The sequence below is a fragment of the Pelobates fuscus genome, chromosome 12, assembly GCF_036172605.1.
Source record: "Pelobates fuscus isolate aPelFus1 chromosome 12, aPelFus1.pri, whole genome shotgun sequence".
Classification (NCBI taxonomy): domain Eukaryota; kingdom Metazoa; phylum Chordata; class Amphibia; order Anura; family Pelobatidae; genus Pelobates; species Pelobates fuscus.
The window spans coordinates 107,941,682-108,080,753 of NC_086328.1; the positions used below are offsets into that span (position 1 = coordinate 107,941,682).

A 139,072-nucleotide genomic window follows, 5' to 3' on the forward strand; every position below is an offset into this window, starting at 1 on the left:
TATGTTTGGTAAGTCTACAGTTTTGGGTTTAGAAATGACCATATTTCTCTGTCTTTTTTAGCTTGAAGTTATCGCATTGTTCCCGTCTTCCTGTTTTGATCAAGTGGGACATCGTTCATCTTACCTGGTCTTCGGTTTCGCAAGAAAGAGGGGGATTGTGGGAGACATAGGACTTATATAGCTACTTCCTCTATTATGTGATTGGTTGCCTGTTGTGCCTATACAGTTTTTCTTTCATAATATTTATATTCCTCTATCTTTGCTGCTGAGGAAATAAAGAAAGAGTTATGCATAATACTCGCCTCCGTGTCTTTAATAAAATCATGACTACGTCATGTTACTAGTAAAATCTGGGAATTAAATATCAAAAGTGCAGGGGGAAGCAGGTAGTTGTGTTTTGTTTTTGTTTTTTTAATTACATAAAAATACTTCCTTTATGAAATACATTCATTGGTCAAAGATTTTGATATTCAGTTTGTCATGATCATAAGTGGTTTGAAAATAAAATCTGGGGCTAAATAGTTCCCCTTACAGTTTGCTTCCACTAGATGTCCTCGGCTGTAAAGATCTGTACATTGAGACTTTCTCAAATTTTTTCATTTTGGGATATCTTTACTGAATGCTGAATTTAGACACTTTATTCGGCTCAGTTCTCTTACTTAATTAATCAACGGAACCAAATACGCATTGAGCTGAATCGGTACCTGGCACGGATAGCATTGCTGCCGCAAGATTTATTTAACAATAACTTATCTGAATTGTAACCAAATGGCAGACAAATTTTCTGGATAGAATTTTTAGGATTGAACATTAGAATGACTCTAGTTAGGAGGATCTAGAGCAGTGGTTTCCAACCCAGTCATCAAGTACCCCCTACCAGTCCACACAAAAAACGTAACACCAAGAAAACAAGCCTGGGACAGGACCTTGAAATGGAGACTGTCCTGCCTAAATCGGGCATTTGGGAGGTCTGTGAGACTATGCCCATTCACCCAAAGTTGGGATTACAAATTAAAAGCTCCAAAGATGCCTATAAGGTACAGTGTACAAGGAGCAGATAACTGGTTGTAATCACTTTCGATTTATTGCAGAATATATATATAGATATATATATCACATGATGACTCTTATTCTCATAATTCTAAATGTTAATTTGAGCAACACTTTTTTAAGAGTCTCACAGTATTTTCATTTCAAAATTGCATTGGTAAGAACGGCATTATTTTACCGGTATTTCATTACATCAAATGTTCTTGCCTCCATATGTTTACAGACAGGGCTGTATTTCCCATAAAGCCACCGAGGCCATGGCCTTGGGAAGGCAGGGAGGAGAGGGACAGCGCTGTTAACGTTGGTGGTCCTGCAAGTAGCCTGGATCGTTGGTGGCGTAGTAGGAGTAAATGGTGTGCTCCGGCGAGAAGGTGAATACTTTTCTCCCTCCATTTCTGTGGCGACAAGTCCTCTTCTGTTGGCAGACGGCTGAATTGCAGGAGAGTCAGCGGAGATGACAACAGTCATAACCCTGCATGACCACCTGTACTTCCCACTGCTTGCAATTACTCCTTTAATACTGCAGGGCATGACACGTGTGCTTAAAGGAATAGAAAAGGAGAGGAAATGGAGTAAGGGAGGAAACACCTTTGGTATGAGCTGAAACGGAGATTGCTAAAAAATGCCTTCTCGTCCAACATCAGTGGCTGACCTCACTAAAGCCTCCCCAGAGCTTTGGAAGCCATTATAACTGCAAAAGGGGGATCAAATACATACTAAAAGGATACTCCAATCACCAAAACAACTTCATCTAGATTGGTGACGCCCCATTAAGTAAACTGGCTTGGAAAGAAACTTACCTTTCTCAAGCCAATTTCGTGAATGCAGAATAACTGACTGGTTGAGAGCAGTAGCTCTCAGCGGCGCTCCACGCTTTGCGAATCTGAAAATTCGGAAGCCGGGTGCCCTCTGCGGATGAGTGGACACCGCCACTAGAGGTAACTTGGGGGTTAAACTGTTCAAGAAGGTGAGAGTGCCTCCAGAGGCCATCTGACACCACATTATTATTTATATAGCGCCATCACATTCCGTAGCGATGTACAATGGGATAACAACTTAATTTAGATGAAGTTGTTTTGGTACACGGAGTGTCCCTTTAATGTCTCTGTATAGTGGAAGTGTGGTGGAATCTCGGTAAAAATAAATTTAGTAGGCCGAGATTACCACGTGGCATGTGTACGTGCATATGCTGACGTATCGATCAGTTGGTTGCACGAGGCAAGATACGATCAGTAGTGTACGGAGCATGTGCAAGAATACAGGATGTAGTATTCCCCTCCTCCATTGTGCTGGACAAGCCATGCGGTCAAGCAGGAAGTTAATTCTTATTTGTATAGATTGGTTAAGAGAATGTGCGGGTGGAGCTTAATATGGTAGGAGTTATATGCCTATATAAGGAGCCTGCACTATTGTCCGGGGCTCAGAACTTGCTGTATTTTGGTGACGTTAGTCCCTCTGAGTCCCGATCGGTGATCCAATAAAGAATCTCTTCCTTCCTGAAGAAACCTGTGTCCATCTCTCTGTGCTTCGCTTCCGTCAGTTTCTCCGGTATCATTTGGTGCATTGGCCGGGAAGCTCATCGTTCAACGGTAGTTGAGAGGCAGAGGCGTGAGACGGTCTATCTTTGCCCACGTTCTCTACGGCTGCACCCCTGAACTTCTGCGTGGACCTCCCTTCGTCTCGGCGCCACTGGTCTGTTGTCCAGGAGATCATCGGCCTCTACGTAAGAAGTGCTGGGGTGTCCCCGTCGATGAGTGTGAACTCAGGTTCAGGAACGAGGAGGTAAGACAACTGCTGTTTTAGACGGCAGACCCACTAGGGGTATACCGATTGTGCGGTAGGCCCATAAGGGGTTTGAATTGTGTATGGAATCTGCCCCCTCTGTCGGAGGGAAGGAGCGAAGGCGCACCGCTCGATCGAACGCTCTTTAGTTAGACCGTTTGATTTTGTTAGTCAGGCGGGGTTCTGGTGTAAATAGCCCTAGCCGGACACCGGTGTCTTGTCTAGACTAGCGTTCTAGGGTGTATATTTTGTTCGCTAGGTCGGAGGGACCGGGAGACTAAGCGGCGTCTGTGTAAATTCGGTTCGCTAGCTCTCAACCTATCTTGGCTAAGTGGGAAGGCGTGTAAATTTGGAACCCACTAGATTTTTGATAGTAATCGACTAAGAGGCGTCTGTGTAAATTCGGTCCTCTAGCTCGCTATATGTGGTGCTTGGGCAGTGTGGCTAACCAAAACGGATGTAGATAGTTTTAGGTAGTCCATTCAAGGTACTGGCCAATAGTTTAGTTGGGAATTGTAAATGTGATAAAGATTGTTTAGTAAAGTGTATATCTTGTTAGCGCGAGCTCAGCCGTCTAGCGAGAGTGTTAATAGTGTGTTGCTGTATTATAGTGCACGGTACCATAACCCTGTATATTTACTGACACTGTATATAAGTACTAATCATTGTCGTCTATTGCATGTTTAACACCATAACCACTAATAATTGTATTGTGACCTTAAATTGTGCTTTGACCTATGCTAACCGTACTGTAACCGCTATTTGTAAAAGACGATGTTACTGGGGTGTGTTATAGACGGGTAATTCGTATAAAGAGAATTATAGCGTGGGTGACTGTATAGTTTCGCCAAAGGGCATAATATTGATTATCTAGTGACTGGTGTAACAGCTGTGTGTGTACGGGAATTCCCTGAGTGTTTATTGTGTTATTGTGTACGTTTCACTTGGTAACTGTACCACGTGGTGCTGTTGCCAGAGGAAACGGGTGTGACTGCTGAATAGTACGCGTGCATAGTATTCGTTGTCAACGACGTTCCATTGATAAGTATGGGCGCGTCGCAGTCAACGATTCCGGATCCCTTAGGTTGTATGGTGAAGAATTTTAAAAAGGGATTCAAGACATGTGATTTTGGGGTTAAAATGTCTCCTGTACGTTTGGTCACTTTGTGTACTAGGGAGTGGCCTACTTTGGTTGCGGCATGGCCGCCACGTGGCAGTTTGGATCCAACTCTGGTACAGCGCTTACACGTGGCTGTATCAGGTAGGCCTGAACTTTACGGGCAGTTTCCTTATATTGATTGTTGGAGACAGGCCGTAAATGACTCGCCAAAATGGATTCAGACATGCCACGAGGAGCAATGTCGCCTCATGGTGGCTAGGACTTGTTTGTCCACTAGGACTGGTGTTAGGCCCATTTTGGACACGCCCCCTGAGTCCGAGATCCCTTTGCCGCCCCCTTACTTTCCTTTAAGAGGAAGTGACGCAAATGCAGGAAGTCCTGCACCCCTTCCCTCATTGCCCTCATCCACTTCCGCTTCCTCCTCCAGTACAGAATCCACCCCCTCTCGTACTAAATCTCCCCTTCCGGAACCAGAGCCAACCCCCATTAGATCTGAATATCCTGATTTGGCGCCACTTCAGACTTCCGGTCAAGCTTCTTCTAGCTCGGCTCGAAGTGTTCTATTTACTACCTTTTCCCAAAACCAAGCTCCCACACCCTCATGTTTTATTACCCCCCGACCGGAACCTCTAACTGACGCCCCTCCACGTAGCCCCATACTAACCCGACAACTGACCGGTACCCAACAATTAAAACATTATCAGATGCCTCTTCGTCTGAATCCCGGGTCAGCCTATATAGATGCCGCAGGTCAAATGGCACATGCTGACCCAGTCTTCGTATATGTCCCGTTCACGACTACCAATCTCTTGAATTGGAAGACCCACAATTCCTCGTATACTGAGAAACCACAAGCTATGACTGATCTGTTCACCTCAATAGTTCAGACACATAACCCGACATGGGCTGATTGCCAGCAGTTATTAATGACTTTGTTTAACAATGAGGAAAGGACAAGAATTAATCAAGCGGCCATTAAAGCGCTAGAGGATAAAGCCCGTGCTTTGAATCAAGCCAATCCATCAGCATGGGCCGCAACACATTATCCTAACACCGATCCCGATTGGAATGTAAATGGTGCTGATATGGTTCAACTCAGAGCCTATAGAGACGCTATAATTGCTGGCATGAAAGCCGGAGGAAAGAAAGCCATTAATATGTCGAAGACAGTTGAGGTGATTCAGAAAAGTGATGAAGCGCCCAGTGTCTTTTATGACCGATTATTGGAGGCATACCGCTTGTATACCCCCTTTAATCCGGAAGACGCAGATAATTCCCGAATGGTGAACTCCGCCTTTGTCAGCCAAGCTTACGGAGATATTAAGCGCAAGCTACAGAAGTTGGAAGGGTTTGCAGGTATGTCTATCACCCAACTAATGGAGGTAGCGAATAAGGTGTATATGAACAGGGAAACAGAGAGTAAGAAAGAGGAAGAGCGCAAAATGCGTAGAAAGGCAGATATGCTAGCGGTAGCGATCGCAGGCGTAGATAGACGGGGCCCAGATAGAGGCGATAGTAAGTGGAATGAGGAACCTCTAAGTAGAAATCAGTGCGCATACTGTAGAGAAGAAGGGCATTGGAGAAATGAGTGTCCGCGAAGAGAACAGTGTGAGAGAGACAGACCTAGGACAGGTTATGGAAACTTTAGAGGCAGAGCGAGAGGTAGAGGAGGCCCCGGAGGGAGTAATGGGAACAGAGGAAGTGTTAGGGAAGATAGGTATTTCCCAGCAGTGCAAAGGTCCCGCGATAGAGAAGGTAGGGACTTTGTAGGATTGGCTGACACGGTCATGGAGGACTATTGATACCGACGGGGCTCCATCCCCCTTGGTCGAGCGGAGCCTATGGTCGATGTATCAATAGGGGGAAAAAGGAGTGCGTTCATGATCGACACTGGTGCTGAACATTCAGTGGTGACTAATCTAGTTGCTCCTCCATCTGGAAGGACTATTACTGTAATAGGAGCAACTGGAAGAAGTGCTGAAAAACCGGTTCTTAAAAGTCGACTCTGTACATTGGGAGGCCACGTAGTAAAACATAAATTCCTTTATATGCCTGAATGTCCAGTCCAATTGCTGGGACGTGATATGCTATCTAAATTACAAGCGCAGATTACGTTCCTACCAAATGGAACAACATCCTTAAAGTTTAATGGACCTTCAGGTATCATGACATTATCCGTACCAAAGGAAGAAGAGTGGCGACTTTATACAGCATTGACTAGCCAAAACCCTAGGAGTGATGAGTCCTTATTCAACATACCAGGAGTTTGGGCAGAGAACAACCCACCAGGACTGGCCCGCAATATTCCACCTATTAAAATTGAACTAAAACTTGGGGTTTATCCAGTGAGCCTAAGACAATATCACATCCCGCAGAAGGCTAAGAAGAATATCCAATCTTATCTAGATAAGTTCATATGGTATGGTATCCTAAAATTCTGTACTTCCCCCTGGAACACCCCATTGCTGCCTGTTCAAAAGCCCGGTACAGATGAGTATCGACCTGTGCAGGACTTGAGAGCAGTCAATGATGCGGTTGTTAGTATACATCCAGTTGTACCCAATCCATATAACCTGCTTGCTTTAATTCCGGGCGGGGCTACTTACTTTACAGTCTTAGACCTCAAAGATGCCTTCTTTTGCCTCCGAATTGCCGCAGAAAGTCAATGTATTTTCGCTTTCCAATGGGAAAATGCTGTAACGGGCTCAAAACGCCAAATGACCTGGACAAGACTGCCCCAAGGGTTTAAAAATTCACCTACCCCATTTGGTTCAGCTCTAAGTCAAGATCTACTGGATTTCGAGTCCATCCCAGGAGAGTGTGTATTGTTACAATATGTAGATGACTTGTTGATAGCAGCAGTTACAAAGGAAATATGTCAGCAAGCAACGCACGATCTACTACACATTCTCTGGAAGGCAGGATACAAGGTGTCTAGAAAGAAGGCTCAGTTGTGTTTGCCAACTGTCAAATATCTGGGATTCCATATCTCTGAAGGTCAAAGAATTATGGGGCCAGAGAGAAAAGAAGCTGTGTGCCAAATACCGATACCCAAGAATAGAAGACAAGTGCGAGAATTCTTGGGGGCAGCAGGCTTCTGTAGGATATGGATTCCCAGCTACGCGATACTGGCAAAACCTCTGTATGCAGCTATCAAAGGTACAGAGCACGACCCCTTCTTATGGACTCAAGAACAGCAAACGGCATTTGAAGATGTGAAGAAGGCTTTGATGACTGCCCCAGCATTAGGTCTACCTGATCACACACGACCATTCTACCTGTATGTACATGAGCAAAGAAGAATGGCTGTGGGAGTATTGACACAGTACTTGGGATCATGGCAAAGACCTGTTGCCTACATGTCTAAGCAACTGGATGCAGTGGCCAGCGGACTTCCACCTTGTCTAAGAGCCGTAGCTGCAGCCGCCCTGCTAGTAGCTGAAGCCGATAAACTCACTCTGGGTCAAGAACTTTATGTACGAGTCCCACATGCAGTACAGACGTTGTTGGATTACAAAGGAAATCATTGGTTTAGTAACAGCCGTATGACCAAGTATCAAGCAATGTTGTGTGAAAACCCAAGAGTGCATTTAGAGACTGTAAACACCTTAAATCCAGCTACCCTTTTGCCACAACCTACTGAAAGTCAACATGATTGTTTGGAAGTAATGGATGAAGTATTTTCAAGTAGACCAGATCTTCGTGATTTTCCCATCCAGAACCCCGATGTTCAATATTATACCGACGGCAGTAGTTATGTGAAAGAAGGGATCCGCTATGCAGGATATGCAGTAACAACAATAGACAAGGTGATAGAAGCTCGGCCACTGGCGAAAGGAACATCAGCACAAAAGGCAGAATTGATAGCACTGACACGAGCGTTACAATTGGCTGAAGGTTTAAGAGTGAACATCTACACGGACTCCAAATATGCGTTTTTAACCACTCATGCCCACGGAGCTTTGTATAAAGAAAGAGGACTATTGAATTCAGAAGGCAAAGAAATCAAGTACGCAGCTGAAATCCTACAACTATTGGAAGCAGTGTGGGAGCCGAAAGAAGTCGGTATCATACATTGTCGAGCGCATCTGAGAGGAGATGGTGATGTAACCAAGGGAAATCGGATGGCAGATAGTGCAGCTAAGCGTGCCGCTGAATCGGGAAGACAGGAGTATGTGGGGCATATAGCTGCTCTTATACCAACTCCACTGTCTCAATGGACTCCAGTTTATACAGCTCAAGAAGAGGAGTGGTTAAATACTGAACCTGGAAAGTATTTGGAGAACAAGTGGTATCAGCTAGAAGATGGAAGAATAGTCATTCCAGCATCATTAGCGGTAGCAATTGTCCAAAATTATCACAACGGGACACATTCTGGGAGAGACAGCACAGAGGAATCTCTCAGAAAACATTTCTACATACCAAGATTGTCCAACTTGACTCAGGCCATTGTACGAAGATGTGTAACGTGTGCTAAAAATAATGCAAGACAAGGACCAGTAAAGCCACCAGGAGTCCAGTTTATGGGGGGACTCCCCATGTCAGATTTACAAATTGACTTTACAGTGATGCCTAAATCGGGTGGACATCGTTACCTGCTGGTAATTGTGTGCACCTATTCAGGCTGGGTAGAAGCATGTCAAGATGTAGATACCTAAATATAGAATATAGTGTGTGCCATTTAGGAGTAGGAGAACCTAGGTGCTTCAGTCCGGAGTATCAACCTCGTACAATTTGGTTGACTCTCAGGAATGGAGATCCTCAGGGGACCCTAATTAATAAGACGGTGTTAGAATCCGTATATTCTTCGGGTGTTCTGCTATTTGATGCGTGTAAGGCGATATCAAGTGGTAGAAAGCCGTGGAATGTATGTGGGGATCTTAGATGGGAGAGGACGTATGGGTCTAATGATAAATATATTTGTCCCAGTAGTAAAAATAAATATGTGAGTCCTAGATGCCCAAATAGAGATTATAACTTTTGCCCATATTGGTCTTGTGTGGGGTGGGCAACTTGGGGACAGACAGTAGACAAGGACATGATAGTGACTAAGTTGCCTACCAGCCCATATTGTAAGTCTATGGAATGCAATCCAGTCCATATACTTATAAATAACCCTGACAAGTTCTTAGACAAGTATGGTAATTTATTTGGGTTTCAAATATATGGGACGGGTTTAGATCCTGGGACAGTATTGTTTATAGGGATAGAGACTGATACGGTATCCTCCCAAACTCATCAAGTATACCATTCCTTTTATGAAGAGATGAGTATAGATAATAAGATCCCCCATAATGCTAAAAACCTGTTCATTGATTTAGCCGAAAGTATTGCCGGTAGTCTTAATGTTACCAACTGCTATGTGTGTGGAGGTACTAACATGGGAGACCAATGGCCTTGGGAAGCAAAGGAGGTAATGTCCGGTTCTGAGGCAGTTGACCAATTAATATCTACACAAGCCGATTATCATATGAGTGTTAGAGGTAAATCTGAGTGGAGATTAAAGACCTCCATCATAGGTTATGTTTGCATAGCAAGGAAAGGAATGATGTATAATACTTCTGTAGGAGAATTAACTTGTCTAGGGCAAAAAGCTTATGATGATGATACAAAGAATACAACTTGGTGGTCGGCTTCAAATGTCTCAACCATCTAACCCGTTTGCTAGATACGCCAATTTAAAGGATGTGTGGTTTGATCTATCCATCACATCTACCTGGAGAGCCCCAGCAAATTTGTACTGGATCTGTGGTAAGAAAGCCTATTCGGAGTTGCCACAGGACTGGGAAGGGGCATGTGTATTGGGTATGCTCAAACCATCCTTCTTCTTGTTACCTATTGAAACAGGTGAGACTTTAGGTGTTAAAGTGTATGATGTGAATCATAGGAAGAAAAGGGGACCCATAGAGATAGGCGCCTGGGAAGATAATGAATGGCCTCCCCAGCGTATTATAGATTATTATGGGCCAGCCACGTGGGCAGAGGATGGTACCTTTGGTTATAGAACCCCTATTTATATGCTCAACCGTATTATACGATTACAGGCGGTGGTTGAGATTATTACTAACGAGACATCACAAGCGCTCAATCTTCTAGCGAAGCATAATACCAGGATGAGGACAGCAGTATACCAAAATAGATTAGCCTTGGATTACCTTTTGGCAGTAGAGGGAGGTGTATGTGGGAAGTTTAACCTGAGCAATTGCTGTCTTCAAATAGATGACGAAGGGCAAGCAATAGCTGAGCTTACTAGCCATATGGTTAAACTAGCGCATGTGCCTACTCAGGTATGGAAAGGGTATAATCCAAGTAGTTGGTTTGGTAGCTGGTATGAGTGGTTTGGAGGGCTTAAGGCAGTGGTAGGTGGAGTCCTACTGATTTTAATGTTGTGTCTACTCCTGCCGTGTCTTATACCCTTAGTAGTTAGGTCTGTGCAAAGCCTGATAGAAAATATAGCAGAGAGGAAGGCTGCTGCACAGATAATGGCAATTTATAAATATGAGGCTCTAGATCAGGGAGAACCAATGCAGGAAGATGAGTGTTGAAGATTCACATCATAAGATAAGTCTGGTCTGGTTCAAGGTAACTTGCGGTGTATGCAAACTAAGGTTAAGTGATGCCTCAGTAATTGTGAAATATCAAGAGGCATCAAAGGGGGGAATGTGGTGGAATCTCGGTAAAAATAAATTTAGTAGGCCGAGATTACCACGTGGCATGTGTACGTGCATATGCTGACGTATCGATCAGTTGGTTGCACGAGGCAAGATACGATCAGTAGTGTACGGAGCATGTGCAAGAATACAGGATGTAGTATTCCCCTCCTCCATTGTGCTGGACAAGCCATGCGGTCAAGCAGGAAGTTAATTCTTATTTGTATTGATTGGTTAAGAGAATGTGCGGGTGGAGCTTAATATGGGAGGAGTTATGTGTCTATATAAGGAGCCTGCACTATTGTCCGGGGCTCAGAACTTGCTGTATTTTGGTGACGTTAGTCCCTCTGAGTCCCGATCGGTGATCCAATAAAGAATCTCTTCCTTCCTGAAGAAACCTGTGTCCATCTCTCTGTGCTTCGCTTCCGTCAGTTTCTCCGGTATCAGAAGCTGTCCTTGGGCAGCAGGCAGGGTATATCCCTGTTTGCAGATCTTTGTGTGTATGGAATCAGTCTGGGAGATGGAGATAAAGCAAGGTATTAGTTTGAGGAGCCAAAGCAATGGGTACTTGTAGGTATAATGCCACCAGCCAGTGCACACATAATACTGTCTGTTTTTTTTTTTTTTTTTACTTTTTTATTTATTTATTATAAAGGAATCCATGAAGCATGCGGCTGACAGACCATTCCTGTCACATAACAAGCCTCGCCACATCCAACATGGCAGATGGAGGTCCCCAACCTGCCTGCTCGCCCCTCCCTCTTGCTCTTGTTTTCGGCGTTTCCTATTGGCGGAGAGTGGGCGTGACGCAGCGGGGAGGGCGCTAGCTGTTGAGTCGTTGCCTGTTGGATGTGTGCGGCGAGAGAGCTCTCTGATTGGCTGGCACTGACACCTGGGGAGCCGGCTCTGCTGATTGGCTGGAAAGTAGGTTAGTGGTGCGACATTTAGTGAGGGCAGAAAGTAGGTCAGTGACGGCGGCTCCTGCTGGAGGGCGAGTGCGAGCTCCTGGGCACAGAGTGCTGGTTCTGAGGGTGAGTGCGTGCTCCTGGGCACAGAGTGCTGGCTCTGAGGGTGAGTGCGTACTCCTGGGCACAGTGCTGGCTCTGAGGGTGAGTGCGTGCTCCTGGGCACAGTGCTGGCTCTGAGGGTGAGTGCGAGCTCCTGGGCACAGAGTGTTGGCTCTGAGGGTGAGTGCGAGCTCCTGGGCACAGAGTGCTGGCTCTGAGGGTGAGAGCGTGCTCCTGGGCACAGAGTGCTGGCTCTGAGGGTGAGTGCGTGCTCCTGGGCACAGAGTGCTGGCTCTGAGGGTGAGTGCGTGCTCCTGGGCACAGAGTGCTGGCTCTGAGGGTGAGTGCGTGCTCCTGGGCACAGAGTGCTGGCTCTGAGGGTGAGTGCGAGCTCCTGGGCACAGAGTGCTGGCTCTGAGGGTGAGTGCGAGCTCCTGGGCACAGAGTGCTGGCTCTGAGGGTGAGTGCGAGCTCCTGGGCACAGAGTGCTGGCTCTGAGGGTGAGTGCGAGCTCCTGGGCACAGAGTGCTGGCTCTGAGGGTGAGTGCGAGCTCCTGGGCACAGAGTGCTGGCTCTGAGGGTGAGTGCGTGCTCCTGGGCACAGAGTGCTCTCTCTGAGGGTGAGTGCGTGCTCCTGGGCACAGAGTGCTGGCTCTGAGGGTGAGTGCGTGCTCCTGGGCACAGAGTGCTGGCTCTGAGGGTGAGTGCGTGCTCCTGGGCACAGAGTGCTGGCTCTGAGGGTGAGTGCGTGCTCCTGGTCACAGATTGCTGGCTCTGAGGGTGAGTGCGTGCTCCTGGGCACAGATTGCTGGCTCTGAGGGTGAGTGCGTGCTCCTGGGCACAGAGTGCTGGCTCTGAGGGTGAGTGCGTGCTCCTGGGCACAGAGTGCTGGCTCTGAGGGCGAGTGCGTGCGAGCTCCTGGGCAAAGAGTGCTGGCTCTGAGGGCGAGTGCGTGCGAGCTCCTGGGCAAAGAGTGCTGGCTCTGAGGGCGAGTGCGAGCTCTTGGGCTCAGAATGCTGGCTGTGAGGGCGAGTGCGAGCTCTTGGGCTCAGAATGCTGGCTGTGAGGGCGAGTGCGAGCTCTTGGGCTCAGAATGCTGGCTGTGAGGGCGAGTGCGAGCTCTTGGGCTCAGAATGCTGGCTGTGAGGGCGAGTGCGAGCTCTTGGGCTCAGAATGCTGGCTGTGAGGGCGAGTGCGAGCTCTTGGGCTCAGAATGCTGGCGGCGAGTGCGAGCTCTTGGGCTCAGAATGCTGGCGGCGAGTGCGAGCTCTTGGGCTCAGAATGCTGGCGGCGAGTGCGAGCTCTTGGGCTCAGAATGCTGGCGGCGAGTGCGAGCTCTTGGGCTCAGAATGCTGGCGGCGAGTGCGAGCTCTTGGGCTCAGAATGCTGGCGGCGAGTGCGAGCTCTTGGGCTCAGAATGCTGGCGGCGAGTGCGAGCTCTTGGGCTCAGAATGCTGGCGGCGAGTGCGAGCTCTTGGGCTCAGAATGCTGGCGGCGAGTGCGAGCTCTTGGACTCAGAATGCTGGCGGCGAGTGCGAGCTTTTGGGCTCAGAATGCTGGCGGCGAGTGCGAGCTCTTGGGCTCAGAATGCTGGCGGCGAGTGCGAGCTCTTGGGCTCAGAATGCTGGCGGCGAGTGCGAGCTTTTGGGCTCAGAATGCTGGCGGCGAGTGCGAGCTCTTGGGCTCAGAATGCTGGCGGCGAGTGCGAGCTCTTGGGCTCAGAATGCTGGCGGCGAGTGCGAGCTCTTGGGCTCAGAATGCTGGCGGCGAGTGCGAGCTCTTGGGCTCAGAATGCTGGCGGCGAGTGCGAGCTCTTGGGCTCAGAATGCTGGCGGCGAGTGCGAGCTCTTGGGCTCAGAATGCTGGCGGCGAGTGCGAGCTCTTGGGCTCAGAATGCTGGCGGCGAGTGCGAGCTCTTGGGCTCAGAATGCTGGCGGCGAGTGCGAGCTCTTGGGCTCAGAATGCTGGCGGCGAGTGCGAGCTCTTGGGCTCAGAATGCTGGCGGCGAGTGCGAGCTCTGAGGGTGAGTGCGTGCTCCTGGGCACAGAGTGCTGGCTCTGAGGGTGAGTGCGAGCTCCTGGGCACAGAGTGCTGGCTCTGAGGGTGAGTGCGTGCTCCTGGGCACAGAGTGCTGGCTCTGAGGGTGAGTGCGTGCTCCTGGGCACAGAGTGCTGGCTCTGAGGGTGAGTGCGTGCTCCTGGGCACAGAGTGCTGGCTCTGAGGGTGAGTGCGTGCTCCTGGGCACAGAGTGCTGGCTCTGAGGGTGAGTGCGTGCTCCTGGGCACAGAGTGCTGGCTCTGAGGGTGAGTGCGTGCTCCTGGGCACAGAGTGCTGGCTCTGAGGGTGAGTGCGAGCTCCTGGGCACAGAGTGCTGGCTCTGAGGGTGAGTGCGAGCTCCTGGGCACAGAGTGCTGGCTCTGAGGGTGAGTGCGAGCTCCTGGGCACAGAGTGCTGGCTCTGAGGGTGAGTGCGAGCTCCTGGGCACAGAGTGCTGGCTCTGAGGGTGAGTGCGAGCTCCTGGGCACAGAGTGCTGGCTCTGAGGGTGAGTGCGAGCTCCTGGGCACAGAGTGCTGGCTCTGAGGGTGAGTGCGAGCTCCTGGGCACAGAGTGCTGGCTCTGAGGGTGAGTGCGAGCTCCTGGGCACAGAGTGCTGGCTCTGAGGGTGAGTGCGTGCTCCTGGGCACAGAGTGCTGGCTCTGAGGGTGAGTGCGTGCTCCTGGGCACAGAGTGCTGGCTCTGAGGGTGAGTGCGAGCTCCTGGGCACAGAGTGCTGGCTCTGAGGGTGAGTGCGAGCTCCTGGGCACAGAGTGCTGGCTCTGAGGGTGAGTGCGAGCTCCTGGGCACAGAGTGCTGGCTCTGAGGGTGAGTGCGAGCTCCTGGGCACAGAGTGCTGGCTCTGAGGGTGAGTGCGAGCTCCTGGGCACAGAGTGCTGGCTCTGAGGGTGAGTGCGTGCTCCTGGGCACAGAGTGCTGGCTCTGAGGGTGAGTGCGAGCTCCTGGGCACAGAGTGCTGGCTCTGAGGGTGAGTGCGAGCTCCTGGGCACAGAGTGCTGGCTCTGAGGGTGAGTGCGAGCTCCTGGGCACAGAGTGCTGGCTCTGAGGGTGAGTGCGAGCTCCTGGGCACAGATTGCTGGCTCTGAGGGTGAGTGCGAGCTCCTGGGCACAGAGTGCTGGCTCTGAGGGTGAGTGCGTGCTCCTGGGCACAGAGTGCTGGCTCTGAGGGTGAGTGCGTGCTCCTGGGCACAGAGTGCTGGCTCTGAGGGTGAGTGCGAGCTCCTGGGCACAGAGTGCTGGCTCTGAGGGTGAGTGCGAGCTCCTGGGCACAGAGTGCTGGCTCTGAGGGTGAGTGCGAGCTCCTGGGCACAGAGTGCTGGCTCTGAGGGTGAGTGCGAGCTCCTGGGCACAGAGTGCTGGCTCTGAGGGTGAGTGCGAGCTCCTGGGCACAGAGTGCTGGCTCTGAGGGTGAGTGCGAGCTCCTGGGCACAGAGTGCTGGCTCTGAGGGTGAGTGCGAGCTCCTGGGCACAGAGTGCTGGCTCTGAGGGTGAGTGCGAGCTCCTGGGCACAGAGTGCTGGCTCTGAGGGTGAGTGCGAGCTCCTGGGCACAGAGTGCTGGCTCTGAGGGTGAGTGCGAGCTCCTGGGCACAGAGTGCTGGCTCTGAGGGTGAGTGCGTGCTCCTGGGCACAGAGTGCTGGCTCTGAGGGTGAGTGCGTGCTCCTGGGCACAGAGTGCTGGCTCTGAGGGTGAGTGCGTGCTCCTGGGCACAGAGTGCTGGCTCTGAGGGTGAGTGCGTGCTCCTGGGCACAGAGTGCTGGCTCTGAGGGTGAGTGCGTGCTCCTGGGCACAGAGTGCTGGCTCTGAGGGTGAGTGCGTGCTCCTGGGCACAGAGTGCTGGCTCTGAGGGTGAGTGCGTGCTCCTGGGCACAGAGTGCTGGCTCTGAGGGTGAGTGCGTGCTCCTGGGCACAGAGTGCTGGCTCTGAGGGTGAGTGCGTGCTCCTGGGCACAGAGTGCTGGCTCTGAGGGTGAGTGCGTGCTCCTGGGCACAGAGTGCTGGCTCTGAGGGTGAGTGCGAGCTCTTGGGCTCAGAATGCTGGCTGTGAGGGTGAGTGCGAGCTCTTGGGCTCAGAATGCTGGCTGTGAGGGCGAGTGCGAGCTCTTGGGCTCAGAATGCTGGCTGTGAGGGCGAGTGCGAGCTCTTGGGCTCAGAATGCTGGCTGTGAGGGCGAGTGCGAGCTCTTGGGCTCAGAATGCTGGCTGTGAGGGCGAGTGCGAGCTCTTGGGCTCAGAATGCTGGCTGTGAGGGCGAGTGCGAGCTCTTGGGCTCAGAATGCTGGCTGTGAGGGCGAGTGCGAGCTCTTGGGCTCAGAATGCTGGCTGTGAGGGCGAGTGCGAGCTCTTGGGCTCAGAATGCTGGCTGTGAGGGCGAGTGCGAGCTCTTGGGCTCAGAATGCTGGCGGCGAGTGCGAGCTCTTGGGCTCAGAATGCTGGCGGCGAGTGCGAGCTCTTGGGCTCAGAATGCTGGCGGCGAGTGCGAGCTCTTGGGCTCAGAATGCTGGCGGCGAGTGCGAGCTCTTGGGCTCAGAATGCTGGCGGCGAGTGCGAGCTCTTGGGCTCAGAATGCTGGCGGCGAGTGCGAGCTCTTGGGCTCAGAATGCTGGCGGCGAGTGCGAGCTCTTGGGCTCAGAATGCTGGCGGCGAGTGCGAGCTCTTGGGCTCAGAATGCTGGCGGCGAGTGCGAGCTCTTGGGCTCAGAATGCTGGCGGCGAGTGCGAGCTCTTGGGCTCAGAATGCTGGCGGCGAGTGCGAGCTCTTGGGCTCAGAATGCTGGCTGTGAGGGCGAGTGCGAGCTCTTGGGCTCAGAATGCTGGCTCTGACTGCAAGCTCCTGGGCTCAGAATGCTGGCTCTGAGGGTGAGTGCGAGCTCCTGGGCTCAGAATGCTGGCTCTGAGGGTGACAGCTGAGTTCATATGGCCCCTGGGATTGGGGCACTAAGTGATCATTATGGTATTGGGGGGGCTGCATGACTGGGACCACAACAACTGACAGGATCTCTAGGGCCTCTGCAGTCCCGTTTTGTGTGTTCTTGTTTTTTGTGGTCCTGCTAATGTGTTCTGCTATTTGGAGGTCTTTACTGTGTGCTTTGATTTTAAGGGGAATTAATTATATCCCACTTTTTTGTTGTGGTCTTATTATGTCACTATTTATTTTTTGTAATTTTTTTTTATGTATTTATTTTTATTATGCGTGTAAAAAGATAATTGACAGAGCAATAAGGAAGAATAATAACCCCCTAAGAGGTGTTAACTGGCTGCAGTCTGAAGTGGTGATGGTCAGCAGATTCTCAGTAAGCACACAGACAAGGTTATTACCTAAATAAGGAATTCTTCAGCTCGGCTGTTTTGCCAGCATGGCCTGAATTAGAAAATTCTATTTGGTATTCCTGGCAATTCACATGAATGACCTTGTTTGTTTGTTTTCCATGAAACTCCATAGTGGAGCAAATTAAAATCCGAACTGCAAAATTTAGCCAAAAGCCGTGGGTCGAAAAAAAAAAAAAAAAAAAAATCCAGTTTCACTATCGTCACAACTTGGGTATTTTGGCTACATTTTTGCTGTTCAGATTTGAATACACTTCAATTCAGAGTTTATTGAATAAACCTGTCAGAGTTATTTACTAAAGTCAGAATTTAAAATTTAAGGTTAAAATAGCCAAAGTGAACGCATAGTCTTGACCTTAAATTTTGAAATTAACTTTTAATCTGACTTTACTGAATAACCCTGTATGTATGTGAATTGAACTGTAATATCTCCTCATATTAGTGAACAATTCCCAATATGTTGCCTGGTTTTGGGAGGGTGTCCTTAATATGTCACCTGCTAGTTTGGGTGTCTTTAATATTTGGGAACATATCAGATGTCCTTAATATGTCTTCTTGTGTTCTAAGGACCTTATTTTGTCCTGTGGAATTTCAGTGTTGTTAATATTCCATTCTTTATTTTAGGAATTCTTATTCTAATTTTCCAGCTAGTTGAGTTGTTTATAAGTCCAGACGTGTAGATTGCATGCTTTTAAAGTCAAGTACCTACCTGTATTTGTTGTGGTTTTCTGCATTATTGCAGCCATCATCTATGAACTTACTGAGGTTTTGTATGTCAGGTGCTAATTATAATCCCAGAAACAACCTCTATTGAATATTTCTGTATTGGCGTAAAACATTTAGAATTTACATGCATTTCCAAAAATTAATTTGTGGTTAACTTTTGATACTTTTTTATGGCTTCTGACATACAGATACTTAAAGGAACACTTCAAGCACCATAACTACTACAACACTCTGTAGTGGTTATGGTGCCAGGAGGGCCTATGCACTCCCCATTTTAAGTAGTCAAACCATTTTAGAACAACTTGACTTCTGCACTGCCTAGTTTAAATCCGACACAGGACTTCTGGCTCTTCGTTGGAAGTAGTCAAGACATGGAGTGGCGTGCGGCAGACACCAGGCAAACTGTTCTCAAGCTTTTGATACTTGTCTAATTCCAGCACCAAGGTCTCTCGGCACTGGATCGCTCTCTGCTTCCTCAGACGTTTGCATGATCCGGGATCCAATTTCGCAAGCACAGAGTGCGCATCAGGCCTTTCCCATACGAAAGCATTGAATCAATGCATTCCTACGGGTGATTTTAAGACACTGGACATTTTCTTACAAAGCGCGAGGATGTCCAGCATAGTTTCATAGAGATAAACTGTATAAATCGACAAAGCGCCTCTAGTGGCTGTTTGGTAAAGAGCCACTAGAAGCAGTCTTAACCGTGCAATATAAACATTGCCATTTCTCTGAAAGTTTGGGTCTGGGTGCCTATAGCATAATTTTAACCTTCAACTGACAGAGTAGATGGCGAATACATATGCTATTTCTTCATATCAGGTCTGCCTACAATCTCACTTTGGTGTACTATATGGCTATTTTCCCTTCTTCTAAATCTTAATAACAAGATGCATTGTTTCATCTAGATATTTGATTTAATACCTAAACTGGGAAAGATGGATGACTGCAAGTTTTGGGCCAAAATATGCAATCTTGAAACACAGGCTGACAGTTTTACTCTAAACAGTGAATTGCCAGGAATTGGCCAAGAAAATGCAAATATCTGCTTAACTAGCAGAAAAATAACGGAGTTGGATAATTAATAAAACTTTGAATATTTAGGCCCAATATCTTCCTGGTTAGTTCCTGACCATTTACAATTTATCAAATAATCATGATGGTTGAGTTGGAAAATTTCCACTTTATTTTTTGACTTTCTGAAGTTAATTTTGTTGTTTCTTTATAATTCAGTGAGTATACCCAACATGTGTTCACTAAACTGTGTATTAAGCAGGGAATTAAGTCTAGGCCAAAGTAGCTGTGTCTGAAACAACCTAACCCTGCCTTGAGGATATTTCCAAATCGGCTATTTTGCCTACTGCTAATGATTCTCCTTTCAGTGACTAGATTATATATATATATATATATTTATTTTAATATTGCTGTGTTCCTCAGGACTTTGAGAAGCAACCAATCGCCTGCATTTAGAAAGCAGTTTATTTTGGTGTTTTTTGTAATCTCATTTTAAAAGGTAGGACCGCAACCTTAGAGTCCCGTTTCTTAACTATTGAGAAGCATTCACGGCGTTTGGCAGCAGCATGCATTGCGTAAAGGTGCTGAATGTGAAGAGTTTCAATAGCTGATGTTCTTTAGGTAAGAAACAGCCCTAGTGGTTTACAGTCGGACGTCCCCTAGCGGCGTGTTCTTGGTATAATGAAACTTTTTTTGGTGCACCAAAACCACTTTAAGATGCACGTTGAGTGTCCTTTTTATGTATACTGTCCTTGGACACAGTTACAAATCCCCAGTTCCTGATAACCTGTTTTTAAATTTTTTTTTTTTCTTCTTCTGATTTTCCCAGAAGGATTAGGCTGCGAGAATCATGTTTCAGTGTTGAAATCATTTCATGGAGTATGCATAAGGCACAGCTTGCACCCCTCTGTGGAGTCCTAGTTGGGAAAACTGACCAGTTCTCAGCAGGTGGTACCCCTATGGCTTTTAATATTTAGTGCTTTCTCTTCTCCACATTCTGCTGTATAGTTATATCATTTCACAATGCTGTCATTTCCTGGTCCTGCAATTTTCAAGTTCTGAGTCTCTTAATGGAAAGAGCTGAAGCTGGTTGCTGATGATGCTTTGCTTAATTTGTTAATTTCGTGCACGCTATAAGATCGAGCTCTTCCCCTGTAATTGCCATTTTATCTTGACACATTCATATCTGATGTGGCATATCAGGGGTCCTGTAAATTCATCCTATTAGTGACTAAGAGCTTAAAGACCTCCCAGGCTGCTGTCTCTGAGTAGCCCATGCTTTTTCAAACATTTAGGTCAGTGGGTTAATATGAGACAGACTGAGAGAGGCACAACCAATGGCTGTAAGAGCCGTCATGGTGTATGCCTGTGTGTTTCTGTGGGAGACGAACTGATGAAAAATATCTGTAGCTTTTAAACTGCTTCCTTCAACTGTGTTCTCCTCTGCGAAAAAATGAGTCATTGTATTTGAAACGTAACTGCGTTTACTGTGACGATCGGTATGCTTTTAGAAGCTGTGCCTTTTTTTAATTTTGCGCGTGATAGAAGACCATTATTAAAGGGATTGTGACTCAGTGTTTCTCTTTTTAGTAACTGAAAGCTGGTGCAAGTAGGAGTTACTTCTGGTGTTTTGTTGTAACCCTTCGTGTACCAGAAAAGCATCCTTCCTGATAACCTAGAGGGTTATTCGGTTAGGATGGGAGATGAAGCCGCTGCGGATTCGCAAACTGCATGTGGAAAATTAATTTTGTTTTCTCTGTTACTACGTAGAGTCTTGGAATGGCCATCCTGTCCTGCCCCTCAAAAACTGTTCCAGAACTACAAATCTCATACCGCACGGCCACACTCCATAGGTCACCTGTTGCTGTGTTGGCAGAATCTCAGCTGCTTTTCACCGTGTTGGGCTTTTTTGGCAAATCCTCAGATACCTGTAGTGTTATATTAGTAATGGATTTGTAAATCTGCCTTCTGGATACACCTGTCGCAGATGTGTTGCCAGAAAACATTTTGGCTTTTGTCAGACAAATTGGGGAGTCCCTTCTAGTGAGTCAATTTAATGCTATAAATCTTCTACAAATATGTAGGAGACCTACAACCAAACTCCTCTGTGAAGAGGATTGTGCCTGCAATGACGACCTCAGAATATTAATTTGCGGTATGGCTTGCCAATTACTACCTGTAATATGCTATCCAGCAATGGGTACCTACTCCTGTAGTATGCAGTGTTCCATTTACGAGATCTGCTTGCTTCCTCTCTAAAAACTGAGGGTGACCTCATTTTAAGCCTAGGTTAATGAACGAGAACGTGACTGCCATTCTCACACACCAGGATCATTGTTTGTAATACGTGTTCAAATGGGGTAGGGGTTGTCTTTAGTTTTATTTTTCTGTTGCATCAATTATAATAATCTGTCTGGACAGAAAACATTGCAACATTATCCCTCTGAAAGTTCAGCCATGTTTTAGATAGACTAGGTTTGTCCAAATCCATGGGAATCTTGCAAACTTAAAATCGATTTATTTATAAAATATTTTACCAGGATGGATACATTGAAATTTCTCTCGTTTTCAAGTATGTCCTGGGTCCACGAAACATTGCATTGCTACAATGAAATGAATGAATGAATGAAGATAAAGGGGGTTTATCCATTAAACACAAAATTGTAATGTTTCTGCCACTGGCTTTTTAAGCCTACGTTTAGCAGTTTGCTTTGCAGTTCAATGCATTTTGTTTTTATTGTGAATAAATGCTATAGTTTTGTCATCTTAATACAGATGTATGGGCTGGATATTCCTATGTAATGTCAGAAACCTCTGTATGTAAATCCCAGTTTTGTTGTTTTTGAGCTGTGACGTGTGCTTCTAGTCCACATGGAACTGTAATTTACTGATTTATCCCGGGCTTTTCACTAAAGCAAGAATTCAAAAGCCATTTAAAATTCGAGATCAAAATAGATAAAGTGGAAAAGCCTTACATTTAAAATTCTCACTTTTTAGTATATATCCCTGCTTCATATAAAGGGGCAGGTGAAAATGAGGGGTCTCAAGGCATTTGATGAAGGCTGTTTGTGTGTGCATTAATCACATCAAAATCCAGCAATGATCCTCTCTCTGGTATTTGTATTTAAGCGAAACATTTTGGTAAACTGACTTCCTGAAAGACTACCATCCGAATCCCCCACAGTCTGTTTTACTAAATAAAGCCATGCTGTTTTAAGAGGTAGGAGATTACCTGTCTGACGTAATGTAATTCAGACTGGTAAAGCTCAATATGTTGGCTTGCATAATACAACTTCTGGTTTAATGGACAACCTTCACTGTCTTCCTTTACACATGTACATTGATACAGCTTCTGTTTTTTATGATCTTCTAATTTGTAACCATTAGAAAATTTGGTTTTGGTCTAAATGATGCATTCCAACATGTTAAATCCATTAAACATTTACTTTTCTCACGGTTATGGCTGTAAAAATAGCACTTCGCCTTGGTAATCTTTAATCTCTTTACTGGAAATCCGTTCCATGCTTCCACTACTCTTTTGGGGAAAAAAATATTTTGCTACGGTTGCCTGCTTGTTCCATCTTGGAATATGATATTCATTGCCCGGTATTCACAGTGAAAATAGTGCCTTTTAATCAAAATGTATTTCACCCGCTTGTTTTCTGGGTTTTGCATGTGTTTCACAGCTTTTGAGGACAAAAGGCTCAGAAAACGATTAACATCCATTTTTTTTTTTTTTTCATTTTATGTTACAAAGATGGATATGAAGTGGATGACGATATGACGATGAGTCATCTAGGTAGAACGGGTAAAATTCTAAGTATCTCTATGGGTGGCTTAGTTTGGTTGCAACATTATAAAATGGAAATTTATTGTGAATATTCTTTCACCCTTATTTCTTCAATTCTTTATTTTACTTGTGCATAGAGTAACAGATTTTTGCAGCGCCACAACAGCGGGTACTTTCACCCTTATTTCAATTACTCTTTACCCAGACCTAACCAGCGTCTCTTTTTTTTTTTTTTTTTAAATCTAACATTTTTTTTTTTCTGGACGCTGCAATGCCTAAATCACACCCTTAAATGAATGGAAAGCTGTCGTTTGTCGTAGGAGTTCAGCGTTCAGTTTTTGTAAACCAGATTAGAAAAGAGTGAAGTGAGACAGCATATAGGGGTTTCTCTTGTTATGTACAGATTACGGTAACATGTAGAACAAGCTCCTCATTATTTTTGTTTTCTAAAAAGTTATGTTGAAGTGTTTTTGGTAAAAGAGGTGTGTGTGTGTGTGTTATCTATCTATCTATCATATCTGTTGTTTGGGGGGTGGAGGTGGGGGGGGGGGTGGCAGTGAGGGGGGGAATAAATTGTAAGTAAATTCAATCTTTTACTTTATTTTGTGAATTATTCCTGAACAAAGATTTATCCTAAAATAATGTGTTCACAAATTACCCCAGGTTTGGAGGGGGGGGGGGGGGTGTGTAATTGACAAGAAAAAAAAGTAACCTCTAATTAATTATAATTTTTTTTTTCTTTCTTGAAACTATTCAGAACATTTTCCAATTATTAAAGAGTTAAATATGAAATCTTAACCTATCCAGTGCAAGATTCTAATACTCCATGGGTTGCTCTCCATTTTGTGTTCTTCAGCTTCAACTCTTGTGTGACACAATTAATATTGCTGTTTAAGCAGTTACCTGGCAACCAGCAGCAGTCGTGTGCCCTGAATAGTGATGAAGAGATGTTGGATGTACAAACCACAGTGTAAGAAAAACCGTCTGCTGGTTTAAAAGCCGCCTGATTTGCGTAATTAGCTCCATTACTCTGGTGGTCATACTTTTACCCCCGTTACTGTAATTGCTGGCTCGGCATCATGTGAAATATAGTCCACACAATGTGCGGACCCAATCCATAGTAGTGTTACAATCCAATCGTCTGCAGTGAAGCCCTCTAAGAATACCTTAAAGAGGAAAAACCCATGTTTCAGATAAAGATCCTGTTTTAACCAGCTCGAAAACGTGCCCGTTACTCAGATCGTTTAAGATTTTAAACACTATTTTGATGACATTAATCTGATATTCTGAAACGGCACAGCCTTTGTGTTGTAGGTTAATCCTCTAATCATGCAGGGTTCTTCAAACTCTTCCCCTGCAGATGTTGCTGAACCAGAACTCCCATGAATCTCTGGCCATCTATTTCAATTAAAGAATCATGGGAGTTATAGTTAAAGGAGCACTCGTTGTCCTGGCATTATGTAGTCCTTAGGTCCCCCTCATGGCCCCCATCCCGCTGGGCGTAAGGGGTTAAAACCCATTCTGCCACTTACCTTTCTCCAGCGCAAGGCTCTCTCGGCGCTGGGGAACTCTCCTCCTCCTGCCGACGTCTGCACCGCATGCGCATTCAAACCGCCCATAGGAAAGCATTACTCAATGCTTTCCTATGGACGTCAGTTTCTTCTCACGGTGATTTTCACAGTGAGCATCACGGAAGCGCCTCTAGCGGCTGTCAGTGAGACAGCCAATAGAGGCTAGATTAACCCTCGTTTTCAGCTGCAGGGTTAAAACTAGAGGGACCTGGCACCCAGACCACTTCATTGAGCTGAATTGGTCTGGGTGCCTATAGTGGTCCTTTAGGCAACATGTGGAGAGTCGAAGTTTGGAGAACTCTTCATATCATGCAGTGATATTGTCTCAAGGTTTACTCTTATTAAAGTGACACTATAGGCATCAAAACTACTTTAGCTTAATGAAGCAATTTTGGTGTGTCGATCATGCCTCTGAAGTTTCACAGCTCCATTCTATGCCGTTACGGGGGAATGCTTTCAATCAGATGTAACTTACTTTAAAAATTTGTATCTTCTGAGTAATTGCACTTTAATCACATACAGGAGGCTCCTGCAGAGTCAAGCACGCTATTAACAGAGCAGGTGATAAGAAATTCTAAATTAAACAGAATTTGCAATAAAGAGAGTGTAAACATTAGATGACTCTTTTTACAGGTGTTTAGGAAGGCTGTGCCTAGGGATGCATAAACAAAATGATTTAACTTCTAAATGGCTGATAATTGAGCAGTGAGGCTGCAAGGGCATGATCTATACACCAAAACTGCTTAATTACGCTAAATTTGTTTTAGTGACTATAGTGTTCCTATAATGAGGCCATTAGGGGAGGTCCTGAGACCAGAGGACTTGTGGACTCACTGGTCCTTTTATAATATGTTGGCTACGGAGCTTGGTGAATCCCCCTAGCCATTATATATCTGCTGCATACCTACCCCACCCTCCAAAGGAGAAATGGAATGAAGGATGAAACCTAAACATTGTATGAATATACTTGACCTCTTTTTTTTTTTTTTTTTGTGTGAGTTGGAGTAAACTGGGCAACTTGTCAACATCCACACTGTGAATGTTGTATTCTGGGAACGTTTGAAGAGCTGCAGTGTGTGTATATTTATATATTATGGCCTCAAATCCGTGCACAGATTTTGCTGTTTTTATAGTTCCCATTGTACGTGTGTCTGTCTGTCACACGTTCCTTTGTAGTGCAGCCTATAATTAATCACTTGCAAGGCTTTAATTCTGCTCTGTCCTCTTTAAATTTGCCGCACATTGTGCTCATCTTCACGGCAAATATACCGTTTGACTGCTGAAATATAATTTTCTGGACATCCTCTTTCTGTACTTCCCAGGGGGGAAATGTTAGTGATGTCGTAGCTTCCATTGTGTTACCTTGATTGGACTGCTTTGTCCTATCTGAAGTAGGTTAAGCTGTGTATAGCTGGTAGTTGAATTGTATGAGAACTTTTGTTGTTCTCCTGGACTCTCTCTGACTATACTGTATGGTATACCCTGGTACCAGCCACGCACTGACATATAGCAGTATGTTTTTACCGTATATCTGTGTTTCTACTCACTGGCAATGCTACAGAGAGTGGTACATGCTATTTTCCTTATTCTGGGTGGTTTGCCTGCTGGTGGGATATAACAGTCTGTCTGTCACTGGCTTTGGTAGTCTTAATGTCGGCTATATTCCATTTGTACATAGTATATATTTAATTATCTAGGTGTTGAGTAGAAATTGTGTTATTGTGGATCGTCTAATTAGGCTTGGTCCTTATCTGTTAGATAATGTCCTTTTTAAAGTGTTAATCCGTGTCTAGAGGATACAGACGTGACCTAGTTGGGAGGAAGGCCTATTGCCCTTTTTTGTCATTTATTGTTTCCAGTTACACAGATTTCATTTCTACATCTAACACTTTGTGACTTGTCCGATATTTAAATCAAGCCTGCTGAACGCCATACATAGCGTTTTTACCCTAGAATTGCATTCTCTTTTTAAAGTGCTTGTTTGACCGAAACCCTGGGGGTGAATCAATTGGTGGGTATGCTAAATAGTCGCTAAAGCCCGATACCATCAGATGTCAACTGATTGGAAGAATAGCAAATTCCCCAGAACTCACAGTTTGCAGAATAATCCACGTCTCTGTGACTCTTTTAAGGATCGATGCAAAAAGGTTCATTAACCTGTGCCAGTCCAGAATGAATAACCCGGTCTCTCTTTCCTGTAGCAACTACCGGTAATAAATTACAAGTAGATTGCATTAAAGTGGAGTTTGGTTACTGTTTGTTACTATGTATCATTCTTCAAATGCCTTGTGAAGCGGTTTTGCATGACTTTCTGTCACATTATGTGGTCCTCTTGATGTATCCAATAATTAAAGGACCACAGCTCAATGAAGTGGTCTGGATGCCAGATCACCCTAATTTTAACCATGCAGCTTTACCCTGCAGGGTTGATCCAGCTTCTAGTGGCTGTCTCCCTGACAGCCACTATAGGCGCTTCCGCGATTTACACTGAGTAAATTGCACTTATTTGATGCTGGAAGTCCTCACAGACCTCCAGCGTCAAATAAGATCCCCATAGGAAAGCATTGAGTAATGCTTTCCTATGGGCGGGTTTGAATGCATGCATACCTCTCGCCGTGAATGTGCATTAAGCTCCACTCGGGAGCTGACATCGATGGAGGAGGAGAGGTCACCAGCGCCGAGCGAGCCCAGCGCTTGATTAAGGTAAGCAAATAAATGGTTAACCGTTTGGGTGACTAGGGCTCTATAGCGTTGGGAATACATACATGTATTCCTAACGCTATGGTGTTCCTTTAAACAACATATATAGGAAATCAAGGGCATGCCAAACACCTTCTATATGAAAGGTAACGATTTAATTGCGGACAGAATAAAGAAATGTATAAGCACATACGCCTGCAAGAATGAGAGCTGTGCATTGATAAAGTATTTGGCCTGGTATGGACTTGGATATCTGTTTGGTGTGGCCACTAAATGACTCATGTTTTAATTTAAGTTCCAGTAAAGTTGGATCATCTCCAAATAGTATAGTACCCTCACAACTGCCATTATAGGGACTTGGTGTGAATTTTACCCCCAAAGCCTTTTAACACTCCACCTCCAGGGAACTGCGCCGATATCCTTGGTCCTTGGTTTTCCCCTTAAGTCCAAGTGTTAGGAAATGCTTACAGAGGGTAGGGAGAGATGATGAGAGGAAATAGTTGGAGGCGTTTTATAATTAAATTGCAGTAGTCCCCAATGCCACAAAGGATGACTACTTGCAGATCTACGACGACAGCCTGAACCAGCGGCCACCCTACAGCTCTTAGCCCACCATATTACTGGACGCACCTAGAAAAAGGCAGTTAAGTGTTGGGCAAGGCCGTCTTTTCTTATATTTTATTTCTGAATTTTTCCCCAGTTTAATATATATAATTTATTTTTATTTTTTTTATACTTGTTTGACACAAATCCCAGCATTTTCTTGCGCCCAATGGTTTATTAATAGTGTGTGTGTGTGTGTGGCTGCCCGTTTAATTGTCTGAACTCTATACCAGAGCTCTGTGTGATGGCCAGTACACCGGTAGGATATTGCAAACCCTATCAAATTAAATAAATCAAAAACAAATTTGATATTGTGTGTGTGTGTGTATCTGTATGTATGTATGTTTAACTGGCTGCTGCTGGAATAAATATTTATTTTTATTTGCTTCCGTGCAGAAGCTCAGCTTACGAATGATCTCTTACAGAATTAATGGCCGCTGTGTAGATTTTACACAGTGTAAAGAGGGGAAACCGGTTTTTGATTTGTGACCTTGAGTTTACTGAGTAGACACACGCCCTGGCAACACTGTTTTCTAGTGCGCCAACTAAAAGTGTGCCAGAAGCATTTTTGTTTTGTTATTCCTTTGCTCCCAGCACAGATGTCATAGCCAAACTAGACTCTGTGTGGGCACCCTACAATTGCAGCCTGGCTGTAGTTGTGTACAGTACGTTGCAAAACATTGGTGCACCTCTGTCTTACCAAGGGTTATGAACTTATTTAGCCAAGCCATCCAAATTAGCAGCGCACATTGGCTGGGCAGAGATTCGGAGGGGCAGTATTCATTTCCTGGTGTAAGTGGAAAAGTAAGCTTTTCCGGTGTAGCATTGTGACAGACACCGTTTCAATTGCCCTTCTTTCCTTCCTCGGGTGAATCCTTACTCACAGATCTGGGATGCAGTGTTACCATGTAACCACATCCCAATGCTCTGTTGGGATACCAAGATGTCACTGCTGTCACAACGCACACAGCCCATGGGGGTAAATCGCAGGACTCCTCCCATTACTTTTGGAGACACTGTGCCAGGTCCCATTTCTGTTTGACTGGCAGGCTGTGTTTGTTGAACCCTGATGTAGCACTCTTCATCTGAGAACGTCGGATAAACCTTAATTACTCAAATCCATTAACGTCGCCCATGCTTGTTAAATGCATCAACCCCAAAATAACTGCAGTTGTGGTGCTCAGGGCACCCATTGGTAAACCGGTAGTAAAAAAATAAAGAAAGAAAATGTTAATATTTCAGGTCTATACATTGACTCAAGTCATCCCTTTGTCACGACAATCTCTTTCAAGGATTTATTTTAAATTGTTTGTGCGTGAATGTGGGCGAGCGTTTAATTGTAGACTGTCATAAATAGTTACTTTATCTCCTCCTGGATCCATTCAGAAAACTATCAACAGGATTTGATGAATCTAGAGTAACACACTCACAGTATCTATCTGGAACAATCCAGGCTAGCGTTTAATAATGATCCAGAAATAATACCAGGCTATCTTCCTCTGGTATTATTAGATGTACAGTCACCTGGGGCCGGACCTATTCTTGGTGCAGACGCCTTCTGCTCAGAGGTTGATGCACCCAGAGAACTCCAGTAAACAGGATGTGATGGAATTATGCAACTTTATAAATACAACTATTATCAAGAAGTCGCCTGTATGCGTGGAACTACGGATCGCAGGGCCCACAACAGGTGAGTGATAAAATCTGGCTTCCAATTCCACTAAATTCAGAGTTATTCACTAAAGTGGGACTTGTCTGGAATTCAAATTGAAATAAAATCAATGGTGCAAAGTAGTCAAATTGGAAATATTTTCCAAGTCAGCAATGCTTCCAATTCTGCTAGTTTGGCCTTAAACATGAAATTCACTTTGATTCTTCCTTTAGTAAATAACCTGAATAATGTTAAACCCGTCCTGCTTGTTATTTGGGTAGCGAGTACAAAATCCCATAATGCTTTGTTGCAGAATAAAATGGGAGAGGTTTGAATGTCTGTAAAAACTATAAAAGTTCAATTTATATCAAAAAGCTAACCTCATGGGTGTAAGATGCAAACTTTATCAGTCTTATAAATGCATTTGCTGGCAGTGTATCCTAAACAATGTGTAAAATGAGTTTATTTACTAAACCGAGAATCAGAATGTTTAACCCCTTAAGGACACGACTTCTGGAATAAAAGGGAATCCTGACGGAATATTTCCGTCGTGTGTCCTTATGCGGATAAAAATAAGGAATTTATTTACTAAACCGAGAATTGGGCGCCACTTGACAACCTCGTGTCACCCCTGTCGGTGAGAACCCGCATGCGGAGCATGGTTGCTATGATTCTCAGGCAGCCAATACGTGCTGGGATCTCGCCAAATCCCAGCATGTTTTGGCTGCCTGAGAGTGATAGGAGTGTGATTGCAGTCAGCCTGTTCGGTTGATGCCAGATTTGTGTAGAAATTGTGTTGCTTTTTTTCAAAACTTTAAACGTATTGAATATTGGCACCGGTTACAGGAATCATCCCAAAAGGTGAACGATAATCTGTATCCGCATTGACACTTATTATATTGGTGGATCCATAGCGTATGTACGCAAAAGGTTTAAAATGGGTAAACAAGACGTGGGCCCTTAGCTTGCTGTGCCTTGAGAGGTATGTGCACACTAGCCAGCTTTGGCTAGAGGTAAGGGGTGAGTGGCATATATGTGAAGCAATCTGTCTGCATGTAAAAGGGATATCCCTTCCTAACATGTATGCAAGCTAGGATGACAGGCTGCCTGTAAACTGTGTTACCCAAGCGCTTGTGTATGGGCGTTACTGGGCAGTGTTACATTACAAACGCACTAAGCATGTATATGTTGTTTTATTGCGTCTGGCAGTGTGCTGCTATTTCCAGACAGACTGTAGGTACAGTCTGATTTTTCTATATATGTTACAACATCCCTAATTAGCACTGTATGAGGGTGGAACAATAGCAAACAGCTTAAATGTGTGTTCACCTATAGCATTAAATGTGTACAGGAGATCCACACTCGCCATTAATACATTATGCAAGTATGTGTAGTATGTAGGAACTAGAAATTGCATCATTAGAGGCAAGTCTTGTTTTTCTATTATTCATTTCAGAAGCCAAGAAGAATATATATTTTATGTATTTATTTCTCCAGTTCATATATTAAAATTGTGGCTAACCATTTCCACCAGCCTGCTCACTACAGGTTTTAGTATTTCCCATGTTAGGAATCATTGGGTCTTCAAGTTCAGGAAGTTTTATTTTCTGTAAAAACCAAATAGCAATTACACACTGCCTTCCATCTTCTCACCGTATGGTGATATATATTTAGATTCACCCAGCGGAGGAAATCTTTTTCATTCAGGCTGTCAGGGAACCAATACCAGTCTGTGCTTGGATAAACTGACCTTTTGTTTTCCATGTTCTGGGGTAACTGGTGTTTGATAATTGGGTCAGACACTGCTGCTGTTTTGTCTGTGTGCCAGGTAGTTGGGTACAAGAAGAACTGGTTAACTTTTGAAGAGTGTGTTTTTAACACATTACTCTGACCAAAAAAAAAAAAACCTGTTTATGTAAACCAGTGTAGTAATGACTTTGATGCTATTCACCCCCCACAACCCCCCCAAAAAAGTATTGTGCTTATTGCTGATCCTCCTTGGCTGATGTCACACACACACTTGCTGGATGGGGGATAGCTGGGAGGACATGGATGGCACGGAGAGGGGGTGCCTGCTGGCTTTGGCGCCATCGTGATGTGCATGGTTGTGCCAGAAGCCAGTTTTGCACAGAATAGACATTTGCTAGCATAGGACTTTGTGTGGGTTTGTCTTGGGAGGGGGATTGCTGAGTGGGATGTTAACAGGGTGTGTTGTGGTTTGGGATCGTTGGGTGAGCTATTAATGGGGCTTATTGTGGGGGCTCGTTGAGTGAGCTATTAACGGGGCTTGTTGTGGGGGCTCGTTGGGTGAGCTGTTAGCGGGGCTTGTCGTGGGGGCTCGTTGGGTGAGCTATTAGCGGGGCTTGTCGTTGGGTGAGCTATTAGCGGGGCTTGTCGTTGGGTGAGCTATTAGCGGGGCTTGTCGTTGGGTGAGCTATTAGCGGGGCTTGTCGTGGGGGCTCGTTGGGTAAATTATTGGGTAATCAGGACAGCCGCAGATGCTGAGTCCGTTAACCTAGTTCTTGCTGTGACCTTGATTTGCAGAAAAGTGCGATTGTGTGCACATGATGGCTGGAATCATGCAGCTGTTTCAGAGATGAGTAATTTACTCTTCCTCGCTCAGCCGCATTGTGTTCATTGGCCACACCGCACAAACTTACAGATAAGATAAAGGTTATTGGTCCAATTATATTCTATGGCATTAAAGGCATGCAGGAATACCAACTTGGAAAATAAAGTTTTTACAATTATCTTCCTCTCCCACCCCCCCATGTGAAATTCAAATAAAATGTTGGAAAACCTATCAAGCAGTGATAATGGTAATAATGTAAAATGTCTTTCCATATATGAAAGTGAACATGCTTTTCTCTAATTGGAATTCTATAGGCTGGGTTCATCGTATTCTACATTCCAGAATGTAAAACATCGCTTGTATCCTAAATTAACCAGTGTTGCTTATGAAAGTGAATATATGTTAAATAAATTGCATAGAAATTTAAATACAATATAATGCAACTTGTTTTAGTGCAAAAAAATGCATATAAAACCATGCTTGTATAACAGTGTATCCTTCTTAATATATCCTGCAAAAGAAAAACGAACAAATCCACAGTGAATACTGTTTGCAGTAAAAAGATTCCCGTGTAATCACCCCCCCTCATAAAGACACGCTTGTTGGGGGAAGAGACCTCATAGCTCAGATCACATGGTGCAACAGGGCCAATAGGACCTGTGACGCGTTTCGCCAAATAGGGTTCATCCGACAGTTTAAGCACCTACACACACATACTGGTTGTTGTTGTTGATATGCCCTCTAGCCTTCCCACTGTTTGCAGTCAGCAAAATGAATACAAAATAACACACACATTCTCCGCCAAATAAGGTTAATAGCGGGAATAGTGAAAATATTTGCTCTGTGCATCGTTTAGATAAAATGTTTTGTTGGTGAATTTTTACAGCTATTTTTTTTCTTTTATTTGAAAATATTTTCTTATAGGGATACCCCTTATGCATTATATAGATCAGGGGTAGGCAACCTTTTAGCAGCACTGTGCCGATATAGGATTGTGATGTCCCGTAGCGTGCCGGTCCTATTTTTTTTTTTTAAATGAGGTGTGTATGCGGCCGTATCCTGCTTGTGTTATTTTTACTGTAATTGCTTTGTATCGTTGTATTTGTGCATATATGCAGGGCCGTCTTTAATATTGACTGGACCCTGGGCAAATCATTTTTTTGGGGCCCCCTGGAACCTGTCCCCCCTCCCCAGGCGTACAATCACGTCCTCCACCTCAACGCAGTGGCGGACCTAAAGTAGAGAGGTGCAAGAATTTTTTTGGGCCTCTCTGTTGCACGAGTGATTAAAAGGTAGATCCCCATCTGTCGTGCAACTCCAGTAATGCATTGACAGCTGGGCCTCTACCATTTACCCATGTTTCCAGGTCTTTTGTATGGAATATGTGGTGTTGGCGTGACTGCAAGCATGTATTTGTGTAGTGTTGGTTTTTTAATTCAGGGGTGTATTTACATATAATTTTGGTGTGTAACACAGACATGTGTTTGTACGTAGTGTTGAAATTTGAATGTAGGGGTGTATTTGTGTGTAGTGTTAGTGTGTGAATGCTGAGATGTATGCACATATACACGCACACAGAGATATATATACACACTGAAACACACACAGACATACTGACATACACACACGCAGATATACTGACACAGATTTACTGACACACACACACAGACATACTAACACACACACACACACGCAGATATACTGACACAGATTTACTGACACACACACACAGACATACTAACACACACACACACACACACAGATATACTGCCACACAAACATACTGACACACACAGATATACTGACACAGATATACTGACAAACACACAGACAGACATACTGACACAGACATGCTGACACACACACACTGACCTACTGACACACACAGATATACCGACACACACATACTGACACACACAGACATACTAACACACACACTGACAGACATACTGACACAGACATACACACACACACACACACACACAGATATACTGACACACACAAAAATTACACTTTTAAACCCACCCTCCAGTTTCCTACCTTACCTGCTGGTGGCTGAAGGTGTTGGGAGTTGGGGTCTGGCTCTCTCGGCCAGCCCGCCTCCAGTCTGCCTACTCTTCTTTCCCGCGCGCTCCTCTCTTTGTGGGAGGAAGTGATGCACGGCCGTCACTTCCTCCCAGCCTGTTGCCAAAAAGCAAGGGGCCTGCTCGCGCTGTTAAAGCGCCTCAGTGCGCCACCGGGACCCTGCTGACAGAAGCCCACCGGGTGGCCCTTTGTGCACGGGCCACCCGGTGGGCCTCCTTATTGTGTGGATTACCGGCCGGGGGTAAGAAATAGTTGAGGCCAGCGGGGCTCACGGTGCAGCTGCCCAGTTTGCCCCACGTTAAAGACGGCCCTGCGTATATTAGCTATTTTATTGTATATGTTCATAAGTAGTTTATGGTATTGTGTATGATACATATGAATGTGAGTTGTGTATGGGGGCTGCTTGTGGAATTGTGTGAATGGATATGTCACATTGTGTGTTTGGTAGTGTGTGTGGGGGCTGTTTGAGGTATTGCATGTGAGAGACTGCATGTGGGGTTGTGTGCATGTATGTGGATTGTTAGTGGTGTTGCGTTTGTGCAGATTATGTGTATGTTTGTGTGTGGGCTGTCCGTACTATTTGTATGAGGGATTACACAGGAATGCAGGATTCTGCATTCCTGTGTATATCTAGCAGTGTGGGTGGCTTCCCTGGGTTCCAGTGGGGACCAGACCAGCCAGGTACATGTCAAGGACAGGAGCTGCAACAGCAACTGCAGGCTGCTCTACTACAGTGTGGATTCCTATTCACAAGTGCTGTGAGGAAGTGCTCTAAGATCACTTCCTCTACGTGCTGCAATGCATAAATTGAGGATTGTCCTTCACCACCTTTTCGGATAAGCAGATATCTGAAGTTTTACTGGGACTCCTGATAGGCCAGAGCCTATTTGTCTCTAGCAGCCTTGAGTGCCGTGCATGGCACTAGTGCCGTAGGTTGCCTACCTCTGATATAGATAATGCATAAAAATTGTGTTTTTTTTTTTTTTTTTTTTAAATATGCAAATATACCATAAGATTTCTTGCTGTCTGCAAAAGCAGGATTCTTTGTATGTGGGGTGGGTTCTGGCAAATGGTACAGCACGATCTGGGTGCACATATGTCCCTGCTGGACACATAACCAAATTAACAAATAGAGTCTATTAAAAATCCGAACATTGGTTAAAAAAAATGTTCCATTTCATATAGTTCATTATATATCACAAACTGACACATTAACGTATATAATGGATCCTTTGGGAATATTGTTGTCAGCTTGGGTTTTGTTAGTCTTTCTATAAATCATAGGACTTAAAATAAAAAATGAAAATTATTAGAAATAGTTAACATTTGCAATGACACAATAACTCTATGAATTGAAAACCAAACTGCAAAGTTTTGGAAAAAATAACTTGATTTATGGTCACATCTTTGCTATGTTGGATCAGGTTTTTTTTTTTTCTTTTGTTTTTCTTTCTCATTCAATTGGATTGTGCATGTACAAATTGGATCTTCCCAAATAACGTCCGAAACCTGTCGAACGAAATCCCAGTATTTCCCAGAACAGTGAACTGTGTTCTGTCTGTGCGTGATGTAACCTGATGTGGCTGGTGAAGTTGTAGAACAAGAGGGGTGGAAAGGCATTTGATGTATTTATTGGTAAAAATCTAAAATTAATCCACCATCTCTTATGATGGTTATGCATTCAGGACTGTGGAATTATTATAAAAAAAAAAAAAAAATGTAAATCTACTAAAGTGGTAGCCCAATCTATGTGTCTGTCATGAAATTCTACTTTACCTGACATAAAATAATTTAAATTTAAAAAGATTGGGGCCACTGCCAAGAGCCCTGGACATTGAAAGGTCTATTTGCTGAACTCTGACTTTGTTATAGTCACATCATGGTTGTCTTTCCTTCATTTTGCCATTTGGAGTCTTGTGAATTGCCGTGTGTGTCGTGTGTGTTCATGCCTGTGATGTGTGCAGGTGTATGTGGTATGTACTGACTTTATTTGATGTGATTGTGTGTGACTATGACACACACACACACACACGCCAGCACACTCTGACCCATGGACACACCGCACAGATTACCAGCAGCAGCCTGTCCCATGTTGTCTCTGTATTTGTACAGCCACCTGGATATGATTCACACAGAGTCCTGGCGGATTGTTATATCCATTACTCCATTGGCTGTCTGGCTACGCATACTGTGCGTGCTGGTGTCGGACGCCAACTTTTCACAGAAGCTAGTAAAGCACCCCAGCTGGTGGTGAAATTAGGGGGGGGGGGGGGGGGGTTACATTCTGTATGGGTAGCTTTTCAAAGGGAAACACTGCACATACAGACTCCAGGCACCATGACCACTTTAAATCAGTGTGCTTGGGATAACCCTTTAAAAACTGTTTGTTGGAAGGCCTATCCAGTCTTACTATGAAAAGTTTTTGTTTAGCTATATAGTTCCAGTGAAGTGTGTGTGTGTGTGTGTGTGTTGTGTTTTTTTTTTTTTTTTTTAAATTTATTTTTCAGCCTTTTATATGAATAAATATCCCCTTACTTTATTCCCTGTAAATGGCTTAGGATAGTTGCATCTATTTTAACATGATTTCCAATGCTGATACTAAATACCTTTTTTTTAAAGCAGTTAACGTCTATTTATTGTTTATCTCTTTGCAGTTTCAGAAATTACTGGAAGGTGAGGCGTTAACGATGGTCAGTAGGTGACGGGATCTGCCAGCCGCATCGGTTTCTACACATCCAGATCTGCATCTTTCAGGTGGGTCAGTTGCCGTTTTGTGATGCACTGTGGGTCATGCTCCTCCATTATGTAAAATGTGCGTGAGCCTGTGATTGTGTAGGAGATATAGATCCCAGGCTGTAATTAAATAGCCTGCTCTCTGAAGCTAACCCTTTCATGTCTTCCTGCATGTTGTATAAGTGAAACCCGAGAGACTAAATTCAGTTAGTTTTATAACCAAAGAAGGTTTTTAGGACTACTGCTGCCATTCTGAAACCTTGCTCGTGGCTGACACATATCCTCCTTGGCTTTCACAGATGGTCCAATGGCCGACCAAAGAATGGACATCTCGTCTACAATCAGCGATTTTATGTCGCCGGGCTCTACTGACCTCCTATCTAGTTCCCATGGCTCAGTCGGCATGGATTGTAACCGCAAAAGAAAGGGGAGTTTAACAGATTATCAGTGAGTAGTTAATTTTTCACAAACTTTAACTTGTCGTCATGTTCATACATTAAAAGACTATGTATCCACTAAACCTGGAATTCTAACGAATTGACAAGAAAATCGCACGTTCTCGACCATACGATTTCACTGGAAAAATATTAAAACTCCGATGCTTGATACTTTGGACAAAAAAATGACCATTCCCTTGTCAGATAGCAGATCCCTGTTTAATGAATAACTAACGTTTGCATCATTTGTAAGACACATGTTTTAGCACATTATACCTGTTTCAGGTACAATGATGAGATTACGAAACTGCATGTTCACATCAATTCAGCAAATGTTAAATCTTCTGAACTAAATCGTACATTAGAGTGCAACCAAAAAATGAAAAGTTAAAAATAAATCATATTGAAAACTCCACAGAGCTTTCTCACGTACTAATACGGTTTTTAAACTATTTTTCCAGTGATAATGCTGATATTTAAATAAAGAATGAAATGTACAGACTGCAGCAACATTTTAAAGGTTTTTCTTTAGGTTTGTGGCCCTGACACAGAAGTTGTTCTGCAAAAATGCTATACGTGTAAAGTTTATGATCTGAACCGTAATAACGTGCAGGGAGCGTCTCATTATATGCTGTCAGCAATGAATTATGGGGGATAGTATGTGTGTGATATATCTATATCTATATCTAGCTCTCTATTTTGTACGTAGAACCTAGCTCTTTCCAGAGGTGTGTTTCCCAGCAACATTTGAACGAACCTGTTAATGTGTATCTACAGCTGTGACTGCAGTTCTCATCCATGGCATATAGCCAGACTGTTTTACAGACCTTACAACTACAGCTTGTGTGTCTGGAAGTTTCTGTCCTTAATACCATATCCCTGAACTCCTTCTCCCCTCTGTATAGATATGGGTTCCCCTAACTCTTTCTTCCCTCTGTATAGATACTGTGTCCCCTGACTCTGCTCCCCTCTGTATAGATACTGCGTCCCCTGACTCTGCTCCCCTCTGTATAGACACTGCGTCCCCTGACTCTGCTCCCCTCTGTATAGATAGGGCGTCCCCTGACTCTGCTCTCCTCTGTATAGATAGGGCGTCCCCTGACTCTGCTCCCCTCTGTATAGATAGGGCGTCCCCTGACTCTGCTCCCCTCTGTATAGATAGGGCGTCCCCTGACTCTGCTCCCCTCTGTATAGATAGGGCGTCCCCTGACTCTGCTCCCCTCTGTATAGATACGGCGTCCCCTGACTCTGCTCCCCTCTGTATAGATACGGCGTCCCCTGACTCTGCTCCCCTCTGTATAGATACGGCGTCCCCTGACTCTGCTCCCCTCTGTATAGATACGGCGTCCCCTGACTCTGCTCCCCTCTGTATAGATACGGCGTCCCCTGACTCTGCTCCCCTCTGTATAGATACGGCGTCCCCTGACTCTGCTCCCCTCTGTATAGATACGGCGTCCCCTGACTCTGCTCCCCTCTGTATAGATACGGCGTCCCCTGACTCTGCTCCCCTCTGTATAGATACGGCGTCCCCTGACTCTGCTCCCCTCTGTATAGATACGGCGTCCCCTGACTCTGCTCCCCTCTGTATAGATACGGCGTCCCCTGACTCTGCTCCCCTCTGTATAGATACGGCGTCCCCTGACTCTGCTCCCCTCTGTATAGATACGGCGTCCCCTGACTCTGCTCCCCTCTGTATAGATACGGCGTCCCCTGACTCTGCTCCCCTCTGTATAGATAGGGCGTCCCCTGACTCTGCTCCCCTCTGTATAGATAGGGCGTCCCCTGACTCTGCTCCCCTCTGTATAGATACGGCGTCCCCTGACTCTGCTCCCCTCTGTATAGATACGGCGTCCCCTGACTCTGCTCCCCTCTGTATAGATACGGCGTCCCCTGACTCTGCTCCCCTCTGTATAGATAGGGCGTCCCCTGACTCTGCTCCCCTCTGTATAGATAGGGCGTCCCCTGACTCTGCTCCCCTCTGTATAGATACGGCGTCCCCTGACTCTGCTCCCCTCTGTATAGATACGGCGTCCCCTGACTCTGCTCCCCTCTGTATAGATACGGCGTCCCCTGACTCTGCTCCCCTCTGTATAGATACGGCGTCCCCTGACTCTGCTCCCCTCTGTATAGATACGGCGTCCCCTGACTCTGCTCCCCTCTGTATAGATACGGCGTCCCCTGACTCTACCTCTTGACCAGCAGGCTGTGCTACAGTTACATATATTCTAGATGCATGCATTACTAAAAAAAAAAAATAATAATAATTTCAGAAATAAGAAAAATATTTGCACAAGTGATTTTTTATTTTTTTTTTCCCCATTTCTAATTTTGTATTTTTACAAAATTTGCTGATTAAAACGTTTTTTTTTTGTTTGTTTTTTAGGCTTGATGGATTTTCTTTTGAGTAAGTATCTTCCGATTTGCCAGATATACTATGTGCCAAGATATGTAATTATGGGGGAAAAATACCATTTTATTTTTTGTTAATTCCCCCAAGTTTTTTTAAATCCTTTTTTGGGTAATATGTTCACATTTTGTCACCAAAAAAAACAAAAACAAAAATGCATCTTAGCATTAAAGAGCTGCTCAGTGTTCTTTAGGATTTTTACCTCCAGAAAAATGTTGTTTTTTTGGGTACGTCCCACTCTCATTAAGGCAGGGGTAGCTGGTATACACGTAATAGTGTAGGAATACCATGTTGGGTTCTGGGGGGTCCTATATGGAATATTCGTATAATGGGCAGTGGGTATGTTATGTGTGTCCCCTATATGGAGTATTCATATAATGGGCAGTGGGTATGTTATGTGTGTCCCCTTTATGGAGTATTCACATAATGGGCAGTGGATATGTTATGTGTGTCCCCTATATGGAGTATTCATATAATGGGCAGAGTGGGTATGTTATCTGTGTCCCCTTTATGGAGTATTCACATAATGGGCAGTGGGTATGTTATCTGTGTCCCCTTTATGGAGTATTCACATAATGGGCTTGGGGTTACATTGTGTGTCCCCTATATGGAATATACATATGGTTTTGTCTGCCAATGCTAAAAACTGTTTTGTTTGTTTTATTCCAGTCACAGTGAAGGGATGGATACGGACAAGGAAGATCCACATGGGATGTAAGTTATGAGATCTTCCACGCTAGTGGTCCAGTGTATCTATCTATCTATCATTGCAGCACTTACAATATGATATGGGAGGACAGCGCATCTAGAAAAATCTACACCGCACTCACAGTATGACACGGGAAGACCGAGCCTCTGGACAGCTCACTAAACCACTCACTGTATACGTTGTAACACCAGAGTGTATCTAGGAAGACTCCCCACCCTGATTGGTATGCTGCGTTATCTAGATGTGATGTCCTCCTAGATCGCACAGGGTGGGGAATCTTCCCAGACACACTATGGTGCTATAACGTATACTGTGAGTGGTGTGGTGAGTTTTCTAGATGTGCTGTTGTCCCGTATCACTCACAGTGTGTTATTTCAGGACAATGTGTCTAGATAAGTCAATGTAGCATTTAGATTTCACAGTAAAATGTTCTTATTTTCAGGCTGGAATATACAGAGGGTCGAATAAAAAATGCACGGTAAGTGTCTGTACTCAAGCAAAGCAAAAATCCTTTTTGTGTATCTGTGTGTGTGTTTGTATGCAATGTGTCCAAGCTGCTATAAAGAGTTTATTGCTCTGTGCCTTCCTCCCCTCAGAGAAGCGCACAGTCAGATTGAGAAGCGACGGAGGGATAAAATGAACAGTTTTATTGATGAATTGGCCTCTCTAGTGCCCACGTGTAACGCCATGTCTAGGAAGCTGGATAAACTCACTGTACTGCGAATGGCAGTCCAGCACATGAAAACACTCCGAGGTGAGCAAGGCAAACTCATTAAACACTAAATCAGGACTGGTCAATCTAATTCTCCCTGAAATATTTGGCGGAGAAACCGATGTACAGCAATTTTAGTTTAGTTTAAATGGTTTTCACAGTGAGCAGATACATAAACTACATATGATGACATTGTCATTTAGTGGACAAAATAGTTAAAGATGTGGAACAGACAGACCTCTTTAAATATGACCATATAGCCGCGTCGGCCCCTCGTGTGGTTAGTAGTCATCCCACAGACGGTTATTTGCAGGAAGGGTAGCTTCATTTGTGTGGGGGTGTCTGTTTTTGTTTTTGATTAGTTTTTTTGCAGGGGGTTCTTTTTTTTTTTTTTTCAGTAATCAATAAGACCGCCTCTCCAAGTAGTTTAGGATTTGCAAATAACGGCTTCTATAATGCACTGGGGGTAGGGATGCATAATAACATGTCAATAGAGTGCTTCTTTAACTTCTCCTTGCTGGCAGGTGCTACGAATCCTTATACGGAAGCAAACTACAAGCCTGCATTTTTATCAGATGACGAGCTGAAGCATTTAATTCTCAGGGTAAGTCAAGTGTTTTGTTTTATTTTTTGTTTTATTATTTTTCCCCCAGATTACTCGGTGCATATTCCTTATTAAGACTTGGATAATTTCCCTAAACATATTTTTGGACCAAGCATTAGATGCCATCCACTAACTAGTGATTGAGTAAAACAATATCATATGGCTCTCCCCAAATCTTAGGATGCCAGCGGCTGATACAGGGATCATCTGCCGACGTCACAGTGTATTAGTCACCGCTACAACCTACCAATCTTGTCGGGTAAACAAGGAGGGAAATGAACACTTAAGCCTCAAAGAAATGCATTTTTAAATTCACCTTTAATGAGACTTGACAAAAACAGTTGCTTTGTGGGACCTGAAGGTGTATCATTCTGACCAAATTAAATGCATCAAAACATATGTTTCCGGATAAGTTGTAGCCTTGTGTGTACCGGTTTTATTTTAATGACTCACCCGACAATATAAAACTCGCAGCAGGCGCTCAATGTAGCTGCTATTAGAATGAAACCCAGCATCATCTTACACCAAGTAATCTAGGGTTTGCTGATTAAAGCAGGTGATTGCATGAATATGGATGTTCTGTTTTTGTATACAGAGAGTACAATTGGGCTCCGTTCCACACTGCTCCCCATTGAACTAACATCATTACACATTGCTGTAGACAAACTGGTGGGATTATTCACTAAAGTGAAGTTCAAATTTAAGGCCAGATTTTTTCCTGTTTGGCTATGTTGACCTTAAAGTTGAAATTCACTTTGAAATCTCACTTTCATAAATAACCGTAAATGTTTTTTTTTTTTTTTTTTTTTTTTAAATCCACCAACCTTACGGGATTTACTTTGTCTTTCAGGCTGCAGACGGGTTTCTTTTCGTTGTAGGCTGTGACCGAGGGAAGATATTGTTCGTCTCAGAATCTGTATTCAAGATTTTAAATTACAGCCAGGTATTCCTTATGAAGTAAACGGATATTAATGTTATACAAAATCAAATGCTGTGTGAAAGCAGGGATGGCCATAGAGGTGTCCCACATGCATAAGCAAGGCATAGCATCATGGGAATTGTAGTTCTGTGAATCTTTCTCTTGGCCACCCCTGTATTAAAATATAGAATGCTATTTTGATTTCCCTTTTTAGAATAATCCTTTTCTGAATTGAAATTGCTGTTTGTTTTCACATTGGGGACTAATACACGAATCTGCAAAGTTTAGGGGGCTCTTCTGGCAAGAGTGAGCACTTGTCTAATTCATAGAAACATAGAATGTGACGGCAGATAAGAACCATTCGGCTCATCTAGTCTGCCCAATTTTCTAAATACTATCAGTTTCTAGCCTTTTAAACCTTTGCCCCTCTAATTTAAGACTATGTCCTCTTGTTGTGGTAGTTTTTCTTCTTTTAAATATAGTCTCCTCTTTTACGGTGTTGATTCCCTTCATGTATTTAAATGTTTCTATCATATCCCCCCTGTCTCGTCTTTCCTCCATGCTATACATGTTAAGATCCTTTAACCTTTCCTGGTAAGTTTTATCCTGCAATCCATGAACCAGTTTAGTAGCCCTTGTCTGAACTCTCTCTAAAGTATCAATATCCTTCTGGAGATACGGTCTCCAGTTCTGCTTAAAATACTCCAAGTGAGGTCTCCCCATTGTCATGTACGATGGCATGAGCGCTTCCCTCTTTCTACTGTCAATACCTCTCCCTATACAACCAAGCATTCTGCTAGCATTTCCTGCTGCTCTATTACATTGTCTGCCTACATTTAAGTCATGTGAAATAATTATCCCTAAATTCTTACCCCAGATGTTGAGGTTAGGACTCGATCAAATATTCTGTACTCTGGCCATGGGTTTTTACGTCCAAGATGCATTATCTTGCACTTAAATGTCAGGTGCCACAACTCTGACCATTTTTCTAGTTTACCTAAATCATTTGCCATTTGGCTTATCCCTCCTGGAACATCAACCCTGTTACATATCTTAGTATCATTAGCAAAAAGGACATGCCTTACCATCAAGACCTTACCAATTCGAGGCAGAAATCAGTGGGGATAGAGCAAATTCTCTCCAGAATGTATTCTTTTCGTCCTAGACCTTTGTGTCTTGTCAGATTGACACAATAACTGGTAAAATAGTGGAGAGTATAATGCTGTCTGATAGAAACTGGGAAAAATGAAAACCTTGTAATTGCAATAACGGAGGGGGGGGTCTTGTTTCTGAGGCCTTTTTAAAAGGCCAATTTTGAAACCGGTATTACTGCTGCTCCATTTTAGGGGAATGCCAGTGAGAGTCTTGAAGTCTTGAATTGAATAAATTTGATAAATTAGAGGGATTTTTTTTTTCCACTGTCCTCTATCTTACCACTGAACATGTAATCAATAAACATTCATTGTATTTTCTTTCAGAACGACCTGATAGGACAGAGCTTGTTTGACTACCTGCACCCTAAAGATATTGCCAAAGTAAAGGAGCAGCTATCGTCGTCTGATACAGCCCCCAGAGAAAGGCTTATTGATGCAAAAAGTATGAATTTCTCCTCTCGTTCAAAATCCACTTTATCTTAATATGTTTTTAATAAAGTCCCGTCATACTCAAAGTACCTGCGGCTGTCTCGCATGAAATTCATTTCACGTAACGTACAGACAGAGTATAAAGCTCTTTGATTTAGATTTAATAGAGGATACTGACCACTGTTTTGTATGCGGTTTTGCCATAGCTGGACTCCCCGTAAAGACCGATATTACGCCAGGACCGTCACGGCTTTGTTCTGGAGCTCGGCGGTCATTCTTTTGTCGAATGAAATGTAACCGGCCTTCTGTTAAAGTAGAAGATAAAGATTTCACATCAAACTGCTCAAAAAAGAAAGGTTCGTGCTGGTATGCGCTGATCTACCATTGCATGTGTTGGCAACTTACTAAATATCTGAATGCTGGTTGTGAGAGGGGGTAAATATTTTGAAAAGTGTGTGTGTGTATCGATTACTGGATGTGTTTGGACATCAGTCTTTTACAAGATGCTGGCTGTTTGATTGGTTTTGGATATACGTATGTTGCAGAATAAGTTCCGACCACCCTAGATGATGTAGGCGACTTTCATGAACTGAAGCTATAACGGAGTACAATTTTTATTTTTATTTTTTTCTGGGGGAAGATATTGTTTGTTGCTAACAGTTAAATGTTTCTTTCTGTGTAGCGGATCGTAAAAGCTTTTGTACGATACACAGCACTGGGTATTTAAAGAGCTGGCCACCCACTAAGATGGGGCTGGATGAGGACAATGAGCCCGACAATGAGGGGTGCAATCTTAGCTGCCTTGTTGCTATTGGACGATTACATGCACACATTGTACCGCAACAGATCAATGGAGAAATCCGAGTGAAGTCCACTGAATACGTCTCCCGACATGCAATAGATGGAAAGTTTGTGTTTGTAGACCAACGGTAAGATTAATAACTTCCTAATTACAGGAGTGTTATAGTATCTCTGTGTCCTTGTGTTTTTCTAATGAAGAGGCTATCTGATTGCAAAGAAAATGATCTGACAATCTCCTAAACACCTGGATGCATTTTGAATTTCATGAGCAGAAAGATTTCAAAACCAGAAATAAAGAGAACTGCTGTTAGATACCCGTTTATTGAATTTCAACCACTGCATGTTTTGTGTAAAAATTAAAAAAATATATAATCAGGTCTCATATCATGCAACAGAGTTGTGAAAAATGCTTTTACGCACCTGTTTGTAAAGTATACATTGCCTGTTTGAAGTCTGTAAATTGCTTCAGGTATTTTGGACTTTTTATAGAATTCCCCCTACCCACTCAGACATCCCATGTTTAAATATTGTTTGTCACACACAAGCATGCTCTGCTGCTTTTCAATTTGATCTTCGCCAGCATAGATTGTTTATCTTCAGTATAACATCAAGCATCCTATGTCCCTCACCGCAAATCAGCTTCATTATTGTGGCCTGAAGGATTTAAATTCACCCCGAATTCCCGACTGTTCACACTTTAGTTAATAACACACACACGCTTAGCATTCCATTAATTAAGCAATAGAATGATGAAAGAATAAATAAATAACCTTGGACGGGTGTAAAAAAAAAAAATTAGAACAGTGGGTGATACGTTTTTAATATCCTTTGTAGTATAGATAACGATCACTCATTTCACATTCACCTTGTGACGTTTAGGATATCGATGTCCACATAGTCTGTGATTCTACGACGAGTAAATGCCACAGCTGTGAGTGGGATATGAGAGGTGCACTGTTCCATACATGAGACCAGAGGAATGTTTTCCATACAGAATAAATTGGAAACTTTTCTGTGAAAATTGAGTCTGTATTGGATTGTAAAATACACAATGAATGATGAAATCTATTTCCATACAGGGCAACCGCAATTTTGGGCTATTTACCGCAGGAACTCCTAGGCACCTCATGTTATGAATATTTTCATCAGGATGATATTGGAAATCTCGCAGAGTGCCATAAACAAGGTGTGTACCTGGGATGTCTATTTCCCGTGCCAAGAAATTAAATTTAGAAAACCCCTAATGCAAAGTCCACCTTGAGACCTACATCTGATTTGGTGCAGGATGGTGTGATACTGGCTTGTGATAAAACGGAGCATATCTAAAAATTAACTTTTATATTTTATTTCTTATCCAGTTTTACAAACTCGAGAAAAAATAACAACCGATTGCTACAAGTTTAAAATCAAAGACGGTTCGTTCATTACCCTGAAAAGCCGATGGTTCAGTTTCATGAATCCGTGGACGAAAGAAGTGGAGTACATTGTCTCTACGAATACTGTGGTTTCGTAAGTAGCAAATGTTATTAATTTTATTTTTACTCCATATCTTTTAGTTATTTTAAATTTTTTGTGTTTAACCAATAAGCACAGGCTGTATGTTCTCTGCAGAAAAGATCAGCGGGTAAAGGGTTTGCTACACATTCAGCAGTTTTTGTGTTTGTTTGTTTTTTTTTCATTTAAATCCAGTAAAGAAATATACTGGGCTCATAAGTATGCGTATAAGAAAATCGATTTGTATAGTTTGACGATTGATCATTGTTCTGATTTTATTGTAGAGCAAGTGTTGTAGATGGTGGAGAGTCTGGCTATTCCAATCTGTCCGCTTCTCCGCCCAATATGGACAGCCTCTTGCAGTCGGGAGAAGGTGAGAGTCAACTCTTCCGATTTTTATTCCTCTCTTAACTATATTGTGCCTGGAACCGGATTCCATAAATTCCCATCCAAAATTATTGGGGGAGGGTGAGGGGGGAAGTGGCTTTTTGAATGTGCACAGGTTTTACAAAAAGTATTTCATTGAATATTTGTCATTGCTATATTTAAGAAGGGGATCCTTCATGCATAGGGGTCAAGATTCAATTGTATGATCTAGTACCAAGTCCACTTTACACTCTGGAATTACAATTTTGGACTCTTGCAGGGTGATTCACTGTGTGAATGTCCAGAGAGTTTAGTGAATAATCGTGTTTGAATTCCTGGCAGTTCACGCTTTAGTGAATAGCCTTGTTATATCTAATTGTACAGTTGCGTTATAAAAAGTGTGTTGTGTATGTTTTAATAATGTAACCCTAAAGGATTTAAATAGGTAAACCTATATATACATTTTTTTATAAACCTTCTTTTAGGTGGAACAAAAAGGAACCATCCCTCGGTCCCTGGCATTCCCGGAGGAACGAGGGCCGGAGCAGGAAAAATTGGCAGAATGATTGCGGAAGAAATCATGGAAATTCATAGGTGACTAGAATGTGGGCCATTTTAATGGGGAGAAAACAAAAACCAGAGGCAAAAATATGAATTAATGGGGGTTGGTGGGAGAATCATGGAAACTTACAGGTAATAATAAAAATAGGGTTTACAGTTGAGGCATTCTATTAACCATAATCACTGTAGCTTTATGTAGTAATTGGTACTTTTTATCAAATTATTTAAGAGTGGTTAAACTGGGGCTCTCATCTGCACCCAGAAACTTTATCTCTCCGCAACCACTTGGCGAGTTCTATACATCTGCTGTAATAATTCCTAATAATGCCAATTGTGTCCAATATAGGTAGAAAGTGCTGGGGTCTGTGCTTTATTTAAATGGATAAAGCTGCCGTCTCATTCAAGTCACAGTAAATCATAGCATGGAAGGTACTCTTTAGGAGGGATACAGGATATCAGAACTAATTGTTTTAATCTGCAACTTTGCGGAGGTTACTGACTAATAGAATTTTTGTTTTATGCAGAATGAGAGGTTCCTCTCCTTCGAGCTGTGGGTCCAGTCCGCTGAACATAACCAGCACGCCACCACCTGATGCCACGTCCCCTGGAGGTAAAAAGGTAATGACACAAGCCATTTTTATTCTCTACTCAAAGAAACCGAGATTATTGGGTTTGATGTATTTATCATGGCTACCCCGATTTATTTATTTATTATAAAAAAAAAAATTAAAAAAAATATCCCAAGACTGATGAGCCACAACATGTAAAGCTTAACCCCTTAAAGACACATGACATGTGTGACATGTCATGATTCCCTTTTATTCCAGAAGTTTGGTCCTTAAGGGTTAAACCGCCTGTTTAAAATGTAGGTCCCCCTCCTGCTGCCAAAGCAGTTCTGATGCATCGAGGCATCAACCTGTCCTATGGTATCTGGCACCAAGACATTGGTAGCAGGTCACTGAAGGTCTGTGAGCTGTGAGGTGGGGCCTCCATGAACGTGTTCTTCTAACACATCCCACAGGTTTAATCCGATTTAGATCTGGGGAATGTGGAGGCCAAGGCAACACCTTAAACTCTGTCATGTTCCTCAAGCCATTCTTGAAAAATCTTTGCAGTGTGGTAGCATGCATCATCATGCTAAAGGCCATTGCCATGAAGGGTGTACGTGGTCTACAACAATCTCTAGGTAGATGGTATGTGTCAAAGTAACATCCATATAAATGCCAAGACACAAGGATCCCCAGCAGAACATTGCCCAGAGCGTAACACTGCCCCTGCAGCCTGCCTTCTTCCCATAGTGCATCCTGCTGCCATCTCTTCCCCAGGTAAACAACGAACATGTATCTGGCCATCCACCTAATCTAAAAGAAAACGTGATTCATCAGACCAGGCAACCTTCCTCCATTATAGAAAATTATGTGCAAGGTGTGTTGGCGCTTCTCAATATAGAAGAGGAATCAAAAAGGGTGTATCCCCTAATTACCTTTAAAATATCCATTAAAAAAATACCACAGTACACCCCAAGTGAACGCACACAGGTAAGGCCTAACCCAGTATATCAAATTCAGGTCAGACAGGTATATCAAAAAATATAAGAGAAATAATGCATAGTGCTTTCTGTAAATATAAAAATACACTTAAGAACCAGAGGAATCAAACTCACACTGTGAATAGCCATATCAGTCTCTATCTAAGGAGCTCCAGGGTGCCTTCACAGGCTACGATGTCTTCCCAGTATTTGATCCAAAGGAGAGATGGAGAGGAATGATCCAAGGTAAATATAAGACCACTTTATTATGGTAACATAAAATAGGGACAAGACATGAAGCAGTATCAATATAAATAAAATATATACAAAGCAAAAAAGAGGGAAAATAAATATATATATTCCCAAAATGTGGAAGGCAGCAGACTCATTTCGACTCTCTCAGGAGACTTCTTCAATACTGACTTGCCTCTCCGTAGTGTGCAGTTAAATATCCCTCGTATTAGTAAAATCTGAAGCAGATAAGTTCTGGGTTTGGCGACACTGAATATAAAATAAAAAAAAATTAAAACAATGGGCAGAGACACTGTTTTTCATATCTGTGTTCTGCAATACGTGTTTAAAAACATCTAGTGGTCATTCCTATGTATTGCAGTCCACACAGACACCAGCGAAGATATACAGTAATGACAAGTCACAACATCTTTAATATAAAACAATTGCCCTGATGCTAAGGATTTAGAAGAAAAAAAACTTTTTTAGGGCTAGTGTTTTTACATCCTGGACAAAGTTTACAAGGATAAAGGCCAGGTTTCTGACTAAAAACATGGTTAGATTTTCTCGATTTGATAAAACTCCTAACTAAATTGTGTTTCAAACTATTCGCTCCTCTATATATAATATTCGATCTGTCCCCAATTATGCTATTAAGATTCTCTAATTCTGATGCACACATCCCATTGAAGGTGCTTTTGGTGATGGATAGGGGTCATCATGGGCATTCTGTCGAGTATGGGGCTGCACAGGTGCAGAACGGTCAAACTGCAAAGCACTATGTGTTCTGACACCTTTCTATCATAGCCAATATTTGGTGTTTTCAGCAATATAAGAAACAGTAGCTCTATATGGTTTGACCGGACGGGCAAGCCTTCGTTCCTCACGTACATCAGGGAGTCTTGGGCACACATGACCATAAGGTCGGTTCACTGGTTGTCCTTCCTTGCCCCACTTTTGGTAGGTACTATCTGCTGCATACCAGGAACAACCCACATGATGTGCACTTTTGGATATGCTCTGCCCCAGTCGTCAAGTCATTACGAACATGTCAGTCATTCAGATTTATTCATTGCCCATTTTTCCTGCTTCGAACACATTAAATTCAAGAACGAACTGTTCACTTGCTTCCTCATATACCCCGCCTTGACAGGTGCCATTGTAAAAATATAATCAATGTTATTTACTTCACCTGCCAGTGGGTTTAGTGTTGCGGCTGACCGGTGTATATGCCTCTTTAAAATATGTTGAAGAGGATTATTAGTTACCTAATCCTATAAATTATGCCATATCTCCAGAGAGCTTACTGTGCTACACTGAAAACACACTGTTTTTGGTTATTCAATACCGTCAGGAATTCAAAGTGAATTTGAAACATAAGGCAAGAGTAGCTGAAATAGAAGCGTGCTGACTTGGAGAATATTTCCAGTTTGAATGCTTTGGGCTCAAATGTGCAATTCTCACTTGAATGGATAATCTTGATTGTTTTATGCTTCCACGATATATCAAATCGATCATGAAAATTAAAACCTGTCAACAGATTTTCAAGCAGTGCCACGATATCAGGGTTTAGATTTTCAATTATTTCAGCCATCTTTATCATCGCAAGGCAATGGTTTACCTTTAAACACCTGAATGTGTTCTGTAGCTGAATTTTCGGACTGGGCTGTTCGTTGTTATGCTGTGTATTATTAAATGTCAGTATGTGGGAGGGGCGGGGCCTGACAGAGCCATGAGGACATGAAACTCCAGAGCTCCTGCACTAAGCTACACGACTAATCGATTTTCACGACCCAAGAAGCGACTAATCGGGCCACAAAGGCCAGCAAACGAAAATGGAAGTTCAGCAGAGCGGAATGACACCTCACAAACGGAATCACCTGATATTCTCACCGGACAGGTGTCCGGGGCCTAGTCACATGGCGAGCGCGGGAGGTACGGCCGCTCTCCCACCGCCACGACTAGCTACCTATGGACCGGCGGGGGTAATCCCGGTCCACACTCCACAGGGCCACAGAACCCTACGAATATCCACAGCCTCAAGTAACCCGCACCCGCACCAAGATGGCGGCAGCCGACTGAGCTCCTGGGACTCCACCCGCATAACCTCTACCAGCACAGCTGACAAGCGATCTCCGCCACGAAGACCGCATAGCGGCAGCCTTCGAACACATTTGGGCGCGGTGGAGGGCCCCACTGACAAGGACCCAAACAACCACAATGAGCCCTCGACCGCCCACTACCTTGCCTGCATGCGGGCCGACTACGAGGCACACGGCCGGACCAAAGACCGGTACGAAGCAGCAAAGGGCACTGAGGGCTTCGCCCTGTCCTAATGCTCGCAGACCGCGAACCCGACGCCGCCAACCAGGGCCCCGACGCAACCAGAGAGCCTCCATCCAAGGCCCAACGAGATGCACAATAAAGAGGCACACCCGTAGAGCCGGGGCGGCCTACCCGCGGGTCAAACACCCACAGAGAAACACAACCGCACCCAGCACCCAGGCAGACCTTGTCCCCACAGCAAGAAGCTAGAAGACACCCAGAGATACCAACCTGTGATACCGTAAGGGGAGCAGAACAGCCATCACGCCACTAAGGAAAAATCCCCGCCACCCGAGGTACTCATGGAGGCCCGGGAAGCAACGGAGGAGCCCCTGAGGCTCTCTTGGCCCGTGACACTGCAGCTCTATGGGACCTTCCGGTTTGTGCCATGCCACTGCCGACTAAAGGAGTTGGCTGACCTTCGTTGCCACACTGCGGCTTGGACTGTTACACCACCTCGTTCCTGCAGCTGGAGTGGACTCTCTCGCATCAACATCCAGCCCTGTCTCTCTGAGATAAGTGATATTTGAGCTAGTGACTGACAGATGTGTATTGAGGCAGAGGCATTAATTACTTTTATTTTAGCCCTCGTTCCTCCTATTTTACTGGTTGATACTTGTACTGCTGGTCCCTGATGGGGTGCCCAAAAGCCCTATTCATACATGCTCCCACACATACAGCCTGTGGTACCATTATAGAGGTGACCCACCATATAGTAGGTACGGGCAGCCTTAACATGTTAATCTGGAGTGCTTAGCATATCTCTAACGGCAGACCAACTCCACAGGCTCATAGCCTGTATTGCCCCCTTGCACAGCACATCTTCATATAGATCATACGCAAATGCTATTTACTGTTCAATCCTCCTCTGTTTTTAACTTGCCCTCGAAAGTGCTGTCATTCTTGACACAGGGGTCAGCCCTAACTTTATTAGTTTAACATGATTAATCCACAGGGTGAGCCAGGGTTTACCGTTTATTGCTGCAAAATATAAGCTTACGATTTAACTTAATTTACATATGTTAAAAAAATGTTTATAGCTTGTACCAAACAATAACAAAAAGAAAAATGTGCAGTTCTTTAGTGCCAACATGCGAATCTTGATGGATAAAATATGCATGCTGTTGTGGCACATTACGAATGCTTATTTTCATAAAGAAAAAAAAAAATGTCAGTATGTGTTGTGCTTCCAATCAAGCCTTGAAAAATACATTTTCAGGTCAAAAAGTAGCCACTTCTTTTAAGAAGTCAATAAACAAGGCCCTGAATCTACCTAATGAAATGCAGGATTAGTCTTTATATTTTGCTATTTTTGACAGAATGATCAGAACACCCTTCCAGCTTGCTACATGTTGTGTGTAATGACGTACTGTTTGCTGGCTGGAAGAGTCCATATCACGAGTTCAGAACATATACCCCTTTACAGATCACATAACAAGATAAAACCAGAAGGAAGGGGGGCGAATCAAAGCCACTTTTGCTAGAAGGTAGCCCACGAGGCATTTTAAATCCTACAAAGAATTTTACAGAGAAATTAACCAACCTCCTAGCATTCCGTTCTACTTGTCAATCAGGAAGCCTGGTGCTTGATGTCGATACAGGGCTGAAAACTGAGCACAAATCCTTCATTAAGTGGCTTTTAATTTTGTGAAAATGGTCCGTGTCTTCAGATGACTTAAATGATTAAAGTATTGGAAGAAATTTTCTTGTCTACTCTTTTTACTGCAGTGTATTATCTAATCTATGACAATGTATATGCAGAGTGGTATTAATTGGTGTTTTAATCTTATTTTTATTTGTTGTCTTTTAGATATTAAATGGAAACACTCTGGATATCCCCACCTCTGCATTGTTATCCAACCAAGTCCAGGACAACTCCAGTTTCCCCTACTCAGACAGTTCTACAATGCTTGGTAAGAAGTGTGCAGTAATGGCAGCCGTAACGGTTATTGGACAGTTCTTTCTATCCCCTCTGTAACCTGCTCTAAAATGTACTTTTTTCCAATCTGGTGAAGGACAAAGTTCAGTTCTTAAAACATTTACCTGTAGGATTTCTGGATGTTGACACCTGTATTAATGCAGGAATAAAGAGAGGCTAGGAATTTCAATATATTAAATAAAAATAATTTTAAAAACGGTGTAACATAATACACAACAGTGAAGTGTGTATGGGGTTGGTGTTATATAATTCAGACGCCAATCCACAATGCCTTTTGTACTTTTTAAAAAGGCAAATGCTGAGCTGAAATGCATGTTTCTATCATTTCAGTTTCAGCTCATTTCTGGGTTGCTTGAGTGTCACAGAGGGGGACCATCAGTGGGGCCTACCAGAAGAATAGAGGCAGGTCACTTCTGCTTCAGGATTCCATCAACCCCCAAAAAGAACCCCACTTCGCCCCCGAAAAGATCAGTTATTACTGCCCCTCTCAGCCAGGCCTATGTATTGGCCACTGTTTTAAAAAATTTCCAAACCCAGGCCGAATAAGTAGACCGGTTTTGTGGTGTGATTTTAGTCATCTGTCTGTTTGGTTACCAAATCTTGGCTTTGGCTCCCGTTTATTCTGTCTTCTCTGATCCTTGACCTCGGCTTGTCCTATTGTTGTTCCGTTTCTCTTTACTCCTTTGATCTCGGCTTGTAACTTGACTATTCTCTGCTTGTATAGCCCGGCCATTCTAAGGACTGGTATTACAAGTTTCTCTGTCTGTGTTTTGGTTCTGGAATCCGTAAAAGTGTTGCCTGGGACGTAGATGACTGGGTTCTACCCCCTGCTAAGACTACGCCAAATATTCCCCCTTTCACAGCAAATAGTATGCACTTGTTCATAATTTGAATTGATGAGCTGCTTATATTTAAAACAGATGTGGCCTTTGAGAGGTAATTTGCAATCATGAGCTGCTAAAATGAGACTTAGGCCCAGCATCCACTTTTGAAAAATATGAAATTGGTGTGTCTCAAATGTGCCCCTTCAAAATCTACATATCCCTGAAAAAGGTACACATGGGGGAATTGTTGTACTAAGACGACATAGCTGAGCAACATATTAGGTGTTCTTCTGCCGTAGCACACATAAGGATTGCAAAATATACAGTAACATCTCCAAGTGTGTGTCAAAAAGGCAGGAAAAAAATGCTAGTTGCTACTAGACTTGATCCAAACTAGCAAAAAAAATGATCCTATGCTAAGGTTTAAAATATGCCTTTTGGGGAGGTTGTGTCTAGATCGTCAACTAGACACAACCTTGCCTCAACACTGTACCCGGCGATAGCTAGCTCTGAGACAGTGCAGAGGCCTCCAAACACTACTCAACACACATCATTACTACGACGTATGGAGACTTGTCCATGCCCATGCCCATGAACACACTTACACACATTTCTCGGCAGTTCAAAACTCCTACTCTAGGATAGACGGGTTCCTTCTCCTGGGACAAGCATTGGACCAGGTGGACCATTGCGAGAGAGGTCTGATCATGCACGCAGGGGCCCATGGAGACTGAACAACTCACTGCTGATGGATACTACATTCACACACAAGCTGCGTGACGCACTGGGACAGTGAATACAAATACAAAAATATAAGTCCTGCGCTCACTCCCATAACTCCTGGGTGGCAGCAACGACCACAGTACACATCAACTCCACTGGGGGGAATGTACTGTTTACAGACTCTATGCACTGTTACAAAATAACCTCTTTTCGTTAAAACCCCTATGTCGGTATTCAGACCATACAAACTCATTCCATGAACCATTATAAAGACACATTCGTCTGTACGAACGATGAACCACCCAGCCCTTGGCGTGTGCCGCCACTTAACCCCCTACAAGTACCGAATAACCGACCACCCTACAAGCGGAGTGTGCCTCTTATTAACCGCACAAGGAGCTGTGGTGTGTGGTTAACCACCAACTAATTGACGATCACAGGGGATCCCCGTTCGTATACACCTACATTCTGGCGTGTGGCATCAATTAGAACGTTGATCTTGCGGTTAACCGCAGGTTAAGTACCCCCTTCCAGGCGGTCTCCGTTCGTCTCCCGAACGACCGGGACAACCAGACTGAGAGCGGGGATTCGTGTAAATATGTATCCGACCCACGCTCCATAAGTGTTAGGTCGAGGTCCCTCTGTCCATTAACCAGCCTCAAAACATGGCCGCCATCAGGGGTTCGCGACCAAAGTACCGAATAAGACTTTATATGGCAGGAACCCCCCGTTCTGTTCGTGGGATCTGGGCACAATTCGGATACCTGATACCAGATCTGAGCTACCGAATGAATAGTAGAATGAACTATATTCTCTCTAAAATGTCAGTTATGGATTTTTATGCTGTTTTTTCTGGGACACAATAAAGCATGGTCTTTTTGGGGCTTGAAAATAATTAGAATGTATAACCGTTCGACTCATTATCTCCAAGCTGGGCGGGTACTAGTTTGAATGATACATTGTATTATGATTGGTTGAATCTTTGTACTGTACCTGTATCCCATCAGGTCCATAGGGGGCTGTCCCTGGACCTGGGGACTTGCATAAATTGCCATGCTTGTGTGCCATTAAAGCCAGTTCGTTTTACCCTCAACTCGCAACCTCGACTCGTGTTGTAGGGATCCGGGAATCCTAGCTTTACTATAGCTAGTGGGATATTCTACATTTACAGATTTATACCGATTTGAAGAACCGCTCGACTCTCTGACTTCGGGAACTAGGACATCCAAGCGATCCAACCTCCTGCTAGACCGGAGGCAATCGTAACACTAAATGACCTCCATTTGTTTAAATATACATAGGGATTAAGGGGAGAGCGCAGGTAACTTTTTCTTTGGTTTTTACTGTATGTATTGGAGCTGATGTGTACTGTGGTTGTTGCTGCCGCCCAGGAGTGATGGGAGTGAGCGCAGGACTTATCTTTTTGTATCACAAAACTAGGTTACAATGCTGCCGCCCATCCCATGTGTTCCCAATTAAGGGTTAATAAGTATATAGGGGTGTATATAAAAATAATACCCCTCTCTGTCTCATTAGAGAGATCTTTGCCAGAGGCTCAAGGAAGCAAGGTGAAAGGTCAGTGTAGGACCCGTCTAGGGGGGTCTGCCTTGACGTTGGCATTCCCTCCAGTGTCCATTGGTGTAACTAAATGACCTCCATTTGTTTAAATATACATAGAGATTAAGGAGTGAGCACAGGTAACTTTTTCTTTGGTTTTTACTATATGTATTGGAGCTGATGTGTACTGTGGTCGTTGCTGCCGCCCAGGAGTGATGGGAGTGAGCGCAGGACTTATCTTTTTGTATCACAAAACTAGGTTACAATGCTGCCGCCCATCCCATGTGTTCCCAATTAAGGGTTAATAAGTATATAGGGGTGTATATAAAAATAATACCCCTCTCTGTCTCATTAGAGAGATCTTTGCCAGAGGCTCAAGGAAGCAAGGTGAAAGGTCAGTGTAGGACCCGTCTAGGGGGGTCTGCCTTGACGTTGGCATTCCCTCCAGTGTCCATTGGTGTAACTAAATGACCTCCATTTGTTTAAATATACATAGAGATTAAGGAGTGAGCACAGGTAACTTTTTCTTTGGTTTTTACTATATGTATTGGAGCTGATGTGTACTGTGGTCGTTGCTGCAGCCCAGGAGTGATGGGAGTGAGCGCAGGACTTATCTTTTTGTATTTGGACTCTCCAGACATAACGAGAAGCACCCTATGGGTAGCACACAAACCAGTTATACTCTTAATAGGGAGGGCATCGTATCTGTGTAGAAAAGCATAAAACACAGCTAAGGCAGTGGCAACAGGAACTGTTCCACCTGAACACCCAAACATCAAAGGGCACCCACGCAAGCACTAAAGGATCAAATCACACATATCTCTAGGCTCATACATCAACAAGCCCTGGAGAGGATGGGATATGTATTAAGGAGGTTCAAAGCAACGCAATAAACCCAGGGCAAAAGGGCCAGTAGGTTATTGGTGCAGAGTCTCAAAACACAACAGTCCAAATGTAGAATAGCTTACATATACTCTAAAGAGGGGGGGGGAAAGCTCAGGAACCACATAGACATTAGCAACGCCTTTTCACGCTATGCTGCGGACCTATACAACCTGGTAAATGACCCCAACACACACGACCCTAAAAAGGAGGACATCGACACTTACTTGGGCAACACCCGAATTCCCACACTTAATGGAGAACAGATACAGGCCTTGTCGGCCCCAATCACGCTAGGTGAAGTACTGAAAGCTATTGATACGCTGCCATCAGGCACATCACCCGACCCTGACGGCTTTGACAACTCTTACTACAAAACCTTTAAACACACCTTAGCCCCATGACTGGTGGAGATGTTCACTGAAGCCATAGCTAACCAAGGTCTACCAGAGGAAATCCTTCTCGCACACGTAGTGACTCTTCCTAAGCCCGGGAAATTACTGACTCTCCCACAAAATTTCAGACCCATTTCCCTCTGTACCACCAACGTAAAGATTCTCGCCAAAGTCCTTGCACTCAGACTGGGAGACATACTACCCTACATCATACACAGCGAGCAAGTCGGGTTCGTAGCGGGGCGCCAGGGCTCCGAAAATACACGAAAAGTAAGAGACATACGCTACAGTCTACAAAGGGGCTGTGCCCGGGAAGGGTGATTGGTCCTCTCCCTCGACGCAGAGAAGGCCTCCACTGGTCTTTCCTGTAGGCGGTCATGGCCAAATTCGGCATACCAGGTGGGTTCATCTCTGCAGTCCGAGCCATGTACCGCTCCCCAGCGGCCCAGGTGCTTAATGCAGGTTTCATGTCAGACCCCTTCCCGATAACGAATGGGACCAGACTAAGGTGCCCCTTATCACCATTACTATATGTGATTGCCCTGGAGCCGCTAGCAACCCATATCCGACACAATATGACCATCCACGGGGTGCAAATAGGAGACTGCGAATATAAAACAAACCTATTCGCAGATGATGTTCTTGTAACCATGACACAACCACGTATATCCCTGCCCAACCTACTCCAGGGGATCACCTCATATGGACATGTCTCATACTATAAATTAAACAAATGCAGAAAGAAAAGTCCTGCGCTCACTCCCATCACTACTGGGCGGCTGCAATGACTACAGTACACATCAGCCCCAATATATAGTAAAAAACAAAGAAAAACAAGTTACTTGCGCTCTCTCCTTTATCCCTATGTATTTTTAAACAAATGGAGGTCTTTTAGTTACCTCCAATGGCCATGAGAGGATGAGCCCACCTGCCAACATCAAGGCAGACCCCCCCTAGGTGGGTCCTAACTCTAACCATTCACCTTACTTCCTTGAGCCTCTGGCAAAAATCTCTGAGACAGAAAGGGGTATTTTTTATATACACCCCTATACATTATTAACCCTTAATACCCCTAGGGGGTCTGCCTTGATGTTGGCAGGTGAGTGAGCGCAGGACTTTTCTTTCTGCATTTGTATCCATTTTTTGTATTACTCAGCCTTGTTACAATGCAGCCGCCCATCCCATGTGTTCCCTATTAAGGGTTAATAATGTATAGGGGTGTATATAAAAAAAATACCCCTTTCTGTCTCATTAGAGATTTTTGCCAGAGGCTCAAGGAAGCAAGGTGAATGGTTAGAGTTAGGACCCACCTAGGGGGGTCTGCCTTGATGTTGGCAGGTGGGCTCATCCTCTCATGGCCATTAGAGGTAACTATAAATTAAACACAACTTAGATACAGGCCATGGGAATAGACATATCGGGCGAGATGGTTCGGTCCCTCCAGGATGCCTTTAATTTGGACTGGAGAACCAACTAAGTCACATGCCTAGGCTTGAAAATACCAAAAAACCTGGGGGCTATGTTTAAACTCAACTATGAAAGTCTATAGTGCGCTTTGTGTTGGCAAGACATAGAATCCGGGTGGCCACCAGACTGTTACACAGACCAGTGGAGAGAGGGGGGCTGGGACTACCTGACCTCAAGCTATACTATAAGGCAGCACTGTTGTCTTTGGTTATAACGACACACAGACAGCACATTCTGGCAGATCATATGTAGCTCCGGCAATGCCAACATTGTACCCTTGAAGAAAAGGTGGTATAAGTTTGTGCAGCCCTGCATCTGCCAAGCTCTATGGTCAAAGGAGGGGTTGGACTTGTGGATGCTGTAGATCTGGATGGCCAGAGACCAGGGTGCGGTGGAGCATAAGCTTTTACTGGTGGCGACCCATGTTTTCAAGAGTAAGGCAGTGGTGGACAATATCTCTGGAGTGGGGGGGATCCAGTGCAGGTATCTCAGTTACGCTTTCCTCGTCCAGTATGATTCTATCCCAACCCAATACGGGACAATATGACCATTTTTTACCTGCAGCTAAAGTCCCTTCTGGGCTTAACTTAACTTGGGTCCAAAGCTATTGGAAAACAGTAGAGGAGCTCATCTTCATAACCCTAGACACACAGTTTGCACTCCTATCGGAGCTGGGTCTCATTCCTAACATTCGACCAATTTGGTAGAGAGAACGGGTTACTGATTTCCCACATACTGATCTCGGCACTGATGATGATGATAGCAAGGGAATGGAAGTCTACGAGGGGCCCTACCACACAAGCCATGATATGGCAGGTCACGACAAACTTTGATTATGAAGCAATGTTCCAAAAACAATTGACTTCCAAAAAGCACGCCTTAGGGGCACGGAAACGGTGGGAAGAATACCTCACGACCCTTACACGAAACTGCCCAGGCCCTCAGCCCTTACTCACCACACCTGCATCAACACACTAGCGAGCAATCGCACCAATACACAAAAAAATAAACAACCCAAGAACACCCTGAGGCCACGTCATAGGGAAAAGCAGGCTCACGACTCTCAGACAGAATAGAGAGTACGATCAGAGCAGCAAACCAAGCACAGGGACTGAACCAGGAGCATCAACATGAATCAACACCCCCTTAGCTGGTAGAGGGAGAGCGAACAAGCAAGATACACTCACTATTTCCAATAGTTGAAACATAGCTAGCACATTTATGAACTGAACCACAGGTACTTTTTCCCCTTTTTGTATTCCCCCCCCTCCCCCTTCCCCTCCCATCGAATAGACAGTACATAGACGACATATCGCCAATCCTCAGCCCCATCGCAATTTAAAGACCTCAGCAGATGGAATGGAAGGGAGACTCCCCACGGGAGAATATAAGACAGAGTAGCTGGCCTATAAAATCTAGAGGTAAGCCCTCCGTGGGGGAGAGAGCAGAGGGGAAGCAATGGGAGATAAACTTAAACGATCTTCAACTTTAAGTATGAACTGTCCGACCACAGTATTTGACAAATGCATAAATGTTTTTATTTCCACCCTATCTCCTTTCTGTATCCAGTTTGAACCTTATATTCAACCCTCCAACAGTAGTCGACTCACGAAAAACAATAAAAATCGTCAAATTAAAATAAATAAATAAATATGCCTTTTGAACTACCCTGGGGTGTCTACTTTTACAAATGGTAGGCCTTTGTGGTTTTTTTTTTAATTCAAACTGCTGTAATGCCCCAAATTGAAACATGGGCCCATCAAATCTGTCTCTCAAAATTCTACTGAAATGGACAGGTCTCCTTTATGGCACTGTAGCTTTACAAAATAGTGCCAAGTGAGGGTATGGTTGTACTCAGCAGATGTAGCTGAACACAAAATAGTTTTGTACAGGAATAGCACATACCAACTTTACGAAATATACATGAGGAGATCTTTGTTATAAGGTTGTGTCAAAAACAAAAAAATTTTACTCCAATATGTAGCAGAGATTGGAGGTGAAATGGCTACGTAGAAAGTGTAAAAAATAACCTTAGGTAAATAGCCTGTGCTGTCTTTACATAAATATATACTTTTGTGTGGCAATTTTGTTTTCTTTTAAGGCTATTCAGCTAACAAGACAAACGTACCAAATTCTAATATCGCTCCACATTAAAAGTTTATTTTACTCCTTGTATTTTGTGACCTGTAACTACCCAAAAAAAACAAAAACAATCATAGACACATACTTTCCTTAATCTGCACTAATTATGCACACATTATTGCAAAAACTATATATATATATATATATATAATCATTTATATATGTATACGTTGGATCAAGTTAAAGCCCTTTTTGTCCTTTAAAAAACAACGATATATAATAGGTGTTGGTGCAATAAATTATTAAAATTCAAATTGCAGTTGAACGCAAGCAAAAATTGCTTTTGAAGGTGTGTCCTTAAAGGGTTCACAGGTTTATGCCAAAACTGAATAAGTCTTGTGCACAAAAGTAATTTAATTAATTTGTGTCAGCTGGAAGAATTTGTGCACAGTCTACAGCAGGGGTGCCCAAAAGGTATATTCCCCAGACATTGTAGAACTAGACCTCCCATGATACTTTGCATGCATTTAGAATGGCAAAGCGTCATGGGAGCTTTAGTTTTAAAACATCTGGGGATTTACCTTTTGGGCATCCCCGGTCTACAGAATACCATGTGCTTTTCAGTGTGAAAGGACTCCCCTCTGCTGCCAAGTTAAGCAGTTTGGTCAGTTCTTTGTGGAATTAACTGAAAACCATTAATTCGTAGTTATATTTAAAAGAACCTTTTGAATCTTTCACTTATGAATATGACCCTAGTAAGATGGTTGGTGCCTCCTACACAGCCCAGGGCCAGTGTGTGTGGGGGGGAAGTTGCCAGTCTGGCATTATTAAAGGGTATATCCAAACTAGATCTCCTGCCATCACCCAGATTCACAGACTGTTCCATTTCTTAAACCAGAAATTAAGGCATGGCAAGCTTTGGTGTATAATGGTGCAGTTAGAATAATTCTCCAAATCTATTTTGGACAAAGTTTCAATCCTGTTGTCAATGCTGCATAACAGACTTATTGAATAAACCCCTGCCTTATCACCCCCAAATCACTATTCACCACTAGCAAAACACTCTAGAAGGTGCAGCATTGCTGCAATGCGTCTCAGTGCCAGAAGTATGGGCAAGGTGCAAACTACCCAAAATCCTTTGCAGAAGGTCTTGCCATTCTGAATGGCTTCCCTGGGAGAGACAGGCAGAAAACATCTACCGCAGTAATTTCTTTGAGGTTTAATTACTTATGCATGTGGTATGAATGTAAAGCACTGGATATTGTACGTTTATGCGTTCTAATACAGGAGTGATTTTATATGTAAATGTGTATTCTGTTCTTTGCAGTTGAAAACTCGCACATAGGGATGGATCTGATCGAAACAGACCACGGATCGAGCAGCCCCAGTAATGACGAAGCTGCAATGGCGGTCATTATGAGTCTCTTGGAGGCAGATGCTGGACTGGGGGGACCAGTAGATTTCAGTGACTTGCCATGGCCTTTGTGAATGACAACCTGCCCTCAAAGTGCATTAATAAAGCTTTAACCCTGCAATTGCCAGGATTTTGCTGTCCATTCTGGCAGTGCAACAGGTTTGCAGGAGTCACGATCGCTTTTCTATATAAAGTGTCATAGAAAGCCATATCAAAGTTACCCATCAGCTCACCGATCTGTCATTCCAGACGAGTTTGATTCTGCTAGTGTTTGCACCAGGTTAGTTGTGTACAGCTTGCATTAATTGTATATTTTGAAATCTGTGCGGTTTTTGGTTTTTTAATTGTGCGATGCGACCGTGTCCTCATTCGCTTTTATATTCAAATTGTCATTTCAGATGTTAAGGTGTTTTTACACTGCAGAGATCCAATGTGGATTTAATATTTCTTATATTAATTGTATAAAGATGTTTTATTGTAAGAATATGGCACACTGTAATAGTTAAATATTTTTTAAATAAATTTAATTGTTCTATACTACTGTCTGCACGTTTTTCAGTCCTAGAGGAGTTCCTTCTCCAGATCTTTAATGTGGCAGTGTAAGGTCTTATTAGTATATTATTGTGCTAACACTGCCAATACAATGAAATGGGGCTACTCTGTTCTGTACACATTTAAAGTGTGACTCGTTTTCACAGCCCACTAAACACTATTGCAGCATTTTACAAAGAGGAATAATGCCAAGGAAGGTACTGATCTGCCTTGTGTGTTTGCACATCTACACATACACCATACAACTGATTTACAAAGGTAAACTAGTAATTTTAAATTAAATAACTATGTCTCTAGCCCATACAGGACTTGGGGCAACATGCTGCTGAAAGTCGCCCAGAATTCTGTCCTTCAAATGCCTGTCTTTTAAATCTCATATTTGAAAGAATGCAAGAAAACATCACATATAGTGCAGGCATACCCTTCACTATAAGTGTTAAACAGTTGTGGACTACATCCCCCTAAAGCTTTGCTAGCACAATGGCTGTAAGAGCATAATGGGAGATGTAGTGCACAACAGCTGGAGTACCGAAGGTTGCCTAATGCTGCCTGAACCTTCTGGGGGGGAAATAAGCCAGGCTACTGCTTTCGCCAATAAAATGACCTTTTATTTCAATGCAAAACATACAATCATTTCAATTAACAACTTTTATTGGTAAACCTGTCACTATTGGTGAACCAATGTAAGGCGGTGCTGGAGCGACCCTGGATTTGTTAGAACTGTTCTGACACAGAGATGCCAGGAGCAGTGAAATGTACTCATTACCTATCTGACCATATATTAAAGTAAAGAATTTACTTCCTTATAAATTAAATACTCCAGTGGTTTAAGAAAAAACTTTCCTCTTGTGCTCAATCAGAATCCAGACATAAAAGGGATTATACAACTATAAAGCAAAACATAACTTTTCATAGATTTTTTTTTTTTTTAAGTTAGTACTAATATAATATAAAATGACTTTACAAACAAACATCGATCTGAAACCAGCCATAAAGTGCCACAATGAGTGAGACGCAAGGTTAACCCTTTGTGTTGTAACAAGTAAAAAAAAAATCGTCCCAATGGGTAAGAAAAGAGAAAAGGGGAGGGGGGGGAGGGGGACTCGTTTGATAAATAAAGGCAGCCCAGCAGTAAAATACATTGCACAAGTGAAACCTCACAATGATTGTATCCCTTTGGTCGTTAAAATGAAAGCAAAATTATTCATACAGCACAATCCACGTGTTTCCTATGTATTAAACAAACACAAGTAGCTGTAATTTTATGGGCCAACTCTCCTAATCATAGCTGAATCCACCACACTGGTTTGGTGGCTTTAAAGGAGCATCATTTCCCGGACAATGACGCTTGACCTGGTACTGCTGTGACGGTAGATTCTCAGAGGCGCCTGTGGAAAACCTGCCCCTGTGCGCACCCACAATCCTCCGACCAGTCCGTGTGAATTATAGGTTTGAGTTTTGTCCGTCTGGATCTGTATCGTTCCCTGGCGTCGGTTGGCTCGGGAGGATATCAAGTTCGTCCACCTGGGGTGTTGGGTGCATTACAACAAGCTGATCTTGTGGAATATCAGCTGCTGCAGCAGCCAGGTTGGTGATAGACTTGCTCTTCACACACTGAAAGTCTACGTGGCGGCTCTTCCCTTCTTCCTTCTCCCATGACATCCTGATAAAGGGTCTCTGTACATAATTATAAATCACCTCTGGCCTCCCACCTGGCCGCTTCTTCACCTTCTCCTTGTATGTAGGGTAACCTAAAAATTCATAAAACCATTAGTGAGTAGTACAGCTTGAGAAGGAAGCCTCAATCATTTGATTTATTAAAGCCTGAAGCAAATCTATTCGTTCAACCCCTACAGCAGCGATGGCTCCTAAATCAGCCCCTCATGGCTCAGTAACAGTCCATGTTGTTGGAGTAGGAAAAGGAAATGAATAAATCCTGGACCACTGCTCTAGACTATCTGCAATTATATTCAGCCATCCGGATCTATGAAATGTAGTTGAGATGTGCAGTGTTACAGTTCAAGAAAAGAAAAAAAATAAGTTACAGGATAGTATTCAACAGCAGGTGTTGCTTGCTGAACTTAAAGGAACATTTTAGTCTTAAGAATACAGTTTTGTTCCTCTGGTAGACTGTCCCTTAAGGCAGTTTCTCTAAAACGACAATGTTTTACAATGCAGGGTTAAGGGGACAGTGACAGTGCACCCAGGCCACTTCTATGAGATGGAGTGGTCTGGATTCCTATAGTTTCCTTTTAAAAAAGAATAGAGCATTTTGTCCAGAAGGTGAGAAACAGAATGGGTCCTTTGTCCATAATTCTATATACTGTAGCTAGGACTATAATGACGTCAGTAATTTTAACTAAAACTCTAGCCATATACAGACGTCTCCTAAGAACCTCTTGATATACACCCATGTTCCTGACTTCTCACAAAATAGCTAACCACCATCTGTTCCTCTACCCAATATGAATAGGAACACAGAATGTGAAATATTATACATTATTATCCACCTCTGCTATAGACACAGTTTGCCTATATTAGTTTAAAAACAGAATTGCAAATTTCAAATCACTACGATTCACTGTTTAGGGAATAATCCCTTTAGGTTTTGGCATAGGATTCGTGGAGAATGCAGAGAACGCTTCAAATGGACAGAGACCAAACAATGTTTGGAGACACCTCTTACCTTCGATACCCAGACGAATCTTTTTCAGCCCCCGTTCTTTCAGGACAGACTTGGCAACATCGCGATTCTCAATGTATTTAAAGAACCTATACAGCTTGGTGCTGTAGATGACTGCAAAGGAAAAACATAAAATCAGTGTGAATGATAACACAGTATACAATCCATAGACATAATGTAATTATACATTGTATGGTTCTCTCACTGTTGGCCATCTGCATTCAGTTCTCATTAATGAACACTTGATTGCAAACAGGTAGCTCCTAAAGGAATAGTCCATTTAAAAATAAAAAGTTTACTAGATCTACCCAGAAACAAAATAGCACATGTAAGTTGTTTTGCGTTTTTCGATGGGAGTATATGAAAGGTTAGCTTGCAATAGCTGCAGATCTAGTTATCTGCAGCTACTGCAAGCACTCTCCTTCTTTCCCAAGCACAGAATTTTTATGGCTTGCAGGTGCTCTGAGTAATTGCTGCCTCTTGAATGTAGCTCCACTGAGCTAAGCAACCAGGAAGTAACAGGACCGGTTGTCTCACAGGGGAGGGGGGGTGTAACAAGGTTAATTTATAAAGGAGCAGATTTCTATTACACAAAGTAATTCAGCAAGCTACAGTTGCTTTGTGTTTGGAGTGCTCCTTTTACCTGTTTAGTAAGGCCATACAGGTTAAAGGCCACACTGATAAACACAGACAGCTGTGTGATCCTCAGCAGAGATTGCATAGCAGTTCTCATGTGCTCACTTTCTCGACCAATAACCGTTTCCAGTGAAAATAATAATACACATACTCTGTGAGTATTCTTCTCCCATTTGTGGGGGATATTCTTCGTCCCAATCAACCACATCATCGTCTGTAAGAACTACAATATGGCACTCTCGTTCCCCACTGTGTGCGCTGGCTACCATCAAGGGAAGGATCATCTCCTCAAGGTAAAATTCAAACTGTCGTCGGGCCCCATCATTTGACAATTCGTGCATCAGGGCACCTAGAAAGGTAACAATAATTGGAGGGGAGATGGTGTTATACAACGCCTGCACAATGGCCTGAGAAACTCCAGGTACCAGAGACTGACAGATGAAAGTGAGCCCTGTAATCTAGAGTCTATAAATCCCATAATGCACCCCAATATAATAAATAAAAGCTCACTCAGTGCACAACTACAAGGGCTTTTACATGGTTAGAATCATTCAGCAAAATCTGGGTATATTTAGGAAATTTTCCATCAACCTGCTCAGAGCTGCAGTAATCTTCCAAGCAGCCATAATGCTTTGAAAGCAGACAAAGTATGATCTCTCAGTTCATATAATAGTTTGCAAGTACTGAATATGCTACAAAAGCAACAAGGAAGCACACATCACTCTAATCAAATACATTAGATTAGTACTGAAAGATGGGTGACAGGAAGCACACCGTTCATTTCACATGCATTAAGCTTCACTTCATTACAGATTCCTAGAGTAAAAGCCTGTCTTGTATTACTAATGCAGTCTCAGATTAACAGGAATTTGATCATGTTTAGGATCTCTAACTGATAAGAAATGGAATAAGGAATCCAATGTAGGTACTTAGAAAATCTATGTAAGCAAGACCCTAAAACCATTATCAATAAATAAAAAAAAAAAATACAAACTACCGTATTCAGAGTAAACAGACCAACAAGGAAGAATTATAAATTAATTGGTTTTAATAACATCCCCTTATTTGTTAGCAGTTGATTAATGCCGAAGCAGAGAGACAGACACAGGGGAGGCATGCACAGAGATTTCAAGCTTTGGAAAGTTGATGTAAAGTGATAGCAATAAGAAATGGAATGCAATGTGTCTGCTAATCACAGATGAAATAAGAAGAGTTAGTATATAGTAAGGCACTGGAAGAGAAACCTGGGCAGTAGTAAACGTGGAAAGAAGGAGTCTTCCAGACGTTGCCTCACCTATGGGATACTTACTCAGATCTCGACATTTGATAGTGCTATATTCAAATGCGATACATAGATAGTCACATGCCTCTCTCAGCTCGGGGATAGAGATCCCATCTGGGCACCGGATTATTCCCGTCTTGTAGTAATCCTTGTAAAATTATAGGGGGGAAAAAATATTACAAGACAAAAAAAATGCTGCATATTTAGTGCAAATTGCAATTTATGAGACAAGCATACACTTGTTATATGTTGGATTAATTAGCTTCACGCGCAAATTCCATGCATGAAAACATTGTGTTTTAGGCGGAAGAATGCGGTTGACACACAGACATTTAGTTCACTACACGGATGGTGTAAGCATAATAGAGACCGGCAGCTAAATGTGGTACAAAATGTGCTGCAATCATTTGCTTCAAACAGCAGACGACAAACTTAAGAGATAAAAGTCATGATGGTAACTTCAGATACAATGTTGATGAGTTCTCTTATAATGGTGATTTCTAATTTCAGCAAATAAACAGATGCTGCTCATACTAGCTTCTATGGTACAGTTTATTTTCTTTATTTTTTCTATCTTCCACGCATCGACATTAAAACAACTGTGGACTTGCAAATGTCAGCTGGCGTAAGGACTGCAGTGGATATTTACCAGAGTAAAAGATTTACTAAAGACATGTAGGTGGGCAAAGTGACTAACACTTAATCCACAGTCATCAGAAACAAATGAGAGCAGTAAAGAGCTGGGACATATTCAGAGTCAGGTACAGACTCACTATTTAGGATCTGTATTTGCACCGGACAAGCCAGACATCCATCCCACTCCTTCCAATCTCTGACAGAAGCAGTGAAACTTACACTATGTAAAGATCCTGAGGAAATATTTCCCGTAAGAATTGCAGGAATGCAGTGAATCTCTGCATTTAAAAAAAAAAAAAAGGCTTTAATCAAGATGCTAGTTGTCCATCCAAAAGATGAGATTTGTTCATGTGACTTGTCCTCTGTGCATTATTTTAATGTGGAAAGGAAAGTAAAAGTAATCTGCTTTCATTGACGTGAAAACTTCCCAGAACCTAAATTATAGCAAGGTGCGGGAAGCAGTCTGTCCTGGGAATGAAAGATCAAATTATCTCTTTTGCCCTGCATAGTAAATGATACCCAGCCTGCAATTTATATCACCAGAGCTATTTAAATGCAGAGTCATTCCTTATCAATATAATAATGATATAAGTCCTTGCTGTGGCACTTTCAGGACACAGACTGCAGCACAAGGAAGAGAGTTTAGATTATCTGCACAGTAGGGATTGATTTATTTCATTTTTCCAGAGTCAATACAGATTATCGGTCACCATTTAGGCCAATAACCGGTGTCGATATTCTGTACGTTTAAAGTTTTGAAAAAGCAACACAATTTCGACACGAATCTTGCATTAACTGAACAGGCTGGCGGCAGTCACACTCCTATCACTGTCAGCCAGCTCAGTAGATTATGCACGGTCTCACCTCCCTGCCTTCAGCTGAACTCCACATGCGGGGGCTCAAAGGGAGGAAGTATTTGAGGTCGCAAAGTGGCGCCTCATTGACAGGCAACTGGGGTTTCAGGATGTGGAAGATGGCGAGATGTAAGTTATCGATAAATTACAAGGTTGATACCGATTATATACCGATTACCACCCAAAACAAATATCTGTCTAGTGCGCACCACTCTCTTTAGCATAGAATTGTCTGTGTTTCATTAACATTCCAGTTTTCTTCTGATGTAATTTTAATCAATTTATGTGGAAAAGCAATATTGGGAAACAAACTGCTTGTATTCATTAAGGAAAAAAGATTCACACATGGACTGTCACGGTATATTTCACGAAACTATCGCACTGTGCACATACGCAAAATACAGAGGATATCCCCCTATATAGAGAAACATCTATCCATTTCACTCCTAGTGACGGCTTTATCTGTAACTGAAATTATGGCGCTTTGTGCAAGTTGGACAAGCACTCAGAATTCAGAAATATTCTTATTCCTAGCTATGAAAACAAAATCTCACCAAAATTGCTCGAAACACAGTGGAGCTGATTCCTTCTGCAACTTCAAACTCTCCCTTGTCATTGGGACGTGTGAAATTATGTTCTCTGCCTGATCCAAACATCCTGCACAACAAAATCATTACATGTTTCAATATAAGAAAAACCAAAACGGACACAAGACAGCAACAGAAAAAAATTAAATAAAAAAAATAAGATTTACTACTTATTATATGCATAGATAAAAATATAAATCTAGAAATTATACAGCCTCGACACCTGATGAATTTCACCATGAACCTATGCAAAAAGAACATGCACATATATCAATCTCTAGAAAATTACCAACTCAGTTTTCAGGGAGCAGAGAGCCCACTGTTAGAATTAAGAAAACAAACCAAAGTTAGCCTTGAAAGAGAATGGTGCCATTAACTAGTATTGACGTCCTATCCATTAACACAGGTTATGCCGTGAGCTGCAGGTCGCCGAGTGCACAGGATTGCAGTTCATGTCAGGTTCAAGGACTTCATTTTTACAATAAATAGAACTGAAAGCTCACAGTACAGGTAAAGACAGGACACGGTATATCTGTCACAAAAACATAGATCTTTCAGAGATAGGAAAATAAAAATGATCTTAAAGAAAAGCACAGCAGAAATCGTAGTACAAACCTGCCCAACATTGTGTTTGGCTGCGCAGTAAAAATGGAAGGATCTACAACGAATCTGGTATTGTCCACTATAAGAGTGACCCGCTCTGACGTGCGAACATTTCGAACTCCTTCTTTAGCGTTCTCGTAAACAAATACCATCTCGCTGGAGGTCTTACAGCTGCCATCTGAGCTGGACTGGCTACCCATCCGGCTACTTAGGCCAATGCAACTACTGGAACCATTCGGGGAGGTTTTCTGAGGACGGGGGCTGCCTGGACGCGAGGAACAGTATTCCTTCTCTCGATCTACAAAAGAGAACGAATCCTTTGATTTAATGTGGGGTTTGGTGACATGACTTTACACAAGCACTGTACATGGACTTTGTGTAAAGGGCCCACTGCCTAGCTGTAAGAAACACACATACAAAATAAATCTGTTTCGGTAAGACATCTTTAGAAGCAAAATAAAATAGTCATTATTTGGGCTGTCTGAAAGTTGATTACGAAAAAGTAATGAATACATAAAATGTAATTATATTACAAACGTTTAAACCCAGCATAAACATTGGGAGATCTCACTCTGGCATTCATAATCCCTATCCACCAGTATAGCGTATCTCCAGCAGCATTAGACGACAACCAGCCAATGACCGCTTCCTTAATATAGGTTTAATCTGCATTCATTTCTCACTGTAATAATCAGCTATGTCAAATCCTATCGCCCCGCTGTCATAAGACACAATGATCTGTTCCACTCTTATATAAAGTAAAGGAGAGATACATAAGAGACTGAATTCACAGATCCAGGTGTGAAGCCTGGAGAGACAATGTACAGAGAAAACACACGCTATGAAGAAATTTAATATAATATGTTGTTTCCTTTAGTTATTCTCGATTAAACAGAATTCCTTCAGTTCATTACCTTCAACAAGAAACTCATGGTGTATGATTTGGGAGTCCACCCCATGGTTCTCTTGGAATAGTTTTGCAGCGTGCAGGTTAAATTGAACCATAAACCCATTGGTTTTTGTTCTTTGTATATTATATTATTTGAAAATAAATAAGATAAAGAGAAGCAGCTTACTATATAAAACCATAAATTCTGAAGTTCTGTGACACATGTTAATCGAGCACTATAGGGTCAGGAACACCAACATGTATCCTTGACCCTATAGGGTTAAAACCACCATCTAGCCTCCTACCCCCCTCTTGCCTCCCTAAATATAGTAAAATCTTACTTGTACTCAAGTCTGTAGCTGCTTACTTTGTCTTTGTTTCCTTTAGACCTGGCCATTGCCTGCTGACATCATCAGAAGTGGTAGCCTGATCCATACACAATGCTTCCCCATAGGATTGGCTGAGACTGACAAAGAGGCAGATCAGGGGCAGAGCCGGCATGATTCAAACACAGCCCTGGCCAATCAGCATCTCCTCATAGAGATGAATTGAATCAATGAATCTCTATGAGGAAAGTTCAATGACTGCATGCAGAGGGAGGAGATACTGAATGTTCGGATGCATTTTAGGCAGCCATGACCCAGGAAGGATCTCTAACAGCTATCTGAGGAGTGGCCAGTGAAGTTATCACTAGGCTGTAATGTAAACACTGCATTTTCTCTGAAAAGACAGTGTTTACAGCAAAAAGCCTGACGGTAATTATTCTACTCACCAGAACAAATTCAATAAACGGTGTAGTTCTGGTGACTATAGTGTCCCTTTAATATTTATTGTATTTTATTCACTAATATTTACACATGTACACAGGCATGACTGGAAAAACAGGGCAATGTTTTAACAGCTAGTACTAGCTCACCCAATAAAGTAAATAAAAGCAAAAACAAAATGTATACATAACATTTACAAATAAGCAGTTGAAATCTAATGACATCCATGGTAAAAATAAACCTTACATTTCTGCAAGATACAGTGTAAAGCACAACAGTAATATTAATGGGAAAGCTGCAGCGCTCTACCATAAACACTAAAGCTCAGTGCAGTAGTGATGGTGCAAATAGTCTGGGGGCATCATCCAACTTTTTTTTTATTATTATAATTTTACTTTAACCCCTTAAGGACCAAACTTCTGGAATAAAAGGGAATCATGACGTGTCAGACACGTCATGTGTCCTTAAGGGGTTAAAAGAAACACTGTAGGCAACCAGACAACTTCTGCCCATTGAAGTGGTCTGGGTGCCAACTCGCATCACCCTTAACCCTGCAAGTGTAATTAATGCTGTTTTTATAAACGACTTGGGATGGGGAGTGATAGGGAGGGGGGCACTCCAGGATTCTCCAGTGCCAGGAAAACGGTTTGTTTTCCTGGCACTAGAGAATCCCTTTAAACCAGTATTCACCTCAGCAATTATGCCACTTTATGACAAATCCCAGATAGGGAAAATCAGGTAACCCGGATTTCCATGGTGAATGCTCCACTTAATTAGACTTTGCCCCCAGAATTACTCTTTATACCACCCCCATAGTTCCAGTCACCTTTCTTTGACCTGCAAGATAAAGCCAGCTTGAAGGCACACATGGCAGATTGGAGTGATCTAGAAAAATTATTTCTGGCTGGTATAAACTCCATATGTAACACGGCCAGCCAGATTTCTACAGTTCTAGTTGAACCATAACCCAAGACACTCATAGTATGTTCCTCACCAAATGCTGACTGAGCAACAAGAGATGTGCGGTTTAACCCCTTAAGGACCAAGCTTCTGGAATAAAATGGAATCATGACATGTCACACATGTCATGTGTCCTTAAGGGGTTAAAGAGCACCAAAACAACTTAAGCTTAATGAAGCAGTATTGGTGTAAAGATCATGCCCCTGCAGTGTCACTGCTCAACTCTCTGACATTGAGTTAAATTTTTTTTATTTGTGTTAACGCAGCCCTAGCCACACCTCCTCTGGCTGTGACTTTTTAACTTTGTCATTTTCAATCAGATTTTGTAGCACAGTGTGTTTACTTTAAACATTTTTATCTCCTATATTAATTGACCTTTAATGACAGACACACAGCAGGCGATATGATATTCTAAAGTAAACACATTGTGCACATGTGTACAGAAAGTGTTTAGGAAGGCTGTGTAAATCACATGCAGGGAGGTGTGACCTGGGCTGTATAACCAAAGTGATTTAACGCCTAAATGGCAGAGAATTGAGCAGTGACACATAGGGGCAAAACCAATACACCAAAACTGCTTCATTAAGCTAAAGTTGTTTTGGTGTTTCAAAGTGTCATTTAATGACTTGGACACAGCCGAATAAGTGTGAAGAGACACAATGAGGGCCAATAACAAGAAGTAAAAGGTTTGCATCCTCCAGATTGAGTTATGCAGTGTCAGTCGTGTCTGGGAACCCATTGTTGTTAAAGACACGTTGCAGGTTCGAATCAACCATAGTGGCCTCTATAGAGCTGTGCATTCTGAGCACAAATACTTAAGGCAAGTTGCTGGCAGTATAGCAGCAGAATACACCGCTGCTGCAGGTATACCATTTGCACTGTGTTTTGCTAGCCTAGAGTCTAACAAAGCATAAAAGGGACTGTAGTCCTAAGCCAACAAAGAGTCTACCTATTATCTGTACATATGTACGTACATACATAATTTAGGGGGTATCTAGAAAGCACTCCAATATGCCTGTTGGTTAGGAATACATTTTATTTTCAAGCAGAAGTCAGGGCAGTTGGTTTCTGTCTTCACCTAGTAAATTAAGAAATGGGGCAAAGGCACCAACTCTTTATCAGCTATGAAAACAAAGTGTTATGCCACAAGTGACAGTAAAGAGAACCGGTAAACACACAACCACAAAGGTAAAAAAACAAAACAAACGTACCGCTTTGATGCTGCCTTGTAGGGGAGGTGACGTTCCGAATACAAGGAGTTAGCTGACTCTCGCCTCTTTCATGGGATGAATCCCGAGATCGGTCACTTGAACGACGTCTATCTCTTGAACGTTCGTGACCTCCACTGGCACCGTGTGGATTCATTTTTGTGTTACTTGTTCCTGATCTAGGACCACGTGATGGGGTGCTGGAAAAACACAAGTAGCAGATTAGATTTGCCATGAATGCACCTGGCTAGATGCTACAGAAGAATAAGTGAATATAAATGAAGAAGAATCATAAAATTTGTTCGCTAAAATGCAATTTTGGGATTTTATTATATTTTAAAAAATAGAAAAACATTTCAAACCCGAGATGAAGAGCACATTATTTTGCACAAAACTGCCATTTCAGAGATACCTAAACATTTCAAATTCTGAATATTTACACAATTCAAATGTTTGGGGTTTTTACAGAAATATTGACGGAATATTTTAAATCCGTCAGCCTGCAATAATTCACATAGTATGAAATGCAAGAATGGAAGCAGACATACCATTTACGGCACATACAGTATGACAAAACACATATATATATATATATATATATATATATATATATATATATATGAAAATATGTATTTGTGAGGAACTTTATGGCATGTTTGGGAACGCAAAACTACCATACAAATTTAATTTTTTTATGATCATGTAAAGATATAAATACAATTCACTGTCTCGAACAATGCTACTTTGTTCACAAAGAAGCCTTGTTGTCTGCCAATTAAACCCTCACCTCTGCAAGGAGACTAAAAGTACTTTAAGCCACAGATGCGCCTCAATAGTGCGGCTTTATAGTTCCTCTTCACTATGCATAGAGACTGAACACTGCTGATTAAGGTGAAGACAAGCACTTGAGTGAACAGGTATGAAGAGCTTAAAGGGTTAAATTCCTTTTTGCATTGCTCTCCAACAATTTGAGTGCTATATTAATCTAGAAAGTGAATGCATTTGACAGCAAAACAAAATACGGATTATCAAGATTTTTTATTTTTTTTTGTTATTAAGGTTGACAGTCCAGTTATAGGTAGCAACAATGGACTTGTTAGGATAACAGGGTGATTTACCATCAACGGCTTTTATTTTGTAGAAACGGATTTTAAAGCTCCTTCCAAGACTGCTAGAAGTAGTGTCTCCGTTCACATAGGGAAAGAGCATGGAGTGCACCTTAAGTAACAACTCTGGTTTGAGAAAGACTAAACATTTGACACTGTCCAGACACAAAGGACCTTTATCACAAGCGCCAAGTGAAACAATAGATGAGCAAGAGGCTAGATTAAGTGATTTAAACATACTGTGCATACAGAAGATCTTCACTTCACAATAGGCACAGCTGAACACAAGGGGTTATTGCTAGCAAATTTCTGGGCTTAACAGATCCTGACAAATGCAGATACAGGAAGGAGATTCAAATCATATTAGGCTAGCTTTAATCAGCAGAGAACAAGAAGGAGAATTACTAGACAATGCCCTGCATGTCTTTCCAGTCATCCGAGATTAACAAACTAACAATCTAATCAACTTATTCTGATCACACACCTTGCGGAGAACAAAGGATGTTTCCGAATACGGGTGCTGTGACTAGAGACAATGAAAGAGAAAGAGGGGCAATGGTGAGAAAAAAAATAAAACACTTTTTTACATTGAAATTATCTGCAGACAAGCCTGAAGAGCTTGCACTCCTAAACACAAACATTTAAAATTCTAACATTTGGGGCACTAAGCCCAATCACCTGCCAAGATCCTATATCGACTTAGAGCAAAGCTGAACAAAAGGTAGACAGACACCTTGAGTAGAATTGCATTTCCACAATGCTGTGCCAGCCTGGCAAAGCATAGTAGGAGTTGTAGTGATAAACATGTAAGGGGGTTCCACCTTTTGTACACCTCTAATTTAGCTTATCAGGGCCCCCTCCCTCAGCAATTGATACGCACCTTGCAGCACACAGACACAGAGAGAGCTTGGGTATCAGATCACAGAGGAAGTAAGAGGCAGTTTGGAAAGCAGCCCTGGGCATTACTTGCAAAGTTCAGCATTTCTGCGTTACGACATTGCCAAACCTTGGCTGTGGCTCAGTGAGAGCAGGACGACATGTGGCCACCTAGCATTCTTACCCTCGTGCCACAATGGCAGGCAGTCAGGACACTGCACCTTCCAGATATTAATACAAATAATTTTCACACAATCAGTGAATCAGGGCTGACGTCTCCAGACACGCCACCTCATTCGAGCTGCTTTGTACAAGCAGTCCTGCCGACGAGCAGCGATTGGGTGTCCTGCAGTGACAGGCAGAATCTGGAGGGGAGGAAGGGAGGAGTAGACAGTCGCTCCATAGGAAGAGATTACCAGCTTTTCAGGTTTAACGCGTGAAATCGGTGATAATGGCTGTGGCGGCAATCTATTTATATAACAGCTGACCAAATTAACAGAAAACCAAAAGGTACTATTAAGAACTGTTTTATTACACAAAGTCTAATCCAGGAATTCAGACAAGCCCTGCATCAAAGCCCTTGAAAGCAGCGTAATTGTGTCTGCTGAGATTACTTTTTTTAAAACATGTTAGGAATCAACAGACTTGAAAGATGACAAACATGACACTAAATATAGGTCTCGCACATCGACATACTCCATACAGCACAATAAGCCAATAAATGCAATTCTTATTGCTGAGCTACATTTTGTGATTTCTTGCCTTCATAATTCAACTAAAGGCAATTATACAAAATTTGCACTTATCACCACATACGGGACACAGATTTCATCTGTAAAAAGCAACTAAGCTAGAAACAAAAAAGTAATCATCCAGCTAAACTACAATTAAAGACGTTCCAGGACATTAAATAATGAGAACTTTGTTTCATATATTTTAGGATGGTGCTCCTAAACCCAATTACACAAAACTACTTTTCAATGACAAAAAAAATAATCCTGAATATTGACAATTTTCCCATTGTAAAGATTTCACAAGGTATTCTGTGAGAAATTGAACAGATGCCCTACAATCTGTCATCTGAATAGGAGGCAGATCGTAGGTCAAAAAATAAATAAAAATGAGTGGAGTAATGGCACCCAAGGCATCCTAGTACCACGACCTCTGTAATAAACTGCTCTTAGAGTACCCACTTTACATATTAAAAATGGTACATTGAAAAGGTAGAGTTTAGGTACAATTTATCTTTCAGAGCTCCAGCAGGAAGCATCACAAATAAACTAAATACAAAGACCCCCTGATAAAACATACCCTCTCTTTAAAATACTGCTACTACACATGGGAACTAGTGATGTCCCGAACAGTTTGCTGGCGAACACGCGCGATGTGTTCGCGGTCGCGAACACGCGCGGTGTTCGCGGTCGCGAACACGCGCGATGTTCGCGGTCGCGAACACGCGCGATGTTCGCGGTCGCGAACACGCGCGATGTTCGCGGTCGCGAACACGCGCGATGTTCGGTCTGCCCCCTATTCGTCATCATTGAGTAAACTTTGACCCTGTACCTCTCAGTCAGCAGACACATTCCAGCCAATCAGCAGCAGACCCTCCCTCCCAGACCATCCCACCTCCATGACGAATAGGGGGCGGACCGAACATGGCGCGTGTTCGCGAACACGCTATGTTCGCCGGCGAACGGTTCCTGGCGAACTGTTCGGGACATCACTAATGGGAACACATAAGATATTTTTGGAAATCTACTTTTTTTTTTTTTTTTTTTTTTTAAAAGCACTGGAGCAAAGTAAGCCCCCACCCCCATCATTTTTATCTAACATTATCTTGTAACCAAACAGTGCATACTACAGAGCTGTGATTGATTTAGCTAATCTTACACTGCTGCTCTGTGATTGGCCGATGACAGGTTAAGGTATCCAGAAGGCACCAGCTTTACACTCATTAGGGGCTCATTCTAACCACCGACCCTTCTCAGTATATCAAAATGATATAATCTTTATGAAATAGTAAATGTTGAGTGCTTTGGCAGTACACAGACAAAGATACCGTAAGACAAAGTAGGGTCTAGTTTGTCCTATGGGCAAGGCTAAGGTTGACAAATGACTGAGTTCTGCTGTCAACTTTTCTCCAATCCCAGCAGCTGTCCCAGCTGTGGAATTCAGGCATGGAACTACGGAGGCTCTAGTGGTCTCTGCCACAGATTTTAGCGTTATACTCTTGCACATGCACTAAAGTACAGCACTGACATGGCTCCAGGCAAATGAAGCACCAATAGCTAAAAGGAGTCCCCGACAATAAAGATGGCATCTGCTGAGGTAAACAGCTTCACGTTTACTTACCTATGACTGCCAGCAGACCATAACCACATATGTCCTTCAGGGGACTTGCCTAAATATGCAAAGGCAAATATCCCAGATAATGACAGCTCTGCTTTAATTCTTACAGGGTAACTCATTGCAACATATAAAGTGCCACTCAAAGCACAATGCTCATTGCATGGCTTATGGTGCAAGAAGGACACGTCACGGTTTCTCAACAAACAGTGTATTATAACCACAGGTGAGTAAAACAAATCACTGCACCAATAAGACTGCCTCTGATCTCAAGGGAGGAAGCTTTTACTTTCTCCATTGTCTTCAAATTCACATAAGCGCCACGTACATTCCTCGGAGAGGGTGCATTGCAAACGTTGACAGCAAAACATAGCACATGGCTGTGGACAAAACATTAGCAGCTGTGTACAGGCTTGTTTCATGTTAACCAGCAGTCCCACTCAATCTTTGATACACAACCTTAAAGAGAATCTGTCACCGCAAGACAAAATCTTCTCACATTGACAATTTAGGAAGTTCACTGGTAATATTTCCTAACCTTGACAAAAAGGTGGAGCTTCTGCCATCAAGTTTTGTCACTGTATGGAGGATCCCGCTGTCTCACAGGTTCATCCATACACCTCAGTGTTGTGCTCTTGCGCAAGTGTGAGAGTACAACACGGACGTGGAACCCTGGCAGATTAAAGGTTAAAATAAATATTTATAATAAGGTAGCCATTTCTTCCTTCCTACAGCTCAAGTGACAAGTTTAAAATTTATAACAAGGCTTCACTTCTTGGGAAATAATACCAAACAAGTTAAAGACACCATAAATAATGCAATACTCTATTAGGTAGGTTACTGGTAAAGAGAACCTCAACTAATTAAGATTTAATTTAAACACAGTCATGGACCGTTTCGCAGTGCCCATTTATGTACATCACGATTAATCCCATGAAAATCACAAGTGTTAATGACATTTAATGATCACAACTGTCTCAGATTAAAGGCAGCCAGAAGAGTAACTGCTTACTTTATATGCAAACGGTCATCTTAATAGTTCAAAGACTTATTTCCCCCAACTACCTAGTTTGCTCATCTATTCTGTGACATCTCACATGCACATATGATGATTAAACTAAATGCCATTCCTTTCTATGGTACACAGAAAAAAATCGAATGGAACAGAAGAAAATTTTAAGTTTGAGACACTGTAACTAGCACCACCAGAGCTTTTTAGAGCACTTATGCATGCAGGAGTTCTTGGGTGGAGTAAGTGGTTTGGAAGGAAACAAAAAAAAACAGGGCATTCCCAGCATCCACTGCCACCATTATAAAAAGGAACGTCACATTCTCATCATCTGTTCAGCAATGCAGACTTTAATGCTCACCTGGTATCACTGCTGTCCAGGTTTGTATAGAGAATAAAGAAATGAACATCCTCATTATCAGAGTGGAGCAGCGGCAGTACCTTAACTACTAAAATAAGCGGTACAATGAACTGCAGTGATTTTGGTGCTTAGAGAGTTTACATACATGCCCTTAACCCCTTAAGGACCAAACTTCTGGAATAAAAGGGAATCATGACATGTCACACATGTCATGTGTCCTTAAGGGGTTAAAGAATGTCCTAATTTTATGTTTTTATGACTTGTAAGCACCATATACCCAAACTAAGGGACCTCTAGGCAACATACCCTCAGCCAATTGGACCTTCAGTTACAGGATGGATCTGTAGAAAAATCATGTGATATATTAATTTTTTTTATCTCGCAAAAGTGCACCTGGCATCATGAAAACACCAAATTTGGTGCTTTTTTTGTATCACGATTCAATGCACCTCTATGAGGAGATGCTGATTGGCAAGGGTGGTTTTGGCTCTGCCCCTCCAGCCCGCCTCTTTGGCTGAGATCATCAGAATTGACAATCTCAGCCAATCCAATGCTTTCCTATGGGAAAGCATTGTGATTGGCTGATATCACTTTTGATGATGTCAGCCAAGGAGGCAGATTGGGGCAGAGCCAGCACCAGCAGACTGGAATAAAGGTAACATTTTACTATATTTAGGGGGCTATGGTGGACTAGATAGTGTTTTTAATACTATAGGGTCAGGAATACATGTTTGTGTTCCTGACCTTACAGTGTTCCTTTAAGACTGGACTCATTTCTGAAGAGACGGCAATGTGTTTCCTACAATAACGACCCCAGATCCATAGGACAATCCAAGTACCATTCAGTAATTAAAGCTAGCTGGCAAAGTGGTAATGAAATGGAAGCACAGTGGATTGATGTTCACAGATCTGGGGTACCTACCTTGAATGCTTATATAGTTTGCAAGGTCTACTATAAAATTTCCGATCCCCATTCTCTGGATCACTGGCGTTACGGTCATAAGGTTGGAGCCGTCCTGCCATACCACACGCAACACCTACACAACACAGCAGTATTAAGCATAACTAGGCGGCCATGCAGAACGAGAGGCAGAACATTAGTACAAGAAGCCATGACATGAAAGACAGACCTTCATTTAAAGGGCTGGGACAAACTGAATGAATAGCAATACATAAAGCCATATTTAGAGTATCAAATATAGTAAAATCTAGCAATGGTTTGAAACTAGGAGAGGACTCACAGTCATATTATACAAAGTGAGTACACTTGTCTTTGGAAGGTTCTCAAAACTGAATATCATCATTGACTAATTTTTAAAAAGCAGGATTATTGCGAGGTAAAACCCTTTTTGTCACAAAAAAAGTTTTTATTTGATGGATTGCTGAAGTTAACCATACAATTAAAATGAATTATTGTAAATGTTGGCATTTTGTGTTATCGTGAATGATCTAACAAAAAAATTTGCACTTGGAGGCATGTCCTGATTTTTTAACCTCTCTCCGTACTGTGGATGTGCTGGAAGGCCAGTACCATGAGATTAGCACCAGCAGAGTTGATTTCGCCGGCCTTTGCTAGTGACCTTTAGTTTGGCCGTGCCCTGCCTCAGATGATTTGCACTGGCTGCCTCCTCTATGATCTTTGTAATTGAAGTAATTTACCTCCTACTGTACACATTCTTTGCTTGCATGTAATATTGATTATGAAGCATGTTAACGTCCTTTTGTTTTTTTTTGCTCAACTAGGGTCTGTCATACCTGCAATTTGTAAATATTTTTGTTGTTGTATGGCTACCACATTAAATACTTGGGGATCTGGCTCAGCGTTACCCAACTTTAAGAAGTACTACGTGGCAGCACACCTTTCACAGGTTCTTCAATGGTTCTACTGGAACATAACAAAACTCTGGGACGCATTGGAGAAGACAATTATCTACATTGATCTAACGGCTCATCAATGGTTCCAGGAGGAGTGCGGAAGATGACTAACCCGTCCTAACTAGTATGTTTGAGCAACACTGTTGCTGTGGCACAGATGGGGCCCTAGATACTTCCTGACCACAGACCCAGGTCCAATGTTACCTCTATGGGATAACACATTTTCCTGTAGGGATGCATGGACCACTCAAACAGCGATGCTTCTTCTTAGGGCAGGAAAGGCGTGGCAGTATATTCAGTCTGTGATACCTCTGTCAGACAGGTTTCTGAACACGACCAATAGGTTCCTCCACAAACTCACCCATGCCCAGATTTTACATGATCTACATTATATCCCTCAGAGAAGAAGTTTCACTCGAGAGCTTACAACATTTGCATCGTATTTCGAGTAAGTGCCGCCCTCAAATTTGATGCATTTCCAGTATTTATAAGGTTAGTCAACGAGAGATATCATCATCCTCCACCTTGTACGAACAAATGGGAAGATGACCTGCAGATAACATTATCGGATGATGACTGGACTGAAGTCTTTACGTTAATCCATGAAACCATATTATCGGCAACGCTCCGATTCAGTTTCACGCAAACCACATGGTACCAGACTCCAATCGCACTGACCCCAAATGCACAAGGTCTGTCGACCTCCTCGCATGGGTGGCGCTGGAGAGGCAGAGGGCATCCGATTACACTTATGGTGGAGCTGCACTCTACTTGAAAACTTTTGGAAGGTGCCATACACTGTGATGAGCACATATCTGATGACCTGCCTGTATTTACTCCAGTAGTAATGTTGTTACATCATACAACATTATCAACCATAACATACAAATGCTTGGAGGTTCCAGAATTGCATAATGCAGCTAAAGCAGTCATCCCACTATATTGGCGTCGACAGTGTACACTCCCAATAGCTAGATGGATAAAGGAAGTCAACGACAGAGTGAGGATCTTTTGGCCAGGACAAGGGAGCGACACAACCAAAAGTGGTTCCATTGCCTGTAATACCTCTCCTCCCTGGATACTGCTAGATACCTGAGGAGCCAGTGTCGGATGGAGGGGCCCAGGGAAGCTGGAGCAGATAGGGTGCCGGTGGGGCCAGAAGGACCTCTACATGGGAGGCTCTAAAATAGCATAATGCATCAAACAGTGTTATACCCGATACTGCAGGTTCATGCAATGTTAACCCTGGTTCCCTCCCTCTACAACTGCCCCTTTCATTTAATGGTTTCCCCTTCCTCTTTCACCTTTCCTGTTGTCAATTATTTTTTTCTCTCCTTCCTTATTATACTTCTAATGTTTCTGACACCTCTAAGAGGCACGGTTACCATGGCCTAAATGAGAGCTCCTTCACAGCTTGCACCTACGTCAAATACATAGGCGATGCTTACGGAGACTAAATCATCTGCAACAGGTTCTTAAGATAGGCCTCGATGAGGCCGTTTATATTCTTTTGTGAAGCTACCCTTCGAGTAAATCATTCACGGTTATAGAATTTTCTTTTGCTGTATTTTAATGCAACTATGACCAACTAATCTGTATTAACCAATATATAACAATCTTTTCAATTCTTTGTTATCACTTCTAAATATTCACACAATTTCTCAAACATTTCATTTTGTATGAGCACACACCTGGATTCAATCTGCAATGTACACTCTGAAGCCTAATATCTGTATAATTGCAGGGGTCATTAATCCAGAAGTACCGCCCCCAGCGCACGCTGTGAAATTGTAGAGTCTAGCTATAAATCTGTTCTCAATCTTAACTCTTCCTACACCATCTACCAAACATAATCTGTCATACAGACCTTTTTGAAGAGGTCTCTTCCAGAAGAGAGTAATTCTTGTGATAGCCCAACATTTATGGCAAAATTAAGGAGAGCTGTTTAAGTTTACATATTAAGGAAAAGAGGATGGCTATAGAACTAGAAAGGTCCAGTTCTGGAGCCAAGGCAAGGACTAAATGGGCAACAACTAAAGGGCTTGACCCAACGCAATAAGTATTAGAAAATAGAGAAAATCCCAAGAATCGAGGTGTTCGGAGAGGAAAGCAAAAATCCATCTACCAGAACACACTCGACTGAGGGTGTGCCCACAATAGGGTATTCACTCCCTTGGTGTGCAGAGTAATTGATGTACAGAGTAAGGAAAATAATAAATCTTTAATAGAAAAACGTACAGAGACTAAAAAAATTCCATGGGGTATAGGAGTGGGGATTGGTCCATGTGGCTGTACTGACGATAGGGGGGTACAGGACAAATCACTGTAGAGAGTACTGCACCAAAACCCCTGTTTAAGTTTACCATAACTTTTTAGAAGAATTTACATATAACAAGCACTACTGGCCCCCAGATGTGATGTGAACACACAAGAATACAAATTCCAGGGCCAGCAGAATGTGGATGAGATTCAGATGTTAAAACTGTAAACAGAATCATTGCTTGAGCATTTGTTCAAAATTAATGTTTAGTATTTAATTCCAAGGTTAATTGGAAGACAAACCCCTGGATTCATACTGGCTGCTTACAGGGCGAGTTGGGGCCAATATTTGGCATGCTTCACTGAAAATAACACCTTTAATAATGATTTCACAAATTACATTTATGTCCTGAAATAACCAGATTTAACAGTGATACTACCAACCTCAAGTGCCAGAAAGGGAGACATGACTAGTCGGGTATAAATAATAAATACTGCACAGGCTCTGGGACCTGATTTTAAATCTCGTCTATTCATGTACCCTATATTTATCTTCCATGTTCTATCCTGAAATGGCCTTTTTTTATTTTCTCTTTCAACTGATTTAACATTTTTATTTATTTTGCTATGCCTCACTATTGTGGCCTCCTCATCCTTTTTATGCACCCTTTATTATTGACAAGACCCCTTGTCTTCTCATCTTGCACACTTAGCCTACCTTCCCTACTATCAAGCAACTTGCTATGCTACCCCTCTCACCCACCCTAAAAAACTATTTCATTTTAAAATAATTGAATACATTTTTTTCTGCTTATATGCTCAAAGTGTGATTAAACACTAACAATTAAGCTGCTAGTTTTACAATTTTAGCACACACTCATAACTATTGCAGGACTCCAGTGACAGAAAAAGTTGTGCCATGGCATAAACATCTAAAGAATAAAAATGTCTTCAATCTGGTACGTTAAAGGACCACTTCAGCTTAATGAAGTGGTCTGGGTGCCTGGTCCAGCTATGTTTATATTTGGGTTAATCATTGACAGCCGCTAGAAGTGCTTGCGTGCTTCTCACTGTGAAAATCACAGTGAGAAGACGCCAACGTCCATAGGAAAGCATTCCTATGAGACTGGCTGAATGCGCGCGCGGCTCTTGCCGCGCATGCGCATTCAGTCGAAGAGGAGGAGAGCTCCCCCCCAGCGCTGGAGAAAGAGGTAAGTTTAACCCCTTCCTCTCCATCCAGCCTGGCGGGAGGGGGACCCTGAGGGTGGGGGCACTATAGTGCAAGGAAAACGAGTATGTTTTCCTGGCTCTATAGTGGTCCTTTAAATAAACCAAAAGCAAAGTATAGTTTGCAAAACATTAAATATTCAAGGGATGAATCAGGTCAAAGGTGGCCGTGCAGTTTAAACCCTCATTAATATTTTCTCTATGTAATCAAAGACATAATTGGAAAGCAAGCTAGTGGGGAAAAACCTCTGGTATCCTTTGCAATATAGGATGTGCTTTCCAAAGACCACCTATTGCCAGCAACGTGAGTAAAGTTTTTATACTTTGTTAGATCCAGACGCAGATCATGAAAATGAACACAGTGTCAGGGATTTTAGAGAACCATGCCAAGTGTTAACCAGTTGTTTTTTTTTTAATTCTAACAGATTTTGTGATCAGCAGGTAAAACATTTTTACAGTACATGGATACTTTGGCCACCTAGCTTAGTCTACTCAATTTTAATTTTTAGTATAGGCGGGTTTACCCAGGTTTCCCTGTCGGTGGTCCTCGAGCTTATGACTGAGTGGGGCGGTAAACTTGGGCCGTATGTGCCTTGTGGCCAGTGTAAAGTACGCCCTGATACCTATGCAAGAGTGAGGCACGTAGTTATGGTATTATTGGGTATGGGAGCCCTCGAAGCCGGGTGTGAGTTCCCATTTTGTTATGCTGTAACTGAAAACGGGGGTTATGCTCTGGGCACCCGCAAGGCTGCTATTTTTGCGCTGGCGTGGCGCTTGGGGGGGTGCTTTGGTACTGAGCTAGGTCTAAGGCTTACGGAGCCGGCAACATAACATAACAGATATAAAATATAGAAACATATATAAACATGGTAAAAAAAAAAAAAAAGGGCAACAGTTATAGGATTTTGTGAGGGGTAGCGTGCATATGGTAGTGCACAGGCAAAACTCAGTCCCAAAGTTCAGGGTGGCAGTGCCACTGTCGTGGGTGCTCCTCCTCTTGGCACGAATGGGGTGATGTCTGCTACATTCCAGGCTGGGTGGGCTGTAATCTGTGGCTGTGCTGTCGGTAGGCCGAGGGCTTGCAGGAAGGTTGAGGCTTCAGCAGGGTGCGAGATAGCGTGTGCTTTCCCTGCCTTATTGGAAAGTAGTCTGCGGGGGCCCCACTTGTAGGTAATGGATTTATCCTGAAGCACTTGGATTATGGGCTTAAGAGAGCGCCGCCAGGACAGGGTATATCTGGAAAAGTCTCGATAGAATGCCAGCTGATCACCCTCAAATGGCACCGTGGGAGTACCCCTTACTGCCCCAATAATAATGCCACGGTCAGCGTCTCGTACCAGTTTGAGCAGAACTTCCTTAGGCGTCTCCTGGGTTGCAGTAGCCGTTTTATTAAGTCTGTAACAGGAGTCCACCACTATCTGTTTGGAGTGCTTGGGCATTAGAAAGTTTCTGTAGTGTTTCCTGATTTATTTCTTTGAATAGGTTTGTGTATCTAGTAAGCTATTATTTAGTTTCCTGTGAAATCTCTGACTCTGTGAGGTCAGGAAAACAGATTAAAATGCACAGTCTGTGTTCTCCTTAATCTCTGAAGTCCGTCTTGGCCAGGTTCAGACTGACTCATGCGGTTAGTGTTGTGTAAAGCATTGTGACCCATATACAGGACAAATAATCCAGGAGTCGCTGGCTTTAAAGTGCATCAATCTGAAATGAACCAATCGAGCACAAACAAAAAGCAATACATATATTTTAAAACCATTAAAAACCAAACCATTAAAAACTGGTTAATAGAGGGGGCGGAGCCGGCGCCCAAACGAGCTGGACGCGTCTTGCAGCATATGAGCTCGGATGCCAGTGGGAGACAACATGCGTCTGTGCCGGCCAGTCCACTCGGGATTAGGATTCCGCCCTCTCTGGCCAAACAGTAAGGTTTGTGGAGGAGGGAATAAATTATAAATTTTTTAAATAAAAAATATATGTACTTTTCTCCACTACTGCCCCATCACAGCTCCTGTTCATTCCCCTCTATCCCCTTCTGTCCCAATAACCACTACAGCCCCTATACCCACTACAGCCTGTAAAATCCCTGCAGCCCCTACAACCACTACTATAGTCCCTACACCTACTATAGACCCTATATCCCCTGCAATTACAACAGTCCCTATACTCCCTGCAACCCCTACACCCACTATAGACCCTTCACTCACTACAGCCCTACCCCCCTACTCCCACTACAACCCCTATATTCCCTCAACTAACTACAGCGCCTGTGCTCCCTGCACTTACTGTAGCTCCTATTACAGCCTGCATCCACTACAACCCCTGTACCCCATGCAGCCCCTAAGACCCATATAGTCTCTACACCCACTACAGCCTCTATATCCAATATAAACCCTATATCTCCTGCATTTTCTATAGCCCCTGTACCCCATGCAAACCCTACACTCACTATACCCCTACATCCACTATACCGTGTTAACTATACCACTACAGTCCCTATATCCCCTGCACTTACTTCAGCTCCTATTACCCCCTGCTCTTGCTACAGCTCCTATTGCACTGGAAGCTGCCTGAACCCCGACGGTATGGGGAAAAAAAACAAGAAGCTGCGTCCGGACCCAGGCTCGGGTTCTCAAGCTATCGGCACTTACATGCGGACTGCAGCGAGGCCGACACACACCAAGATGGCGCCCGCAGAGGCTTACACGCATCTGTCCTCGGACGAGGATAGCAGCACAGCCGACCTCTCCCCTCCCGTCCACCGAGGCGACGAATGGAGCCACTGGCGACCACAGCGCTTGGGGACTCGGCCCCAACCACGAGGGCAGATATTAAAGCCCTGGTAACAGAGATTCAAGCCATGTTCAAGGCAGACTTGGCGCCAATACGGGAGGAGGTATCCAAGCTCAATACCCGCATGCACAAAATGGAGGAAGGTATGGCAGGCCACAAGCTCGCTCAGACAGACACAGATACCGCCATAGGAGCGCTGCAGAAACAATGCGCGGATCACCAAGCCCAACTAGCTAACTTGGAGGACAAAGCCAGGGCACGCAACCTACAAATAAAAGGCATTCCAGATACTATCACTCCCCCACCCCTCCTTCACCCTCTCCTTTCTCGCTCTCGCTCCCCCCTGCCCCCCTCCTTCACCCTCTCCCACTGCCCCCTCCTCTCTCTCGCTCCCCCCTGCCCCCCTCCTTCACCCTCTCGCCCCTGCGCCCCTCCTTCAGCCTCTCCCTTTCTCGCTCCCTCCTTCAGCCTCTCCCTTTCTCGCTCCCTCCATCAGCCTCTCCCTTTCTCGCTCCCTCCATCAGCCTCTCCCTTTCTCGCTCCCTCCTTCAGCCTCTCCCTTTCTCGCTCCCTCCTTCAGCCTCTCCCTTTCTCGCTCCCTCCTTCAGCCTCTCCCTTTCTCGCTCCCTCCTTCAGCCTCTCCCTTTCTCGCTCCCTCCTTCAGCCTCTCCCTTTCTCGCTCCCTCCTTCAGCCTCTCCCTTTCTCGCTCCCTCCTTCAGCCTCTCCCTTTCTCGCTCCCTCCTTCAGCCTCTCCCTTTCTCGCTCCCTCCTTCAGCCTCTCCCTTTCTCGCTCCCTCCTTCAGCCTCTCCCTTTCTCGCTCCCTCCTTCAGCCTCTCCCTTTCTCGCTCCCTCCTTCACCCTCTCCCTTTCTCGCTCCCTCCTTCAGCCTCTCCCTTTCTCGCTCCCTCCTTCACCCTCTCCCCTTCTCGCTCCCCCCTGCCCCCCTCCTTCAGCTCTCCCTTTCTCGCTCCCCCCTGCCCCCTCCTTCACCCTCTCCCTTTCTCGCTCCCCCTTGCCCCCCTCCTTCACCCTCTCCCTTTCTCGCTCCCCCTTGCCCCCCTCCTTCACCCTCTCCCTTTCTCGATCCCCTCTGCCCACCTCCTTCACCCTCTCCCTTTCTCGCTCCCCCCTGCCCCCTCCTTCACCCTCTCCCTTTCTCGATTCCCCTGCCCCCCTCCTTCACCCTCTCCCTTTCTCGCTCCCCCCTGCCCCCCTCCTTCACCCTCTCCCTTTCTCGCTGCCCCCTGCCCCCCTCCTTCACCCTCTCCCTTTCTCGCTGCCCCCTGCCCCCCTCCTTCACCCTCTCCCTTTCTCGCTCCCCCCTGCCCCCCTCCTTCACCCTCTCCCTTTCTCGCTGCCCCCTGCCCCCCTCCTTCACCCTCTCCCTTTCTCGCTCCCCCCTGCCCCCTCCTTCACCCTCTCCCTTTCTCGCTCCCTCCTTCACCCTCTCCCTTTCTCGCTCCCCCCTCTCCCTTTCTCGCTCCCCCCTCTCCCTTTCTCGCTCCCCCCTCTCCCTTTCTCGCTCCCCCCTCTCCCTTTCTCGCTCCCCCCTCTCCCTTTCTCGCTCCCCCCTCCTTCACCCTCTCCCTTTCTCGCTGCCTCCTTCACCCTCTCCCTTTCTCGCTGCCTCCTTCACCCTCTCCCTTTCTCGCTGCCTCCTTCACCCTCTCCCTTTCTCGCTGCCTCCTTCACCCTCTCCCTTTCTCGCTGCCTCCTTCACCCTCTCCCTTTCTCGCTGCCTCCTTCACCCTCTCCCTTTCTCGCTGCCTCCTTCACCCTCTCCCTTTCTCGCTGCCTCCTTCACCCTCTCCCTTTCTCGCTGCCTCCTTCACCCTCTCCCTTTCTCGCTCCCTCCTTCACCCTCTCCCTTTCTCGCTCCCTCCTTCACCCTCTCCCTTTCTCGCTCCCTCCTTCACCCTCTCCCTTTCTCGCTCCCTCCTTCACCCTCTCCCTTTCTCGCTCCCTCCTTCACCCTCTCCCTTTCTCGCTCCCTCCTTCACCCTCTCCCTTTCTCGCTCCCTCCTTCACCCTCTCCCTTTCTCGCTCCCTCCTTCACCCTCTCCCTTTCTCGCTCCCCCTGCCTCCCCTCCTTCACCCTCTCCCTTTCTCGCTCCCCCTGCCTCCCCTCCTTCACCCTCTCCCTTTCTCGCTCCCCCTGCCCCCTCCTTCACCCTCTCCCTTTCTCGCTCCCCCCTGCCCCCTCCTTCACCCTCTCCCTTTCTCGCTCCCCCCTGCCCCCTCCTTCACCTTCACCCTCTCCCTTTCTCGCTCCCCCCTGCCCCCTCCTTCACCTTCACCCTCTCCCTTTCTCGCTCCCCCCTGCCCCCTCCTTCACCCTCTCCCTTTCTCGCTCCCCCTGCCCCCTCCTTCACCCTCTCCCTTTCTCGCTCCCCCCTGCCCCCTCCTTCACCCTCTCCCTTTCTCGCTCCCCCCTGCCCCCTCCTTCACCCTCTCCCTTTCTCGCTCCCCCCTGCCCCCCTCCTTCACCCTCTCCCTTTCTCGCTGCCCCCCTCCTTCACCCTCTCCCTTTCTCGCTCCCCCCTGCCCCCCTCCTTCACCCTCTCCCTTTCTCGCTGCCCCCTGCCCCCCTCCTTCACCCTCTCCCTTTCTCGCTCCCTCCTTCACCCTCTCCCTTTCTCGCTCCCTCCTTCACCCTCTCCCTTTCTCGCTCCCTCCTTCACCCTCTCCCTTTCTCGCTCCCTCCTTCACCCTCTCCCTTTCTCGCTCCCTCCTTCACCCTCTCCCTTTCTCGCTCCCTCCTTCACCCTCTCCCTTTCTCGCTCCCTCCTTCACCCTCTCCCTTTCTCGCTCCCTCCTTCACCCTCTCCCTTTCTCGCTCCCTCCTTCACCCTCTCCCTTTCTCGCTCCCTCCTTCACCCTCTCCCTTTCTCGCTCCCTCCTTCACCCTCTCCCTTTCTCGCTCCCTCCTTCACCCTCTCCCTTTCTCGCTCCCTCCTTCACCCTCTCCCTTTCTCGCTCCCTCCTGCACCCTCTCCCTTTCTCGCTCCCCCCTGCACCCTCTCCCTTTCTCGCTCCCCCTGCCCCCCTCCTTCACCCTCTCCCTTTCTCGCTCCCCCTGCCCCCTCCTTCACCCTCTCCCTTTCTCGCTCCCCCCTGCCCCCTCCTTCACCCTCTCCCTTTCTCGCTGCCCCCCTCCTTCACCCTCTCCCTTTCTCGCTGCCCCCTGCCCCCTCCTTCACCCTCTCCCTCTCTCGCTCCCCCCTGCCCCCTCCTTCACCCTCTCCCTTTCTCGATTCCCCTGCCCCCCTCCTTCACCCTCTCCCTTTCTCGCTCCCCCCTGCCCCCCTCCTTCACCCTCTCCCTTTCTCGCTCCCCCCTGCCCACCTCCTTCACCCTCTCCCTTTCTCGATCCCCTCTGCCCCCCTCCTTCACCCTCTCCCTTTCTCGATCCCCTCTGCCCCCCTCCTTCACCCTCTCCCTTTCTCGCTCCCCCTGCCCCCCTCCTTCACCCTCTCCCTTTCTCGCTCCCCCTGCCCCCCTCCTTCACCCTCTCCCTTTCTCGCTCCCCCTGCCCCCCTCCTTCACCCTCTCCCTTTCTCGATCCCCTCTGCCCACCTCCTTCACCCTCTCCCTTTCTCGCTCCCCCTGCCCCCCTCCTTCACCCTCTCCCTTTCTCGCTCCCCCCTGCCCCCCTCCTTCACCCTCTCCCTTTCTCGATCCCCCCTGCCCCCCTCCTTCACCCTCTCCCTTTCTCGCTCCCCCCTGCCCCCCTCCTTCACCCTCTCCCTTTCTCGCTCCCCCCTGCCCCCCTCCTTTACCCTCTCCCTTTCTCGCTCCCCCCTGCCCACCTCCTTCACCCTCTCCCTTTCTCGATCCCCTCTGCCCACCTCCTTCACCCTCTCCCTTTCTCGCTCCCCCTGCCCCCCTCCTTCATCCACTCCCTTTCTCGCTCCCCCTGCCCCCCTCCTTCACCCACTCCCTTGGCCCTCTCTCCCCCCCCCCCCCCTAGTTTCTGTCCGTTTGATCCTGGATGTACCCCCCAGCCGCCATGCTCGCTGTCCCCGGGACCCACCTGTAGCCGTCTCACAGTTCCATCTCCCGTTCACCGAACGTTTCCCTGAATCCACCTTCCGTGCGTCACCGCAAACTGTCTGAACAAAATCTCGCGAGACCTCGACCATAGACAGGAGAGGCCCGTTAACCTCGCGAGAACTCAGCGAAGAGCGCGTCACTGTATCTCGCGAGATCTCAGCCGTAGCCTTGGAGAGCGAGAGAGAGAGATAGACTGCAGCTGGCGAGGCTTCCCAAGCAGCCGCTGATCTCGCGAGATTTCCCTGGCGGCCAGAGCAGACGTGTGATGTCAGCGACTGGGCGGGGCGGGGACTCTGGCAGCTTCACAACATGTGACGTCATGTAAACAACCCAGTGACAGGGCGATAGTGACTTAATTGTTATATTTACACCATGACGTCATCCATTAATAGAGAGCTACCAATACACTGCCTATTATTATTAATATTTAGTATTATGGTATAGCAGTATCCTGTGACAAAGGAATAACCACATTATTATTATTATTATTATTAGTATAATCATTTTTTTTCATAATATGGCAGGGATTAGCAATACACTGTCATTATTATTATTATTTATATCGTGACATCATAACTATACAAGGTAACTAAGAACATTTTCATTATTTTATATTATGACGTCATAGTAACCCATTTTTATATAGTGTGCCATTGTATTGTGACATCATTGCAGCATATTTTGATATCCTAGCTAAAACCAGTGACAGAGGAATAATAACATATTTTTAAGTTATGACATCATATGTTTACAGGGAAACAGCTTTCAATGCTAGAATGTAAGCTCATTGAGCAGGGCCCTCCACCTCTCTGTTCCTGTACGTCCAATTGTCTGGTTACAATTACATGTCTGTTAGTCCACCCATTGTATAGCGCTACGGAATCTGATGGCGCTATATAAATAATAAAATAATAATTTACCTTTGAATTCAGGGGAGCACTCCAAGCGCCATAACCACTATGGCCCGCAAAATACAATTGATGCGGCATAGACACCCAGCGGGACCCAGATAAATAGTCTAACAGAAATAAAATAGTTTGGCATCTTACTGTGGGGCAGCACTATGACACTCATGGCACCTTAACAACTACAGTGAGCTGTAGTGGCTATGGTGATTGGCATTTTCCAACCCTGAGAGTGATAGTGGAATAATGTGTATTGATATAATACAGTGTCAGTATACATAGTAGTAATGTATGCTAGTCATTTTTCTATTTTGGTTAATTTGCCCTAGAATTTGCTTTTTACTGGTTATTTACCAACAATTTACAGTTTAATGAATAATTCGGTTGCTGTTAAAGGGACACTCCAGGCACCCAGACCACTTTTGCCAATTGAAGTGGTCTGGGTGCCAACTCCCACTACTCTTAACCCTGCAAGTGTAATTATTGCAGATTTTTATAAACTGCAATAATTACCTTGCAGGGTTAACTCCACCTCTAGTGGCTGTCTACTAGACAGCCACTAGAGGGCACTTCCTGGTTTCTAGCACAGGAAACCTGTGCTAGAGCGTTGCTGGACGTCCTCACGCTATTTGAGACCTCCAGCGTAGCTCATTTCCCCATAGGAAAGCATTGAAATGCATTTTCAATGCTTTCCTATGGGAGCGCTTATGCGCATGCGCGGCATTGGCGCGCATGCGTATTAGGTCTCCCCGGCCGGTGGGCGGGATCAGTCTCGCCCACCGGCCGACGCAATCAGAGGGAGTAGCGGCGCGGAGGAAGAAGCAGCAACGTGGGACATCGTCGCTGCCTCTGGTAAGTGACTGAAGGGGTTTTCACCCCTTCAGCAACCAGGGATTGGGAGGGAGAGGGGACCTGCAGTGCCAGGAAAACAGATTGTTTTCCTGGCACTGGAGTTTCCCTTTAAGTAAAAAATTAAAAATAATATAGACTTTTTTTTGTTAGATATCGCCCCCTTGTGGATATTTGCTGTTTTATTTCTCTCTAGACTAAGGCTAGGCAACCTTCCTATAGTGTTTTGCGTGGGTGCAACATCTGCTTTGTGCGGTTGTTAGTGGACTGTGTGTGGTTTTATGTGCGTGGACTGTTTGTGCTGTGCATGTGTATGTGTTTGGGATAGGTGAGTTGTGTGTATGGCAGAGCTGTTCATTGAGGCACTGTTTAGTAAACATTTTAATGCAATTATTTTTTAATAACGTTTACACTCCAGGGAGGGGGGGAGCATGAATCAATAATGATGTCTGGTAGGTGCAGACCTCTCCCTCTGCTTTGGCACTTTGCAAGTCGTCAGGGTCTGGTCAGCCAGTTGCACAGCTTCTTTATTTTCTACCAATGGGCCCAATTAGGTCTGGCAGTCTCACATGAGTATGGATTTTATTGATGAGATGATGCAGAATATTTTTTTTTTTTTTTTTAAATAAAAAATGCACTATTTTTCAAAATATTCCAAATTCCGTTGCCTCTATAAAAAAATTACGTATGTTCAAAAACGACAGGGTGCAAAAAAACAGCACATGAAAATATCAGACGGGTTTAATAAATCGCTCAAAAAAATCACCAAACATTAGATAAAAAAATGTCAGCGACACTTTAAGAATTCTCCCCCTATGTTCTTATGTGACACACGATTTTCTAACAGGTCTCCCAATCACCCAACACCTGGAGTCAGAGAACTGTTGTAAAGTGAAATATAGGGCATGTAAGACCATATGCAGTATATTCGCAGCCCTGATTGGCGTTATTGTAAGCCAAGGTGACACACTGTTTGGCCAGGCAAATAGTCTGTGTGTCTTATTGAATCACCATCTACCATTACCTCACCCTGCTGGCTTGGCAAGACTGTTATTGCATGGTGTGACTTCACCCACACTGTGCTAAGGAATTTGAAAATTTGTTATGCCCTTTAAAATAACAGGAGGAGGAAAATAAAAAACGTCACGACCGTCCCTTCCTCTGAATCAATTTACATAAAGGTTAGCATTTTCAGGGTACCGGACTTCACCTCCCTGAGTTATTGTTTAATTGAAAAAAAAACAAAAAACTATCTTGTACAATGTCCGATCCATAGTATGTTGGCATAGCCTTAGCGTGTAAGCTCACCTGCCAATGTCAAGGCAAATTCATTAGGTAAGTCTTGTACTAATGTGAATGTAAAAGCGTATACTTTACCTTTATAGTGATATTTAGTCTATAGACAAATCTCTGGGGGTTAAAGGCTTGCTCCAAGCTTTAGCCCCCTCTAGTGGTTATGATGTGAGGAGTACCCTGGTACTGTTTTCTGGTATTGAGGTCAAACCATTTTGCAACATTTTGCCCACTTACCAAAATGGGCAATAAATGCAATTCTGTGTATAGGAATATGCACAGAACTGACATTAGTCAGCCCGTGCTGGCTTATGGCGTCACAATGACACTACCCTTCAATGTAAAGAACTGCTTTGACTAACTCATTTCCTGCAGCATATGAAGGCCACATACTACATGGCATGACTTTTCATAAGTAGCCCTTCAGCATGAAATAGTGAAATGTGTTGAAAAAACTTGGTGGGTCTGACAACCCTATCTATGAGTGAGCTGAGAGCTGATAAATCCTATTTACAGCTTGGCTTGAGAGTGATAGGAGTGGCAGAGAAAGCTAGAAACCACTTTTCTCTCAGTCAGGAAATAATTCCCTATCATTTCAGTTTCTCACGGTGTAACTCTCACTGTTCGATCTCAGATAGCAAATATTTACAGAGGAATAGATCTCTGTCTATTTGCTCATATAGGGTTAGAACCCAATACTCAGCAAGCAAGGTGTTAATTTACAAAAAAAAAAAAAGCTGAACAGGGGCTCCCCAAACGCCTTACCAAGCATGGGAGGAGCAGAGATACAGCCTTTTTCTTCTTTTTCCCCATGTCAAATAGTAAGTTCCTGGGGGATAACTACCCTCCTAACTGTTCCCGTCTCATGTTGTAACATAGGAGTTAATTAAATAAACACTGGGGAACTTGTTCCCCTTAACCTTTAACCAGTTATATTATAACTAGCATTTAATATTTTATTACCAAGTACAGCCTAGATTTCTCCCCATCCGCAGTATGGGGCACCACATCAATTTATGCTATGGTCAGATGTGAAGGGCGCACATGTCACATGTTATGTGTGTTGTGGAATGTCGGGAATGGATCTATGGCTAGTGATGATCTACCACTGTAAACGCTTCTAGGAATCTGTACCCTTTGTCCTACAGACCACAACACAAGCACACAAGGCCAACCAGCTCAGATCATACCACCTTCAAACTGTCATCAGCGTCTGGGACCAGAGGGAACCGCAGTGTCAGGGTTATTTACTAAACATTTTTTAGCAGTGAAATCAGATGTAGCAAAAATATAGATAAGACCAGAGTAGCCAAACTGAAAGCATAAATAACTTGGAAAATGTTTCCAATTGGCTATTTTGATCTTCATTTTAAAATTCACTTAGAATTTTTGAATGTTTTTGAATATTTGACAGTAAATAACCCGGTCTATCTCACTTTTACATCCCACGCACTCACTAACCTTCTGCCAAGGCAGACAATGCTATCCGTCCATTTTAATCTTTACATCGTATTTTCCAATGGCAATCTTTAATCCATGGCATTAAAGTGAATGGAAGAATTTGCATAGTGAATGTTAGGAGTCCCGATGTGATCAATGCTGCATGGTATATAATTTAATATATATGTTCAGCCTGGCAGCCATCCTGTTCAGACGCCATCTAAACCAGCTCTCTCGAACCCGGAGAGAATCTGTCAAATTTCACCCAAGCAGAGCCCCATCGAACTTCGACGACCACTGACCAGCGGCAAGTACCGCATTGATTGATGCCTTTTTTTCAGGCACCCAAGCAACCCAGACAGAGGCGCAGGTCCGCGGCCTGCCGCGCGGCGCCAGTCCAAGACCTAGAGGCCTACCTCGGCGGACGCCTCCTAGAGCACTACACACCTAACCCGGAGACGGATACCACAGCCATGGGCCGCCGCTCACAAAAAGTCACGGCTGGCTCCAGCGCACAAGGCAGAGATATAGGGGAAATGTGGCTTAGGCCCGCACAATCAGAGCCAGCACAAACCACGCATCGACCCCCCGCTGACCCGGCGCCCGAAACTAACAGAGGTGATCCGGCCATGACAGCAGCTCCCCTGAAGGCACACCAGCCGACACCTGAATCCCAAGATGACTCAGCCCCCACTACTAAAGGGGACCTAAAAGCCCTCCTGATCAACATACAAAAACTGCTGGCGGCAGACGTCGCAATGGTCAAAGCTGACATACAAAGGGTAACAGAGAGGGTTGTAACAGTGGAAGCAGACATTACCAACATCCAGGACACAGTGTCCACCCACGAGGACTTGATCCAACGACTCCAAGCAGAGCAAAATGTTCTAGCGGGTCAAATCATGTCCCTGGAGGACAAACAACGTCGAAAGCACATCAAAATCAGGGGAATCCCCACCACGGTCACGACAGAGGAACTACCGCATTATACGCGACGGCTGCTCACAACAATACTACCCCAGGCAACCGCCAAGAAACTATCTATGGACAGGATTTACAGAGTAACAAGTTCCGTACACTTATCATCCAACATCCCCAGAGATGTTATTCTACGCTTGACGACAGTAACGGACAAGATACAAATAATGACCGCAATTAAAGGCAAAACACCACTGACATTTGAGGGTGCTCAGCTCTCCTTCTTTCAGGACGTCACTAAAGCCACATTGTTGAAACGAAAGACCTTTGGACCAGTGACAACCGCACTGCGCCAAGCAGGCATTGCCTACAGGTGGGGAAACACTGGCGCCCTGCTCGTCCACCACAATGGGACTGCACACCACCTCACATCCCCAGCAGGGGCCCCCATCTTTCTTAAGGCACTGGGACTGAAACCCTCACATCCCACCGCCACGAAGGAAAGCCAACCGGAGAGGTGGGAACCAGAGGACAACTCTACTCCCGGACAGTCTACACGAGTTCCACAGACTCTGGTCACTTGACCTTGCACAGGGACTGATCCCAGGGACGGTATGCATGGCACGGACACAAATGCCAAAGGGAAGATCTAGATCTCTTCAGATGAGGAGAGGTAGTTTTAAGGACTATCAACTCCTAAACTAGATTTTTTTTTTTACTACCTTTTTTTTTTTTGTGTTCTGTGCTGGACAATTGCAGCTCATTCACCCCATATCACACCGCATAAATGTCCCTCCTTTTATTTTTATTTTTACCTTGCTCTGCTTTGGTTTGTTCCCTCCAACCTTACTATAACCACAGTCATGGGGCCCCCACTCTCACAAGACCGACAGATAGTCCCCCACGCAAAATAGTATTTTGGCGCCCACTATGATCGTCGCCACTCCGCCCACCATAAGGGGTAGGGGGATAGATGAGATGCCACATGGGGTACAACGCACACCGGAGCACCCCACACACATGTCATCACCGCCAACTTGGTCCTAATAAGAGCTCCACAGGCGAGTACACACAGGCATCCAGAACCACAAACCTGAACCAGCTTGCAACACTTATACACATGCTCCCACACACGCTGACATACTGCAGCCCGATCCAGGGAGCACCCTCACACCTCCACACTTGTGGTACACCAGGGGAATAATACACATAACACCAAACTTTTACCAACCTTGCCAACCCCGGGTATGTCACCAAGCCTGCTTGTTATATGAAAATGTGCTTCACAACTTTGCAACGTCAATGTTAACACTGTTATATTGTACCACTTGAAATTGTCATACCATTTTTATGTATGAAACTGTTAACCTGCCAAACCAAGCGCCCAAAAATAAAGAATAAAAAAAAAAGAATCGGATTGAAGATCGGGAGGTTGTTTTTGGGTAGTTATTTTTATATTTATATATATTAGGAGACTGTTCCTATTAAATCAAGGTTTTTTTTATTGACATCTCTATCATTATTATTATTATTGCCATCTATATAGCGCCAGCAGATTCCGTAGCGCTTTAAAATATTATGAGAGGGGGGATTTAACTATAAATAAGACAATTACAAGAAAACTTACAGGAACGATAGGTTGAAGAGGACCCTGCTCAAATCAGCTTACATTCTATAGGAAGACACTATAGGTGTGAAATGATTGTGTATTATATTTTTATAGCCCTCTAATTGTTCAGGGGGCTTTGGGACTAACAGCTCATTCCTGCCCTGTCGCACCAGGTTTGCGAAAATATTGTTGGTGTCTGCTCAGTACAGTAAGCCATAACCCCCAAACAGTGCTGTATGTTTCATAGCCTTTGTCAGTAATTGAATGTCAATTGCTTTTGCAGCATCCATATCTTCAATGGGTCTAAAACATCTAGATATGAAGTAGCGGACTTCCTACACTGGTCACCTAGTGAATGGATTTGTCCTTAAAAAAATCTGGGACGCAGCACTGCTTACTAAACTGTTGCAGGTCACGTCCACGGATCCGTATTATCAGGTATTAGCTCTGTCCCTTGGCAAGAACAGATGTGATGAAAAACATCAGTCAGAGAGAGTCATCATTCGGGATTTTCCACCCCATAATAGATCTTAGGATATCAACATATAGTGTCTAGTTCTTACCATGTCTATAACAGGGCGAGCAGTGGGATTAGGAGTGTTCACCAAATCATAATATATATATATTTTTCGGGTAGCCTTTTCTCAGTGTTTTTATGGCGTGCTGCAGATAGGATAGTTGGTGGCCGCATCAGCTAGAGCCCAGGCATCTCTCCGGTGGGAGGATGTTTGCGCTGGGCAGGGTGGTGTGGAGTTGTTCATTCGGAGGTCAAAAACAGACCAGCTAGGACGTGGGAGGACGGTTAGTATTGGTGCTACTGGGGTTAGGTGCACAAGCAGGTTAGGGTACGATGGCGGCAGGGGATACGGGGTTTGGGTTGGCACCAAGTGTATCCAGAGTGCGTCGCACTCCGTCGCTACGTGACTGGGCCAGTGGTTGTGGTGATACATGCCGGGGGAATGACTTGGGGCGGAGCCGTGCAGTTGATTTAACTTATGCATGCAAGCACAATTTGGCTCAGTGTATGGCACTTTTCAGTGATGTCACGCTGGTGTGGTCCGAAGTCATTCCTCATCCGGCTTTGGTGGCGCTGCCAAATGCTAAGGCGGTGGAGGGCGGCAGGCGGCGGTTCAACATGACGATTTTACGTTGTGTGCGGAGGCTGGGGGGTGTTGTGGCTCGTCATGTGGAGCTGGAAGGGGACAACTTAAATTTAATGAGGACTCATGGGGTCCAACTGAATGAAATTGGGTTGGATATTTTCAATTTGGGGCTACAGTCGGCCATTGAACAGGTGCTGGCTTCGGGGGGAAGCAGTCCTCTCCAAGGATAGGGGAGAGGCTGTGGTGGCGGTTTGTCCTTCGCCAGCAAGTGGAACTGAGATCATTGCCCGGACGGGCTTGGGGAGTCGCAGCCTGGTCCAGTTGAGGACGGACTTCAGGCTGAAGAGGCTCGGGAAGTATAAAGTTATGGTTAACTGTCTGCTGGAAAAGTCCAGCAGCTGACAGTTGGAAGGGTAGCAGAAGGAAAAGGGAGAGGGTCAGCAGTCAAGGCCAACCCCCGGAGTGGATAAGGAGGGTTGAGCATGACTGCTGCCCAGAGAGGTTGGCATGGCAACAAGGGATACAACGTTCGAGATGCACCTGGATCGGGGACACTGGGAAAGGACTTACCAGACCACTGGAGAGCACGCTGAGGGAACCTGGCAGTGCTGTTTCCCGCCCACCCTCCCGGAGTTGGTGTGAAAACGGGATATGTTATTGTTGAATGTAAATGTGTTTGGTGTTGTTTCTTTCTGTTTATTTTGTCTCAGCTGCAGTTTGTCCTCCGCCAGCAAGTGGAACTGAGATCATTGCCCGAACGGGCTTGGGGAGTCGCAGCTTGGTCCAGTTGAGGACGGACTTCAGGCTGAAGAGGCTCGGGAAGAATAAAGTTATGGTTAGCTGTCTGCTGGAAAATTCCAGCAGCTGACAGTTGTTTATGTTACGCTGGCTTGCTAATAAAAGCTGTGGTCGTTGCCCTTACCCACAATTTGGTTGTCTGTGAGTTATTGGGGGGGAAGGGTAGCGGAAGGAAAAGGGAGAGGGTCAGCAGTGATGGTCACCTAGTGAATGGATTTGTCATTAAAAAAAAATCTGTGATGCAGCACTGCTTACTAAACTGTTGCAGGTCACGTCCACTGATCCGTATTATCAGGCATTAGCTCTGCTCCTTGGCAAGAACAGATCTGTTGCAAAACATCAGTCAGAGAGAGTCGTCATTCGGGATTTTCCACCCCATAATAGATCTAAGGATATCAACATATAGTGTCTAGTTCTTACCATGTCTATAACAGGGCGAGCAGAGGGATGAGGAGTGCTCACCAAATCATATATATATAAACAAATGTGTGGAAAGACGGGAATAATCTATTCTTCATAATTCTCCTTGATTGGATAAAAACCTTTGGCTGTCCATCTTAGATCTAGTGGTGGGTTCAGGCTGGCTATTCAAGTGTTAATTCAAGCGTTAAACAAAATCCTGTTTGTAAATATTGATCGGAACATGATGCCATATGGATAACTAGTGTATGATTGCAATAAGGAGCTAAGTTACTGGATAGTCAGAGTATGTTGTAAATAAAAGAGTGATTTTTTATAAAATATATCAGTTTTCCCCGATTGTAAGAATATAGAAAGCGTGTGCACTAACAAAATACATAATCTAGAAAGCATCATATATACATTTAGTGAGAGCATAATCATTTAATAATATCACTAAATCTGAAATGCATTACATTATGGAATGAAACAGTACTAGATATGCAGGGTGCTGACCTTTTGTTGATTGAGAGAAACACTAGTAAATTTGTAGCTAACCAAACGCTCAGATTACATCGAGATCTATATGTATGATAAGTATGTGCGGGAATTGTCAAATAGATCAGATATCTCCATACGTATTGTGAGTGGGGTATGGTTTCTTCCAGGTATTTTACACAGGTTCATCCACAGCAATAGCAAAAAAAATAGTTTATCTAGTAAACTAGAAATTGCAGAAAATTTACACGGGAATGAGAATGAGATAAATAAGAAAACACACAAAGTGTAATCTGTAAACAAAGTGACATATGGTCCCATCATTGTTTACAGATTACACTATGTGTGTTTTCCTTTTTGCCTCATTCTAGATATACTTATATCTGTTCTGAATCTGTTGATCATATCGCTAGAGTCTACTCATTATATTAAGTATTTTGTTTATGTATACACTGGGTGTATATATTGTACTACTTGTTTTTGAATAGGTGTTGGGGAAGCACTGTTTTATTATACACACAGTGTTTTATAACAAGTTGAAGAACCAACACATTTCTTTTTTTTCTCGCTTTTTTGACATTTAATACTTTTTTCTCACGTGTTTATTAGATCAAGTGCAAGAGCTGCAAAGTAAAAAAAATAATAAAATACAAAATAATAAATTACAGTCCATTACATACATAAAAGTAAAGTGCTTGAAGAACGAAATAAAATGACAACAATACGGATGACATGCATAGAGAGAACAATGTTGGGATTTGTGGTTTTATGGGACACGATGAAAAGTGGGGGTGACAGATGTGTTGTGGATTGGTGGAACTGGACCAATGGGAAGATTAGGTCAATAATTTTCTTTCTGGTGCTATGTGTCTGACTGAGCCATGTGTGGGGTGTTTAAATATCAGATCTTTGCTTGTGTAAAATAAAAATTCACTAATAATGATGAATAATTCTTACATCTTAACACAAGCCATTACTTATAGGACAACTGTCACCTCATAACTGCTTTTCAATATAATAATAACTTTATCAAGTTTTAAAATATATAAATATATATTTTTTTAATTATTATTATTATTTTAATTAATGTATACCTAAAAATATAAAATAAAAAATGAGAATAACTCATCCCTTTCTAACTCATCCCTAGTATATGACAGGATTGTTTTGTTCAGCCATATACACGCACCATGGGTGGTCGGACAGTGTTTGAAAACCGACAGTTAGTCTCTATGGTTAATTGACCTGTGCAGGGAGTAAATCAGAGCAGACCATAGAGACTAACTGTCCGTTTTCAAACATTGTCCAACCAAACGTCCGACATACGTTTGTGGGTGAAGGATCCTGTCATATACTGAAGGTAGGGATGAGTTTTTCTCATTTTGTTACGTATACTTCATTTAAAAAAGATATATATATATATATATTTTTTTTTTCTTCAAAACATGATGAAAGGATTATTATGCTGAAAAATAATTTTGAGGTGACAGTTGTCCTTTACGTACTTATCAGGCTACCCCTACGATCCATTCCTCTGCGCATGCAATGCAGGTTCTGCACAAAACAGCAACACTAGGAGTCAGAACAGGCCCCGTGCTTCTCAGACTACGTAGCAGACACCTTAACTCTAGCCCCTGAACTACAACTCCCATGGTTCTTACTCCATCTTATGCATGCAATTAGAGATATTTGCCAGTTGAAGGTCAAGAGTTTGAGATCCCTGCCATATAGGGACGGGGACGGGGACGGGGGGGCTTGGAAATTGAAGCTCTTGAAGAGTAATTCCCCAAAAATATGATTTACACAGTTTATCAATTAAAGTTTAGTTAACTGCTATAGGATGCTTCACACGAACAATAATAATCATAATAGTATGTAGTACACTTCACTGCCTTTCCTTTCCGAGGGGGCGCTGTTTGCTGCTTTAAGAAAAAGGAGATCACTTGTACGGACTGTGCAGAAAACAGCAGCAGCTTGTACTGAGAGGATGTGAATAGAACTGCACCTACATGTATTGATTGAAAATATTCCGATAAACCAATCTCCTAGAGCTGTGATGGCTTACCGTGACACCCATGACATTAATGATCTACATTTTAGCAAGCATATTGGGTAATGCAGTTCTGGGGTGCCACGATTGTCCATCACTGTCGTATAGCCTGGAATACCACATTTCAATAAAGTGAGCTGATGAGATAGCTCAGTGCATAGGACTCCAGCTCCGTGGTCACATATTCGCGTCTCGAGTTTATTATCTTTCTGAGGTTAATTAAAATGGTTACCATTATGTGCATGTGCAGAAACTGGTGAAATACTTTGAAAGTATTATTACTGACTTGACCTTCAGAAAGTTTGTTGATAAGATCACCTTCAGTTGTATAAAGATTTCATCTACCACGAGCAAACCTATTGATTTAAAGGACCACTCTAGTGCCAGGAAAACATACTTGTTTTCCTGGCACTAGAGTGCCCCCACCCTCAGGGACCCACTCCCGCCGGGCTCTGAGGGGAGGAAGGGGTTAAACTTACCTCTTTCTCCAGCGCCGGGCGGGGAGCTTTCCTCCTCCTCCTCTTCTTCCTCGCGACGTCATCGGCTGAATGCGCATGCGCGGCAGGTGCCGCGCTCGCATTCAGCCGGTCGCATAGGAAAGCATTCATAATGCTTTCCTATGGACGCTTGCGTGCTCTCACTGTGATTTTCACAGTGAGAAGCACGCAAGCGCCTCTAGCGGCTGTCAATTAGACAGCCACTAGAGGAAATAGGGGAAGGCTTAACCCTCAGTATAAACATAGCAGTTTCTCTGAAACTGCTATGTTTATAAAAAAAAAGGGTAAAAGCTAGCTGGACCTGGCACCCAGACCACTTCATTAAGCTGAAGTGGTCTGGGTGCCTAGAGTGGTCCTTTAGATTCATAATAACCTAAAGATTGCTTTCTCCTCTAGTAATGACTGTGCATGTCTGCCACTCCCCCAAATGGCGCACATAGCATGCCACAATCCCTAGAGTGCAACATCTTGTTGATGTCTACAGTTGATGTCCTTACCGCTATGCTCCTAGCATAGTTATAAAGACTTATGATGAAAAAAAGAAGAAAAAGAAGTCAGATAATTCTAAAACACTTTGGCTGTGCAATAAACAGGTGGAGTTTTTACATTGCTATATCTAGTTATTTCTTGGCTACGCCTTTCCCCCGCCCCCAGTTATTTACATTCGGGCATGTTATTTTTATGCAGATTTTTGTTTCAATTCCTCCAGCTAGCAGCTCATTTGTTAACCATTCTTGAAGTTAAAAAAGTGATTTTAGCACGTTAAACGTCAAGCATTTGCTGTACTCTGGGTTATTAAATGCGTGCCTAGCTCGGAAACATTTTTTCCCTGGGATGTCATTTTTGCAAAGAAACATTTAGGGGAGAATCTCTGAATTTGGTAACCTGTGATAAATTAGCCAATTAGTTATTTCTGTAACTATATTCTCATGCACTAGGATACCCATGATGCAGGCAAAGCATCATGGGAGGTGTAGTCCAAAACATCTGCAGTGCCGAAGGTTGCCTATGCCTGCACGAGGGCCTGCAGATTGGCAATATGGACCATGATGTCTTCTGTCTTCTATTTGCGAGCATTCGTAACCATTCACTGATAAAATTCAGTTATTGTGAGGTTCTCAGGTTTTTTTTTTTGTTAATTCTTGAAATTCGGGGAAAGGTTCACGGGATATCTGGCTTTAAAACTTTGTCTACGTTGAGTTTTACATTGTGTCTGTGAGACTTCTTTGGATTTATATGTTGGTTTTGTTGGGAGAAGTGTTTGGGTCTGTTTTCTTTTTTGAGTGGCTTCTGTTGTCTGTTTTCTGCCACCTTGGGGGTAGATTCCTGCGGTGTGCTCATCGACGCAGTGTACATGTTGTGGAGCTGAAGTTGCAGCCATTCCTGTCTTTGCAAAGCATGTCTAAGATCTCCAAAATTATGCATCAGCTGCATCTCGCTGACTGCCCGTCTCCTGCAGAAAACAGCACAGGAATTAGGAGACAGAAAATGATCAAGGGACACTCAGCCACGTAATAGAGTGCACTCACTTTACAGGTTTCCCATCACACTCGGTGAAGATGGACATTCCACACAGAATGATTCCTAATTTTGTGTAGTCTGCTATAAAATACATAGTGTCTGCAAAAAAAAAGAAAGAACACTAAAGTCAGTTTTATGTATTTCTTTATATCATTAGAAGAAATGAGTCAGTAAGAGCATATTGAGGGTGACAGCAGAATGCCTGCGGTAAACCAAATATACAGAGGTAACAGAAAAATGAGAAAATACTTTAAGGGAGAACTGTCACTTGATAGGAGGGTCACTGTTATGTTTACCTCTACCAGTTATTTAGCAACCATGTGTTAAACCGACTTAAAAAATAAAATTAAATGTACAACCCACATTACTGTATTTATCGCATCCTGTAACTGGGCGCCTCCATCTTTGCTCCCTGTCAATCATTGTCATAAACTCTGTACTTTGCACCTGGCAGTCAGCATAGAGATAGATTACAGGGAAGAGAAGAAATGAAACAATGTTTCTACTTCTCCATTGCATTGTGTGCCCCCGCTGTGCCAGGACTGAACTGGATTGTGCTGTCAATTGTTAAATCTTTAATATGCATTTAGGAAAAAAAAAATGAAAATCACGTGGATAAAGGTTAACACAGATTATAGGTGATTTTCAATGTTTTATTGAATGGCATAATTTCCTGAAAAGTAATGTTTCTACTTTAGTAGAGTCGATTTGATGCATGCAGCATCATTGACCGACATGAAAGATGAGTTTTTAGCCTTACAGAAAATACGAGATTAAATGTTCATATGATTTATTTAAAACTGCAGTCTTTTGGAACAAATTATTTTATTTTTAATAGAATTCATAGCAAACTGCGAGAACATATTTTAATAACAAGAATTGAATACTTGTGTAACAATTAAAAAAATAGAATAAACATGATTCACACCTATTGAAAATATATTCAGCACTTCTGAACAGCATTAAAATGCTTTAATAAGATACATTTTTAATATACAGTAGTACTAAAGAGCATAAAAATACTTTAATAAGATGGCTTTCTAACATACAAAGCTATCGAATAGATAAAATAATATTTAATTAATAGGATTTCTAACATACAGCGCTATCGAATAGCTAAAATAATGTTTAATAAGAAGGGTTTGCAACATACAGCGCTATCGAATAGCTAAAATAATGTTTACTAAAATGGATTTCTAACATACAGCGCTATCGAATAGCTAAAATAATGTTTACTAAAATGGATTTCTAACATACAGCGCTATCGAATAGCTAAAATAATGTTTACTAAAATGGATTTCTAACATACAGCGCTATCGAATAGCTAAAATAATGTTTAATAAGATGGACCTATAGCATACATCGCTATCGAATAGCTAAAATAATGTTTAATAAGATGGACCTATAGCATACATCGCTATCGAATAGCTAAAATAATGTTTAATAAGATGGATCTATAATGCACAGCGCTATCGAACAGCTAAAATAAAGTTTAATAAAATGGAACTGGAACGTACAGTGCAAGCGAATAGCTAAAATAATGTTTAATAAGAAGGATTTCTAACATAGAGAGCTATCAAATAGCTAAAATAATGTTTAATAAGATGGATCTAAAACATACAGTGCTATCTAATAGCTAAAATAATGTTTAATAAGAAGGGTTTGCAACATACAGCGCTATCGAATAGCTAAAATAATGTTTACTAAAATGGATTTCTAACATACAGCGCTATCGAATAGCTAAAATAATGTTTAATAAGATGGACCTATAGCATACATCGCTATCGAATAGCTAAAATAATGTTTAATAAGATGGATCTATAATGCACAGCGCTATCGAACAGCTAAAATAAAGTTTAATAAAATGGAACTGGAACGTACAGTGCAAGCGAATAGCTAAAATAATGTTTAATAAGAAGGATTTCTAACATAGAGAGTTATCAAATAGCTAAAATAATGTTCAATAAGATGGATCTAAAACATACAGTGCTATCTAATAGCTAAAATAATGTTTAATAAGATGGATCTAAAACATACAGCGCTATCTAATAGCTAAAATAATGTTTAATAAGATGGATCTAAAACATACAGCGCTATCTAATAGCTAAAATAATGTTTAATAAGATGGATCTATAATGCACAGCGCTATCGAACAGCTAAAATAAAGTTTAATAAAATGGAACTGGAACGTACAGTGCAAGCGAATAGCTAAAATAATGTTTAATAAGAAGGATTTCTAACATAGAGCGCTATCGAATAGCTAAAATAAAGTTTAATAAGATGGATCTAAAACATACAGCGCTATCTAATAGCTAAAATAATGTTTAATAAGATGGATTTATAAAGCACAGCGCTATCGAATAGCTAAAATAATGTTTAATAAAAAGTATTTTATAACGTACAGCGCTATTGAATAGCTAACATAATGTTTAATAAGAAGGATTTCTAACATACAGCGCTATCGAATTGCTACAATAATGTTTAATAACATGGAACCAGAACATACATCGCTATCGAATAGCTAAAAAAATGTTTAATAAGATGGATTTCTAACATACAGCGCTATCGAATAGCTAAAATACGTTCACAGCGCTATCAAAAAGCTAAATTAATGTTTCATAAGATGGATTTATAACGCACAGCGCTATTGAATAGCTAAAATAAAGTTTAATAGGATGGATTTATCACGCACAGCGCTATCAAATAGCTAACAAAATGCTAACATAATGTTTAATAAGATGGATTTATAACATGCCATACTAATCAAAAGCAAGACAATTGTTTAATTAGATACATTATTAATGCACAGCACAATCAGAAAGAGGATAAACATTAATAAGGTAAATTTGTAACATGCAAATCTATGAAACAATGAGAATAATCATTAAAAGAATGCATTTAAAGATCAAAGTGTAACGTCATTGTATAATTTTGCAGATATTTAAAGGGACACTATAGTCACCAGAACAATTACAGCTTAATATAGCTGTTCTGGTGAGTATAATAGTTCCCTTTAGGCTTTTTTCATGTAAGCACTAGGCAGTATTTACATTGCCTCTAGGGACACCTCCAAGTGGCCACTCCTTAGATGGCCACTAGAGGTGCTTCCTGGGTCAGTGTGGCCGAAAAAGCAGCACCGACGTTCAGCGTCCCCACGCTCTGCATGGAGAAGCTGAATTTTCCATTTATTCAATGCATCTCTATGAGGCGGTCCTGATTGGCCAAAACAGCTTTTGGCCCCGCCCCGTGCCGATTTTAGTCAATCCAATGCTTTCCCTATGGGATATAAATTTGAAAGGTGAAATAATGTAAATATAGTTATTAAAATGCTGCAAATAAATACATATTAAACATTGATGTTGTGTTAAATATTATGGGAAAGCATTGGATTGGCTAAAAATCGGCTATTTTGATGATGTCACAAAGGGGACGGAGCCAGCGCCGGCAGACCCGCGCATCGCAGGAAATATGGAGAGTTTTAAACTTTTATAACGGGGGGTGGCAAACCACCTAAATGGTGGGTTAAACACTATAGAGTCAGGAATACGTTTGTGTTCCTGACCCTATAGTGTTTCTTAAATATATTCCCAATTGTTCCTATATAATCTGATCATTTCATTTACTATATTACACAAACATCATTGCACAGCATTCAATTAAACAAGATAATGTGTAAAAAAAAAACCTGAAGTAAAATTAAACTTTGTAAAAATCTGAAAAAATAATTAGCTTAGTTGTAGCAATCTACTAAAAAAAAGTTGTCATTCTTTAAAAAAAAAAAAAAAAAAAAACAGAACAAAAATTTAGATTTTTATATTATTTGTTTTTTTCGGATCAATCTATTCTAGAATTTCAAGTTTCCACAGAGAATGATCACTCAGGGCACTTAATACTATTGTCTAAATCAGATATTTAACCTTATACATGTCATATTTTTCCGATTTCTTATTTAAGAAAATATATATATGTTTTAATATAATTATCTAAATAACAATACACAGATGCAATCCTAAAGTTTACGCACATTGTGTTCTACAGCGCGCTAGATATAAACTTCCATACTATGTTGTAATGTAACCGTTCAGCAGTCATGTATACAGCATGTAAGCTGATTCTTCCCAAGGATGCGGTGTGAGGAATACCTAACTGCTTGTGACTAGCAGAATACATTTTGGGGATTCTGTATAAACACCAATCCCAGATCCAAAGTAGTAAACATGCAGCAATCAGCAGGAACATTTCGTTGGTTTCCACGGTGACTGCTTCACATTTAGAACTTTGTATAAATAAAATCCCATTATCTAGTCGTTCTCTGCATCAAAATGAGTAACACCAGTAAAATATACTATGTGATTTAAAGCAGGGTTTGTATATTGACTGATAATCCAATAATATATTCCACACATATTAAAAAGTGATCAATGCTCACGTCTTTTCCTTCTTATAATTATATTATTATAATGATACATGTCATTCCACTACTAGCGTTAAATACCTTTTGAATAAATCACTGACATACTTACAGCACAGAGTGTTGATCCCAGTACAGGCAGATAGTCCCAGCAACTTGTGGTTTGTAAGAGAAATTGATGGATGGTGAAGTGAGCTTGTAGATGATTTATAGCCTTTCTGTGAACCAATCTACAAAGCTTTATATTCATCCTAACCATGTCACACCCATGGCCCTTGGAAGCCTATACCTTCTATGGGTTTAGCAGTACACCCTCCAAATCCTAGATCCCACCCCCGCCAGTCTTTAACTCATTACAGTCTGCACAATTCGTAGTCTTTATGCCTCTATATAAAATAAATTAATAAATTCACAAATAAAAAACAAACGTAAGAAATATAAAGAAATGTGGTAATTTAGGTAGTGGAAGAAGGGTGTATGAGACAGTTGAGGTTAGCAAGTACTACTGATGCACAATGGGCGACAGCCTGCACCATAATGCAACAGAAGTGAATAACCAACATGGTAGCTTTGGGTCCCAAGGACACATTCAGTGGAATGAACCAAATTACTGAGGTCTAAGGCTCCAAATCTTTCTGGATGAAGTACTCAGCACTATCTCATTAAATATTGTGAATCTGAGTATAAGCTTTAAATGTTGACTTTCACTAACTGGCCTTGTATGACATACAGTAGGACCAACCATTAACTGTGCAGAAAGGTTACTAAAATTAAAATGTTATATTTGGTTTCATACACAGTATTATTAAACACAACATCAATGTTTAATATATTTATTTGCATAATTTTATTAACTATGTTTACATTTGTTCACCTATCCAAAAGTAAATTCTTCTAGCTGCGAGTAGACCAATTATACAACCATTGTCTTATTTCTTATTAACTGTCCTTCATTTAGTGAAACGATGTTGATGCTTTATGTTGATGATGACATTAAGGCCCCCGATTTATTATTTTGGATAAGATTTTCCGATTATTTTTGGAAAATCTTTTAAATTATTATTAAATTATTATTTATTATTAAATTATTATTTTTGAAATATTAAGATATCACTAAATATATATATATATATATTAAAATATAATAAATCATTCTAAACGTTTATACAAATAATGTATTAAATCATTTGAAAAGTTTACCCAAACATTTAAAGTGGGACCTAAATCAGTAAGTCATAAGGGGCCTGCTTACCTGATTTTATCTGTCCATATTCCTGGCTTCATACTGGGAAGGTGATGGGTCCTTCAGAAGTGTTCGAGTTTGGTTACTAGTAGAAGATCCAAAGCACAGCTGGTGTGTCTGTCCATTTCATTATTTACTGACCCTGGTGGTTTCTTGCCCTTGGAAGCTGCACTCGTGTGGACATTATTAGATATTTTTTACAAGTCATTCTTTATTGTTAGAGTTAACATGAGGTCATTTGTCTTAGAAAACCATCGTTGAGCTCAGACATACTAAAAATAGTAAGATCAGTCATGTATTACCACAAAATGTGAAGACTTGAAGGAAAAGAATCTGGTCATGTTTTTATGAGTAAATTATTATTGTGCTGTTTGTGTCGGGAATAATATCTGGTTTTAGAATGGACGGTAGACTTGGATTCCATTCGTGCTGATTATCTTTTTCTAGTTCACTATCTAAAATAGCCTGTTCATCATCATCTGGAAATACTTATTGAAACCCAAAAGTTCTCTATCCTTGAACACCCTCGACATTATGATCTTCAGAGGCCATAAAACATAAATTTTTCAACACAAAACTGTAATCTTCAAATGCCTGAATGTCCTTCTACCCTAGACTGGCAGGTATCATCCTCTCTACCCAGTCCTTCTGGGTATCATCTGCTCTGCCTAATTCCTCTTCATGGCAGGTATCATCTCCTCTGCCAAAACTTGTCCCTATACTGCTTTTACAAAGATGCTTTTTTGTCTCACAGGCAGACTCTGTCCCAACATCGCCCAGACAGCATATGTTACTATTTCTGTAGGAGTTCTGCTCCTAAAGATATTTGAGAGTTATCAATGAGATGGCAAATAAATTGACGGTAACATGATAACTGGTTAGCCGGAATATGATAATTAGCTATTTGATTTTTATCAAGCTCGAACGACACCCAAAGTTCCAGACAGAAAGTATTTAATTACCCAATAAAACAATTACTTATAATGAACTTACTGCACATGATGTAAATCCAATACATTCAGCAGAATGTCACACGCTTCAAATTACACAGTCACCAATAACAACTAAATGGTTGCTTCATTTGTTTTGTTGTCTTGTTTTGGTGGAAATCAGTTGGGCACAGTTTATTAGTATGGAACACAAAGCCAGAAAGATTTTGGCTAAACTTTTTGTTACCATCATAAATCATAAAATGTACAGGGCGAAACATAAAACAAGTTACTGACGCAAATATCATAAAGGAAAGGCGCTCCCATGGCCCAGTGTGTAAGTGTGCAGGCTGAACGGTAGATAAATGCTCCCTCTACTATAAGGATGTTCATCTCCTAGCCTGTAGGTATAGGCCATCTCTCTCAAGCCAATATGAAAATCTGGGACTTCAAACCAACCAATCACAGTGCTTGAACACCATGGCTTCTACCAGTACATCTTACAACATTAGCTTAATGAACAGTTTTGGTGTATAGATCATGCCCCTGTATTCTCACTGCTCAATTATCTGCCTCTAGGAGTTAAATCACTTTTGTTTCTGGTAATACATTCATAGTCACACCTCTCCTGGCTGTGACACACACAGCCTACATGAAAAAAATGTAATTGTCAATCAGATGCTAACTTGCTTTAGAAGTTTTTTTTATATCCTGCTCTATAAATAAAACTTCATGTAGCACAGGAGGCTCCTGCAGGGTCTAAGAAGCTATTAAAGGGACACTCCAGGCACCCAGACGACTTCTGCCCATTGGAGTGGTCTGGGTGCCAACTCCCACTACCTTTAACCCTGCAAGTGTATTTATTGCAGTTTTTTTATAAACTGCAATAATTACCTTGCAGGGTTAACTCCACCTCTAGTGGCTGTCTACTAGACACTTCCTGCTTCATAGCACAGAAAAATTGCAAGCGCATTAGGTCTCCCCGGCCGGTGGGTGGGATCAGTCTCGCCCACTGGCCGACGTAATGCAGAGGAGGAGCGGCGGGACATGTCGCTGCCTCTGGTAAGTGATTGAAGGGATTTTCACCCCTTCAGCAACCGGGGATTGGGAGGTGGGAGGGATAGGGGACCTGCAGTGCCAGGAAAAAGGATTGTTTTCCTGGCACTGGAGTTTCCCTTTAACAGTGTTGGAGCTAAGAAATAATACATTAAACAGAATGTGCAATAAAGGAACTATAAACATCAGATGACTCTGTACAGGAAGTGTTTAGGAAGGCTGTGTGGGTCACAGCCAGGAGAGGTGTGACTAGGAATGCATAAATCATGCGATTTAACTCCTAAATGGCAGATAAATGAGCAGTGAGACTGCAGTGGTATGATCTATACACCAAAACTACCTATAGTGTCCCTTTAATTATTCCTCAAGTAGATACTACGCGAGTCACTTTTTTTAATGTAAGAGTATATGTCATGCTCGGAATATCTAACAGTTTATTCATAAAGAATGGATAACTGGAGAAGTGAAAAGGGAATAGGACAAAATAGCAACAACAACAAAAAAATATAACAAAAAGTCAACTGTATTAGCTAGGTTATTTTAGCATAAAATTTACTGTACCCTTGTCAATACTCCACAAATCCCAGTTATGTGAATAAACGATCTACTATCTTACTAATAATATGTACATTGATACAAATATGTTTCGTGACGGAAATTCAGATAGATGGATAGATAGATAGACAGACAGACAGACAGATGTATAGATACATAGACACATATATTTCTTAAATTGATTTCTTTGATTTTTAAACCATTTCATCTACCAAAACATTTGTTACACATCAATTTAAATTATCTAAAAATAGCTAATAATACTGAGCTGAAATATTTCAATTTACACGTATGTACTTATTATATAAATTAGATCTCTATGTAATCTGTTGCCACGTAAGTAATACATGACAATAGGAATGCCCTTTAATTTAGGGTACAGATTTTTTCATGCATTTTTGCAATGTTCCTGATGGATTAAAGGAAAACCGTGCTCCTAGAACTGGCACCCCTGTGAATCCACCCAATGCCTCCTGGCATGTCCCGAGTCATAGTGGCCGGTACACGAGGGGTTAACTCAGGCATTCACATTGCTGGGATGATTGCTGAAGCACTCCAAGCAGGATAAATGGGTGTCAGCGTGGATCTACACTGTGTCAAGATGCAAGCATTCTCCATCCGCATTTAGAAAGGTTACATCACAGTAATGTCAGGTATCTCAGAGTGTCACCACACACGGGCCGTACATAGTGCACTGAGCCCTGTCACACGCTACCACCGCGCCATCACCTAATACACCCATATGGGTTTGTTATGTTTTGAGTTTGACTTATTTTTCAGTTTGATATTGAAGTGAACAAGTATGGAAACAATCTGGGTTTTTCTTTCACTGAACCAAGAATCGTGGAGAATTCACATGGGAACTGCAACGTTTATGCAAAAATAACCAAACTGGAAAAAAATGGATTTGGAGATTTTTTCCAAATTCAGTATTTTATACCTAAAACTTGCAAATGCCTTACAATTCCCAGTTACTGTCTTACAGGACCCGGCTACATCTATATATGGACAGAAAGGCTTTGATGATTCCTCCGAGTGATAACATGTAAGTATATGGAAATGGTTTTATTTCTGTTTCAGTAAATGTTGATATTACTGTATAAGAGAAATACTTGGACACATTTTATAAAAGGAGACTTTCACTGAAGTGAGGATTGCAAACTAATAAGTGAAAAAAAAGACAAATTGGTATGATTCTCCATCTCCCTTTTTCAATTTAGCTATATTGGCCTAGAATGTGCAATCCAACTCTAGGTTCGACACCACTGAGTCGTTACTGAATATCCACATTCGTTTTGAGGACACTCCACTGCCCGAATACCAAAAAGTCACTGTTTAGTAGATATATCCAAAGGAAAACGTGCATACATTGAATTATGCATTTGTCATTGGGGTATATTTAAAAACAACATGCAAAAGCTGCAGATTTCTTGTCTGCAGCATTTGAAACCATAGCAAGGGACTGATTTTATAGTGTCTTCATTATAGCCCTGGCAATTTGTTGCTAATCTATAGAAAAGAGAAGAAAAAAAAAGTCTCCAAACTCTATATTAGATTTGTAACAATTTTTTTTTTTTTTATCACTCGTATTATGAGAACGAATGGAAAAATTAATTCCTGAACTCCCTGAATGCAGATACATGGGTTTGCATTGTGATAAGTGGTTAACAGTATGTGTTTGAACATGTGCAAGCAAGCGGACATTTAACTATCATTTGTGATGATTAACGTTTACAGCTGGTTACTCACCCCTTTCTTGACTTCAATGAGCTGTCATCTTGCTGCTAGCGAGGGTTTGCAAGCTCTGTTTCTTAGAAGGGGGTCTCTTCTATAGAACGTGAATATATCTAAAATCTGTCTGCGTGCCAATGGCTTGTATCAGGTGTTCTCCCCCAGAACATGATGTGTCCAAGGAATCCCCAACATGTCATCTAATCATGGGAGAGCACATAACGAGCCAGTCAGTGCAATCATTCTAATTATGATAATTACTAACGTATTACTGAGTGTGAGTCAGGCTCTTAGACTGATTTACAGACCAAAACCCTGTTCTGAAGCAGAGAAAGTGTCTACTCTTCTCAGCTGAGGATGATTTTAGATTGCAAGATCATATAGGTTCATAATCTTCATACCTGTGCATCCAGGTTGTCCATTAGTTATTATTTATCACCCACCTACTTATCATTCTTCTAATGCTGAGACGTGTATAATGAGACGTGTATAAGATGGATAAGATGTGCTGATGGCCACTGACATTACAACTATCATAAAAAACATAACTGAACCTAAAAATTCTAATCAGACACAATAGACCATAATGATCCCACAAAATAACAAAGATTGAAATGATACTGTAATAATCCCACATAACTGTCAAAAACATTGCTGTCGTCACAGCTGAAACCCTAAACATCCCAAATGAGACCACAAAGAGACCACTATGATCACAGAAACCAAGCAGAGACTCTAAATATCACAATGAGACCACTGTAATCACAGGAACCCAGCGGAGACACTCACCATCCAAATGAGAGCACAAATAGGCCGCTGTGGTCACAGGAACCAAGCCTAGACCTTAGACATCCCAATGAGACCACAAAGAGACCACTGTGATCACAGGAACCCAGCTGAGACCCTAAACATCCCAAATTAGACCACAAAGAGACCACTGTAATTAGAGGAACCCAGCTGAGACCCTAAGCATCCCAAATGAGACCACAAAGAGACCACTGTAATTAGAGGTACCCAGCAGAGACCCTAAACATCCCAATGAGACCAGAAAGAGACCACTGTAATTAGAGGAACTCAGCTGAGACCCTTAACATCCCAATGAGACCACAAATAGACCACTGTGACCACAGGAACCCAGCTAAGACCCTAAACATCCCAATGAGACCACAAAGAGACCACTGTAATTAGAGGTACCCAGCTGAGACCCTAAACATCCCAATGAGACCAGAAATACACCATTGTGATCACAGGAACCCAGCTGAGACCGTACATTTCCCAATGAGAACAGAAACAGACCATTGTGATCACAGGGACTAAGCTGATACCCTCACCATCCCATTGAGACAAGAAAGAGACTGCTGTGACCACAGAAACCAAGCCTAGACTCTAAATATCCCAGTGAGACGACAGTAATCACAGGAACCCAGCCGAGACCCTCACCATCCCATTGAGACCACAAACAGGCCACTGTGATCACAGGAACCAAGCTAAGACCCCAAACATCCCAATGAGACCACAAAGAGACCACTGTGATCACAGGAACCCAGCTGAGACCCTAAACATCCCAATGAGACACTGTGATCATATTAAAAAAAGGTGAATCAGACAGGCACTACAAACTAAACAGTGCAAAAATATTGCTGTGAACACTTTATCTGCCACAAATATACAACCAATTGTGTCTGCACAGATGAATTACAGGCTTTGTAACACAGGAAAAGATTGAAAGGTTTTTTTTTCCTGAGATAAAAGAGATTCCTATTCATTCCACCCCAAGATATATAAGGATATATTCCCCTCCTTAACATGCCGGTGTTTGTGTCTTCACGTCGACCAATTTAATCGTGACCTCGAGGCGTGGATTCTGGTTAATTTTGCACAAATGTTCAAGGCAATGATGTGTAAATCATCAGTACAGAAGCTCCCACGTACATTCCTAAGTGGACCACATCAGATGACTTCGCAGGACTTTGTGGTTACGAACAGTTTGTGGTACGAGCATTGTATGCAGGTGTGAGCGTCTGCGTCAGTGTGATAGAGTAATTGCATGTGTGAAAGTATCCGAAGAGAAAATGTATCTCTGCGTAAGACTGCATGTATGTGTGAGAGAGAGAAAGAGTAAGTGTGTGTGCGTGTTTGTGTGAAAGGCAGATTCCTTAGATGGGAGCAGGGTGAGAGACATATGGCAGGTTTAGTAAAGAGCTATATCCCAGATATAGAGTGTTAGTAAAGAGCTATATCCCAGAGATAGAGGGTTAGTAAATAGCTATATGCCAGATAAACAGGGTTAGTATAGAGCTATATACAGGGTTAGTAAAGAGCTATATCCCAGAGATACAGGGTTAGTAAAGAGCTATATCCCAGAGATACAGGGTTAGTAAAGAGCTATATCCCAGATATACAGGGTTAGTATAGAGCTATATACAGGGTTAGTAAAGAGCTATATCCCAGAGATACAGGGTTAGTAAATAGCCGAGCTATATCCCAGAGATACAGGGTTAGTAAAGAGCTATATCCCAGAGATACAGGGTTAGTAAAGAGCTATATCCCAGATATACAGGGTTAGTATAGAGCTATATACAGGGTTAGTAAAGAGCTATATCCCAGAGATACAGGGTTAGTAAAGAGCTATATCCCAGATATGCAGGGCTGGTAAAGAGCGGTATCTCAGATCTACAAAATTAGTAAAGAGCTGTATCCCAGATATACAGGGTTAGTAAAGAGCTGTATCCCAGATATACAAAATTAGTAAGGAGCGGTATCCCAGATATACAGGGTTAGTAAAGAGCTGTATCCCAGATATAGAGGGTTAGTAAATAGCCGAGCTATATCCTAGATATACAGGGTTATTAAAGAGCTGTATCCCAGATATACAGGGTTAGTAAAAAGTTGTATCCCAGATATACAGGGTTAGTAAAAAGCTGTATCCCAGATATACAGGGTTAGTAAAGAGCTGTATCCCAGATATACAGGGTTACTAAAGAGCTGTATCCCAGATATACAAAATTAGTAAGGAGCTGTATCCCAGATATACAGGGTTAGTAAAAAGTTGTATCCCAGATATACAGGGTTAGTAAAAAGCTGTATCCCAGATATACAGGGTTAGTAAAGAGCTGTATCCCAGATATACAGGGTTAGTAAAAAGTTGTATCCCAGATATACAGGGTTAGTAAAAAGCTGTATCCCAGATATAGAGGGTTAGTAAAGAGCTATATCCCAGATATACAGGTTAGTAAAGAGCTGTATCCCAGATATATAGGGTTAGTAAAGAGCTGTATCCCAGATATACAGGGTTAGTAAAAAGTTGTATCCCAGATATACAGGGTTAGTATAGAGCTATATACAGGGTTAGTAAAAAGCTGTATACCAGATATACAGGGTTAGTAAAGAGCTATATCCCAGATATACAGGTTAGTAAAGAGCTATATCCCAGATATACAGGGTTAGTAAAACGCTGTATACCAGATATACAGGGTTAGTAAAGAGCTATATCCCAGATATACAGGGTTAGTAAAGAGCTATATACAGGGTTAGTAAAAAGCTGTATCCCAGATATACAGGGTGTCAGGGCTCCGCGGGCAGCTGTGAGGGGAGGCTGCAATCCTCTCGCAGCACTCACCCTCGGTCCGTCGCCGCACGCGGTCCCCTCTCCCCTTACCTGTCAGCGAGCGGCGTCCTCTCCTCTTGACACGCCGCTCGCGTCCTCCTCTCCTCCTCCCAGCGGCAGCATGTATAACGCTGCACACTGGGAGCCGGCAGGGCCGCCACCATAAATTTTGGGGCCCCTAACTGAGCTCAGGGTCTGGGCCCCTGGGGGCCCGCCTCCAAAACCGCCCACAGAGACCGCCTCCAAATCCCGCCCACAGGAATACACACACAGACACAAACACATTCACTGATACAAAAGGACACAGATACACACACACACACACACACACACTGATACATACTAACAGACACACATACTGATACGCATATAGGCATACATACTGACACACAAATACTGAGACATACACACATATACAGACACACAGGCGTACATAGTGACAGACACATACTAACATAGATACAGACACACATGCATAAGGACATACAGACACAGACACATTCATAATGACATACAGACAGACATTCATACTGACATACACACATTCATACTGACATGCAGACATACATACACTGACATTCATACACACATAATGACATGCATACAGATAGACATACATGCATACATGCATACAGACATACATTCATACTGGCATCCATACAGACACTGACATCCATACATACACACATTCATAATGACATACATTCATACTGGCATACATGCATTCATACAGACACACATTCATAATGACATGCAGACATACATACACTGACATGCATACACATAGACATACATGCATACAGACAGACATACACACATTCATAATGACATGCATACATACATACACTGACATTCATACACATAATGACATGCATACAGATAGACATACATTCACACACACACAGACACACAGACAGACATACACAGACATAGACAGACATACATACACACAGACAGACATACACACAGACAGACATACATACACACAGACAGACAGACAGACATACACAGACAGACAGACAGACATACACACAGACAGACATACACACAGACATACATACACACAAACAGACAGACATACACACAAACAGACAGACATACATACACACAAACATACATACACACATACACACAGACAGACATACACACAGACAGACAGACATACACACAGACATACATACACACAAACAGACAGACAGACATACATTCACACAAACATACATACACACATACATACATACACACAGACAGACATACACACAGACAGACAGACATACACACAGACATACATGCACACAAACAGACAGACATACACACAAACAGACAGACATACATACACACAAACATACATACACACAGACAGACATGCACACAGACAGACATACACACAGACAGACATACACACAGACAGGCACACAGACAGACATACACACAGACATACATACACACAGACATACATACACACAGACAGACAGACAGACATACACACAGACAGACAGACATACACACAGACAGACAGACATACACACAGACAGACATACACACAGACAGACATACACACAGACAGACATACACACAAACAGACAGACAGACATACACACAGACATACATTCACACACACACACACACAGAGCTCATTTTCCAGCCACCCTCCTGTTTCTTACCTTGTCTTTGCAGGAGGGTGGCTGGCTGGGGCTGATGGGACTGTCAGTCGGCTGGCTCTCCCTCTTCATTGTCGGGCGGGGCTCTCCCTCTTCATTGTCGGGCGGGCGGGGCTCTCCCTCTTCATTGTCGGGCGGGCGGGGCTCTCCCTCTTCATTGTCGGGCAGGCGGGGCTCTCCCTCTTCATTGTCGGGCAGGCGGGCGGGCGGGCGCTCCCTCCCTCCTCCCGCGCGGAGTGAAAACTGGGAGGAAGTGACCACTTCCTCCCAGCAGCACTTGCGCTGCGGCGGCAATTTATTTTTTAAAGGGGCCCGGTCGCGCTATACCACGGCCACAGCGCTGACCGGGCCCCTGAAGATACGGGGCCCATCGGGTGGCCCTAAGGCCACCCGATGGGCCCCATCAGCGTGCGGGCGCCGCAGTTCCGCTGCTACACGTGGGGCCCGGGCGGCCGGGCCCCCCAGGGCCGCCGGGCCCGTGACAACCGTTATGGTTGTCACCCCCTGATGGCGGCCCTGGGAGCCGGCACATATATCTGAACGCCGGGGTCACTCACGTGACCCGGCGTTAAAGCTACAGCACAATAATCACAGTGGGGGGTATAGATATCCCCCACGTGTGATTGTTAATTCTGATTGGAAGTTATCCTATCAGAATTAAGCTCAGGATTTAAATACTTTCCTTTCCTGTCTCTCAGTGCCCTGCTGTGGTCTTTGATACCTGAATTGCTTTTTGCTCGTGTGTCTCTCTGGTTACCGTATATTTGGCTTGTTATTCCGATTCTCCTGCTTTCTCCATTCCTTTGTTTGTTTCTCGTTCTCCTGTTTTCTGGCTCCCATTACTTGGCTTGTCTCCTGACTATTCTTAGTGTGCTTAGCCCGGCCATTCTAAGGACCGGTACTGCACCCTATACTATCTGAGACCTGTTAGCGTGTTAGGTTCCCCGTATCATGACACAGGGTTAGTAAAGAGCTGTATCCCAGATATACAGGTTAGTAAAGAGCTGTATCCCAGATATACAGGGTTAGTTATATTAGTTATATTAGGATTAGTTAGCAGTTATATCTCTCATAGTCACGGATTGCTTTTATCATGCACAGTGTGAATTTGTGTTCATATTGGAATATGACATTGCCATTATATACCCTCTGTTACCAGTGTTCTGTATGATATGTTTACTTGTTCCCAAACTGTATTTCTGCTTTAATCCGGAATTCCTTTTTATCCACTCAAGATCCTAGGTTTTCTAGGTATTTGTGGCCATTCGTCTGGAGTGGCAAAGCGTGGTTCCGTGGTTAAGTATAGTGTAGGAATGCTGATTCTGATCATTCCTGCGCCACTCAAGCACTTCCCGTGAATGTGATGTTCACTTACATGTCATTTGTATTTTAAGGAGTCAGGTCCCTGGCACATTCCTGCTGTAACCGTGATTTATTTCTCTCTGGATGCTGAAGGCTGTTGTCACTTTCTATTTGTTGATGGCAGAGTAACGATGTCATACATACATGGTAGCATAACCACTTTACTTTATAGGAATTATGTAATGATGCTAACCCAATTACTCCCTGCCCCAAATATAGAATACAATGTATTGTGCGGAATGTCTATATAACAGAACATTGTCACAAACAAGCAGATGGATATTAAATATAACGTGGGCATAGATATACGCCGACACAGGTCGCGGTGCCCTTTGAGCTTGCAATCTAGCAAATGGAGAGAGGACAGTGAGATCTAACGTTTATACTTCCTTTATTGCACATTCTGTTTAATTTAGAATTTCTTATCTCCGACTCTGTTAATCGCTTTCCAGACCCTGCAGGAGCCTCCTTTGTTTGAATCAAGTTCAATTTACAGAGCAGGAGATAAAAAGCTAAATGGCATATATTTCAGATTCATTGCACCAAAACTGCTTCATTAAGCTTCAGTTAATTTGACGCCTATAGTCGCCCTTTAAGGCCAGAGTAGTTGATTTGAAAGCTTGACTGACCGAGAGAATTCTTCCAGTTTGGCTATTTAAACCTTAAATGTATTATTCACTAATGTAGGAAATTGCTGGGATTTCAAATTCAAAGGTAAATCAAATTTTAACACAAAATAGATATTCCCCTGAGGGAGCTCAGTTTGTTCACTTGTTTGTCCTGATATATTTATTTACTTTGAATTTAGAATAATTCACATTCGATTGAATTATTGGGAATGATTCCAGTGTTGGGTGTTTATAAAGTGAGTTTAAAGGAACTAAAATGTCAATGGCAACATTTAGGCTAAACTTGGAGAATTTCTACGTTGGCCCATTCACATTCAGATTTCAATTTGCTGCTTTTGGTGGATGTGGATTGAGTTTGGCTCATATTTAGAAAATTCACTTTGCATTACCTGTCAAAACATTTCATTTCATCATGGATTGTTTAATTCTCCTGCTTAGTAAAAATTGCTTGATTTTAAAATTAGTCTTAAAGGGACACTATAGTCACCAGAACAACTACAGCTTAATGTAATTGTTCTGGTGAGTATAATAGCTCCCTTCAGGCATTTTAATGCAAACACTACCTTGTCAGGGAAACGGCAGTGTTTACATTGCCCTAAGGAATCCTCCAAGTGGCCACTCCTCAGATGGCCACTGGAGAGGCTTCCTCGGTCAGGGCTGCACAGTAAGCAGCCCTGCCGTTCAGCGTCCCCACGCTGGAGACGCTGAATTTTCCTCATAGAGATGCATTGATTCAATGCATCTCTATGAGGAGGTCCTGATTGGCCAAAACGGCATCTAGCCTAGCCCCCATGCTGATTTTAGCCAAACTGATTGGCTAAAAATCTGCCATTTTGATGATGTCACAAAGGGGGCGGAGCCAGCGCTGGAGAACCCGCGCAGCACTGGAAATAAGGTGAGTTTTGAAATTTTATAGCCACCTAAAAGGTGGGTTAAACACTATAGGATCAGGAATACAGGTTTGTGTTCCTGACCCTATAGTGATCCTTTAAAGCGGCACTATCATGGCCGAATACCTTTTTTTTTAAACCCCCATCCCGACTCCACTACATCTTTTTGTCCACCTAGTCTCCCCCAAATTACCTATTTTTTCACCTTTATTTTTTGACCTAGGTCCTGGGCTCCACCATCTTTGTGTGGGTAGATGAAGTACCTGTGGGACATGTCATCTGCCCACACTAGGTAGCGCTGTGAAATTCCCGCACGTGCCCATTTGAACGGGAATTTCATCTACTCATTCATTCGTCAGAAAGACGAATAAATGAATAGAAATTTCAAATGAATGAACGAATACCTCTTCGTTTGTACGTTTTGTTTATTATAAGGAGGGAGCTACCGGCGCAAAGCTCCCTCCTTGGAGAGCAGTGCTTTCCGCTACTTCCTAAGCCCCCCATGTCCTCCCTAACTCTATGGGCATCAATATGACCCCCATAATAGCATAAGGGATATTTTAAAACCTCCCGAATGCCCCTACTCGCTATGCCGCGAGTAGGGGCATGTCTACTAAACAGTGAGCAGCCAGTGGCTGAAAAAAAAGCCCCCTAGTGTCCTCCCTCTCAAGCCCCCACCCATGCCGCACGAGTGGGGGCTATTAAACTGATAGGGCGACCTAGCGTCCCCCCCGACTCCCACCCACGAGCGGCTGGTGGGGGCCCCTAAATGAAAAATTTGAAAAGCAACCAATCACAGTGTTATGAGTCAAATTACACAGCATGGGAAAATTCCAAAGAACTTTCCCATGCTGTGTAAAATGACACAGAGCACTCTGATTGGTTGGATTTCAAGTTAACCAATCAGAGTTCTGTGAAAGGTAAATGTAGAAACTTATCTGTCAGTCTCTTCATTTACCTGTCAGAGCACTCTGATTGGTTGGGTTAAACCAACCAATTAGAGCGCTCTGAGCCTAATTAAAGGGCGTGGGAAGGCTTTATAAGCGTTTCCCTACCCTGCGGAGCTCAGTCTGTGCTGTGGCCTCCATGTGTGAAGATGGATTATTTTTTTACCGTCAGGATTTTTTTTCGGCTTATTTTTTCTTGGCGCTCGGGTTTTGTATTTTATTTTTAAAGTTCGACGGGTATTATGGATTTTTATTTGGGCTTTTTGGGGGCTGAAAAAAAGAAGGTTTTTAGAAAAAAGAAGACATCGTATGGTAAGTTTGTTTTATTTATTATTATTATTATGTTATTATTTATATAGCACCAACATATTCCACAGCGCTTTACAATGGGTGGACAAACAAACATGTAGCTGTAAGCAGACAAGTTGGACACACAGGAACAGAGGAGTTGAGGGCCCTGCTCAATGAGCTCACATGCTAGAGGGAGTGGGACCAGGGGCGTATTAGCCGTGAGGCAAACAAGGCATTTGCCTTGGGCGGCATTTTCCAGGGGGCGGCAAAAAACGCCGCCCCCAAATGCCCAAGGCAAATGTCTTGATAGCCTTGCGGCTAACAGACATGCTGGGCTGGTTGCTGGTTGCTGGGCGGCCGGCGAGGGAGCTCTTCCCCTGAGCTTTCTGCTCAGCTCCCTCGCGCGCCGCCCGCAGAGTGAGACTGGGAGCAGGAATATGACGTCATATTCCGGCTCCGCCTCCCAGCCTCACTCTGCGGGCGGCGCGCGAGGGAGCTGAGCAGAGAGCTCAGGGGAAGAGCTCCCTCGCCGGCCGCCCAGCCTGCCCGCCAGTGCCGCCCTGCAGCCACTGGACCACCAGGGAATGGGAGAACCCCCCCCACCCCCAGCATTCCCAAAGGTAAGGAGGCGGGGGGGGGGGAGTAAATAAAAAAAAAATGTGTTAATGTGAGTGTGTGTGTATGTGTCTCTGACTGTGTGTGTCTGATAGAGTGTGTGTGTGTCTGTTAGTGTGTGTGTGTGTGTCTGTTAGTGTGTGTGTGTGTGTCTGTTAGTGTGTGTGTGTGTGTGTGTCTGTTAGTGTGTGTGTGTCTGTTAGTGTGTGTGTGTGTGTGTCTGTTAGTGTGTGTGTGTGTGTGTGTGTGTCTGTTAGTGTGTGTGTGTGACTGTGTGTGTTAGTGTGTGTGTGTGTGTGTGTGTCTGTTAGTGTGTGTGTGTCTGTTAGTGTGTGTGTCTGACTGTGTGACTTCAGTTATTCATTTTTCTTTTGTCAGTAACGTCTAGGAGATCAATACCATCTAAGACTCCCACAAGAATTCTATATAGGGTAAATATATGTAAGGAATTTCTTGTGTTTTCTCCTATTTTATTTTATGTACTGTTTTGCAATTTGTTATCTGTATGTCATTTATTTCTGTATTTTGTACTCAGCACTGTGAATCTTTTTTGTCAGATTAAATGTTTACTTAATCAGCTTGTGTCTCTGTTCTATAAGAGCTTCACCCTCCAAAGAAAAGCTCAGATAAACACATTACCAAAAAGGGTTAATTATATGTGTTTGATCAGTAAAAGTAGAACTGTGATTCTATAATTCTCCTGTGTGTGGGGTAACCTAAGACACCCGGGTTTAAAAGTCTTGGTGGTGGCAGTAAAGTGTGCACTAGGGGGTTAGTATAGAAGGGATTGCAGGGGTTAATTTAGTGGTTGCTGGGACTAGCAACAGGTAACCAGGGGTCTGGTGTCATTAACCCTGTCACTTCCACACTCTCCCCACTGTCTCGGCTGGGCCTATAGCCCACGCTCGTGACATGGGTTTTTAATGATTTTTTGAAGGAGTGGATTTATTTACAGGTATTTAATTTTATTGTCCCCCCCTCACTATTTTTAGGGTGAAGGGAGTAGGTAGGAGTTTATAAAAAAAATGTGGGTGGGTCTGGTGACTAGGGCTTGGGGACCCCTAGTCACCTGGAGGAGGGTTACATTTAGCCCCCACCCGCCGCCCATGGTTAGGGGCTGGGGTGGGGAGGACAATAGGTCCTCCCCCTTATTGTAATTTAGGGCCCCCACCCGCCACTCATGAGTGGGGGCCGGTTGGGAGGACAATAGGTCCCACCCCTTACTGTAATTTAGGGCCCCCACCGGCTCATAGGTGGGAGCCGGGGGGAGGGCAATAGGTCCCCCCCATTTTCATTCAGGGCCCCCACCCGCCCGCATTGTGGGGGCCGGTGTGGGGGCTAGGTCCCACCTTTAGTTCAATAACCCCCACTCACTCAGCACAGGTGGTGCCCCGTGAGGGGAGACACTAGGGGGATTTTTGTTGGTTTTCTGCTCACTATTTAGTAGACATACCCCTACTCGCGATATAGCGAGTAGGGGCAGAATTTACTAATACTAAGTAATCTTTTCTTGGTATTAGTAAATTTGGTTGAAAGACCAGTTTAGGTCTTTCAGCCTTTTGGTAGTTAGCTCCCTAATACCATGTGAATTAGGGAGTTATCTACTAAGCAGCTGCAAGATCCTAACAAAGTCACGAATTGCATCCTAACACGAATGGAGAAACTGTTTTCATTCTGTTAGGACGAAATTTGTTAGTTTCGCTGCCGTTCTGTCTAAGTGACATGACGTTCGGCAATACTGACAGGAAGCATCGCGAGATCACGGAGGAAAGGTAAAAACTGTGGGAAAATGTATCTGACCACCAGAAATGGAGTACACGTTGCTCCTCCGCTGGTCAGAGATGGTCAGGCGTAGGAAACCTCCATAAGACAAAATAGTTCCTACTTTGTCTTATAAATAAAAGAAGGGTGGGAGAATGATGTATAAATCCAGTAGGGCATGAATCCGGGTAATGAGATAATTAAAAGAGGAGAACTAGCTCTTGACCTAGTGGATGGTTGGAGAATGATTTAAAACGTAACTTTTAATGTGGTATTGAGATAAAAAGGGTTAAAGTGGATACAGTCAGTTAACCACTGAGGAACTGGAGAATAGCACAGACAAGAAAGTCCCCATTCATAATCTCACTTGGAACGAACTGAGGCCTCTGAAGGATTTAAAAGAACCAGATAATACAATTATCAAGCCCGCCGAAAAAGGTGGTAATATCGTACTGCTAAAACTGGATAAATATATAGACATGTGTATGGATCATCTCAATGACCATCAAACCTACCATCTAATGGCATCTACTAACCTCATAACCTACCACAAAATTCCTTTCTGAACTTAAAATATTAGTGACAGATGCATTTGATAAAAAATTTAACACACCACAAGAGTTTCATTATCTCTTACCAAACTTCATTCCTACCATTCTATTGTCTGCCCAAGGTCCATAAGAACATCACGGACCCCCCCGGGCAGACCAATAGTCTCTGGCAACTGCTGCCTTACAGAAAGACCCAGCAAATTTGTGGACAGTATTCTACGTCCTCTAGTGAAAGAGTTACCCTCATACCTACAAGACAGAAAGGACACATTGTTGGCATTGGAAAACCTTGAAGTCCCACCTTACACTTTATTGGCTAGTCTGGATGTCATCTCCTTGTATTGTAATATACCACATGACAACGGCATCTCAGCATGCAAATTCTTCTTGGATCAAACATCATACAACGAAGCCCAAAAAGACTTTATCCCATCCATTCTCACATTCCTTTTGACTCATAACTATTTTATCTTCAATGGCAAATTCTACCTACAGGTGACCGGCCCTGCTATGGGCACAGCTTGTGCCCCTAGCTTTGCTAATCTTTTCCTAGGATGGTGGGAGCAGTATGTCATCTGTTTCCCTGACTACAGCAAATACCACCAGTATATTTTACACTGGTATAGGTATATAGATGACATACTGCGCCTATGGACATATTTGATCAATATGTAAAAGATCTAAACCATAATGACATAAATCTCTCCATTACCCATTTTATCCATGAAAATGAGATGATCTAAAAATCAAACTGTCACTCCATGGAACCCTACAAACCCAACTGTATAGAAAAAGAAGCAACCTCTACCAACACCTTCTTACATTGGCAAAGCCACCCCTCCCACAGACTGAAATCTTCTATTCCATATGGCCAGTATCTGCAGGCTTGCAGAAATTGCTCGGACGAGAGACTTCTTTCAGGAATGTCATGAACTCCGTCATAGATTTTGGTCACTTGGATACCCCAACAGGGTCCTTAAAAGAGCATTAAACCAAGTATGCCTAACTGACAGAGCATCTAGTCTGAGAACAACAAAGCCACCACCAGAAAAAACTATCAGATGCATTGCGACATTTGATGGTGGCTGGCCCACGATGTCTGACACCCTTAAGAAATACTGACCTATTTTAACACACAACCAGGACCTTAGAGAATCTTTGCCTACATATCCAGCCCAAACCCCGTCGTTCTAAGAATCTCTATGATCTACTTGTATATAGTCATCTTGAGAAAAAACCTACAGACCCACACTGGCTAACCCCAACCAAAGGCACCTATCGTTGTGGCCACTGTAAGGCATGCAAGTATATTTCACCCAGCAAACTCACTAAATTTAACCAAACCAACATTAAAGTTAACACAATTGCATTTGTTAACTGCAGTACTACTAAGATCATATATCTCATTACTTGTTCATGCTGCAAACAATATATAGGTAAAGCCTATCAGTAACTTAGGCAACATATCTTACAACATGTCAATTCAAGTACTAATTCTGTCAAACCCACTCCCATTGCCAGACACCTTATCATCTTCCACAATGCCGATCCTGACCATTTGAGATTCCAGGCTATTGAGAAATTTACTCTAAATTCACGCAAAGGCAATTTTAATCTGAAATTACTTCAGAAGGAATCCAGATTTATTTATCAATATCAAACGATGGCACCCAAGGGATTAAATTAATAATTTAACTACGCCCCCTTAATTCATTCATAATATGCTCTCTCATCTGTATATCCTCTATCAATTTTCGATATTTATTTCTATTTTTATTTAAAAGCATTTTACACAACTGTTCTGCCACCTAATCACTCTTGAAAAAATTCTTGAAAAAATTCCACATATAAATTACTATGTATAGCTCTAATTTATGTTCTAATCCTTCAGACTCTTATCATCCTTATTGGCTGTCTGATCTGTCAATCAATCCACTCAAGTTCCTGATTGGCTACTTTTTTCACCAATCAGCAGACACAGGCCGATATTTAAAACCTCTGTCCACAGAGGATCATTTCCCCCTGAAGAGCCGCCCAACCGACGAAATGCGTCGGGGTTCCACCATCCACCCATGGACCCTTATAACCGACGTACTAGCAGCACGTGTACTCTTAAAGACCTTGCTGCATAGAATTCTTCAGCAGCGGTCTGACCTGGGTGTACTTATTCTCTTGCTTGCAGGTGCCCTTGAAGGCACAGATTAGCAAATCCTTGCATTATTTTTTCTTAGCTATAGCTAGCTTATAGTTGCCTTTCAGGGCACAGTCTAACATATAGATTTTAAGCACTACCATTCTCCCGCCACTTTTGACGCTATACTACATATTGCAATGGTGATAAGTATCGGCAGTGCCACTCAGAGATAGTTAGATTTAGTTTTGACAAACCAGAATAGGTGCCCTTGAAGGCACAGATTTAGCACCTTCTTTCATATTCCAGCGTACCGATACTTTCACCATTGCCATTATTAGCAGTGTTTACTCTCCACCAATAGTCCTTTCCAGGACCTCACTTCTCACTGCAGTAGCCACTGTACTCTGTCTGTATCTCCACATCGCCAAGGGTTTCCCCTGGCATTACATGGCAAACATGTCGACATTGTGCCATGTTGCATTCTAGTGATATATTGTTGCAGATTAGCTTACTGATTTCTCATAGAACACTGGATGTTCTCTGAAAACAGCTTACTACTATTTATCCTTACACATTCTAGAGTAAACTCCTCTTTGCAAATAAATATATAGGTTGATTTTATTTCCCCCCACCACCTCTCCTTCTTCCACTCTCTGTATATATTGTCAATACATTTCTCTATATAAATATTTCCTTATGTGATACTAATTCTCAGCATGGCAAGCTTTGTCTCCATCTAGTGGTCACAATTAAGACTGTACCCACTTTAACCCTTTTTATCTCAATACCACATTAAAAGTTATGTTTTAAATCATTCTCCAACCATCCACTTGGTCAAGAGCTAGTTCTCTTCTTTTCATTATCTACTTTGTCTTATGTTTTAAAGAAAACTAGAGCAGACAGGAAGAAATGAAGAACAGATCCTGAGAAAGGGAGGGAAGATGATTAATTACAGTGCCGTTTTAATTCCGGCTCAGGAAGTAAGAGAAATCTAAACAACAACTGTACCCCGCCCTCTGGTGGTAAACCAGGAGAACAGCAATTTGCGAAAGAAGTGGACTAGAATTAGCTGTATTACGGATTTTTAAAGGACCACTATAGGCACCCAGACCACTTCAGCTCAAAGAAGTGGTCTGAGTGCCAGGTCCCCCAAGTTTTAACCATACAGCTGAAAACATAGCAGTTTAAGAGAAACTGCTATGTTTACATTGCAGGGTTAATCCAGCCTCACTGACAGCCACTAGAGGCCGCTTCCACGATTCTCAGTGAGAAAATCGCACTGAATTGACACTTGATGTCCTCACGTAGTCCAGCGTCATTTCAGATCCCCATAGAAAAAAGGACAGTGCACACAGACCACTTCAATGAGAGTAAGTGGTCTGGGTGCCTATAATGTTAATTTATTAAACTAGGTGTGTGACTACCTACCAGCTCTTTTTCCATCCTCTGTGATCCAACAGACCCCCAACACCTATACCTGCTAAATGGATCCCCTATCACAGGGGGGTCCAGTAGGTATCCCAACCTAATGGAGAAAATGCTTTATAGTTACCGATTTGTCCTTATCCCTCTGCAATGGATAACATTTTAACTGGGCCGAGCCCAGTCCTTCCTTTATCTCTTTATAGGCTATGGCATTGGGGATTAAATTAAAAAGTCAGGTTCTGGTACCCTATATCTATTTGGGCAAAGCTTACCGGCTGGATCTATCTTATTGCCAATGTTCGGATTAAATAAAATTATAAAATAGATTAGGGGGATCCCATGATCCCCGATTCACCATGAGAGTCCCCCAAGCTATTCCCATTGTCGCACCCCTTGTACAGTTGGGTGTTAAACTAACTGGGTGAGTGGGTTTATACATACCCCTTGTTACTAAGGTTAGTTAGTATGTGTCCTAGTCTCCCCCATTACCTTGTGTGGCAGGGGACGCGAGGTGTGTATCGTGACAGGTCCCACTAGAGGATTCCAGAGAAGTGTCATTCAGTCTAATCATAGTGAAACACTTCCTCGTCTTCCTAAGTCCACAATAGACACCATTTACTGGAAATGAGATAATGGGCGTTGGTTTAAGTTAAGCTATCATTGGGGGAACAGTTTTTCCGATTGGTTTTCCGCTCACTAGAATTTGGTATTTAGTGAATAAACTGCAGTGACTTCTAACTGGGCCATCTCTGACATATATAGACAAACAGAGCACTCTGTGATAGCCCCAGGGCACACTATTAACCAGGAGACAGCCGCTCTATACCCTCCCCTATGTGTGGGGAGTGAGAGATTCAGAATACTGAGTTGTGGCCTTGAAACGTTTCCAGTAAAAGAATAAACCAAGGTCCGCAATGCTTTGTATCAAAATATGGGGTGTTTAAAATCCCTGGTATTATTTTATTATTTATTACTGGTATTTATAAAGCGCCAACAGATTCCGCAGCGCTGTACAATTAGTGGAGAACGTACAATATACACAGACAAATATAAGAGGTAGAGAGAGCCCTGCCCGTAAGCTGATACCTAGCCAATAGAGCTCTTTTATACAAAGTGCTTGGCTAGATGGCCCGTGAGCTTACATAAAGTGTCACCTTTTCCCCTCCTCTGTGACTGTATAATGACTGTGATATGTCCTGCCCTTGGATTTCTCAGTGTTCAAATTTGAAAATGAATACAAAAAGAAATAAAAACTTTCTTATTTAAAGGACCACTATAGGCAACCAGACCACTTCAGCTCAATGAAGTGGTCTGGGTGCCAGGTCCATCTAGGGTTAACTCTGCCCGCTGTAAACATAGCAGTTTCAGAGAAACTGCTATGTTTACAAATGGGTTAATCCAACCTCTAGTGGCTGTCTCATTGACATCCGCTAGAGGCACTTCCACGCTTCTCACTGTGATTTTCACAGTGAGAAGACGCCAGTGTCCATAGGAAAGCATTGAGAATGCTTTCCTATGGACTGGCTGCACGTGCACGCGGCTCGTGCCGCGCATGCTCATTCAGCCGATGACGGGAAAGGAGGAGGAGAGTCCCCAGCGCCGAGGGAGATTTTAACCCCTTCCTCCCCATTCAGCCCAGCGGGAGTGGGACCCTCAGGGGTCCTATAGTGGTCCTTTAAGTGATTTATACAAAGTTGTATTCCTAACAGTATAGTGCCCTCTGGTCCCCCCTTCACCCCTCCCCACCCCTCCGTGGCCATAAAAGGTTAAAAAACCCTTATATGCTCACCTGATTCTAGCGCTAATGTCCCTGGGCACTGGATCGGTGCACCACCTCCTCTGACATCATCCAGCGAGGGGGACCTAATGGTTCAACGCTTTCCTAAGGGAATTTAACTGACGCTGGATGTCCTCATGCAGATCATAAGGATGTCCATGGCCATTTAGGGGACTAGGGTCTGGTAAACTCCTGGAAGTGCCTCTAGTGGCTGTCTAGTAGACAGACACTAGAGGCAGTCTTAGTGCTGCAATGTAAACACTGCAGTTTCTCAAACCTGCAGTGCTTTACATTGCAGGACTAAGGGGGACAGGGGCATTGCACCCAGGCCACTTTAATAAGCTGTCCCTTTAAGTAAACAGATACAGAGGGATCTGAGTCTAAAATAGTGACTGTCCCTCCTAAGACAGGACTTTTGGCAGGTATTGATTATTTCCACCCTTTGAAGACTCCTTCATGCTTACTGCTTCTTCTCTCCTGCCACCTTGTGGCTCTGAGCCCTCATTCCCTCTAAATAATAGCAGCGAGAACTTGGAATGTCAGTAATCTGAGTGGATTAGTTATAACATCCAAGGTTTTCCATCTATTCAGCAAAGGGAAAATTCTTGGGAATTTAAAGTGAATTCAATGTGGATCTTCAATTTAAGGCCCAAATTGCTTAACTGGAAAAAATACTCCAAACCAGCCTTGTTCACAATTTGGCTACTTTGATCTAAAATGTCCCATTTAGTTTGAATTCCCGGCAATTGTCCCTTTAGTGCAGGGCTGCCCAACAGGTAGATCCCCAGATGTTGTAGAACTACAACTCCCATGATGCTTTGCATGCCTTTAGAATGCATTTAGAATGACAAAGCATGGAAGTTGTAGTTCTACAACGTCTGGGGATCTACCTGTTGGGCAGCCCTGCTTTAGTGAATAACTCTACAAGACTCTTTATATCCGGAAGCTATGATGGACGGTTTGGTGGGAGTCCAAAGCAGGAGAGGTTTTGTTGGTTAGTACAACACTACAGTACAGGTTGGCGCTCTATAAATAATAACAATATTAACCCCTGAAGGACACATGACATGTGATTCCCTTTTATTCCAGAAGTTTGGTCCTTAAGGGGTTAAAGGACCACTATAGGCACCCAGACCACTTCAGCTCAATGAAGTGGTCTGGATGCCAGGTCCTTCTAGGTTTAACCCTGCAGTTGAAAACATAGTTTCAGAGAAACTGCTATGTTTACACTGAGGGTTAATCCAGCCTCTAGTGGCTGTCTCCCTGACAGCCACTAGAGGCTGCTTCCACAATTCTCACTGTGAAAATCATCAGTAATGCTTTCCTATGGGTTGTTTGAATGCGCCCTCGGCTCTTGCCGCGCATTTGCATTCAGCGCTGACGTCAGCAGGAGGAGGAGAGGTCACCAGCGCTGAGGGAGCCCGGCACTGGAGAAAGGTAAGTGGCTGAAGGGGTTTTAACCCCTTCAGCTCAGCGGGAGGGAGGCCATAAGGGTGAGGTGGGACCTAATGCGCCGATACTGTCAGGAAAACTCGTTTATTTTCCTGGCACTATAGTGGTCCTTTAAGACAGCAATGAGATGGTGAGATGGAAGACACTGTTTATCTTTCAGTTTAAACCCAAGGTGTTAATACAATAGAGACAGTGGGATTTTAAGGTAGGTGGTGACTCTGAATGAAACCTGCATTATTACATAATGACCTACCTGTGACCTGCCGCCCAGCTGACTGGGAATGGCTGGGAGGGGGACTCTCACGATACTGTGAGCACAGCAGGGGCTTTACAGAGATCTCCTGCTTTTAACTTGTTAATTTAACCCCTTAAGGACACATGACATGTGTGACACGTCATGATTCCCTTTTATTCCAGAAGTTTGGTCCTTAAGGGGTTAAAGGTCTGGCAGTGAGGGAGAGTTAACTTTTCAAAAGTTTAATTCACACATTCTTAATGCCTTTAACACGGGATGGAACTTTTTATTGCACTATCCATTGTCACATCAAACTCACACTTCCCATTATTATTAGCCATGACAAATTACTGGCACACAGAAACATGGGATTAGAGACAGAAAATGGAAAATGTCACTATTAAAATGCCATGTTTGGAACGGCGAGCATTCTTTTTTTTTTTTTTTTTTAAATTCTTTATTTTATTTGCGCATGAGATGACAGCAAGCGCGCAGTGCCACGACAGCTGCTGCAAGCAGTTTCATATACATTACAGATCGTGACAGGTTAAACAGCGCAGTTTTTTTTTTTTTTGTGTGTGAAGATAACAAGCTATAAGACATTCATGGTAAATGTGTGCATGTTAAGAGTGATCTCGCACAATGTTAGAGTGCGGTGTTTACAGATATGCGGGTGCTTGCTTGGGCGATTATATATGATTTCGCGGGATATGCTGCATTGTGGTCGCCATGGTGTGTGCTTTGCTAGTGTGGCAGCATTACCTATGTGAGTATGTGGCTTTAGTGGTACTAGTGAGAGTAGGCTTCTGTGTTGTGCAGGTAAGTTCACAGGCATGTAGCTACAAAAGAAGTGATATGTTAATGGGACTTTTACAGGCTAGGCATATGTTACAACTACCTTTGTCACAGTGGGCTACTTGAGATCTGTGTAGGTTAACGGTCTTATCATTACAGGTGTAATGTGTAAGCCAACATGTTGCAGGGTACATTCTTGTCTAGTCATCCTAGGTGGGAACATGTGAACTAAACATAACTTTGTGTTTAAGTAATAACAATATGGTTACCAACAGTAGGTAAGGTTGTAGTAATAACAGACGAGGTATAATAAACATTAAGAGTTATGAATCATGGAGCAGAGATTTTAAGCTGGTGATAAAAATAAACAAGATGTGTCACTACATCCTCAGATACATGAGGCATGAGTCCACCAGGTGGCAATACGTGGGACAGGTTACGTAATATCGCCAGTGTGACTAAAAAAAAAACTTGTAGTAAAAATAAAAGTAAATAATGCAAGCCAAATGGGGGCTATGGCTTGCCTGTAGGGAGATTGTCAACCTATGCCTGTGTCAGACCTCAGTAGTGGATATTTGCTGTGTCCATGACTGGGAGCTGCTTTGGTCATCTGCTTGCTGGGCAGTATGGACTCTTTGGTAAGTATTCTCCGGGGTGCTGTGGGCGTGCAGTGGGAGCTCCTTGTTTGGTCGCATCCTGAACGGCTGTCGTGGCGGGGCTGCTCGGGTGCCAGCGCACCAGTGGTTAAGGCTTTTGGTCGTTCCTCTCGCCGGGCCCTTCCCGAGGTCCCTGGGTGATGTTCACTGTTCTGGTGAGTCTTGTTGTCGCAGGCTGGGGTTCGGGGGCTGGTGAGGTTAGCGTGGAGGTTGGAAGTCTCCGTGCGGTAGACAGCTTGGGTATGCTGGCTGGTCTCGCCCCGGTGTGAGCGGGAGTGAACGCTGTCGCCCGCGGGACATGTTGCCTTTTCCCTCCCTCGTGTTTGTCGATGCCGTCGGGAGGCCGCCCCAGCGGTGCCTGGCGGGGATCCACACAGGTGTCGCCGGGTTGCTGGGCGAATCCATGCCGCCGCCAGTCTCCTCGCTCGCCGGAAGGCATGACCGTTGGCACTGAGCTTCGTCCAGAGGCTCGCGCAGAATTGTTCGAAGAACTTTAAGGTATGCTTGGGTGGCTTCAGACGGGTGCGATGCATCGCTGGCCGTGCCAGTGGCGCCATCTTGCCTGGGCCCTGGCAGTTTCGTTTCACCGCCGTCTTTGTTGCTTGTTTGCGTAGCTTTGCGGGGGTGGGCACCCCCAGCATGGACCGGGACATCCCCTGCCGGTCCAGAGGGGGGGGGGGGGGTAGCAGGGCAGCGTGTGGTTAATGCTTAGAAGCGGCTCCCTTGCCGGGCGATCGGCCGCCTCCCCCAGGCTTTAGGCTCCGCTCCTGTTTAGGCCTCAGGGCCGGTTCAAGCGCTCGTTTCGCGTTTTGATGCGAGACAGGTACCGGCATGTTCCGTACAGGTTCCTGCACCGATTTCCGGGCACTATGCACTGCTGCCATTCCTCGGTAGAACAGGATTAGTGAGTTTTGCGCTCGCTGGTGCCGGAGCTATCAGAGAGTGCGTCCGGCCATCTTGGCAGTCAGGCCCCGCCCCGAACGGCGAGCATTAATTGTGCAACACACAAGATAGTAACGCTGACTGAGAGTTGTGTGACTTATAATCCACAACATTCCCAATATCCAAGAGGTTTTGGGGTACACTGTTGTACCCCAACCTAGGGTTGAGGGGCAACTTTCAGCACGTGGCGATGTTATAAATATTTCTATAAAGGCATTGCGATATACAATATGTATTGTGAATATTTTCAACGATTGGAAGTAAGATAGAATCTAGCAATGTCTGACCTGCTATAAATACAGATGAACATTTGTTAACCTTCTGTTAAATCCACACTACACATGATCACTTATTTAAGCAATTGGCGCTGTGCGTTTTATCCACTAAAAACGGAATTGTTATGCAGTAGAAATATATTTAGTAAAAATTTGACTGTAGCTGAATTGGAGAATTTTTTCAAAAATCAGCACTTTTTACCAAATTTTTGCAATTTAAGAGGTTAGTCACTTGTGAGAAGTGAGAATCGAACGTGAATTTTAAATTTAAAGAACACTATTCATAGCACTGTAGAGCTGGAGTAGCAGATTAGGTCCCAGGGTCTCCATCACCGCGCTGGTCTCGCTGCAGCTCGGCCTGCCTCCACGGCTGAGGTCATCAATCTTGATGATCTCAGCCAATATTGGGAGGCTATTGAGCATGCATGGAAAAACGTGCGCTGCAACAATCAGTATCGCCTCGTAGAGCTGCAATGAAATAATGCATCTCTATGGGAAGCGTTGAGCGTCTCCATGCACTGTGCAGCACTGACACAGGAAGCACCTCTAGTGGTTGTCTGAGTGACTGCACCTAGAGATGTTACTAGGGCCTAGTAACTAGGCAGTAATGTAAACACTGCTTTTTCTCTAAAAAAGGCAGCATTTACTTTGAAAAGCCTGCATGGACACCAGTACCACTACATGAAGTGACTACAGTGTCCTTTTAAGGTCAAATAGTGGAACTGGAAAAATGTAAATAGCGGGACTGGAAACATTCTCTAAGAGAGTTATGCTTCAAGTTCAGCTCCTCGGACCATAAATTTGCAATTAACTTTGGATTCTAAATGTAATGAATAGCCCTGTTTGTGAGTTTTCAGTTGCAGCAAAATGTGGTATTTAGTGAAAAGAATCCCTCTGAATAAAGTAATAAAAGAAAGTTCTGCATTTTGGTTTTGGAGGAACTTCGGATATCCACTGCCACTAACCCTATGGAAAAAGTACCTACAGACTTGGCTGACATCTGGCGAGCAATTAGCCACATTCCCCTGTTAAAGGGGACATAGTCTTAAATTAGAGGGGCAAAGGTTTAAAAGTAATATCAGGAAGTATTACTTTACTGAGAGGGTAGTGGATGCATGGAATAGCCTTCCAGCTGAAGTGGTAGAGGTTAACACAGTAAAGGAGTTTAAGCATGCGTGGGATAGGCATAAGGCTATCCTAACTATAACATAAGGCCAGGGACTAATGAAAGTATTTAGAAAACTGGGCAGACTAGATGGGCCGAATGGTTCTTATCTGCCGTCACATTCTATGTTTCTATGTGTTTTT

The 139,072-nt window shown here is 43.4% G+C and overlaps 3 protein-coding genes across 6 annotated transcripts; 1 reads left to right on the forward strand and 2 right to left on the reverse strand.

The window, feature by feature from the left end:
* Nucleotides 1-11,549: 11,549 nt before the first annotated feature.
* Nucleotides 11,550-62,877, forward strand: BMAL1 (basic helix-loop-helix ARNT like 1). Of its 2 annotated transcripts, none has more exons than XM_063438404.1 (19): nucleotides 11,550-11,633; nucleotides 36,355-36,454; nucleotides 36,733-36,880; nucleotides 39,254-39,274; nucleotides 39,947-39,991; nucleotides 40,429-40,464; nucleotides 40,583-40,740; nucleotides 41,223-41,302; nucleotides 42,153-42,245; nucleotides 43,700-43,817; nucleotides 44,011-44,160; nucleotides 44,487-44,733; nucleotides 45,685-45,791; nucleotides 45,964-46,114; nucleotides 46,384-46,472; nucleotides 46,951-47,059; nucleotides 47,551-47,644; nucleotides 52,921-53,023; nucleotides 62,307-62,877. In XM_063438404.1, exons 3-19 carry the CDS (start codon nucleotides 36,741-36,743, stop codon nucleotides 62,465-62,467), a joined length of 1,902 nt encoding a protein of 633 aa, XP_063294474.1. In that variant the 5' UTR covers nucleotides 11,550-11,633; nucleotides 36,355-36,454; nucleotides 36,733-36,740; the 3' UTR covers nucleotides 62,468-62,877. The 2 variants fall into 2 exon arrangements, with proteins under 2 accessions (XP_063294474.1, XP_063294475.1); XM_063438405.1 differs by having other exon boundaries at nucleotides 36,361-36,454.
* Nucleotides 62,878-63,531: 654 nt separating this feature from the next.
* Nucleotides 63,532-92,124, reverse strand: BTBD10 (BTB domain containing 10). Of its 3 annotated transcripts, XM_063438563.1 has the most exons (9): nucleotides 91,935-92,124; nucleotides 80,671-80,785; nucleotides 74,054-74,250; nucleotides 70,239-70,524; nucleotides 69,591-69,693; nucleotides 67,574-67,694; nucleotides 66,416-66,613; nucleotides 65,632-65,742; nucleotides 63,532-64,696 (listed from the first exon to the last, which is right to left on the reverse strand). In XM_063438563.1, exons 1-9 carry the CDS (start codon nucleotides 92,041-92,043, stop codon nucleotides 64,389-64,391), a joined length of 1,548 nt encoding a protein of 515 aa, XP_063294633.1. In that variant the 5' UTR covers nucleotides 92,044-92,124; the 3' UTR covers nucleotides 63,532-64,388. The 3 variants fall into 3 exon arrangements, with proteins under 3 accessions (XP_063294633.1, XP_063294635.1, XP_063294634.1); XM_063438565.1 differs by lacking the exon at nucleotides 80,671-80,785 and having other exon boundaries at nucleotides 91,935-92,022; XM_063438564.1 differs by lacking the exons at nucleotides 80,671-80,785; nucleotides 91,935-92,124 and adding an exon at nucleotides 76,037-76,286.
* A 13,350-nt stretch (nucleotides 92,125-105,474) lies between these two features.
* PTH (parathyroid hormone) lies at nucleotides 105,475-110,417 on the reverse strand. Its single transcript, XM_063437517.1, has 3 exons — nucleotides 110,358-110,417; nucleotides 105,843-105,933; nucleotides 105,475-105,766 (listed from the first exon to the last, which is right to left on the reverse strand). The coding sequence occupies exons 2-3, from the start codon at nucleotides 105,926-105,928 to the stop codon at nucleotides 105,475-105,477; spliced, it is 378 nt and encodes a 125-aa protein (XP_063293587.1). The 5' UTR covers nucleotides 105,929-105,933; nucleotides 110,358-110,417.
* Between the last annotated feature and the right edge of the window lie 28,655 nt (nucleotides 110,418-139,072).

What these genes read in the sequence shown, in the direction of transcription:
- BMAL1 (XM_063438404.1), top strand. Translation starts at nt 36,741, where the DNA reads ATGGCCGACCAAAGAATGGACATCTCGTCTACAATCAGCGATTTTATG. An exon ending in AAACTGCTCAAAAAAGAAAG is followed by an intron (nt 44,161 to 44,486) that starts GTTCGTGCTGGT and finishes CTTTCTGTGTAG; the next exon opens with CGGATCGTAAAAGCTTTTGT. An exon ending in AGACAGTTCTACAATGCTTG is followed by an intron (nt 53,024 to 62,306) that starts GTAAGAAGTGTG and finishes TGTTCTTTGCAG; the next exon opens with TTGAAAACTCGCACATAGGG.
- BTBD10 (XM_063438563.1), bottom strand. Translation starts at nt 92,043, where the DNA reads ATGGTCGAGGTCTCGCGAGATTTTGTTCAGACAGTTTGCGGTGACGCA. An exon ending in CCAAACACAATGTTGGGCAG is followed by an intron (nt 69,694 to 70,238) that starts GTTTGTACTACG and finishes TTTGTTGTGCAG; the next exon opens with GATGTTTGGATCAGGCAGAG. An exon ending in GGGAGAAGAATACTCACAGA is followed by an intron (nt 65,743 to 66,415) that starts GTATGTGTATTA and finishes TTTCCTTTGCAG; the next exon opens with TCATCTACAGCACCAAGCTG.
- PTH (XM_063437517.1), bottom strand. Translation starts at nt 105,928, where the DNA reads ATGTATTTTATAGCAGACTACACAAAATTAGGAATCATTCTGTGTGGA. An exon ending in TGTGATGGGAAACCTGTAAA is followed by an intron (nt 105,767 to 105,842) that starts GTGAGTGCACTC and finishes TGTTTTCTGCAG; the next exon opens with GAGACGGGCAGTCAGCGAGA.